The following is a 125548-nucleotide window of genomic DNA, read 5'->3' as shown; positions in this document are numbered from 1 at the left end:
TGTGTGTGTGTGTGTGTGTGTGTGTGTGTGTGTGTGTGTGTGTGTGTGTGTGTGTGTGTGTGCCAAATGTAGGCCATGCCAGTGAAAGACTGCTGGGCTCAGCATCCTTTGTAATGGATACTATGGCCACCCTGCAAACACTCTGCACAATGAAAGTAGAGGATACAACCCGGCAAAATGTTCAATACACTTGTGATTAAAATCTGTCCTACAAAACAATACCCATGGTATGGTTTCAGTCTCACTTAAGAACAACGTGCTACAGTAATTGTGTGACAGGACTCTGCATCCACAGCACTACTTCCTGCAAGCTATGCTTCTTCCTATAGGGACTTATCCCAGCATACTCTGTTGTTAATCAATACCCCATTGTTATGTACACCTCACAACATTATGATTTAAGCTGTACAAAACTGAACCTGCTTCTAAAACCTCTGTCAATATGAATGTCAGTATGTTCTGCCATCTGCAAAGACACACTGGTGAAGCATCAGTAATGTGTCCTCTGAAAGAACATTATCAGACCTTATATAACCTGAGAGGAGCATCGGGGCTGTGGACCACCTGAGGTCACATGTGAGGTGACCGCTATGATGCCTGGTCCATATGTTACTATCAAATGACTATCTGACAAACCTGAGTTATAATGCTAAAGACCACCAGAGGGCAGCTTGTTCAAGGCAATGATCTGAGGAAACGGCAGCTGGTAATAGAAACAAGACTATTTATTTCAATTATTCAGACACAAACTATTATGTTTACACATATACACTATTGTGATTAACTTGATGTGAAGCAATTGTTCCTAAATAAAATAACACACTGGAGACAAATAACCATTAACACCACAGACTAGAAGAAGCCTTGTGCTGAGCTATTGGATAGAGGAGGAATAAATAAATAATGTAATTGTGTCTGACAGTTGTACGGCTAAGGCAAGCTTACGATCTGGCAGCTCATCATGTAGAATTGCTATGATTATAAAACACCATTTATTTTGGGGCTTGGATATTTTTAGCATGGAGACCTTCACGTGCCATTAAGCAACGCTGAAACTAAGACTATTAGGTCATGTGCACAATCAGTATTACTATCACTGTTCGAAATGTCGGGGGAGCTCCCCTGAAGGCCGACTTTGAGATAAATAGGGAGAGCCCAAACATATTGTGCATATTTGTGTCACACAGATTAGAAATGTTGAGTTTCTGTAAATAAAGGTTCTTGAAATAAATAATAGTCATTGTTCATTACAGTTTCTGAATATTTGTTTTATATTTGTGAATATATCTGTACGTGGCGGCGCTGCATTCTTTACGCTACTTACGTTGCTATGGTTACGGTGGCGATGCCGGCGCGGTATTTGACATTTTCATATTGATATTTTTTTAACTCTGGCTTTGTAATAAAAAATATGGTGAAACGAAAACAACCACGCCTTGCAGCTTTTGGATTCACAAGCAAAGAAGCAAAGGAGTCTAAAAATGACAACGTGAATGGAACAACTTTTAGTTGGCCGGCTGTAAGCTGCGTTAGGGTCGAGTTTGACACCCGTCCACACCGAGGGCCCTGAAAAAATAAATAGGGCTCCCCCGAAAGAAGATGGTTAATTTCGAACACTGATTACATTACTTCAACACTCAGATTCAACTTGCAAACAAAGTAGACCCTTCCTAACTGTCAATGCTGCAACGTCATACCTTCACTGTATGATTCTATCCCATATTGAATACTGTTTTACAAACTGGTCGTTTGCTTGTGCCACAACCCTGAAACCAATAGAACAGCTGTCCAAGAGAGCTATCAAGGCAGGGACGTGCACAGACATTTGGAGGGGCTATTGCTAGAAGAAGGGCCTCCCCCCGGAAACGTAAGAACTTTTTATAAAAAAATAAAAACCAGGGACATTTTTTGTTTTGCGGTCCATATTTCATTTACATATCTAATGTTGGTAACTATTAAAGACAAAATGCGGACAATTCTGTTTTAATGTAGTTTGACCATTGTAACGGCTGTGCCTTAAATAAACTCACTAATTAATGAAACCAGTTCAAGACGAATTATTCTTATTCTAATCATTCTTTATGAGCGCAGTAACGGTAAGGTATCTAATTACTTATTTATTTAGTATTCCATAACTTAGTAACAGAGATGGTTAAACTAAAGTGGAGACATGGCAGAAATCCTACAATGAAGCGGGACATTGAACTGTTCACCCGTGAGAGGGCGATCAAGAAAAGAGAGAGAGGGAGTTTACGGAGCAGATGGAAAGACACAGAAAGACAGAAGCACAACAAGTATAAGTAGGTGTTTTTTTTTGTAAATAACCGAAGGTGTCAAGAGGAAGTAAAGTCCCCTGGTTTGTCCCCTATACTCTAACTGCCATGAAAAAACTCAAAATCAATAAAAGCATATTCAAAAACTGGGACATTTCTGGGGACAGATTGAGCCGGGGATTTGCCACCAAAGCTAGGCAGGCACATGATCACCATAGCCATATGAGGCCGGACCGGACTCTGAGGGCTTTCCTTTGCTTTTCAGCTGTCAGATTGTAAACAAAGTCACGTGACTGGGGGCAGATGGCAGCGCTGACAAGCCGGTGTGTTTTATCGCAACGAGACTCTACAATACTAATTGTGGGCTTATCATGTCTCGGCCACAACAGAAAAAAAAGACTTTCGCTCTCTCCAGAGGGGCAGGTCAGCCAAAATGTTCAAAAGGGCCGTTGCCCGGGCAACATTAGCCCGTACCTGTGCACGTCCCTGTATCAAGGTGTTTGACAGAAAGCCAAATTCATACCACCACTGTACCATCCTTGAAAAACACGCTGCACTAGGTCAGAAACCAGAGGAGACTGAAGTTCACCGCAGACGGACCACTTTTGGACAAAATGTCCTCTGCATTAAAGGCAGCTCGTTGTGGAATAGCCTTCCAACTGAGATACGGGATTGTCCCACTCTCAAAAGCTTCAAAGATCAACTCAAAGAATGGACGAGAAACAAACAGACGTGCAATCACCGCTAAATGCACTTTAATACAGGGGTATCTCCGCCATGTGGTAAATACTTGTGTATGCTGCTCTTGCTCTTTTGCACCTTTTGCATATCATGTATTTTTTTTGTGCTATGTTTGTAAAATGTAATTTTCTTAAATGTTTTATGTGAGGGACTGCGGATGGAAATGAGCTCAAAGCTAAATCTGGCACTGTTACGCTTGACACATTTGAAGTTGTAAGTGTTCATTACATTGTCCCTGCTAAATAAACTATGAAATAAATAAATAAGACAATGCAGCAGTCCATAAACAGTTGAATGTGTACCAGGCTTCTCCATTGAATAAAGTAGAATATAGAGAGAAATCACCCTCTTCAGTAAATAAGGAAGGAAACCCCCACGACTTCTTACGGTGACGTCCCTTTCGAAAACAGCAAGCGAGATATACTATGATATTTTCTTTACTGCATCATTTTTAATAATGTAAAAACAAAACAAACAAAGGCTATGACACCACTGTTGTGCAACAAAACGTATATGCTATTATTATTATTATTATTATTATTATTATTAATATTATTATTACTACTAGGTGCTACTTCTTGGGTTGTCCATTCCAACGAGGATATACATATTATGTCTTTCAGTGTCTCTTATTATGTCTTTCAGTGTCTCTGTATGTAGCACCACTTATACCAAAGCAAATGTGTGAACCTACTTGGTAAATAAAATTGATTCTGTACATTTTACGTCATTTTAAACACTATGTGAATGCCTGTTTTTATCTAAAAGTGTGATATATTTTTTGTTTACTCCGATCTTTCAACTGTGATTCACACTCCCGTCCAGTAGGTGGCGCTGATGCACCTCTAAGCTGTTTTTCAAACGCCTTTAAGATAAGAAATGGAACCGGAAGTGGTTGCAACTGCTCGGCTGGTCTGAGCATAGCAGTTGTGTTATGATTTCTCTTAATGCGTTATTACTAATGGATGGAGGCCTTTTTACATATGAAGTACGCATGGATAAACGGGGCTGTGTGGACTTTTCTTCCCTTTGTCGGATGTGACTTCTAAAGGTGGGATAAACTAACTGACAGCTCCTCTGGGAGGCTATGATAGCAGCTAACCAGACAGAGCTAGCATAGTGTTAGCATAAACAAGCTAACTCGATACAACCGATGTCAAGTGCCCTGAAATTCGTCATTAAAGGTAATAATAATAAGCTTTATGTGTGTAGAACATACACCAGTTGCAGCTCAAAGTGCTTTTACAAGGCACATATCACAATTAAAATCTCAACAAGAGTTTGACATTATGCCAGACGTTAACACCTATTATCATATGCAGCAAAACAACATGATATAACAGTGTAACACTTTACACAGCAGGTAAAAGGTATGATAATAAAAGTCAAAACCTATAAAATACCCAAAACAATTCAGTATGAATACCACGTATATAAATTGACCTGACGAGAGTCGTGTCAAATGATCATTTAATCATTTAACATAATCATATATTTACTTCCTTTGAGTGCCTTTTACTCTGTTCAATTGTATTTGTATTTATGTGAAACATAGACAATGTACATGTCGGAAGGGTAAAAGGTGGATTTGCAAATGGATGAGGACTGGAACGTGTTATGGTTTAATGGTGGGAATGTTTAGATAATGTCTAAGATAATAAATGGGTAGGATTACTGCTTTCTTTCTTCTATGATGGGACTGTTAGTTGTCTGCAGAACCTCTGTATCCTCTTGTGGCTCTGTTTTAGGTATATTTGGACTATCTTTATTACTTTTTAAATATAACAAACTTGGTTATGAATAGTTTATCAGTTTCTCTTAAGGGAAGTCATATTTCCACCACAACTAGCTAATGAGTAGGAGTTTTAAGTTAGCCAGTTAGCATGGTTCAGGCTGCTAAACACAAAAGCCACATTAGCTAACGCCAAACAAGTTAAGCAGCACTATTTAAATCCGGATGTTGTGTTAAAGGTGTTTAAGTGTATTACTATGCATGATTATAAAAAAATAAAAAACCACACCTACTCACAGAAGCTAACCGTGAAATTGCCATCATTTTGGAAAAAGGCTTTTCTCAAGTGACAAAGCAAACTTGACACATTTGACATCCGACTGCGATTAGCTTAGCATTAGCTACAGTTAGCACCAGTCCAAGAAGCTTTTTGTACTTCCGTTCACTGGCCTCTTACAAAATGGGAACTAATAGATATGAATGTGACAGTATGTTGCTTGTCACCAGTGGTGGGAAGTAACTAAGTACATTTACTCAAGTACTGTACTTAAGTACACTTTTGAGATACTTGTAGTTTACTTGAGTATTTCCATGTCTTGCTACTTTGTACTTCTACTCCACTACAGCTCAGAGGTAAATGGTGTACTTTTACTCCACTACATGTATTTAATACCTTTAATTACTCTACAGATGTGGATGAATGATGTGAAATATAATCAAGTGTTAAATCAGACTTTAGTTCCACCTGGAGTAAATCCACCAGCTACCCTGCAGTCTACAAAGCCATTCAGACTAGCTGCACCTCCACCAGCTACCCTGCAGTCTACAAAGTCATTCAAACTAGCTGCACCTTCACCAGCTTTGAGAACACTTTCATGATCAATCATTATAAAACATATCATATATATTATTCTGAAATGGACCAATCTGCACAACGACTACTTTTACTGTCGCTACTTTCACTATATTTTGATGAGAATACTTTTACTTGAGTAACATTTTGAATGCAGGACTTTCACTGTAACAGAGTATTCTTCCTACACTCTGGTACTTCTACTTTTACTCAAGAACAAGATCTGAGTATTTCTACTTTTACTCAAGTACAAGATCTGAGTACTTCTACTTTTACTCAAGTACAAGATCTGAGTACTTCTACTTTTACTCAAGTACAAGATCTGAGTACTTCTACTTTTACTCAAGTACACAATCTGAGTACTTCTATTTTTACTCAAGTACACAATCTGAGTACTTCTACTTTTACTCAAGCACAAGATCTGAGTACTTCTCCCACCTCTGCTTGTCAGTAGGTGTTTCTTGTATGCTTACGTTAGATAAAGGTCTAGCATTTAACATGCTAACTAAAGTATTTGAAGCAGGCTAATATATGACCAAGGGACAGGATTGTTTTGCCCTTGCTCGCAGCTTTTGTTTCTGTGTTGAAATCACCAACAGCTTCTTGTTCACAGTGTAAATACTCAGGATAGTCATTTGTTTACTGGGCAATAAAAAAGTCGAAAAATGTCTCGCACCCAGTGGAAGGACTCATTGACAATAACAAGTTCATCCTGTGTTTTACTTCTCGTAAGCAACACAGAACTACTGTATGCTTTTTAAAAGGGCTGTCAAAGTGTTTTAAAATGTGAGGCTATGTATTATACAATTTTATATCCAAGAAGACAATCCTTTAGCGTTTCACTGTGTTGTAGTGACGGGAGTTGCGAGTGGAAAAAAAAAGGATGATACAATCAAAGCAACAGAATTCGTTTATGGACTGCATTTTGTATAGGTTTGTTGTAAACTTTCTGATTATGGCCGAGTGGCTGCAACATGTGTTTCCTACTTTGACGTGTTGACGGGTGAATCAGGGGTTTACCTGTAAGCCCTTCAGTAAATGTCCAACCTGCTCTTCACGCAGCCCTTTGTAAGCCTTTAACCAACGCATCTGTTAAAAAGTTAGCCTCCTGGTGTAACCCTGGTGACCTCACTACAACATCATCAGATTTCGTTGTTGTTCAGATTTAATGAAGCTACTCACGAGCCACAGAATTATCCGTACCATTTTCAAGTACAATCAGAGGTGCACCGTTAACAGAAAATCGTCTTAAATGTGTGAACATTTTCAGACCTCATTATATGATCCAGGGATGTTGGAACTGAACCCATAGTGTCATTTCGAGTCAATCTATGAGTGTGTACAACATGTTGTCCAAACGGTTTTCGGATCCAAATGACCCCGGGCAGAATGAAAAGCTTTCCTTTATAGAAAGGAGGAGGCATGATATTGTTGTGTAGGATTATGAAAAAGAGTTCAACAGTGAATTAAATGAAATGGTTGTCAAGAAAGAGAGAAGGAAACCCGACTCCTTTCTCACATCTGGACAGGAGGGCTCAGATTTGTACAGAAATGACTCCAAAATCAAAGTGATTGTTGAATGAAATAGTCCTACATCAGGGGTGTCAAACTCAATTTCATCGTGGGCCACATTAGAATTATGGTTGCACTCAAAGGGCCGGTGGTAACTTCAAGACTATATAAATATACATAGATAAATATATATAAAATAATGTATTATTTTACAATATTTCCTCTGCATTGGATTATTATCGAGGGTAATAACTTCATAATTAACTACGTCTGAAAGCAGAAGTCTAGGGCAAATAATTGCAAGTCTCTTCTCACAAAATGAGATGCATTGTGGGACATGTAGTTTATGGGCAACGTGCTCCTGTAAAGCGGCACGTAACCTTATAATAAACTGATTATATTCTTTGCAAGCTCTTGTGGGCCACATCAAATGAAGTGGCGGGCCGGATTTGGCCCCCGGGCCTTGAGTTTGACACCCCTGTCCTACATGCTTGGAACACTGTTGCGCTCCATCAATAAACATCTGAGCGTGCATCCTATAGCCTGATTAATATCATTACACTATAAAAAATAAAATTGCCACCTGCACAATGTAACCGTGTTATTTCACTCCAATCAGGTACTGGCACTTTTCCTGCCTTGAGGCCGAGTGAATAATCGAGGAGAGGAGATGGAAAAGATGACTGCTCTCCACTTGTCATCGGTTACGACTTCAAGACTCTCCGTGAGGGACTGAAAGGAACAGAAAGCTATCCTCTGGAAGACAGGGCGAGACACAGAGAAGCATCCACAGCGACCAACCACTTGAAGCGCAGAGGAGATGGCTTTCCTGGACAACCCGGCCATCATCCTGGCGCACATCAGACAGTCCCATGTGACCAGTGACGACACAGGCATGTGTGAGATGGTGCTGATAGACCAGGATGTGGATCTGGAGAAGTGCCAACTGGCTGTGGTGCCGGGAACCAGCTGTGGGTCAACAGGGTCCGAATCACTGAGCGAGGGGGGGAGCAGCGTGACGGAAAACCACGGCTGTGACCTCTCTCAGTCCATGGACATCACCTCCAGCTGGGACTTTGGCATCCGCCGGCGCTCTAACACGGGTAAGATCATCCGACTGAGGCTGGCAAGGCAAGGTTATTTATATAGCACCTTTCAACACAAGGCAATTCAAAGTGCTTTACAAACATGAAAGACATTCAGAGGATTGAGAAACATTATAAAAGGGCATTTAAAAACACTCATTTCAAAGCAAAGATAATGGAGTGCCGCAGTGACGCGTCCTAAAACCAGGAAGTAAACTCCTTCCGGTTCCTTCGACAAAAACGCAATGCAATCTCTCCGTAGGATGTTGGAAAATAGCTGGAACTAAGGTCTGTGGTTGAGACACATTTAAGAGACGGATCACGTTTTGTTCAGCCGGATAATCTCCACATGTCTATCCTACTTTTATCATTTTCTAATCATAAATCTAGTCGCCAGAAGCAAAATGCTAACGTTATGCTATAAAGGAGCTACAGCAGGGTCGCTGCTTCAACGCCACGCCGACTTCAGATCCAGATTCAAACTACAGATTCTAAATGGAACGAGTTGAAGTGTTTGTATGAACACTTTGCAGGAGGCAGGGACTTGCTTTCAAGCTGAACAGAAACTAACTTAGCGGAGTGTTTACGTGTTCGGTGTCATGACGTACAACGGCCTCGACAACTTCTGTAGTCCTATTCAGCCACTTGGTAACAACCATCGTTTTTCAGACACGTAAACTCTTCAGGAATCACCAGCGCGGTCTCTGCTGATGGATTTACTGTCGTAGAACAAAACGTGATCCGTCTCTTCAATGTGTCTCAACCACAGACCTTAGTTCCAGCCAGTTCCCAACATCCTAAGGAGAGATCCCGTTGCTTCTTGGCGAAGGAACCGGAAGTGGTAAAATGCTAACTTACTTCCGGGTTTGAGGACGCGTCACTGCGGCTCTCAGAACATGAATAACAAAGGTACACACATCTGACATGCTTAGCTCTGACGCTCAGTCATTGCTAACTTTTTAGCAGAAATAGTTTTCTTTGACCTCACTTTCTTTCTCCTTTCTTTTTTAACTCGTCCTTAAGTGTTTCACGCTAAACGAACGCCCCTTTGGAAACATCTAATCCGACCCCATGGTACCTTTTAGTATCGCCGAAACTATTCCTCTTTTTTAAAATGCACATTAGTTAAGTTTACCTTGTCTTTCCAGGAGGTGTTTTGGTCAGCAGGGCAGGCTCTCTGTCTCGCACCCCCCGCACCCCCTCCCCCCCCCCCCGTAATCACCACAGGGGCAGAAAGCCTGCTCTGCTCGTCTTTGTTTGAGGGTGTTTGTGTGTCTAATCTGGGCCAGTGGTTTAGTGAGGTCAAATTGTGTGCTAATGAAGGTTGTGGAAGCACAAGGGGAACGCATGGGGTGAGATGGCAGGTCACCGCGTGGATTACATGAATCGCTATGAGGTGAGTCGCACAGATCACGTGATAAATGACATCCAATGCAACGTACAACAACACGCAATAAACCATCATGATTTAAACTACGGACAACCAGAGAAGTGCAGATGTATTCACTTCAAACAAGCAAAACAATTGTAAGTTTGGGTCATACGTTATTAGTTAAACTCTTAAAGGTGGGGTCGGTCATTTTGGAGAAACCAGCTCGAGTGCGCTAGACTTTGAAAATACTCAACCGGAAATAATCTTCCACTTCCTCACAGAGCCCCGCCTCCAACACACACAAACGCGCACATGACCAATGAGGCACGAGATGAGTGTGTGCCCCGATGGAAGGCTGACAGGCAGGTAGGCCGTCCAGTTACTTTAGCCGGGTCGAAGCAGATGATTGGTCGTGCTTTTTACAGCACCACGGCTTCCACGGATGATGTGTTTTTATGTATTTATTGTCAAAGCACTTCAGATATTCATTGCTATCGGGATGTTAAGAGCATTCCATGGAATATAACAAGTGTTTCTGAAATGAATGACATCCCCCACCTTTAAGTGATACCTTTGACCGGTGGGTTTTCATTTTGTGATGGAAGATGTGTTCTCTGCTTTCCTGATATCAGTGTGTGGCTCGTTCCTCCATGTTGGAGCCCGGATAGCAATTCAAAACCCTTTTGATGCGAGTATATCAAGCAGTCAAAGACACATAGGTATTCCTTATTATGCCATCAAGTAGACAATCACTGCATATTTCTCTAAACTGGACACAGGGTCGACACCATTGGTAATTGGTCACTCCGGCATCACCTGACGTACAACTCCTTTAGTCGAGGCGTGCGATGACTTACGAGCAAAGAACCCTGAACAGTTTCCTCCAACAACGCTTACATTGCTTCTAGGTAGTGATATGAAAATGTCCTCGATTTCAACATGTGATTGGAGCTCTTGGTCCTCTTGTGCTTGTCCAAAACTATTAAACAATCACTTTTTATTTACCTAATATCAGAAATTATCATTTTGGACATCCTACAAGTACGACACCTTCTGTCCTTTGACCGTGAAGGCCAAGTTCTAAGCTTTTGACCTGTTTTAGAAAAAGACGTTTGCTAAGCAGCTAATCTCTCTCAGTCAGATGTGTCATCACAGGGGAATAGGGGTGGGCGATATTGAAAAATATATTATCACGATATTTTTCAAGCAGTATCACGATAGACGATATATATCACGATATTTTTTCATGTCGGTTATTATGGTTATTTTTCAAGTTACTTAACAGTACAAGCACCTACAAGGTAACAGAAACTAAAACGAAAAGGAGTAACAGACCAAAGTAGCATTTCAAGCTGGTTTTATTTCTGAAATGAACAATTCAACATTTTGATATGGCTTCAAGGCACAGTTTCTCAGTATAAAAATGAACTTTCTGAGGTAGCACGAGCAGTGAACATCAATAAACATGAAAAGGAGGGTAAAACACAACTAAGTAAAACATAAAACATCAATGAGGAAAAGTCAGTGCCAAACAATTAAAATGTAAACTTTAGACTTGAAGTGCAATAAAAGACTTTAGCATAACTGAAGTATCTATCACGCTAGATACGATATCTCTGAAAAAGCATATCGTGGAGACCTAATATCGTCACGACGATATATATCGTCATATCGCCCACCCCTACAGGGGAATATTCTGTGTGGCTTCTATGAGAGCTAATTGCTGCTTTTATCACAGTTTCTTGGTTGCGAGACTCGAGCTTTGGGCGGGTTTATCTGCATTGGTTATCTTCTCAAGTCCAAGAGGACTTTCTCAGTTCTGGTAATAACTTCAACCGGATATCTGTCTCGTATAAAGTGTTCCCCAAGGTTCAGTTTTAAGTCATTTTGAAGGTGACTCTTATCTCCTAATGTATCAAATCTCCTCAATACTTCATGGTTACAAGTCCAACTAATTGCTGCTGTCTTCTTTTAACCAAGTGCTCCAAAGGGTTTAATGAAACATCAGGTTTCTTTTTAAAACTGGCTTTCCATCCAAATCAGAATCCATTTCACTATGACTGGTATCGTGATCAGGGCTTCAGAGCTTCTGCAGTGTGACGTCCTCAGTTTTGGGTCTGTTGGCGGTTCGATACAGGTAGGGCAGTGGTTCTCAAACTTTTTTCAATCATGTACCCCCTTTAAAAAGATTCAGCCACGCAGGAGCTCCAACAAGCCGTTTAGGACAGAGAGTGAATACACACACTATACAGAGATGCTGTTTGAGAAACCAATGTGAGTTTGGAAAATTGCACAATTTAAATCTATTCTAGTAGACCTAAGTTTTAGTCCAGGGGTGTCGAACTCATTTTAGTTCAAGGGCCTTATGTTTGATTGGTTTAATCATTTGGTTAATCCGCCCTTAAATGATTTAGCTTTTTGAGTTGGGGTGTGTGGGTGTTAAAAAAAAAAAAAAAAAGTGAGTTTGAATTAAATCAAAAGCGTGCATGTGTGAAGCTACATCCAGCTGTTATGAGAGGGTGAATCTGGTTTTGGGGCGAGAGGGAGTCCAAAGGCAGACGGCACGTCTCTTTTTGGCTCTCTTGAGCCGTGTACTTTGGTGGAGTGCTGGTTCTGGGTTGTGGGTTGAAATCCTCTGAGACCTGAGATACTGACCTGTGGTGGATCTCATCAGGACACCAGCAAGATAACCGCGAGAAACCCGGGGCTGCTGGTAAGATACGAGGGGTGAACTAATAACATTAACAACATGATAGCTCTTCTCTGTGTGTGTACTGTACATATGTGTGTGTGTGATGGAAAATATCACATGACAGATGGCCTTCTTTCCTATCGCTGCTGTATATGCACTATTAAAGATATGCATTTAAAGCGAAGTACAGTGTATTTTAATGGTGTGTGTGTGAAGAGTTTTAAAGGTGTGACTTTTAAATGTATTTTTTCCTTTGCAGCCCAAAGACTCGAAAGGTTAAGGAAGGAGCGGCAGAACCAAATCAAATGTAAAAACGTTCAGTGGAAGGAGAGGTCCCACGCCTCCCAATCAGGTAAAGCTACACATATCATGTATTTAAAATAACAAAGCTGTACCTAATTTGGTGTGTTGGGAGACAATTCATGGGATTTTCTGACACAAAGTCGAGGATAAAATAGTGGGAAACATATTTTCAGCGTCTGCAAATTATATATAGTTTTTTGGATAACATTAGCGTGAAAAAAAATAATACAATGAATAAAAAAGCAATCGTTCGTAAGTGGCTGCAAGACAATCCTCCTACAGTCGGCCATTGGATTGAAATCATTAGAGAAATTAATGAGATGGAGAGACTGACATTTTTGTTAAGAGTAAGGAACAACTTGTGTTCTGGAAGTTGATCTAAAAGGTGAACATATATCTCAAAATGATTGTGAATATGCCCTCACTCAAAAACCCTATTTCTATTAACCTTGATTATTTGTGAACACGAAACTCTTTGCATTTACTATGTGTCCATAATCCATCCATCCATCTTCTCCCGCTTATCCGTGGTCGGGTCTCGGGGGTATCAGTTCCAGCAGAGAGCCCCAAACTTCCTTTCCCCTCATCAACCAGCTCTGACTGGGGGGTCCCAAGGCGCTCCCAGGCCAGCGAAGAGATATAATCCCTCCACCTGGTCCTAGGTCTACCCCTCGGTCTCTTCCCAGCTGGACGTGCCTGGAACACCTCCCTAGGGAGGCGCCCAGGTGGCATCCTAACTAGGTGCCCAAACCACCTCAACTGGCTCCTTTCGACGCGAAGGAGGATCGGCTCAACTCCCAGTCCCTCCCTGATGACCGAACTTCTCACCTTATCCCTAAGGGAGACACCAGCCACCTGGCGGAGAAAGCCCATCTCGGCTGCTTGTATCCGCGATCTCGTTCTTTCGGTCATGACCCATCCTTCATGACCGTAGGTGAGGGTAGGAACGGAAATGGCCCGGTAGACAGAGAGCTTTGCCTTCTGGCTCAGCTCCCTTTTCGTCACAACGGTGCGGTAAAGCGACTGCAGTACCGCTCCCGCTGCTCTGGCCCATCTCACGCTCCATTGTTCCCTCACTCGAGAACAAGACCCCGAGATACTTGAACTCCTTCACTTGGGGAAAGGACCCATTCCCTATGTGTCCATAATACACAGGAATATTTCTGGTAACTCAGGGCTATTCAATTGGCGCCCCGGGGTGATATTTACTGGCCCTTTGAGTATAATGTTAAAAAGTAATCACATTTTTCAAAGATATATATTTATTTTTTTGGGCCAGAGCGCCTTTATTCCAGAGAGGCTGTTACATTGAGAGATGGAGGGGAAGACATTGCCTGAAAACTTCGGCGGGCTCGGGTTTCGAACCCACCTACTAGCTACTGTAGTGACAACTCCTGTCATTGATTGCATCTCTGCGTGAATGATTAGATAATCTCACCTAACTGAAATGAAATTATGTTGATGGTTGAATTAGCTTCACATGTCGGCCTACTGAGTTCTGAACTTGCCATTTAGATCTAGAAAGGCCTTGGGGCTATGTTGTTTGATTTAATTAAACACAATATATGCACTGGATCTGAAGCTCTTAATATGATCATATGTCAAGCCATCTTTTTCCCGGCTCCTTGCTTTGGATCATTTTCATCAACCGGCCCCATTCCAAACTAATTGAATATCCCTGCTCTAGACTCTAGATCAGTGCTTCTCAAACTTTTTTCAGTAATACCCCCTTTGAAACATTTTCTCAGCCGAGTTCCCCCCCGACCGACCCCGAACATCTTTTATAGAAAAAGCCTATATACATAATTACAATATAGTGATGTTCCATCAGTGCGTGATTTATTAACTCCTTCATGCATGCATTACAACAAACAAAGGAGTTTTTCAATTGAAGTAATATATGTTTAACAAACCAATGAACAAAATGATATATTATGAAAAACTATAAAATACAATACACACATTTGACATGTTTATATGAAATATTTTATATAAAATTGTGTTTTCTATTTCATTTATTGTACTAAGATTATTTTTGTAATCATGCATGGTATCTTTTTAATGAAACTTTTTTAAATCTCACATACCCCCTGCAGTATCCCAACGTACCCCTAGGGGTCCGCGTACCCCCATTTGAGAATCACTGCTCTAGAGCACATACTGTCTGGCAACAATGTTATTGTCCTCTGCTGTTATTGTACTCAGACTTATTGTCTGTAAAAGCTCAATAAGTGGGGAAAAAACTGACAATTACTGTAACGCAACAACGAAACCTGCAGCTGTGAAGTGAAGTGTGAAGCTGACAATTGAGCGGCCCAGACCAAGCAAGGACGCATAAGCAGAACGTCCAAAATACAACCCGGTGTGGGCATTTATTACGTCATAAACATGACACACCATCAATCTGCTGCCCACGTGAACACAGCCACCAGCCACCAGCAGGATCTCACACACACTCCCTCACACAGAAAAACCCCAGAGCCTAAATGCACAACCCAATCAACCCAACAGGACACAGGTGAGGGGGGAGGAGACAACACAGGCACCAGGTGCACACAGTCAACGGCAACAGACATGGGGAACGGGGAACACATTTAAAAATAAAATACAATACACACTACATCAATAAATAGTATAAATTGTATAAAAATGCCCGAAGCCGTCGGTTCACAGTGACGAAGTTACCTTAGTCACATGAAGGAGTTTCAACTTAATGTTAAATAAAGGATGCTGCACTTTCTTCCACCACTTTTGTAGTTTTGATAACAAGATGACATCTGGACATGTCTCTGCAGTTAGAAGACAGTCGCCACTATAATCAATGTATTTGAAAATAACCCAAGCGTGTGCTGCATGTTGTCTCTCATGTTTCTGTCCAGTGGAGGATCTGGGGTCGCTGTTTGAGAAGCGAGATTTTAAAGACCGGCCGCGGTTGACGGGCACCAAATCCACTCTGTCTCTGCGTCTGGAGCAGTGTCCCCAGCAGCTCAACAACCCCTTCAATGAATACTCCAAATTCGATGGCAAGGTGAGGCTTTCCACATTTTCTTCCTGATCATTTGCCTTAGCTAGTATCTAATTAAAACGTTTGTATGCTGTAATCGTCTAGTTGCCAGCTCCTAGAGTCCTGTTGTGATCCTGGGAATGTGCAGTACACCATAGTTTTATGTTAGAAATGTAGAGTATGGGTCCCCAGCTCATAGAAACTGCCCGATGCTAACTTGCATACGTTGTGTTAATTAGCATTCCCATTATAGCCTGTGGACAATAGTTAAAAATGGCTTGGCCGATTCGGACAATTTTGGACAGGTTTTGGGGATAATTGAGGATGCTGAGTCCATGTCTGACATTTTCAGGATCAAAGATGGCAGTTTTAATGAGGAAAGTGGCCATATTTGTACTCTCTGTGGGCTTTTAGGAGTAAGCCTATGCTAATGGTCTTGTTTCAGGATGTTAAATAAAGAAATTAAAGTAAACAAATATTAAAACAAGACCAAACGGTTAACAGAAAATATCCGACACGGCTCTCACTCATCTTTGTCCACAACTCCGACATACAACAGGTGCAGTAACACGTGACAATAACCAGAAAGGATCCAAAACAAATGCGTGCGGTCTAAACACAAATGAAAACAATGAAAACACTGAACACAGGCCAACTAATGATGTTGGTAAAAACGCAGCAGTGCGGCAGACTGACCCTTGAAGAAAGCTCCCATATATACCTATTTGTTTTACCTTGTGTGAATCCTGTTTTTCACTCTGACCCGGTTGCTGCTATAAACGCCTGAATTTCTCCACGGGGATAAATGAAGTTCCATTTTATTACATTACATTGGATTTAGCTTTTATCCAAAGCGACTTACAATAAGTGCACTCGACCAAGAAGATATTTTCTTATCTTATCTATAGTGCATGATAACGTGTAGCTTAGCATTCGCTGTGTATGTTTCTCTCATCATGGATTTCCCTCTGCTTGTCTTCTCACCTCTTCAGGGCCACATTGGCACAACGGCTACCAAGAAGATAGACGTCTACCTCTCAATGCAGCTGGCCCAGGAGAAGCTGCATCCCATGACAGTGGTGACCATCGCTAACGCCCGCGTCCACGACCTCATCGGCCTCATCTGCTGGCAGTACACGAGCGAGGGACGAGAACCCAAACTCAAGTGAGTGCTAACCAGAGAGGGCAAAAGTCCACACATCCTTTACTCAAGTAGAAGTACAGATACTCGTGTTTACAAATACTCTGGTGAAAGTAGAAGTACTGACTAAACTTCTTTACTCAAGTCAAAGTAAAGAGGCTTTGAAGTGTACTTCAGTAAAAAGTACCCATAGCTAGCAGCTGTTTTAAAGAGTACCTGACCTCCCTTTATATCAATAGAACAATAATGTCATTGTTAGCTAATGAATGTTTCCATGGTGATCAACGGCAACATGACAACGTTTCCATTGGTCCCTCTTCTTTAGAGAAGACCAGGTACAAGAAGTAGAAAGTACAGGTATTTGTGTTCAACATGTGAGAAGTAGAAAGTACAGGTATTTGAGTTCAACATGTAAGAAGTAGAAAGTACAGGTATTTGTGTTCAAAGTGTAAGAAGTAGAAAGTACAGGTATTTGAGTTCAAAGTGTAAGAAGTAGAAAGTACAGGTATTTGAGTTCAACATGTAAGAAGTAGAAAGTACAGGTATTTGTGTTCAACATGTGAGAAGTAGAAAGTACAGGTATTTGAGTTCAACATGTAAGAAGTAGAAAGTACAGGTATTTGAGTTCAACATGTGAGAAGTAGAAAGTACAGGTATTTGAGTTCAACATGTAAGAAGTAGAAAGTACAGGTATTTGAGTTCAACATGTAAGAAGTAGAAAGTACAGGTATTTGTGTTCAAAGTGTAAGAAGTAGAAAGTACAGGTATTTGAGTTCAACATGTGAGAAGTAGAAAGTACAGGTATTTGTGTTCAACATGTAAGAAGTAGAAAGTACAGGTATTTGTGTTCAACATGTAAGAAGTAGAAAGTACAGGTATTTGAGTTCAACATGTAAGAAGTAGAAAGTACAGGTATTTGAGTTCAACATGTGAGAAGTAGAAAGTACAGGTATTTGAGTTCAACATGTAAGAAGTAGAAAGTACAGGTATTTGAGTTCAACATGTAAGAAGTAGAAAGTACAGGTATTTGTGTTCAAAGTGTAAGAAGTAGAAAGTACAGGTATTTGAGTTCAACATGTGAGAAGTAGAAAGTACAGGTATTTGTGTTCAACATGTAAGAAGTAGAAAGTACAGGTATTTGTGTTCAACATGTAAGAAGTAGAAAGTACAGGTATTTGTGTTCAACATGTAAGAAGTAGAAAGTACAGGTAAAAAGTAGTCCTGATAAGTAAAGTACTGATACCAGAAAGATGTACTTGAGTACAGTAACAAAGTATTTGTACTCCACTACTTCACACATTTGGTGCGAACACATTTTAACACGGGACGTTTCACCGAGCGTGAGTTTCTCTTACACTCTGCCTCTCTGTGCTCAGTGACAATGTGACGGCTTACTGCCTGCACATCGCTGAGGATGATGGCGAGGTGGACACCGACTTCCCTCCGCTCGACTCCAACGAACCAATTCACAAGTTTGGATTCAGCACGCTGGCCTTGGTGGAGAAATACTCGTCGCCTGGCCTCGCTTCCAGGGAGTCACTGTTTGTCAGAATGTAAGTAAGAAAGACCGCCACCAGCAGTAAGTGTGAATATGTAAATGTCCTCAATGTATATCAAGGAATATAGCTTAATAATAATAGATTACATTTATTATAGCTTCTTTCCAGGGACCCAATCAGAATCAGGTTTATTACCAGGTAAGTTTACACGTTCGAGGAATTTGACTTCATGTCATAGTGCGTACATAAAAAATAACCTATATTAGAAATAATAAAAAATATAGTAAAATATTGCAGAATTTACATTTAAAATTCGACACTGATATTTAAAAAAAGGATGCTTTGGTGTGTTTATCTGTGTTATTGTGCTGGAGGAGCCTGTAGCTATGTTCATATGACAAAAAAGAACCTTGAACAAACAAACAAGTTGGGGAAATAATAAAGTAAAGAAATTAAATAAATAGCAGTGGGAGTTGAAGCAGGGGGACTGGGTTAGGGGTCAAAGGCCATGGTGAACAGGTGAGTTTACTATTATTATTATTATTAAGGTATATAGCTTCCATGATCACCATGTCGAACCTTCTTATTGCTGAACCGAACGCAAGGGTTTCCTTCTGTCATTTTTAATATTTGTAGTCATGTTGCTTGGATGGAAAAACATTTGGAGAGATAAACGTCTATGTTTTGTGTTAAACATTTTCATGTGTTTTCGACTAGGGCTGCAACAAACGACTAATTTGATAATCGATTAATCTATCGATTAATGAAACGATTAATCGATTATTCGGATCGTTTTAACGGTTTTAACGGTACTACTACTTTTATACTGCTTATCGATCCGGTCCTTTAACGGTACTCTTATCGGTTCTTTTGGATAAAAAAAACAAGGTAAACAAATTGTGAAAAAAACTAACATTGCTTTTTATTTAAATTAAATACATAATATTTCACATCAAAAGAAACCCATGTTTGTATAATGTAGTTAACTCCGTGTGTTGCTGCTAGCATACATAACGTACCTGACGTGGAGACGTTACTCGTGGACGGGGCTACGGAGCTGCTAGAGAGACAGTGGAACCCGGTGCATTCCTCCGTCTGGATCTGGAGCACTTTTGATAAATGTTTAGACAAAGTGTGTGTGTGTGTGTGTGTGTGTGTGTGTGTGTGTGTGTGTGTGTGTGTGTGTGTGTGGTGTGTGATGTGTGTGTGTTGTGTGTGTGTGTGTGTGTGTGTGTGTGTGTTGTGTGTGTGTGTGTGTGTGTGTGTGTGTGTGTGTGTGTGTGTGTGTGTGTGTGTGTGTGTGTGTGTGTGTGTGTGGTGTGTTGTGTGTGTGTGTGTGTGTGTGTGTGTGTGTGTGTGTGTGTGTGTGTGTGTGTGTGTGTGTGTGTGTGTGTGTGTGTGTGTGTGTGTGTGTGTGTGTGTGTGTGTGTGTGTGTGTGTGTGTGTGTGTGTGTGTGTACTGTAGCAGCCGGGTGTGTGTGTGTTGCATGTATGTACTGTAGCAGCCGGGTGTGTGTTGCATGTATGTAGTAGTCCTCTCCGCTTGTACTTCTAGACATTGTTTTTATTTCCATATGAAATGTTTTCAGTAGTGAAAGAGAAGAACGAGTCTCCAGGCGAACGGAAGAAGCCAGATGTCTTTGTTGTTCTATCTCGGGTGTTTATTGTATGTCTGAATCATTCAAATGAAGCTGGAGAAGCCTTCTAACCTTTCTCTCTATTACAGAAATGCTGCTCATGGTTTCTCCTTAATCCCCCTGGACAGTCTGAAGGTCACCATGAAGGACATTCTCCAGAAAGCACTTAAGAAGAGGAAAGGCTCACAGATAGGCTCAGGTGAAAACACTTCGTCATTTACCTCCCCCACTCTTTAGATAGAGAGATAGAAAGATAGATAGAGAGAAATAGAGAGATAAGGAGAGAGAGAGATGGATGGAGAGAAATAGGGAGAGAGATGGATGGATGGATAGATAGATAGAGAGAGAGAGATAGGGCGAGAGAGAGATAGATGGATGGATGGATAGAGAGAGATAGGGGAGAGAGAGAGAGATGGATGGATAGGGAGAGAGAGAGAGATAGGGGGAGAGAGAGAGAGAGATGGATGGATGGATGGATGGATGGAGAGAGAGATAGATAGATAGATGGATGGATGGATAGAGAGAGAGAGAGCTGGATGGATGGATGGATGGATGGATAGAGATAGGGAGAGAGATGGATGGATAGATAAATAGATAGAGAGATAGGGAGAGAGATAGATGGATGGATGGGATAGATGGAGGGTAGATAGATAGAGATAGGGAGAGAGATGGATGGAGAGAGAGAGAGAGAGAGAGATAGATGGATGGATGGATAGAGAGAGAGAGATAGGGAGAGAGAGATGGATAGATAGATAGAGAGAGAGAGAGATAGGGAGAGAGAGAGATGGATAGATAGAGAGAGAGAGATAGGGAGAGAGAGAGATATATAGATGGATGGATAGATAGATAGACACTTTATTTATCCCAATGTAATTTGTAAGTTTGGTTGTCTCACATCCAGCACGACAGGAAATGAATTTTGATTTAAATGTAGAAAACGCTAAGCTATGATCTGACTCCATCACGGTCCAACAGGTCCCATGTATCGCCTGGAGAAGCAGACGGAGCCGAATGTGTCCGTAGATCTGGACGCGACGCTGGAGAGCCAGAGCACCCTGGAGTTCTGCCTGGTCAGAGAGAACAGTGAGTAACACCAGGACATCAACACCTAAACTGCCTCTCAATGAATAACCCCACCGCAGCTTCTCTGCACCTCTGACCTGACGGTGTTCAGGCAGCATTTCACATCGTGGGATAGTTTGGAGTAGACTAGAAGAATACTTTAGTTTTTTACTCAAAAGGGAGATCATACTTTTCTCAATTTTTAACAAAAAATATATTTAATAATCCATGTTGTCATGTCATGCATACAGCACTAACAAAATTACTATTGGCTACTAGTAAAGGACACAAGTCTTGTCCACTCTTTGAAGATAATGAGAACTAATACACAGTAAACCTGTATTCAGATGTAGCCTGTGCTTTTACAATGTTTGATCCAGGATGTTTAAACTCAACCGTGTAGATTTCTTAGTCATACTCAAAAGAAGTGCTTTAGTTAGGGCTTTATGGGTAAGGTACATTTTAAATATATAAATGACATAAAGCAGCTATTTTTGGTACCTCCTAGACGAGGGGTGGGGAACCTTTTTCCTCTCAATGGCCATTTCAATGTTTTCAACATCCTCCGAGGGCCGTACAAATTATTGACCTCTGCTTAAAAATACTAAAATCACAGCCCATTCATTTGGCCTTTCTTTCATGCAGTGCAAAGAAAAAGCAACCTCGTAATCCAGATATCTCACCATGACTCGCGCATGCATGCAGAAAGATATGGGACACAAGATGTGTGCAAATGTATTTAGTTTCCTATGTGAACATGATTTAAGTGGGGGGGGGACCTAACCTAACCTCCTCTAGGGGGGTCCGGGGGTCTCGGGGCATGCTCCCCTGGGATTTTATTTTTTTAAATGTTGAAGTTAAAAGCATCAATCTGGTGCACTTTGAGAGCAACATGAAGAGATCTATGGAAACATCTCTCAACATCCATATGAAACAGAACTGGAAGCAGATTTTCTTTTTCTTTATGGATATTTGACAAATCACTCTCCTTTCAAACTGTATTCTTGTTTATTAATAACAACTTTTTTTACTGTCATATAGTATTTTATACCTGTTTACTTTATTCTCTTATTTGTTTTATAACTACAATGATCATATAAAGATGTGCCTTTACCTCACTGGTAGTAGAAAAAGCTTCTTATATTTGTTAGCATAGCTAGCTAACCAGATGCTAATGACTGTCTGATCAGTGTGACAGATGAACAGATCGCCACTGGGCTTTCAACTAAAGACACAGACACGCAGAAACTGCAGCATGTGTACGGCTCCTTATGGCTACTGCAATTTGTGAAGTGCCGGAGCGGGGTTCCGGTGCTCTCCGTCAGCACTGCACCTCTGTCAGACGAGACATATACCACGTGACGTTAGGCTCGTGTTGTGTTCAAGGACCCTGACCTTGGCCAGGAAAAACAGGCACTCACTTGTTTAATTTTTTTTGCGTTCTAGATTTCTTTAATTTTTTTCTTTTTGCGTGTGTTTATAAATTACCTCGAGGACCGTACCAAATGGTCTCACTAGAATGATGCGTTTGTTATCTTCATCGTGTTTACAGCATGTCTTCAGTGTCTCTCTCCTGCAGGCCCTTATCAGATGTATATTTGTGTAAAAGGTCTGTTTATAGCAAGCATTGAGGTCGTTTTTAAGGACCTCGCAGTGGTTACAGTGAGTGTGTTTGTAATGCAAGATAAACACTTCAATATGAGAGTTTATTTGGTCGGCCGGACAGTGTAAACACGTCCTGCATTTTATTCAGCATTTCTTTCACCACATTTTATTCTGAAATAGATTTATTTACATAAATAACCTTGCTGTGTTTGTCTGTTATTGTATCATCCACTTGTTATTTGTTGATGCGGCACATAAGCAACATGTATTTATCTAATCTCTCCACATCTCCATGACAACACAGAAGAATCATTTTGTATTCATTGTGCAGCTGTACTTCTCCATCATGGGTTAAAATAAGTGGTTTTTGAATGATTTCCCTTCTGTCTCCAGGCTCCAGAGGGGAGGAGAGCTCAGAGGAAGACCCTCCTAATGACAACTCCAATGTGCAGGACATGCTGAGCAGCCACCACTACAAGTCCTTCAAGATCAGCATGATCCACAAGCTGCGCTTCACCACGGATGTCCAGCTAGGTGCGTACTGCTCTCTGAAGGCTGGAGCACTCTTTTTGATACATGACGCATAACCGTATAAGTAAAGTGCACTGGCCTTTTGAGTTATAGCTCAATGCTAAGCTAGTTTGGTCAACTTTGAGGTGGGGATAACCGGTTATTTAATCAAAATCACGGACCGTGTTCAAATCAATATCGCAATGACTCTAAATAATAATTATCACGCCACCAAACACACATTCAAACTAAAGGCACCAGCCTGTTTTGAGAGTGAGATAGATAGAGATAGAGAGATATAGAGAGAGAGAGAGATGGAGAGAGATGGAGAGAGATGGAGAGAGGGAGAGGGAGAGGGAGAGAGAGGGAGAGAGAGGGAGAGAGAGAGAGGGAGAGAGAGAGAGAGAGAGAATGCAAATGATGTCGGGCAGGCGGCAAATTAGCTTTGTGTGTGATCTTCAAGGTCATTGGTTGTACATAAGATAAGTTTAAAATGATAAATCTAAGGGGCTAATTTTTGTTAAATGGTAGAAAATAGACGAGGTTAGGATTGTGAGGCACTGTTGTTATCATGTGTTTGATATATTCTGTGTTTCTTCAGGCATTTCAGGAGAGAAAGTGGAGATCGATCCCGTCACCAATCAGAAGGCCAGCACTAAGTTCTGGATCCGTCAGAAACCCATCTCTATCGACTCGGACCACCTCTGTGCCTGTGACCTCGTGGAGGAGAGAAGCCCCAGTGAGTGCAGCTGAACGAGCTGGATACGATATCGTTATTGATCACGGCCTTTCACTTCTCCACACATGTTCTCAACACATCCAGCAGGGACTGGTTTTACACTCAGACAGGTTGTGAGGACACATTCTACAAACTATAACCAACAAGAGTTTAACCAGCAGTTGGCATTCTGATCGCCTGCTTCCCATTTCCATTATCTTCTCAGAACGTGGTGCAGGAATGAGTCCACGACACGAGTTAGCATTTCACCACTTCTTGTTCTTTTGTCTCAAAGTCAACGTTTTTTCTCTGTCTTACAGGTCATGCAATATTTAAATTCACTTATCTGAGCAACCACGACTACAAGCCGCTCTACTTCGAGTCTGATGCTGCTACTGTCAATGAAATAGTTCTACGGGTGAGTTCTTAAGATGACTCTTATTTTTGTGTCGAATGAGCTGTTCCAGATTACCTTTGAAAAGCACAGCTATCAATTTAACACTCATCACCAGTGGCGGCGCCAGGGTATGGCTGGGGTAGGCTACAGCCATACCAAGAAATGGCTTATCCCCACCATGAACAATGATGTTAAAGTAAGCAAAATAAAGTCCGCCAACTCGCGGAGTAAATTGCACAGACAGCAGTTAGTCAGATTGATTTCAGTAGCCACTTGTCTGGAAATACCGAAGACGAGAAACGGTTTTGAAAACTTTTGCCACGTAGTGATCGTCTTCTCAAAAGAACATCTTTGATAATGTCTTCTGGCCAATCAGAATCAAGATAACGGCGTGGTGTTGTTGCAGGAAGTCCCGACGGAGAATACTTTTGCTGTAGTACATCTCTATACGTCGATACAAGATTACGTAATGAAATAAGACCCCACGGTTTGATGATAGGTGTGTGGGCTGTCTTTCATGTTGACACACAGAACAATGGGGGCAATCCACCCTTATCCACAATGTAAATAATTCACAGCTTCTTCCCTCTCCTCTCTGTGAGGAGCAGCAGGTTCAGCTTTCAGAACAAAGTAACGAAAAACTAAAATGGCATTCATTTTTTAAAATATGTCGTGTAGTGATAGATGTATTTATTTGTCTTCTCAAGAGAGTACCAGAATGTGTATTTTATGTTAGTATTTAAAAAAAATCTCCTGGGGCAGAATCCCCCCAGACCCCCTGCAGGCGTTGGGTTTTCAGCATCAACTCTTTCAGCTGTGGGGAAATTGCAGGATTGGCTCCAGGTCGCCCTTTTTATTTACTACAAGACAAATGTGCCTTTTTATTTCATACAGTTCCATTTGGATTGAGACAGGGAAATAATCTAAACCTCACGCGTGGCGTTTCACTGTCAAGGGGGGCGATATAGCGTGTATGTAATTACATTGCAAATACTGACTTGAGCCCCACCGCTGTATGGGTTAGCCCTACCAGAGATTACCCAACAAAAACACTCTGGCGCCGCCACTGCTCATCACCTACTCTACAGAGCTTTAGAGCAAGTCTCAGTCTGGAGCCACACGGTAACGAGAACGAAAACAAACCGAATTCGATATCAAAAAAGTCTTCCGTCCAAACGCAATAGGCACCAGAAACATGTCCCTTCACACGAGACCGCTCGACCCGCTGGAGACGCTGTAGTACATATGCCGGGCCTGTAAGTGGCGCTGTACTTCTGCCACAAAATACACCAATATGATGGAGAACTGTAGCGGAGACGACCCGTATCGTCTCCGTGTGGCTAGGGCATCAGCTTCTTCTTTTGATTTCACATTTGTGTTTTGGTTCAGTCTAACTCATCAGTGACCGTTCAAATGGCAGACAGCTGTGTTCAGTAAAAAAACTCAGATTAACCCACTTTGCGTTGCTTGGCAACTGTATTCTTGAGATATCACAAATCACCCATAAGTAATTATAGAGTTAAATCCTATTTATTTGTATTTGCATACGTTAATATGTTTAAACTGAAGACATTATACATATTTTGACATTAAACTTTCCTTCTCAGGTATAATTTGAGTTGTTATTCGGTCACATATCTCTCATTGGGTTAGGTAGTTCTCTCTGGTCTAATAATATAGACATGCAGATCTGTCTGCCCAGCACTGATAAGAGTGAAGACTGGTACACCGCTCTCTGGTATGTGATGTCAAGTAGACCGTGTAGAGGAACCTTCTGTGCAGCAGCAATGCAGTGGCAGTCACCGACTCAGGAAGGAGACACGGGAAGAGCAGGAGCTTTGATGTCAAACACTGATGGTTTATTTGGAGCTTCGGACGGAGGATTCACGTCACAAGTCCAAGAGCCAGAGGTTCTGACTAGGGCTGCACGTTTTTGGGAAAAAATCTAATTGCGATTTTTCTGACAAATATTGCGATTGCGATTCGAATTGCGATATTTATTTTTAAGCGACCCAACGGAAGTTTATTGTAAAATGTGGCCATAACTGTGTTTAGGAAGGTCGTATCAACATACTCTTGTCTCTAGCGCCCCGCAGCCCGAGCTACGAGTGAAAGAACTAAACTTACATGAAACTTCCGTTGGGTTGCTTTAAAGTCAAGCTTCAGTTAAAGATTCACCCTGTAATAGAAACACGTGATGGAGCATCACTAACCTGACTCAGATGGTTTGTTTCACCAAACTATCTAGGAAGCCATTTGGAAAGGGCAGGCACTTTCAAAAGCACTTGGCAGGTGATTGGATCAATCTGTCTATCACCTTCTATCATGGGCCACTTCTGATTGATTAACAATGGCTGGTACATGTGGAGCACAGCACTTCTGATTGGTTAACAATGGCTGGTACATGTGGAGCCCAGCACTTCTGATTGGTTAACAATGGCTGGTACATGTGGAGCCCAGCACTTCTGATTGGTGTGGATGACTGACACACAAGAAGAAAAAAATAAAAATGTAAAAAAAAGTTTAAAAAAATCGCAGGCTTTGCGATTTGATAATCGCATCATCTCGAATCGCGATTTCGATTTAAAATCGATTAATCGTTCAGCCCTAGTTCTGACTTCACGGTAGAGTTGCCACGTCAATTCTGGAGCGCCTCTCTCTCGTTCGCCCATTTAACTGGTTTCACAGAGTAATCAACGTATTTGAGAAGATAGCCTAAACAGTTGGGAACAGTGAGTTACTTGCGTCTGACACTTATGGCCTCGAAGATTTCACACCTTGGAGTCCACAAACACCGAGAAGGAAGCGTCCCAGTGTTCCCACAACAACAGACCATTCTGTGACCTCGGGTCGCCCGGTCACAGAATGGGAACAACAACATCATGGCTGAAGCAGCCTATGTCCTTAAAGGGGATAACAGACGTGGTCCTGTACGTCATATCTAGGAGTCGAGGACAATTATTTCCCTAACGGATAGGAAGTCGGAGACATTGATGAGTCTTGCTAAGTTTGTTTTGACTATGATTGAAATGACTTTTGACCAGATTTAGAGTGGCTGTGATGAGAAGAGATGGACTCGCAATGTGACTGCACAGTGCACACTTTAATTGAATTGTTCATCTTCTGTTACTCTTTGGCCAATCCTTTCAATTAATACCTTTTGTAAGACATCAGATCCAAAGTTCCAGAATCTTCGTTTTGTTTCCAGTCATTACTCCAAAAAACGAAATCGCTAAAATATATCTAGATATGCGCTGACATGCACAGGTCAATGTTCGTTACAAACAATAATGGCAACTCCTAAAGAGGTTAGCAGAGAAGCTGCAATAGTGGCAGTGGCTCAGTCAGTAGGGGCGCCGGTTCAAGTCCCCGACCAGACCTAAAAATGGACTGCTACTTGGAGAGGTCCCAGTTCACCTCCTGCCCTGCCGTGGTGCCCTTGAGCAAGGCACCGGACACCCCCCTTCCCCCCTCACTCCCATTGCTCCTCGTGCGCTGTACAATAGCTGCCCACTGCTCCTAGTGCTAGACTCCTGGTGCTAGCATGGGTTCAAAGCAGAGGCCAAATGTCACTGTGTGCATGTGTGACCATTAAAGAGGGGTTCATCCCTCCCAATTTCATTCTATTCTAAAATCAGGACAGTATTTCTTTAACTCACTTAGTACTTAGTAATGGTGTTTGAATTGGGGCCGTTCATCAGCAGCTGTAATCAGTGTGGGCCAGTCCGATCACAGGGTCGTGTGTGTGGCTGATTGAGGTCATTTTGATGATGTAATAACGTCTCTGTTGTTTCAGTGAATTTTTGGTCTTTTTTTTTTTACCAACCGTTTCTTTTTAGGTGAACTATATCCTGGAGTCCCGGGCCAGCACGTCTCGGGCTGATTACTTCGCCCAGAAACAAAGGAAACTCAGCCGCCGGACCAGCTTCAGCTTCCAGAAGGAGAAGAAGTCCGGCCAGTAGAAGGACGAGAAATGCTTAGCAACATAGACTGATGCTATAAAAATAAAATGAAATAGTAAATGCAAAAACGAGGCCTGTCTCTACACAGACAGCATTAGGCTACACGCAGCAAAGTGAAGACTGATAGGTGGAGTCGGAGTACGCGTCTCTGCTTCAGATGAACTGGTTGGAGGTCTCTGAAACTCCATGGGTGAAGACGGGCAACGAGCAAAAAGAAATGATGGAAAGAACCAGAGAATTGTTGGACAGAGTTTTGGCTGCCATGTCGCCGTCAGCTCTTGTTCTTTAACTGCCTTTTGAACATCGGCTGCCTCCCCAGGGATGGCTTTGTACACCCAACAAACAAAACCGAGCTACATGCTAAACCTTTGAGTCTGTCCTGCATCTGTAACAGACCATTTTACATGACAACGTGAAAGGAAACCTTCACATGTACTGTACATAGACATTTTACATGCAACAAATGAAAAAGAAATTGAAATGAAGACGTCTTGTTTGTTTCTTTTTTAAATAAGGTCAATCCCTTCTTCCTTGAATCCTTAACAATATGTCCACAGTTCCCCCAGCTAAAGGCTAAGGTCGGACCCAGCACCGTGTGTTTCATTGGAATGGCATTTTTTTAGTTTGTTTAGTTATAGTCCTATAATGGGTTATATTAAGGACAACATACAGGTTCGTAGCTTACATGAATACAGAGCACACTTGTATTTAATATAATCCAACATGTAAGGTCAATACTGAAACACTGAAGACCTTAAAACTAGATGTTTGACTCGGAGCCTCTCCAGGAGATTTGCCCTCGAGCTCACATAAGGGTGCAAACCACTCGTCTCATGTTATATCCTAACGTGATTAAGGGGTGCTCTTGTTAAGTTTGCAAATCATGTAATTACCACTAACGTATTGCTGTACAGTGACTGCAGTCTTTGGGCTCCTGGCGAGGGGGACATCTTTTCCTAATCGTTCATATAAAAAAATAGCCCTACATTCATGTATTTTTATGTTTCACCAACAATTTTATTAAGAAACCCCCAAGACCAGTGGTTGAAGGTAACTTAGTACATTTACTCTACTGTACTTAAGCACCATACTGAGGTACTTTTACTTCACCGGAGTAATTTCCCATGATGTTACTTTACTACATTTTCAAGGCATTTTTTAAACTTTTTATTCCACTACATTTATTTTACAATTCTGTTTACTAACTACTTTGCCGGTACGGATTTATAATACAGAATATAAATCAACAACAAAAAATCAGTATGTGGTAGCTACTATCAGGCTACCCAGGGCCAGCAGTAATCTCATCATTTACCAAGTGCAACATTGACATGAATGCGTTCATAATAATAATACGAACATGTTGTATTTTTAAAACTGATATGGGCCATACTGGAAAATGTGTACTTTTACTTTGTGTACTTGAAGTATATTTTGATGCCAACACTTTTGTACTTTTTTAAAAAACATTTTTTAAACCTGCTCTCTTGTAGATCTACTTTTATTAAGTACCCAATCTGAGTACTTCTTCCACCTCTGCCGATCATTTGCAAGTGTGAGTGTTTACATGGTATGGAGGTTCAATGCGGAGGCTCCAGACGGGGGGGGCTTCTCCACTGATCGCTCCCCGGTTCACAATCACCTCCGACAGCTCCACCCATGATGACAAACTAGCTGGAGAACCACAATGCAAACATAAACACAGCAGCAGCCGCAGCTCATGTGTTGCATTGGTTCGTTGATTTGAGCAATTTCCTAAACATGCAAGTCTCCCTAAAGCTGTGAAAAAAACGGACACAGAGGAAAATACAGCTCGGGGGAATCCAACTGCTAACCTCGCCTGGTAAGTTGATTACTCGGCTAGTTAGCTTAGCATTAGCAGTGTGTGTTTAGGCGACACTTTATAGACCTTTGTTATCCCAGACGGTGGGATAACGTTATTACAGTGACTTAGATATACATTCAGATATAAACTATGCATTGTAAAATAAAAAAGCTAACGCTCACAGTCACAGCTTTGCCCGTTGGTGTCAGTTGGTGTTTGGTTTCAGGCGAACGTTAGCTTGCTAGCTTGTTAGCTGTGTCGTATAGCTAACCTATCTTCAATCAACGGTCCGTGTAAACAAAAATGGCATGTTTAACCTGAAAGTTGGCCATATTTGTACTCTCTGTATGCTAATTTTGACTTATATAAGTAGTGTTGTGACCATTGGATATAGAGAGCACGAAATGAAAGGGATTGCCTCTATTGTGGACTTTTTGTTTTGTCCCCTCCATCTTCCAAATCGACCCAAAATCAGTTCAGAGAATACACATATGGGCATTTTCTGTTTTAAACTGCCATTTGTAATGCTGTATGCCAGAAATGGACTCAGCATCCTCAATAACCCCCATAACCACTCCAAATTGAACAAGAAATGTTTTAACTATTGTCTCCATAGGCTATAATGGTAAGTAATGCTAATGTGTGTAACAGCTATTAGCTTACGTTGGTTACTATACTTTTTCAATACATTTTGTAAATTGTTTACGCCGATTTGTACTCATAACTAATTTTTTACGCAGTGTACTAGTACTTATAATAAACACAGACGTTTCGAAATAAACGCATTAATATGTCACTTGTGGTTGTCAACTTGTCATACCCTGTATATATATATATATATATATATATATATATATATATATATATATATATATATATATAAAGGTGTCTGCGTGACTGTATCTTAATGCACTGCCACACCATACAGACATTAAATACCTAGCTGCCGCTTATGTGTTTAGATGTTGATTTGTAATGGTTCCTTTTTTTTAAGACTGATTGATTCACTTAAAAATAATCACTAGGTTATCTGTAATCCCACGATAGCATGCTTCCCTGGCTAAGTCACACAGCACTTCCTCTCAGACCGTGGGTATGCATCCATGTCCTTTCATTGGATTGTCAGACCTTATTGCTCAGCCTTGAACAATGCAGTGTATTTTCCCCATCTGAACTCATCTCAACATAGAGCTTTGTGAGAGGCTCAACTCGGACTGGGTAGGAACACATCTGGGTTTAGACTGTTGGCTAACTAAACAGTCATTTGAAGATGTGTGTTCTTCAACCTGGCTGAGATACACTAATATTGAATCAGCCAGCCTTTTGTTGAGTCTCTGTGTCACAGCTCAGAACAGATGACCGTGGTAGTTAAGGCCATGCTATGCAGGAGGCCTCTGGTATCCAGGCAGCTTAAATACGGTTCCTTTCTCCGTCTAAATCCTGCCCTGAATGTGTATTATCTTGCTGCTAAATTGCTGTAAGGCCTGCTAAATTAGGTTCAAAATTATAACCAGTTGATATCAGAATTATTGTGCAGCGTATTTTTATTGCACTTAAATAAACAGCCCTGCGTTCACCTCTACATACCTGCAATTGTACACAATGAGGGTCGCACCCTACATACCAGATCAGGAATGTATTGCAATATGTATTGAGATTTAAATAAAATACAGGAATATTACCCCTTCATTTGTAGGCTACATGTTAAAGTGTAGAACGAACCACTCTCATGCACTTGACGGCACAATTATAATGTTATATTACCAGGATAGAACATGTTAAACTCATTCAGACAATGACATTTGTAAACGCATTGGTATGTGAATGGAGATGCCACAGCAACAAGCAGATGGACCTGCTGTTAGGCTATGGGCCGACAGATACACAGTATATCACCTTTCCCCTCTGGACTGTAGCTGCAACATTAAAGGGAGACATGCACAGGATGCAGCTGCTGGGTGTGTCTGCAGTGGGATGATAGCTGTCCAAAAGTTAGGGCATGACATCTGGATCTCTGGCTGGTGTCTGTCTCTTTAGGAAGGGCTTCCTTTGACACACAGCAGAGCAGGTCAGGTATGTTGATTGTGCATCCCCGTGTTGTGGCATATTCAATTCTTTGTTGTGATGTTCTAATCTAACTCTTCAGTGCATGCCTCCCTTTGTGTGCAGCAAGCAGGAGAGCAAACCGTTTTTTTGAGCGCAGTGAAGATGTTGTTTTTGAAAGGTAATGCCAACAAATATGGATTGAACATCATGACATTTTTTTTGTGAATTTGTAAATTAGTTCATAGCTCTTGGGCTTTTGGAAAGGTTTGGGTCACATGTGTTGAAAAACAGTCTTAAAGGTGGGGTAGGTAAGTTTCAGAAACCGGCTCGAGATACACTTGTTGTTATATTCCATGGAATGCTCTTAACATCCCGATAGCAATGAATATCTTAAGTGCTTTGACAAAAAATACATAAAAAAATGTCATCTGTAGAAGCCGTAATACTGTAAAAAGTACAACCGATTGGACGGCCTACCTGCCTGTCAGCCTTCCATCGGGGCACGAACTTCTCTCGTGCCCTCATTGGTCATGTGCGCGTTCGTGTGTGTTGGAGGAGGGGCTCTGAAGGAAGTGGCAGATTTTCTCCGGTTGTGTATTTTCAAATTCTAGCGATCTCGAGCCGGTTTCTCAAACTTACCTACCCCACCTTTAAGCTGGAATCAAATTCTAAAAATAGAATCATATTCACTATCAAGCCTATTTGTAAATGATAGCCGACCCTACACTTCTGTCTGCTTTGTGTGCATGTATCCTCAGCTGCTTTCTGTCAGACTGATTAAAGAGCAGATAAGAAAGCAGGAAGTACTTTAAAAGTTTAAATTCAACATCAATGCCGATTCCCTAGGTCACAGTTTGGCTATAAACACATTTTAGAGAACTGACAAAGCTTATGATCATAACATCAGATCTGACAGCTCAATGTCTGTATGTGTAGATTACAAAGTCCAGCCCTTCCAAGCATCTCTCTCTCTCTCTCGTTAAAATGTTTAACCTGTCACGGTGCTTTTGTTGCAGAACGCTACGAAGATGCCTGAAGTTCGGGAACTTTCTGAGGCTTTGCCAGAGATGCCAATGGACCCAATCACTGGAGTTGGGGTAGTGGCCTCCAGGAACCGGGCCCCCAGCGGATATGATGTGGTGAGTTACTGAACTCACGCCAAGGGCTGGGCATCAATTAGTGTTTAACAATTCTTTTAGCCATTCTAGATTCAGTTTCTTTCCAAGAATCTATTCACATTTTTCTATTTTCCTTTTTTTCTACGGCGTGAGCTCCGTAATGTCCCGCTAACATGACACTGACGGCCCGTCCACACGACAGCTTCAAAAAAAGCTTGGAGCTGGGCGTGTCTGAAGCTCGACCAACAACCAATCACATGAATCTCCCGCCCCTGACACACAAGCAGCGGTTTGATTGGCTGGAGCTTGTACTGGCATATGATTTGATTGGCTGACGCTTCCACCGGAAGCTTCAAAAGTTGAACATTGCTCAACTTTTGCAGCCTGAAACGCCAGGAAAGCTCTGCGCTGCTTCCCACAATGCAGTTCGGTGAAAAGTGACATTCAAAGTGAATGGGCAGACGCGTTGGAAACCGTTTTTGAAGCTGTCGAAGCTGTAGTGTGGACGGGCCGTTAGACTTTATGCAGCATCCAGGGAAACAAACTAGGAAACCCTCTACACTCCGCTCGTCATGCCTCACAGGGCGGACTCCTGAGCTATTTTGAATTGCGAATTGATTGTGAATCGAATCGTGACGTTTCCTGAATCCTGCACCCCTACTGTTTTACATGTGATTCCACTTGAACACATCATCATAACGTTGGAATTTATCTCCGCCCGATTCAAACGTTTAACTGAATAGAGCATGCGATCGGGGACGGGGAGGAAAGGTGGATGCTCCGACAGGAAACAGCTGTTGCTGAGATGAGCTAAAGTGCTACAAAAACAAGGCGTTCAATTCAGCAGTTAAAAGATATTAGCTTATATATCAGAATCAAGTTCATTGCCAGGTACGCTTACACATACAAGGACTTTGCTTTGGTATCTGGTGGTGTGAACATAAACAACCTAAAAAAACAAGTTGCAAAGTAGGTAATAAATAAATATATAAATAAGGATAATACAAATTAAGTATTTTTAAGACACAATCGAGCATAAAGAAGGATGCTCAAGACAAATATTTTCACCAAATGTTAATGTAACTATACAAATAACCTTAAAGCTAAGACATATAAGCATAAAAGCCATTCAAAGAAATCCGATGTGGTTATTCCAGGTGGAGGGAAAGGTGGCCGACCAGATATTGTTACCGTTGTTTCAGCTTCCGTTTGACCTCTCTGCCTCCAGGTGTCCACCACCACAGACGGCCTGGACGCTGACCTGTGGAAAGACGGCCTCTTCAAATCCAAGGTGACGCGCTACCTGTGCTTCACCAGGGTCTTCTCGAAAGAAAATGTAAGTCCTCTCACCGACCTGCCGTTGCACGTTACGATCTTACGTCATACGTGTAGCATTTGAATGATTTGATCTTTGGTTAGATTCACTCCCCGCTCTATTCCCATGTATTTCCTTTTCTTTTTCTTCAGAGCCATTTAGGCAATGTTCTGGTGGACATGAAGCTGATTGATATAAAGGACACTCTGCCTGTTGGATTCATCCCCATCCAGGAGACTGTTGACACTCGTAAGTCCAGTAGAAATACACTGATGGCATCGCTGTGTGCAAAAACTATTTGCCTGAAAATAATCCAAATGAAGTCATTACATTCCCAAAGATGGAAGAGCTGCTGTTAAAGGTCCCCCATTATACTGTAGTCATCAATATATTACAAGTCTCAGATATACCGTACTTTTCGGACTATAAGCCACGACTTTTTCCCCCATTTTTTTTGTACAGCTAACGGCCACTAGGGAACCTCCTAAATCTATGGATTTTACAGGTAAAATTAACCATCTTTAACGCTATGGGCTCTATGACCGGTCCGCGCCCGCGACCTTTAAGCGGCGGGCTCCAGCAGGAAAAGCTGGAGGCCGGAAAAGAGACAGGTAGCGCGCCAAAGTAAAAGTGGAACCGAGAGACAGAACGAGAGCGAGACAGACGGACAGTTTAGCTGCTGCGGCTTATATGCAGGTGCGCTTTATAGTCCGGAAAGTACGGTATACAGAACATGTCGAAATACTAGGGATGTAACGATATCAAAAACTCACGGTACGATAATATCGCGATAACAAATCCACGGTACGGTATTTATCGCGATATTGAAAAATGATTTGGAAATTTGTAAAAAATGCACTTGACAAAATGTTCTTTATTAAATAATAAATCTGATTTGTTATCGCGATATTATCGTGTTTTAGTAGGATAGTATTTTAAAGTGTCAAAAACAAAGTGGAACAAGAACAACTACTGTTTTGTACCTACTACTACTACCAAACAAAGCAGCCATTTTCTTTGTGCCACTGCATCTCACAAATAAACATTTAATAATCAGACCCTGCAATAAAATAAATCAAGTTTCACTTTAGTTTTTCAAGTAACTCAACTCAAACTCACGAAGTCACTCACTCAGCATCATCATCATTTAAATCGCGGTAGATTTTGTCAGTCTCACGACGGTATTGAGACGTTTATTTATCGCGATATTCGGTATATTGTTACATCCCTACGAAACACCAAACAGATCATTGCAGCATTACCCATAATCCCCTCTGTTTCAGCCCTGTTTCCAAAGTGCTGATTCTCTGTCTGTAGCTTTAAATGCTAATGAGCTTCTGCTGGCCACGCCCCTCTGAGAGATGATTGGTTTAAAAAGAACACAATGGTGCTCTAGGAGGAGATTCAGGTGATAAGGGGGCGGGGGGTTACCTTGGTTGCTGATTGGCTAATGGTTACACAAGACAAAACATCGTTATGACATCATCAAGTGACCAAAATCTGATCAGCTCATTTTCAGACAGGTTTTTATAGAAATGGATCAAAAAGAGAGAGAATCTTTGTTCCTGAAGCTTTCAGAGTCTCTTTCTGTTGATGTAGAAGAGACATGAAGAAGAGGGGACACATGTTGATGTAGAAGAGACATGAAGAAGAGGGGACACATGTTGATGTAGAAGAGACATGAGGAAGAGGGGACACATGTTGATGTAGAAGAGACATGAAGAAGAGGGGACACATGTTGATGTAGAAGAGACATGAAGAAGAGGGGACACATGTTGATGTAGAAGAGACATGAGGAAGAGGGGACACATGTTGATGTAGAAGAGACATGAGGAAGAGGGGACACATGTTGACGTAGAAGAGACATGAAGAAGAGGGGACACATGTTGATGTAGGAGAGACATGAAGAAGAGGGGACACATGTTGATGTAGAAGAGACATGAAGAAGAGGGGACACATGTTGATGTAGGAGAGACATGAAGAAGAGGGGACACATGTTGATGTAGAAGAGACATGAAGAAGAGGGGACACATGTTGACGTAGAAGAGACATGAAGAAGAGGGGACACATGTTGACGTAGAAGAGACATGGAGAAGGGGGGACACATGTTGATGTAGAAGAGACATGGAGAAGAGGGGACACGTGTTGATGTAGAAGAGACATGGAGAAGAGGGGACACGTGTTGATGTAGAAGAGACATGGAGAAGAGGGGACACATGTTGATGTAGAAGAGACATGGAGAAGAGGGGACACGTGTTGATGTAGAAGAGACATGAAGAAGAGGGGACACATGTTGATGTAGAAGAGACATGGAGAAGAGGGGACACGTGTTGATGTAGAAGAGACATGGAGAAGAGGGGACACGTGTTGATGTAGAAGAGACATGGAGAAGAGGGGACACGTGTTGATGTAGAAGAGACATGGAGAAGAGGGGACACGTGTTGATGTAGAAGAGACATGGAGAAGAGGATTCTGCGTGATAGGCGACCTTTAGCTTTCAGTAACTAACCCTCAGGTCTCTAGTAGGGTGATTGAGCTCCGTGTGCTGGTTTCCCCACAGAGGAGCAGGCCTTCAGGAAGAGGCGGCTCTGCATCAAGTTTATTCCTCGGGACTCCACAGAGGCGGCCATCTGTGACATCCGCATCCTGGGGCGCTCAAAGCAAGCCCCCCCTCAGTACACCTTCATCGGGTGAGCAGCTTTTTGAAATGTTATATTTACCACTGCAATCATCCCGCTACCACACAGTATTCCACAATGTTCAATTAGTTAATAGATACTGCTTAACTGTGAGTTTCCTTTTGATCTGATAGTGTTCTTGTTTTTCGTCTCCGTCTATACGGCTGTACCCTACGATGGGACGAATAAAGGAAATCTGATTCTGTTGTCAGTTTAGGTTGTACACTTGACAAATACATGTTATTATAAGATCTCAATCTTCAAGGTCGGGTAGGTAAGAATGGAGAAACCAGCTCGAGTGCGCGAGAGTTTGAAAGTACACACGAACGCACACATGACCAATGAGGGCACGAGATAAGTTTGTGCCCCGATGGAAGGCTGACAGGCAGGTAGGCCGTCCAGTTACTTTAGCCGAGCCGAAGTGGCAGATTTGTTCCGGTTGTGTATTTTCAAATTCTAGCGCACTCGAGCTGCTTTCTCCATTCTTACCTACCCCACCTTTAACATAGAAAGTTAAAGGCTAATGTTGAATAAAAGATAAATTGAAATAAAAATATTAATGTCTATAAAAAGATGTGTATTAATAATATTAAGATTTCATGTAGTTGGATTGAAATAGTGGTTTAAACTAAAGAACTGTTCAAAAACTGATTTCCTTTTTCTTTTTTTTTTTTTAATAGCTTTCTCAAGACGTTGAAGCACACGGATTTATTTTCACACCTTACCAGAGTTACTAAGGGACTCTATGCTGATTATTAGAGCATGTAGCATGTCTGAAAGTATCTGACACAGAAGTCACACGGTCGTAGGGTTGCAAAATTCCGGGAATTTTCCAAGATGGAAACTTTCCATGGGAATAAACTTTTCAAAATTGAAGGTTGGGTCTTCATAGGGAACTTAAATATAGTTGGGGGAAGTCATTTTAGCATAATATAGACTAAAACAAACAGATGCCATTCAAGTACACTTGATTATCCATGCCATTCCTCAATCACATGCACATAGCACACTGCTTACTGCATGGCTATTGAGACCACACCCCCTTCAGCAGGGATGGGCAACTTGGATGGTGGTGGGGGCCACATAATGTATGTACTGGCCACCAGGGGGCCGCAGATTCACTTGGAACACACACACACACACACACACACACACACACACACACACACACACACACACACACACACACACACACACACACACACACACACACAGTAGTAGTGGCGGCTCAAGTTGCTTACTTTCATTACAGCAACGGTCTGCAAACATACTCAACGTTGTGGTTCACCTGAATTCAGTGAAAAGATATTCTTTCTCCCACAGATACCTTTCTCTTGCTCGTGCTGACATCCAGAGAGGGCTGTGCTCATATGTTTCCCGCTCTATCGAAATCAGTCGGAAAGTCGCAACGACTCCTTTCACAATAAAAAGATTAGATTACATTTCCCTCGATTCCCAGTTAGTTCCCATACATTCCCATGGAAGGTTTCCAATATGGAACATTTCCAAAATTCCCCAGCTTAACTTTCCGTGGAAATGTTCCTCCCCTGTGCGACCCTACACGGCGGGCAGGCGTGTCTCTTCGTGTATATAATCCAAGGTACGGACAACAAAGACAGATTCGAGACTTGACTTGTGAAAGCAAAAGCATTGGCGTTTCAGAATCCGGTTTATTACCAGGCCGGTTCACACACTTGGTGTGTAAAACAAGGATTTAAAAACACAGATAGAAAACTGTTTGAAGAAAACTATAATTACATTAAAATATATAGTTAAAAATACATTGAATATGGTTTTAATCCTAGAAATAGAATTTAATAAAATATGTGATTCACTTAGATGTGGAGGTTTGAAACTAAACATCAAGAGTGTGCTTAAAGAGAATTGAAGAAGCATACATCTCAGAACGACCTCCTCCCTGGATTCGATACATGTGGGATGTAAAATGGAGTGCTTCTGCTAACAGTGTTTATTCCCTTGTCTTGCAGAGAGCTCAACAACATGGGCATCTGGTACCGCATGGGGAACGTGCCCCGAGCCCAGGACTGCTCTCACACTCCCTCCACTAACAACACCCAGAACGTGAACTCCAGTGGACCCGCTCCGGTTCCAGCCACTGCTATGCCCAAGTATGTGCACTGTAATTCACTGCCGTCCATCTCAGACAGATCTGCATCTGCACACATGTCTGATTCACCGTGCTCAGTCCTGGGTCTGCTTAGAGCAGGGTGTCAAACTCAATTTCATCACGGGCACATCAGCATTATGGTTGCACTCAAAGGGCCGGTTGTAACTTTAAGACTATATAAAAAATACATACATAAATATTTAATATATATAAAATAATGTATTATATTACCCTATCGGATAGGATAATAACTACATAATTAACTACGCCTGAAAGCAGAAGTCTACGGCAAATAATTGCAAGTCTCTTCAGTGAGAATGTCACAAAATGATTTAAAAAGAAAAGCTGAAAAAAAAGAAGTGACATTTTGAAAAAAAGTAGAATTAAAAAAAAAAAAAAATCTGAGAAAAAAAGTCAAATTTGAGATGCATTGTGGGACATGTAGTTTATGGGCAACGCGCTTCTGTAAATCAGCATGTAACCATATAAAAATATTATATTCTTTGTAAGCTCTTGTGGGGCCACATGAAATTAAGTCGCGGGCCGGATTTGGCCCCCGGGCCTTGAGTTTGACACCCCTGCCTTAGAGGGAAGGGGAAGTTGGGAAATGTGATGCTTAAAGGTCCTTACACCCCAAACTGACACCACAGAACGCCTCCTGCGTCTTGGCCAACAAAAATACTTCAAAGACATGTTTTTTTGTATATCGGAAACCTATGCTATAAAAACAGCACGATGGGCGACCTTTGACACATGCATCAAACCGTGTCATGAGAAATATAGGATGAAAGCACCCGCCCTGCTGCTGTCAAGCCGCATGTATACACAAACATAAGCAAATAGTCCCAGGCGACCGAATGCCTCCAAAGAGACCGCTGCTTTTCAGAGAAACACAACGTTATTTTCTGATCGTTTCAACACCGCCGGAGAGTGCATGAGAGGAAGTTATTCACCGGTCCCTTAGAGGAGCTGACTTGTGGTTCAAATAAAGGCAGGAGAGGAAACACCCGAGAGCCTCCAGCTGCTTCCAGGCCGTCCCTCTGCACCGGCTGCCGGTTCCCAAGTGTTTGTCAGAAGTAGAGACTTAACTATTTGCTGTGGGAAACAGTCCCAGCTGATAATGCTGTGCTTTTATTCACAGACATATCTCCATGACGCTCCCAGCCAGCTTCAGAGGGAAGAACACGACCAGGCCGGACTACGAGCACCAGAACTCCAACCTGTACGCCATCTCAGGTCAGCGTGCGCACACACACACACACACACGGACGGACACACACACGGACATACAGACGGACGGACACACGGACATACAGACGGACACACACACGGACATACAGACGGACACACACACGGACATACAGACGGACACGGACACACACACACAGACACACACACGCGGACATACAGACGGACACACACACGGACATACAGACGGACACAGACACACACACACACACACACACACACACACACACACAGACATACAGACGGACGGACACACGGACATACAGACAGACGGACACACACAGACACACAGACACACACACACAGACACAGACACACACACACACACAGACACAGACAAACACACAGACACACACACACAGACACACAAACACACAGACAGACACACACACACACACACACACACACACACACACACACACACACAATGAACCAAGTCCAATGCAAAGCACTATCATCTGAGCGTGTTAGCTCGTTGGTGTTAGCATTACGCTCAAAGCGCTGCTGCACAGACCCGTGTTTTAGTCTAGCTCCCCCCATAGATCCCACTTCTCTCCCAGTGCACCAGCTTGATGCTTTAAAGGGACCCTCATCGGTTTGGGGGGAGTTCTCCTTCCTGTAGTGTGTTCTATAGACGTAGTGAACGGTCTGCAAAGCATAGCATCCCTGTGTTCCCTTCAGAGGGACTTTCTCTGCAGTGAATGAGCTTGAAAGTGTCTGGTCTTCCATGGTCCACCACTTTGCCTTGCCTTTACTATTCCTGAATACATGTGTTTTATATTTCCGCTCTGCTCCGGCTCTAAAACGGAACTTGTGTTTGTCTCTCTCAGCGATGGATGGAGTGCCTTTCATCATCTCGGATAAGTTTGCCTGTGCCTCGTCTGACGTAAGTAGCTGGCGGCCCGGCCTGATGGAGACTCACAGATCTCTATACGTGTTGACTAACCCACTGTCTGCTCTCCATGTGCAGCTGCAGCAGGTGGACCTGATGGGCATCACCATCAAGTCACTGGCTGAGATCGAGAAAGAGGTTAGTGGAACAATGTTATTTAGTTACTATAGTTCATTTTAATAGTACAGATTGTTGGGAAATTAAGTTTCTTTCAGATAAACTAAGTCATTTAAAATCTATCTTTTATGATGACTTATGGCGCATTTCCACCGCAGCACGGTTTAAGCGTGCCAAACCCGGCCGTTTTTGGTTGCGTTTCCACTCGGCGTAGTTCCGGCTAACGGGTACTTTTTCACTGTTTCCTGGCCCTCCAAAATCGAGGTTCTTTCCGGGCCAACAACCGGGCTGAGTATGCTAAACTAGAGAGAGACTCGCTGGCATCTACAACAAGATGAATATATTTGACCGTGATTTAATTGTAATACACGTTTCTAAATGATGCCGAAGTAACAACACACTGATACCGGTTAGTAAAACATGAATTAACGCTTTGACACGTCTGCAGACAGACGGCAGGCGAAGAACCTTTTAAAATGCGTGTTTTCTGAATGGAGATCAGCTAACGCAGTATATGCTCCGACCGTCCACACTCACAACAACGGCCTACAGACATAAATAAACCAGCGACTGTATCCGCCATGACACAGGCAGTCTGTGGTTTGTACTTGTTTCACTTCTGTCTAGTTTCTGAACAGACATGAGGAGCTGTGAGCTCTGAGGGCTAACAGCTAACGGCTGATGTTGGTTTTGTGGTTCGCATTGAAGACGACGTCACGACTCCGCCTACACTGCGTTACTATAGTTACTGCCCCAGCTTCTAAACTGTAATGGGAACGCAGCATAAAGTGAGCCGGGCCTACCAAGGCCTAACTGTACCGTACGAAGCCGAGCGAGGCCCTGCAGTGGAAAAGCGCCATAACTAGTCTCCAGTTGCAGGCATCAAACCCTGAGTAGACACAAACACCAGTTGTTTAGAATACACATGTCTGTCTATCCAATGGGAGCGGAGCACAGAGACACGTTGATTACATCACAGCATCTGTCTGCTAATTGCATAACAATGGTCACCCTACTGTGCGTCAATAGCAGCAGACAGACGGACATCAGACATGTGTATTACAGCTGAGAGAGAAACAGCAGAGACTAAATGATATGTTTACAACACACTGTCTGCCAGAGGTCATCTGCTGTGTGCCACGTGGGATGCTACCTCTTTATTAAAGTCTAACTCATCAAGACCTTCCATGTTGTAACACAGTATGGGCTTTCCACACTGCTCTCCGTGAAAGTGTTTCCCTTCAGACACGCTTTGTACAGATTACGACGTCAAGTTGTTGTTTTATTTTACAAAATCTTTTCAGGTAAAGGCACTTTAATACCTACTAAGTTCACAGATTCGTTCTTATGCAAAACGCCACTAAGCAAAGGTCTGTGGCGGCCTTCCAATCAAAGCAGAGCACATGGCTTTAAAGGAATCACATGACCCCGGATGAGACCTGGTTTTCAGTCACATCAGTTGGTATACTTACATTTGAATATCTTGTCGATTTTTATTGTATTCAAGCAATTGTTTGTATTTTGATGTGTTTTATATACAATTATGATTTTTAGCGTTATTTAGTTCGAGGTTTTTCCTCTTCCTGCACTGTTTGTCATCTGTTATGTTTGTGTATTTTAAATTGTGCAAAAGCCTTAAATATTAATAAGCCCCCTTCCTCTGCCAGTATGACTACAGTTTCCGCACAGAGCACAGTGCAGCGGCCCGGCTCCCCCCCAGCCCCACCAGGACCACCCTGAGCTCGGAGGCCTGAGGACCCACACCGTCTTTGTTTTTAATGTGTACAGCAAGTTAAACTCCCAACGACATTATGATGGGATGGAATCGCTCATCGTTGGACAGAACCGATGCAATCCCACTCGTACGATGACTTTAAATACTTTTATTTCCTCGAGAGAATCGTGGAGGACTTGTTCCAAACCAAAAGAAAGGATTACATTTTCTTCTGATGGACGGCTCTCTGAAATCCAGCATTATGTCGGCCTTTTGCGTTCATCAACCCCGATGCGCTGTGATTGGCCGAAATCACGGTAGCCCCTCCCATTATGTGTGTTGCAAAGACAAAAGGAAAAGGCCCGTGAGTGATGGGGGACGCCTGTCGTCGCTCGCTACATATTACTGTGATATACTGGTGCGACGGTGAGATGGCCTTTCACACCGACACCGTACCGCTCTCATGGCTTTTGGTTTACGCACAGATTTACATATAAGTGAAGAACACTTTTTTCAGTACTTTAAAATACTATGAACATAAACACATGTACAGACGGTATACTAAGAGGAACACTCGCAGTGTATCCTCCTTGATGAAGAGTAGAGCCAGGCATGAACTAAGTGTTTGAACAAGTTCCGTTTTACTGTACTGCTAAGTTTTAGTATTAACTGCAGACGTCGGCATTAGAAGCAGAAACGTTCACATCGAAAACACCGCAGCTCGCACTAAATCTGCAAATCTTGAGTTTATGGTCAATGCCTTTGTGGAAAAGCCTAGATGTTAAAGTATTAACTTGTTTTTTATTACCACTACGGACACTGAGGTTTGATACCCAGGGTTAGTTTCCTCACGTCACTCTTAGCTTCTATCTGTTTCCTTTCTAGGTACACAGGCAAAAAGATGTTACACATTGCAGCTGGTTTTCCATCATGCACGATCAACGGCAAATCCATAACTGTATTAGACGCATTGATTACAAGGGGACGCTCAGTGCATCTCTCTCGCTAATTGAGCTACACTTTGACGCCTGAGGTCGTTTTAGGAGTCTTAATCATTTCAGCTTGAACTCATTTCCCGTGTCAACTCCAATTTTAAAAAAAAAAAAAAGGCCAAAATTAATAATAATAATTAATGTTATTTTTAGGTTTAAAATTGACCTTGAAGGGATTCATTATGACCTAGTGATAATCCCAATTAATCCATACATAAATACATTACATTTTAATAATTATGACCTAGTAATAATCCCAATTATTCCATACATACATACACTACATTTTAATAATTATGACCTAGTGATAATCCCAATTATTCCATACATACATACATTACATTTTAATAATTATGACCTAGTAATAATCCCAATTAATCCATACATACATACATTACATTTTAATAATTATGACCTAGTAATAATCCCAATTATTCCATACATACATACATTACATTTTAATAATTATGACCTAGTAATAATCCCAATTAATCCATACATACATACACTACATTTTAATAATTATGACCTAGTGATAATCCCAATTATTCCATACATACATACATTACATTTTAATAATTATGACCTAGTAATAATCCCAATTAATCCATACATACATAACATTTTAATAATTATGACCTAGTAATAATCCCAATTATTCCATACATACATACATTACATTTTAATAATTATGACCTAGTAATAATCCCAATTAATCCATACATACATAACATTTTAATAATTATGACCTAGTAATAATCCCAATTAATCCATACATACATACATTACATTTTAATAATTATGACCTAGTAATAATCCCAATTAATCCATACATACATACATTACATTTTAATAATTATGACCTAGTAATAATCCCAATTAATCCATACATACATACATTACATTTGAATAATTATGACCTAGTGATAATCCCAATTAATCCATACATACATACATTACATTTTAATAATTATGACCTAGTAATAATCCCAATTAATCCATACATACATACATTACATTTGAATCCTTATAGCCTGAAAATACTGGATGTGTTACCCTACTATCAGCAGCTGATATTAGTGTTTTAAGCATGAACATACTGGAGGATTGTACAGCGTGTGGTTCAACTCGGCAGCGCCCTCTGGTGGACAAACTGTGAAGTGGAGACGCTCGATGGACCTCACATGTATCTGACCTTTCTGTCTTACTTGCAGGCAAACATGCCACGATGAAACTCTTAAATATCGCCCAGAGCCTGGGTTCTCTTGTTTAACAAATATATGTCAGAATATATATGTTTTTTAGATGTTTTTAATATGCCTTTTAATGCAATCTCAAACCTGTTCGGTGTGTTGTTCATGTCAGCCGCGTACAAAACACGGGCGGCTGGTTTCCTGTACTGCAACTGAAGCTACACTGACTGCACGAATCACAAGTTACATAATCGTTTCCGGGTAGGACTTAATGTGAGCGAGATTACTTAAGAACATTAAGACATTTCCTTTTTGTTGATGCAGTATTGTGTTGAGACACATTTTATATTTGTGTTCGTCTAATTTATTAGTCATTGTGAGCATTTTGTCCTGAAGGCTTTGTGGTGTTTTCAGAAATGTTAAAATTGTCGATTGCACTGCTCTCACGTGTGATAACGCTCATGTCTCCGCAGCTCTCTAAGCGCTGTGTCTGCATTAACAACAGTCCTGTGTAGTGTGTGTGTGTGTGTGTGTGTGTGTGTGTGTATATGTGTGTGTGTGTGTGTGTGTGTGTGTGTGTGTGCATGCACGGAGCCAGAAGTTTCAATAGGAACGTTATTTTTGTAGGTTATTGAGAAAACGTCACAGAATTGTTGTCTTGTAGATTACCTTCACTAAACAATGAACAAAGCAGCATCAGTTAATTTGTATTATAAGGACGTCGTATTAAACCGTGATGAAAGGAAGCCTCTGACTTTGGTTTGATTTGAGTACGAGTGTCACTTTGCGCCTGATTTCTGAGCTGGATAAACGATGCTTGATTTGTCCCGAGGAACATTTCTGTCTCCATCATTTTTAAAACGGTTCAATAACGCTGGCTTGTAAGGTGTTGAATATCTATTTTATCACTGTCACACACTTTCCATCCGCCTTCATCCTCAGACCCGGGCTGCCTCTGAGTCTTCTTGAAAGGGTTTGAGAATAACAAAAAGGCCTCAAGTTAGTTTCTATACTGGGTTCCATAAAAGCTTCAAAGACGGATCAGTGAGCCTCGGAAACCTCAGCCTCTTTGAGTGGGCACACCCTGTTTCAGCTTCATCTCTGCGTGTGGTTGGTTGTATCAAACACAAGTCAATTAGCTCTCCGGCAAACATGTGGCTTCTAGCCGCTGCTGCCACCGTGGAGCTTTAACAATAGTGAAGTAACCAATGGCAACAAGTGGAAACTCGTCATGTTCGTTTGACCTGACTTTATCTGTTGTTCTCATTCACAGATACAGATGTTCCTGTCAGTAGTTTTAGTAAGTGTGCGAACCGTAACAATCAGAGAAAGTAAGAAATATGTTATTATTATCGTTATTTGGTTGTATATATTTCGTTGTAGAGCTATCTACGCTCTATAGAAGGTATAGTTAAAACACACACACACACACAGCGCTTTGTACTGGTCACACCACACTACTTGAAGACTGTAAAACTAATGTTCCACAGCCTCTCCAGCAGCTCTCACACACTCTGTATAACATGTGTTTACGGGGTCGAGAGCTGCCGCTGGTTTCCTGTGAAACAGCTATCTCTGACAAGCTGCTCGTTAAGACGGTGGAAAGATGGAAATCAATGTGTGGGGCACATCGAGCGGCGTGTGATGTTTGAGACGATCTAACTTCTGGGTTCTCTTCATGTTTTATCAGCAGCTGTGTGCGGAGGAGCTGATGCAGTGTGTTCATTATTCTCCATCTTCAGTAGCACCACAGAGGAGTTCTGCCAGCGACTTGATTTCTATCAAATAGCTCAGTCACAAATGTAAGTTTAGATATATATTTAAAGTTATCTATCTCTCTCTCTTCGAGTGAATCTATTGGTGAAGCAGAGAAAGGCACTGTTGTGATTTAGTGGCTCCAAAACTCTCCTCTGCCGAAACCAGGGATCGAACCAGGGACCTTTAGATCTTCAGTCTAACGCTCTCCCAACTGAGCTATTTCGGCTCTAAAGGCCACCTCCCAATGGTCATTAAAACAACAGCTAAAACCATGTGCCTGAAACCCTACTTTTAAACCGGGGATCGAAACCAGTGACCTTTCAGAAATGCAATCTAACGCTCTCCCAACTCAGCTGTTTCCTCACAGTGAATGCACTACAAAGGCAGTCATTAAAACACGTAAACAACCCCTCGTGAGAAACACAGGGTCTTCAGAAAGTGCACTTTAAACTATACTAGATGACAGATTGGCCTTTAATTAGTATTAACCTGAATGTTTACATTGCCGGTACAAGTGCACCTGTATGTAGAACAGAGAAAGGACCAAATCAGATGTAATCCAGCAGTTTTTATCATGGAGGCAATTTGTGCCTAAAAGTCTCCTGTTCTGCCGAAACCAGGGATCGAACCAGGGACCTTTAGATCTTCAGTCTAACGCTCTCCCAACTGAGCTATTTCGGCACAAAAAAGTGATAAAACCATGGCAATCTGACAAACACTTAAAACAACAACTTGTGGAAAAAGCAGCATCTTCAGAGAGTATTTGAACTAACACGAGGTGAGCTGTCACTTAGCATCTGAATACCTTACATTGGCAGGTGCAAGAGAAACTACTTAAGGACCAAATCAGACTGCTATAATCCAGTAGCTGTAATCATGGAGGCAACTTGTGCCCAAAAGTCACCTCCTCGCTGCCGAAACCAGGGATCGAACCAGAAACATCTCCAAACAATGGCGGTCTGCCAAACATTGAAAATAACACCTCGTGAGAAAAGACAGCGGTTTTGAAAGTCCGCTTTCAACAGATGCTAGGTGGCAGATGAGCTGTCACTTAGCATCTGACTATGTTACAATGCAGGTATTCATTAATTTACTATATGTAGAACAGAGAAAGCACCAAATCAGACTGATATAATCATGGAGGCAACTTGTGCCCAAAAGTCTGCGGTTCTGCCGAAACCAGGGATCGAACCAGGGACCTTTAGATCTTCAGTCTAACGCTCTCCCAACTGAGCTATTTCGGCACAAAAAAGCTACAAAACCATGGCAGTCTTCCAAAAACTAAAACAACATCTCTTGAAAAAAGACGGCATTTTCAGAAAATATGTTTAACCAATACTAGATGACATATTGGCTGTCAATTCGCATTTTACTTTTTTACATTGCAGCCTATGAGTAAACCTAGAACAGAGGAAGGCACCACATGAGTCTGCTATAATCCAGCAACTCGAATTATGGAGGAAACTTGTCCAAAAGTCACCTATTTGTAGTCGTTGTGCAGATTGGTCCATTTCAGAATAATATATATGATGTTTTATAATGATTGATCATGAAAGTGTTCTCAAAGCTGGTGAAGGTGCAGCTAGTCTGAATGGCTTTGTAGACTGCAGGGTAGCTGGTGGATTTACTCCAGGTGGAACTAAAGTCTGATTTAACACTTGATTATATTTCACATCATTCATCCAGATCTGTGAAGTAACTAAAGGGATTAAATACATGTAGTGGAGTAAAGGTACAAAGTAGAAAAATGTGGAAATACTCAAGTGAAGTTCAAGTATCTCAAATGTGTACTTAACAGTACTTGAGTAAATGTTCTTGGTTACTTCCCACCTCTGTGTATAGCATGCTGAATGACTAATGTACCACTGCTCACAGAAGTGTAGTTACTAATTACAACATGCCCATTCATACAAGAGTCCTTTAACAACGTATTTGAATTACTGTTGTCAATCGGATGTATAACATATGGCTGTTGACATTGATCAATATAATAACGTGTATTTAACCTAGAAACGATAGCGTTAGCAATGCTGGCTTGCTAACTTTATGCAGACTGAAGTTGCCGTATACCGTAATGTAAAAGTTGACGCCAAAACGACGGTTGTAAAAATAGGTTTTATGACTGTAAAGTGGAAAATAGAAACAAGTAGTGTTGTAATTTAGGCCCATTCCCAAACCGCGGTGCAGACCGGTCTCTACCGACCGGAGTCACGCTGTGTGTGTCCGTCAGGAAACACGCTGTTTACAAGTAGTTCCAGCAAACATCCACTGATAAACTGCGATGTTAACAACCCTCTTAATAACCTCATATGTTTTAACTTAGGATCAAACCTGTGTTTAGTCTAGAAAAAGGTAAATGTGTGCATTTTATTATAAAGTTGTGTATATTTACAGACCGTTGTAAAAACTAAGAAGCTTATAAACATCAGGGTTAAAACTAAAAGAGCTTTGAAACACAATGAAAGCTGTTTGGAGTTTTATTTGAGTTAATCATTTAAACTTTTTGTGTAAGAGATGCTGATTTGAATCGTTGTTACATACAGTTCCATGCACTTCCTGTTTGTGCCGGAGAGAGGGGAGGCCGTCCCAAAGCTGGCTGCTGTGTTTACTCCCTCCATCTGACAGGAGGAGCCTCGTTGAGCTGCGAGTGTGGCTACAGACGGAGTTCACTCCATCACGGAGGGGTAGGGTCGAGGGAGTGGTTTGGGATTGGGCCTGAGTCTCACAAAAGCTAAAATAACATCTCATGAAACACCACATGGTTTAGCAGCTCAAACCATGTGCCAAAAACCTTACTTTCAAACCAAGGATTGAAACCAGGGACCTCTAGAAATTCAGTCTAAGGCTCTCCCAACTGAGCTTTTCCATCTCAAAGAATGCACAACAATGTCAGCCATTAAAACATGTAAACAACCCCTTGTGAAAAAAGACAGGACTTTCAGGCCCCGTCCACACGGAGACAAAACGGGTGTTATCCGCTATAGTTCTTTATCGTATGGACGATAAATGGTTCGTCCACACGAGGCCGTAACAGAGCCGCGGAAACGGAGCCCTCAAACGATAACGCATCCCAAAGTGGGAAGGTCTGGTAACCCGTGTGTGTACGCCCTAAACGATCATAGCCCCGCCTCTCCCCACCTCTCCTCTCTTATTCGCTGCTTCTTGTGTATTTTGTGGCGGAAGTACAGCGCCACTTACAGGCCCAGCATATGTACTACAGCGTCTCCAGCGGACGGAAGACTTTTTTGATATCAGTTTGTTTTCGTCTCCGTGTGGCCTCAGAGTGCACTCTCATCTTTTACTAGATGCGGATTGGCTGTCAATTAGCATTTTAATGTTTACATTGCCGGTATGAGTGAATCAGAATCAGAATACCTTTATTAGTCCCACAGAGGGGACATTTGCAGAGTTACAGGAAAGAGCCACAGACAGCTGTTGCATATCTTGTAACATGCGTTAAAAAAAGTACTAAGTTATAATATAAATAAACAATATGCTAAAAAAAGATAACAACAAAAAAAGTTACATAATTTCCAAAAATACAGATCAAAAACAAATCAAATCTACAAATCAAATCCTGTAGCGGTTCTTAGGATTTAGCAGCCCGGTATATATTACAGTTATTAAAGATGGCATATGTATATAAAGTAGGCTATATATAGCACATATTGCACATAGTAATTAGAGCAGATGCAGGCACCAAATCAGACTGCTCTAGTTGAGCAGCTCCAATCATGGAGGCAATGTGTGCCTAAAAGTCGCTGCCGAAACCAGAGATCGAACAAGACCTTTAGATCTTCAGTCTAACGCTCTCCCAACTGGGCTATATCGGCACAAAATGTAACAAAACGATGGCAAACACTTAGAACAACAACTCGTGAAAAAAAGCAGCATTTTCAGAGAGTATTTTAACTAAGTGCACAGATGGCTTATGAGTTGGCATGTTGATTTTTTTACGTCAGGTATTGTAGAACAGAGAAACGCAACAAATCAGACTGCTATAATCCAGTTGCTTTTATCGTGGAGCCAACTTGTGCCTAAAAGTGTCCTGTTCTGCCGAAACCAGGGATCGAACCAGGGACCTTTAGATCTTCAGTCTAACGCTCTCCCAACTGAGCTATTTCGGCACAAAGCATGGTCAAAACAGTCTGTTACAAAAATTAAAATAACATCTTGAAAAAAGACGGGATGTTCGGAACGTGTGTTTAACTAATACTAAGTATGATGGTCTGCCTTTGAATATCATACATTGCAGGTATCAGTGAAGCCTTTTGTACAGCAGAGAAAGGCACCACATGCTACAACTACGTCGAGCAGCACCATTGAGGCAATTTGTGCCCAAAAGTCACCTTTCGGCTGCCGAAACCAGGGATCGAACCAGGGACCTTTAGATCTTCAGTCTAACGCTCTCCCAACTGAGCTATTTCGGCACAAAGCGTAGCGGCACAATGGCGGTCAATGAAACATTTAATATAACATATGAAAAGGACATCATATACAGATTGTCCAACGTTTAAAAAAAAGGATAAAACCTTCTCAAATGTTTCAATGTATTGCTTTTCTTTCTTGTTAGAAACTATTTAACTCGCCTGTTTCCGCCGCCTGCACTTCCTGTGGTGACCGCAGGGGGGCAGCATTGGCCTTCAATCCTACCCTCAGTCGGAGATCGTTCCGTAAAATATAGAATATAATTATTTAAACGTCTTATCAACACACATTTAAACCTTGTATTACAATTGCCTTCATTATCAGCTCCGCCCACAATAATTTAAACAACTACCCACTTTATTTAAAAGGACAACAATGCTACTGTAGTTTTTTGTTTTCCATCATGCAATGGCCTTTTAATTTCTACATCCATCACCACCTGACATTCTGAAATCATAAACTCCAAGATGTTTTCTGAAATGGATTCTGAATCATTTTCTATTGCATTCTTCCAATTAATGCCAATCACACAGGCTGATCATCATAATGCAATAAACCCAGGAATGAAGCCTCTGTGTTTTTTCGAGGGGGCGGAGGGGAGCCTCTCGTTAATTGGATCTGACCCTAATTTTTAATTTCCCGTTAATAATAAACCCTCATATATCACTGCGGGTTGTGTGAATGCAGCAGAACAAAAGAGCAGCTGATATAAATATATATTACTTTATTGCTTTCCTCACAGCTGATCTCGGGCCTGATATCGTTTCATATCAGTTTAGAATAACGTGGTGTTATCTGTGGGATATATTTCATTTCGATCCGTGAATCTGTATTGTGAGACTGGAATAAAGCTGCCTTTAACAGAGCGGCTTATAATTCTCATTTTAAATCGGGATGCACTGATTTGATTTGAGGTCCATATGAAATGAAAACATCGTCAAATACCAACCACCAGAATATTTCGATGCCATCATGTAGCACAATATATTGCACCCTGAATAATTCAGCAACAACATTTCTTCACAAGCACAGACTTACAGAATTAAATATAAAAGGCTGTTATATTAACACTATGAGAAATCGAACATTTCTTATAATTCACGTATTTGTTGTTGTTATATTTCAAATTAAAATGGTTGTTGTATTACCTTTAAACTCGTCAAGATAAATTGTTTTTATTTACTCTGACAAACTGGACCGCTCAGGCCTGCTGTGCCTCTGCATTCAGCTATATATTTAATATATTATCCTAGATTTAGAATTTAAAGTGTATTATTTATTTTTCATCCGTTAAATTGTATTTTTTTTTTTAGACACGATCATGATTTACATTTTTGGGACTATTTCTTTAATTAGATGTATCTTTATCTTCGTCTTCCTCCTACAATGGGAAGACAGACCTCTCATATGTTATATATATGTTTGGCCTCCCTTTACGTATGATATTGTAATATATATATTGTCTTTTGTGAAGTGTTATAAATAATAAATCAATGCTTCATTTCCAAACTGTCTAAAAGAAGTCTGCAGACAGAAGGTTGGAAGTGCGGATGGTTAAATAAGTTGATTTTTATTGTAGGCCTAATTGGCAGATTTAAATCACTCCGCCGTGGTGTTGAAGTGAAGGCTTTATGAGGGTCGGATATTTGATTTGATTTCTGATAGGACTCCACGGTCCTGAGAGGCGGATCCAGGCTCCAGGACTGCGGGGAGAGGCTGTGAGGAGGCCGGGGGGAGGGCTTCTCTCTCTCTCTCTCTCTCTCTCTCTCTCTCTCTCTCTCTCTCTCTCTCTCTCTCTCTCTCTCGGCTGCCCCCCCCCCCCCCCCCTCTCTCTCTCTCTCTCTCTCTCTCTCTCTCTCTCTCTCTCTCTCTCACTGAGGACTGGTGGACCAGTTTCACTCACACCTCTGGATTTACAGCAGCTCCAGGTCTCTGTGCAGATTTGAGGATTTTTACAGACGGGCCTTTCGGTTTGTAGAAAAGTCTGGAGCTTGAATTCAGAGATGCTGCACGACATTAAAGTGGAAGCTGACCCGGGATCCCTGGACCTTCTGACCGGTGAGTTCCTCTTCATCCTGACCTTGTCCTTATTTCTTTATCCATGTTCCCACCCATGCTCTTATTTATCACGGGGGGCTGCTACAATAACACTAACAAGGAGAAGTGGCAGCTCCTATTTGCTCTCGGGTGACGCGAAAACAGCCTTTTATGTAAAAACCGAGAGAAGGGCAGGAGGGAAACTCTGGCTCCGGTTTTATAAACACTTATGAACACTTATGAAATACAAATTATGTACAATATATATGCCGTTAATAACTGCGCAATATATACCTGGCTGCTATATTTCTCAGAACTGTTACAGGATATGTATTTTGTAATTTTATGCGCGCTTCTTGGTTAACATTAGGCTCTTTTCTTGCGGTAACACATTTCCCCTCGGTGGGACGAATGTACTCTGATTCTGTTCATGATGATTATTTTCATTTTTCACACGTTTTTAATGGATAGATTTAATGTTATGATTTTTTTTAAATACACAAGCACCTGTATTAATGTAAATTGTAATTTTTGTAATGTCTACTTTTATATGTAATAGCATGCATTAATTAATATGTAGCAGTTTTTGGCTCTTCACGTTTGAAAATGTGCCCTTTGTGGGACGGATAGAGCTATTCTTATTATTATTAGGTGCCTATATCAGTTAGCTATTGTTGTCTTAATGATGATTATTACAAGTATTAATGTGTGTGCCTTTGAGACAAGCAAAATCATCAATCGGATGAGATTGTGATTAAAAACCACAGAGATTGTTCATTAATATTAAATTATTAATTAAAAACAGGACTTTTATGTTCAATCTTTTATCGAGCCACTCCTCACTCCTGTGTTGTGGAGAAGTGGGGTTATTGTATTAAATAAATAACAATGCATTCATTTTGTATGCTACCTTATACTTCTACTCTGCTGGAAGCCAATGTACTTATATCTTTGATACAATATCAATCAACTGATGAATACATATTGGCAATTAGAAGTTAAAATATCATCATATCATAATCCAATATGATGTTTAAAAGGCCTACATGCTTAAGAGGTACATTCCCTTTTGCATGTATTTTAACGTTGTACTTGAACTAGAATGAGATTTTACAAGCAGTACTTTTTACAATTTATATTCTGATTAAGTATACGAGCGACCTGCTTCCTCTCCCGCTGCAAAGGGAGGAAAGGGAGTTTACACTCTGAGTTTTCTGAGTGTATATTAATGAATGCTTTCGCTTGTGAAAATACAAAAAGCGCTGCCTGGTGTCATGGTGATTGTTTTTACACTATGGCCACATGAAGGGACTTCTTCTCGTTGCTCTCCTACACATGAACGACGTTTACACATACGAGGAATTGGCTTTCAGATGCACACAGAAAGAACATCACGTAACCAATTCTAAAAGCTAGTGCAACAAAGGGAAAATAAAGGCAATATTTACACTAGTTATGTCGGAGTGCAGTCATACAATATGACAATACTATACACTAAGTGGAGAGCTGTGCAGGTTTACAGAACGAGGTAGCACGGAGCAGAAATGTGCAACATGTGCAGGATTTACGATATGGAAAAGAACCGTGAGGACCGAGCGAGCGTCACAGTGTGGTTTCTAAATGTGAGGCAGAAACAAAAGGCCTCAGATAAAACAAGGACTCCTCCACTGATGGCAGCTTTCTGGGTGAGAAGGCAGATTTGATCCCTATTGCTAATATATTCTGAAAACACAAACAAATGAAAACAATTGCGGAATTAGCAACCAAGAAAACATCAAATGCAAATAAAATATAGAAGCTAAAAAATACTCATTATAAAAATGACCATCATTTCAAGATATATATATATATGAATATTTGTGTATGTGTTGTATATATATGTATAAGTGATAAGGCGTGTATGTATGTAAATATATACTTGTGTTTATATTTCTTTTTATATATGTGTATTCTCTGGGATGGTGAGAAACTAAGCTGTAACACAAATAGAGGAATTGACAATAAAGTTGACTTTGATAAGATAACGTAAGGAATATTAAATACAGGCAGGTGGTTCCACACAATCTGATGCCTTATGTTTAAAATGGGAACATGCCCCTGGACCCCCCAATTATCACACATGGATAGGATACTAAATGTATGTGCACACTTTTTAAGTATACAACCCATGTCGTAATGTTTCTATTTTGGTAGTAGATTGGTCTGTTACCAATCAATCAATCAAAGGTTATTTATGTAGCCCAATATCACACATTGTACATGTGTCTAAGGGGGCTTTACAGTTTGTACATTGGACAAGGAAACCCCAAAGTTAACGGGAAAGAAATGTTAGAAACCTCGAGGAGAGCAACAGAGAACGGATAGACGTGCAATATGATGTCGTGTGTGAATTAAAAGATAATACGTATACGGTACAAATGCTGGAAAAATGTGTCTTTATATAAGAAAAAGATGGATCCAGGTGGAGCTCTATTGTACTATTTATATTGTGTATTCTTTGGATATCTGATCTAAATCTATACTGTAAGATTTCCAGGCCCCTTATGTTGCTAAATCCTAGCATCGCCCCTGCTGATCAGTACATTCCTGACACAGTTTTTATTATTTCCACATGTTTTAATGACATACAACATATTTTCCAGGTGGACCTCTAATGTTATATTTTATATTGTGTATTCTTTGGATATCTGATATAAGTCTATACAGTAAGATTTCCAGTTGCCAGATTCTAGCATCGTATCGATAATTCCTGACACAGTTGTTGGTGTATTTCCTCGTGTTTTAATGTCACAAAACACATATATTTCGCAGGCGGAGCTTCCCCGCAGCAGGCCGTGTGTGAGGGCTGCTCGCGGATCATCTCAGACCGCTTCCTGATGCGGGTCAACGACACGTCCTGGCACGAGCGCTGCCTGCAGTGCGCCGCGTGCCAGCAGCCGCTCACCAACACCTGCTACTCCAGAGACACGAGGCTGTACTGCAGGGCCGACTACCAGCAGTAAGGGGGGGGGGGGGGGGGTTCTGAGTACTTCTATTCGGGGATGGTGATGTTTTAACTGCTCTTACATCAACACAAAAAGCATTAATCATCAGCAAATTTAATTTAACTCCATTTTAAGCTGCAAACAATGTCTATGACAGGGGTGTCAAACTCAAAGCCTTCATCTTTTGTGGCCCGCAAGAGCTTGGAAAGAATATAATATGTTTATTATGCGGTTACGTGCCGCTTTACAGAAGCACGTTGCCCATAGACTCCATGTCCCACAATGCATCTCATTTTGTGACATACGCACTGAAGAGCCTTGCAATTATTTGCCCTGGACTTCTGCTTTCAGACGTAGTTAATTATGAAGTTATTACCCTATCCGATAATAATCCAATGCAGAGGCAATAGTGTAATATAATACATTATTTTATCTATATTATATATTTAAATATTATATATTTTGATAGTCTTAAAGTTACAACCGGCCCTTTGAGTGCAACCTTAATGCTAATGTGGCCCGTGATGAATTTGAGTTTGCCCCCCCTGGTCTATGACTACTGGGTTACCCATTCATTTCCAATGGCGTGTGATTACATCGATTCCTTAAAAAGCAAAACCCATCTCTTCGCATCTGTCTTTCTTGTCAACTAGTTTCCATGACTAGCATCACTTCTGTCACATGCTTTTATCATATACTTGTATAATGTATAATGTGTTTATGCTATGACGTTTATTTGGTAGTTGTCTTTGCTTTTGTTTGCTTTGTACAGCCCGGCCCTTCGCGGCATTTATTGTGATTTGGGGCTATAATACATTTTGATTTGATTTGATCAGTAATTGTTGAAATGCTTACTGCGGAGGATATCACAAGGCCTTGAATCGATCCCTGATTGATCAGAGCACTAAATCGGTCTGATTCCCTTGAAGACGACAGGAGGTTTTGATGCACCTGAAAGCCTTTCCCCGCTGCTGCACGACGCGGCGCATGTCTCCGGAATAAGTCAAGTGACAGGGTGCGAAGAGAACACGAGAGGCGTGGGGGTGTGTTTGATTTGCTCACCAGTGTTACAGTGTGCTCAGAGCTGGGTGGTCCTGTTGTCTGCAGGGTGTTGCAGACAGTCAGATCCTCTCTCTGCTGGGCGTCTGTCTGCTTCTCTTCAGCAGCCTTTGTCCGGCACCAGATCTTCACACACTCACTGCTGCATGCTGGGGGTCTTTCTCACTACAATGGGCCACATGCATCTCAAAACATGGCACCGCAGACACATCCATGGCTCAGACTTCCCGCAGAAACAAACAGATGCACAAATGTAACCTTTGTGTTGTCCTGGTTTTATCTGTTTATAAATCATACCTCAAATCTGGGTTGCACCTTTTACACCAGCTTGTTTCAACTCGTAACCACACGTTGTAATGATCTTTTATCCATGTATGGTCAATAGATCTAATTTACACCAAATTAAACCTTATTTTTTGGTTAAAAACAGGAACATTTTGACGGTAGGAAACCATACAGAAACATGTTATGATGGATGATCACAGGCTGGTATATGTTCCGTCAGTATTCTGTTTCTAAACCGTTTCATTTCTTTGATGAAAAGCAACCAATGCAATACATTTAAATACAACACACAGAATTGCACGTACTTTAACAATGAAAACAGACAAAGAAATTACTTCAAAGCTGACGCGGTTACCTCCTCTGTGTGGGCTTTAATTGTTGCAGCGAGAGAGACGTTGCTCAAGCAGCAATAACAAGAGACATGGAGGGTTTGGTCGGAGCTCTTCAGTCCGAGCGGGCTCTGTCTTCACGGCTGTAAATCACACGCTTCATCACGATACAGTATTACATTCATCCAACAACAACAACAACAACAACAACAACACAACAATATCTCCTGACATCACAAAGTCTGCCTTTCTCATTTCAGTGGCCTCTGACCCACGTGAGAGCACATCCTCCATCTAACAATCACTCACATTCATATCAACTCGTAAAAACAGACCGAAAAGATGATTTGACCATTTTATCACCAGGCATTGTTTCTCCCTGTGGACGTTTCTTTACGCAGAGGTGGGAAGTAACTAAGTACATCTACTCGTAGTACTGCACTTGAGTACCATTCTGAGGTACCTGTACTTTGAATATTTCAATGTTATGCTACTTAGTACTACTACTCCACTACAGTTCAGAGGTACATGGTGTACTTCTACTCCACTACATGTATTTAATCCCTTTAGTTACTTCACAGATGTGGATGAGTGATGGTAAATATAACCAAGTGTTGAATCAGACTTTAGTTCCACCTGGAGTAAATCCACCAGCTACCCTGCAGTCTACAAAGTACTTCAGACTAGCTGCACCTTCACCAGCTTTGAGAACACTTTCATGATCAATCATTATAAAACATATCATATATATTATTCTGAAATGGACCAATCTGCACAACGACTACTTTTACTGTCTTTCACTATATTTAGATGAGAATACTTTTCTACTTTCACTTGAGGAACATTTTGAATGCAGGACTTTTACTTTTAGTATTCTTACACTCTGGTACTTCTACTTTTACTCAAAGACAAGATCTGAGTACTTCTACTTTTACTCAAGAACAAGATCTGAGTACTTCTACTTTAACTCAAGTACAAGATCTGAGTACTTCTACTTTTACTCAAGTACAAGATCTGAGTACTTCTACTTTTACTCAAGTAACAAGATCTGAGTACTTCTACTTTAACTCAAGTACAAGATCTGAGTACTTCTACTTTTACTCAAGTACAAGATCTGAGTCCTTCTACTTTTACTCAAGAACAAGATCTGAGTACTTCTGCTTTTACTCAAGAACAAGATCTGAGTACTTCTACTTTTACTCAAGTACAAGATCCTGAGTACTTCTACTTTTACTCAAGTACAAGATCTGAGTACTTCTACGTTTACTCAAGTACAAGACCTGAGTACTTCTACTTTACTCAAGTACAAGACTGAGTACTTCTACTTTGACTCAAGTACAAGATCTGAGTACATTCTACTTTTACTCAAGTACAAGATCTGAGTACTTCTACTTTTACTCAAGTACAAGATCTGAGTACTTCTACGTTTACTCAAGTACAAGACCTGAGTACTTCTACTTTTACTCAAGTACAAGACCTGAGTACTTCTACTTTGACTCAAGTACAAGATCTGAGTACATCTACTTTTACTCAAGTACAATACCTGAGTACTTCTACTTTTACTCAAGTACAACATCTGAGTACATCTACATTTACTCAAGTACAAGATCTGAGTACTTCTACTTTCACTCAAGTACCAGATCTGAGTACTTCTGCGGCCTCTGACTTTTAGCAGCAGCTCAGCTCGCGCATTATACAGTACAGTATGTATAAGAGCATCATGCTGCAGTACGACCTCTCTTTTGTCAACAATGTAGTATGTATGTGTTTGGCTTCATGTACAGTTTTGGATATTAATTATGAAATAATATTTATTTAGTTTTGGGAGTCCTGATGCTCCTGTCTCTGTCGTTGTTCCCCTCCGTGCCCTGCTGTCAGGCCTCCATGCTCCCCGTGAAGCACAGAGGTATGTGGGAGATGTCACTGCAGGGCAGCAGGTTTATTTGATTAGAAAGCAGAAGGAGCTGCTGCAACGCAGAGCCCCTTCAGGTGAGTAAATCCTGCAGCCAGACCCAGCAGGTTGTCCTCCAGTCTAAATACACTGCGTCCCCCCGGGAGCAGGGGGCAAAGACAAGAGAAGGGGGGGGTTCATGTCAACCTCCAAAAAACAATAGAGGAAGCAGCAGGAGCTCCGTAAAGCCTCGCTGTGATTGGACACCACAGCTGATGAAAACAAGCCGCCTGAAGACTCTGCCGATCGGGTTTCATCAGAACCTGGGATTTATCCTGACCCCCACCTTGACTTCCAACAGAGGCACGTGAAACAGTGCATGGCGCGGCGGAGGGATACAGCTACTGTCTGAGGAGCACAGAAGGTAACCTCTTTCTGTTATCATGGAGGAGGAGTTGAGTGAAGAGGAATATAGATTTGAAGAAATACAAAACAAAGCCACGGCATATTGCTTGGCTGTTGAGGCGAATGTGAAGATACAGAGGGTGTCATTTTAGGATGAACTGTATGCTTTTATCGTGACATATCTGCATTTGGAAGAAGCGTTATAGGGCCGGGACTTTAACGCGTTAATTAAGATTAATTAATTACACAAAAATTAACGCGTTAAAAAAATTAACGCATTTTAATCGCACTTATTTTTGCACAGCGGAACGTTTCTCACTGGATGAGTTTCGGGCGTACCGATTATACTGGAGCACCAACTAACCTTCATGACTTCAGCATGGGACTTCAAACAACAACAAACCACGGTGATCAATAGTCAAACATGAACGAACAAGCTGATGAGACCGCTTTGGTCGCCCCGTGGATGGGACATGTTGTTTTAAAAAACGGACGGATGGAAGCGTCGACAAGAGCACGGTTGTATGCAAATTATGCAAAAAAGAATTTGCATATCACCGCAGCACATCAAGCCTAAAGTACCACCTAAATGCAAAGCATGTAGCAGCTAGCATGTAGCAGCTAGCGTGGACGTTAGCCCGACTCCGAGTGCAAGGAACCACACCCTGACCCAACCCACACTCCACCAGACGACTGGTTTCAGGGCCAGGATGAGTGAGTCCACGTCTGAGAGAATAACCAGCTCCCTGGCTCACTGGACTGCACTCGACTGTAGACCACTTGGAGTCAAATCCATGTGTAAATTGCTTCTCACTGTTCTCAGGTCAGATATGTATATTTGATTAAAAATGCGATTAATTTCGATTAATTAATTACAAAGCCTCTAATAAATTAGATTAATTTTTTTAATCGAGTCCCGGCTCCAGACCCTCTGCTCTTTACAAAGTCAGCTACCTTTGGTTTTATCATACAAGCGTTAGGGTTAGAAACATGTAACTAATATACATTAATTACACTGTAATCTGAGTTTTTTAAATTTGAATATATTTTATTTAAGTGTATTTGAAGTGTACTAAGTATTATGTTCGTAACCTGTATTTAAATCAGGCTTTATAATTATTTGAGAGACCGAGATCATGTAAGTGTACTATGTATTAATGTATTGAGCTGTACTTAAATCAGGTTTTAAAATCGTTTGACTGATAGAGACGATGCAATGTTATTATTTGTTTATTGATTGTTATGAACCTGCCTGAGGACCACAGATGGAAATTAGCTGTAATCTGGCATATCTCTTCTCTTTGCTGAGATGAATGTTTTTGTACGCATGGTCCTTCTATAAATAAATACAAATACTTTTATATCAACCACACTTTTAAAAATAGACAGTCTAAAAATGTGATTTAGCAGTGGGAAATACAAGTTAGACTTTGTATGATTTTAATTAATAAACATTGAAGAAAATGAACAGATGAAATCGATATTTTCATTAGCTCACATACAGAAGTAAACAACACAAGAAGTGAGTAATGTTTTCATGTGGATAATTACATAAGGTAACACACCCACGAAATAGAGGAAGATAAGGAAACAGGAAAAAGAGAGGAAAGGGTTAATAGGAAATAACAATATATACAATAAAACGTTTAAAAATCAGAAATTAAATATATGAACATTCGTTAAATGTAATAATGAGAAAAGTGAGACCGCTATGACTTTTTTAAACTGTAAATCTGGTATAAATTGGGTCATTTAGAATAGCGAGGACATTGGACTGATAACACTCCCTTTACAAAGTCAGCGTCCTTTGGTTTTATCCCACAATTTGCTGCTCCTTTAGGAAACTATCTGTGTTTCACTGACCTCAGAGCAGCGTGGCATTCCTCCAGCACACTGGGACACACTCTAAAATTCGAGAGAGCCACAAATCACAGAGGGGCCTCGGGCAGCTTCTGATGGATGTTCGTCACTCTGAGGACGATGATGAATCTACATCTGAACATTTATTTCCCCCCATCAATCACGGCTTCATACACAGCGTCACTGTTTGAACTGAGCCCCGGTCCACAAACAGTGCCAAGGGAAAGAAAGTTAGAACATCATCCAGAGAAGACCTTTCTTTTGTGGAGAAATGGGTTCTCTGAGAGCTGGTCGGTGCTAAACTCTGCTTATATGGTAATATGCTTTAATATAACCTGACATACATAAACTGGTTGGCACAGGGTCGTACTAGTGACAAGCCATGAAGAAGACAAGTAGTGTTGTAGTCAAGACCACCTTAACCCATACCGAGTCAAGATCAAGACCAGAGAGGACCAAGACCAAGACTTAAGACCAAGAGGTCGAGAACAAGTCAAGACCAACACCAAGACCAAGACTTTAAGAGGTCACGACCAAGACTTTAAGAGGTCACGACCAAGTCACGACCAAGACTTTAAGAGGTCACGACCAAGTCACGACCAAGACTTTAAGAGGTCACGACCAAGTCACGACCAAGACTTTAAGAGGACGAGACCAAGACCAAGAACAACAACAAGACCAAGACTTTAAGAGGTCGAGACTAAGTCATGACCAAGACCAAGAGAAGACCAAGACTTTAAAAGATCGAGACAAAGACCAAGACTTTAAGAGGTCACTCACGAACAAGTCAAGACCAAGACTAAGACCTAGACTTTAAGAGGTCGAGACCAAGTCAAGACCAAGACCAAGACCTAGACTTTAAGAGGTCGAGACCAAGACCAAGAACAACAACAAGACCAAGACTTTAAGAGGTCGAGACTAAGTCATGACCAAGACCAAGAGAAGACCAAGACTTTAAAAGATCGAGACAAAGACCAAGACTTTAAGAGGTCACTCACGAACAAGTCAAGACCAAGACTAAGACCTAGACTTTAAGAGGTCGAGACCAAGTCAAGACCAAGACCAAGACCTAGACTTTAAGAGGTCGAGACCAAGACCAAGAACAACAACAAGACCAAGACTTTAAGAGGTCGAGACCAAGACCAAGAACAACAACAAGACCAAGACTTTAAGAGGTCGAGACTAAGTCATGACCAAGACCAAGAGAAGACCAAGACTTTAAAAGATCGAGACAAAGACCAAGACTTTAAGAGGTCACTCACGAACAAGTCAAGACCAAGACCAAGACTAAGACCTAGACTTTAAGAGGTCGAGACCAAGTCAAGACCAAGACCTAGACTTTAAGAGGTCGAGACCAAGACCAAGAACAACAACAAGACCTAGACTTTAAGAGGTCGAGACCAAGACCAAGAACAACAACAAGACCAAGACTTTAAGAGGTCGAGACCAAGTCATGACCAAGACCAAGAGAAGACCAAGACTTTAAAAGATCGAGACAAAGACTTTAAGAGGTCACTCACGACCAAGTCAAGACCAAGACCAAGACTAAGACCTAGACTTTAAGAGGTCGAGACCAAGTCAAGACCAAGACCTAGACTTTAAGAGGTCGAGACCAAGACCAAGAATAACAACAAGACCAAGACTTTAAGAGGTCGAGACCAAGTCATGACCAAGACCAAGAGAAGACCAAGACTTTAAAAGATTGAGACAAAGACCAAGACTTTAAGAGGTCACTCACGAACAAGTCAAGACCAAGACCTAGACTTTAAGAGGGCGAGACCAAGTCAAGACCAAGACCTAGACTTTAAGAGGGCGAGACCAAGTCATGACCAAGACCAAGAGAAGACCAAGACTTTAAAAGATTGAGACAAAGACCAAGACTTTAAGAGGTCACTCACGAACAAGTCAAGACCAAGACCTAGACTTTAAGAGGTCGAGACCAAGTCAAGACCAAGACCTAGACTTTAAGAGGTCGAGACCAAGTCATGACCAAGACCAATGTGGAAGATACAGAGTCAATTTGACTGCTCTTGGTCTCGAAACAACTTTTTAAAGGTCTTCATTTGAGTGTACTACAACACTAAAAACAAGCACCCTCTCAAAAATAGTTTGCCAGACATCAGTGTGTATTTTTTAACCCCTAATACTACTAACCCCTATGGGGGAAGGTTCGGAGTTTTATTGATCAAGCTTCACATCCCACAACAAACAAAACCCTGTTGTTTTTGTGCTCCAACAGTAGCGTCCTTAAGGCACATTTCGATGTCTTTTCTGTCCTTTTTACACTTTGCAAAGTCTGCATTGGGCACTGTGCTTTTGGTCCACGAGCCGAATGTTTGACACCCCTGATCTACACAAATGAAATATTGCATATTATCTTGAAGTCAAAGGGGGCGCAAGGTGGTCTCTATCTGTGATGGACGTTAGCTGGGTTTCATTCACATTTGATTTCCCGTCTTAATAAGTTTGACTATCCCGAGGTGTCTGTTTCCCGCCTGTCAGATAATTGATGTTTGACTGAGCCCGTCTTCTTTCTTTCTTCTCAAATCCATCCGTGCCTGAGCTCAGAGGACAGTCTGTGTTGTCTCTCCCCTCCCTCGTCTTATGCACTGTTTAATCGTAATATCAGCACTGCTCGGCTCTCCTGGGACTCGGGCTGGCATTTAGCAGGCTGAGACAACTCAAGACCCCCGAGGGCTCGTCCAAAAACTGCCTGCTCCAAGCTGTCCACGTTATTAGCTTCCCGCTCTCAGAGGAGACCTTCAGCCATTCACACACACCAGGCACACACACACACACACCCTGTTTCTCTTGTGTTCAGCAGTGTAACAGTAATTACTCCATTCATATTCCCTGCCTAATGACCCTGCTGGGGACCATTTGCATACATGTTTTCTTTTCCTTTTGTAATAATGAGGACAAACCGATGTCTGTATTATTCATGCATTATGTTTTCCTCTGGGCTCTCTCTTTATACAACACTATGAGGGTGTGTGACCTCGGGACAACACACTTATTTTAAATGCAACGCAGTTCAAACTAAAATCACAGCCCAATCAACAATGGCTTATGAGGCAGGGCAACAATTACGGCAAATGTGGCAACAGCGTAAACATGTGGATCAACGACTAACACGATGATCGGTCTCTGTATTCAGATAGAAGACGGGAAGACGGCATGCGGCAAGGCTTTGGAATATCATATCGTTATGGAAACCTCCCACATTGAGTGATTAGAAATGGCATGTTACACCACTGGATTACACGATGTGACATTAACAGACACGGGGTTTAAGCTTTATTATTAAGGTTTTATGATAACTCGTGCTTTATAGCAAACAGAACGCGTGTTTTTTTATCTTGTGTCCATCATCCATAATGATGTGAATAGATTAGTTGAAACACAACTGGTGAGCATGTTAAAAAAAGACATCTCTTTCCATCACGTTGTTGGTGCTTTCCAGAACACGCCATTCAGATTCAGATTTGGGAACATTCCTAATTTCCGAGAGGAACACCATTTCAGGCCATTTGGTGCCACTCGAAGTGCCGAGCTATTCAAATACACTTTCAGAACAACACGTCTTTGCTTTCCGACGCTGCATCGCTTCTGACAATCTGGAGCCCACCAGTGATCGTCAACAGCCTCGTGTGTCAGCTGGCGCGATACAGACAGGAAGTGGTAGAGACATGCAGGGGTATCTTTTGATTGTAAGTGTTGTATATGTACAGGGACTGTTGCCATGACCCCACCAGCTTCAAAGAACTCGTATTATTTGACTTTAACTTTAACTATTTATTTATTTGTTGTTTCTTTATTTTATTTTCTCTTCACTGTATCTTCACTATATCTGTAAAGCGTCTTTGAGCACCTGTAAAAGCGCTAACAAATTAAATCTATTATTATTATTATAATAACCAAGCAGCTCAAAAAATAGAAGCAAAAGAGTTTTGGAGTATTATTTATTCTTTTTCGTCAGAGTTGCTGGTTTTAAACCTCGGTTAAGAAAAATTATGACTTCCCGTTTCTGCCGAAGAGAGCAGTTTGTCCCGAAGCTTGCTGCCGTATATATATATATGTGTTTTTTAGATTAGATATATTTTATCGATCCTAATTTGGAGTTAGGGTTAGGGTCGCTGTGTTTTTTGTCACTGCAGTAAAACAAGGCCTTCCACATGACATAACAATTAGATAAAATATACAAACAGGGAATATATACACATCAACAGTACAAAGAAAAGCACCTCTCCTGCTGCAGTCTCACCTTCACCCTGTCCTCGTTTATTATCAGGCCTCGTATAGTGACCTCATCGCTGAGGGCGGAAATGTGTGTGTGTGTGTGTGTGTGTGTGTGTGTGTGTGTGTGTGTGTGTGTGTGTGTGTGTGTGTGTGTGTGTGTGTGTGTGTGTGTGTGTGTGTGTGTGTGTGTGTGTGTGTGTGTGTGTGTGTGTGTGTGTGTGTGTGTGTGTGTGTGTGTGTGTGTGTGTGTGTGTGTGTGTGTGTGTGTGTGTGTGTGTGTGTGTGTGTGTGTGTGTGTGATAACTGACTCAGAACAGTGCTAAATACTTTGTATACCTTCCTCCCAGGGTTTTTAGGCTAGGATTTTTGCTTTCCGGTCAAATGTCCGGACAGAATTTATTTTAACGGACAAATTTGAAACTTACCGGTCATGTTTCAATAATAAGAATAAGAATTGTGTAGCAGAGTTTCCGTTAGCAGGTAATTACCGGACTATGACCGGATATGCTGATGTTTAAAACTCAGTTAATGGGAGTCATTTTCATATTGCTTCAGTTTATAATCGAAACAGATCGAAAGGTTCAGATTCATTTTTCAATAAATGATTCTACAAACAACATAATTATTACATTCAAAGAAACTACCGGACATTTTGACCGGCAAGTTTTGAATTGACCGGTTTTTAATACATTTTACCGGCTAACGGAAACCCTCCGTGTATACTGTCTATTTATTAATCAAGGTCCAAATTGAGCAATCCAGTTACTCGTGATTTATTTTGTATGTATAAATGTCTAGGTGTGGAATGTTTCTAAATTACTATTTTTTTATAACACAGAAAGCATACAGTCGGTAACACATGTTGTAATTCTTGTACATCTTGATGGAGGTATATTTGTCTCAATATTATCTGCTTAAACAGATTGGAAATCCTCGTGTAAATGTGGATACAGAAGATGAACATGGTTACCATACTATTGTAACCAGACTGCATGCTCTTACTGTGAAAGGCAGACACCGAATGATACGATATGATGGGAGGCTGTGGCGCAGTGGGTTGTGCGTTGGTGTCCGGGTCAGACGGGCACAGGTTCAAACCCCACTGCAGTCAGCATGGCGTTGTGTCCCTGAGACCCTTCACCCCAAATGGCCAAGTAATACAAGTCGATTTTTCTTCGGACCGTCTCAAAACTCTCCGTGTGTGTACAATGCAAAACATTGAGACACATAAATGCCTTTTCGATCATAATTTACTACGGTTTTTATTTTATTTGTTGAAGGTATTTTTTACTACACATTTCCACATCAGTGTCAATCTGTGGAATTACAAATCAGTGCAATGTTCAGTCTAATCTTCAGTATTCGTGTCTGTGGCCGTTTGGCTGCGGCACGGCTCGATGTACCTGCAGCACATTTCACTTGGCGACACAACGCCTGTTTTCGTTGCGTTTTTTTCGACACAGTTCTGTTTTGTTAAGCTGGTTGAAGCTCCGGGGAGATCTGTAATAACTTGGCAGCTGTAAGGGACACAACCAATAACGGAGGGAGTTTTACCTTCTTTTATGAAATGTGCTTTGTTCTTCGTCGTAAGAATCTTTGCTGAACACGGTTGTGATGAACGATACGTCGTGCTTAGTTTACGGGACTCCTTTTGGACCTTGGTGATGTGGACATGTGTATTATATTGTGTGCACACGGTACATGTGTGTGTGTAGGTGTGTGTGTGTGTGTGGGTGTTGTCGTCTGGGATGAACACCACCTTACACAAATATACATCTGTAATTCCCCCGATGGAAACCTTTGGTCTCGGGTTCATTTGTCCCGTCTGGACTGAAGTGCAGGCTGACAGCTGAAACATGGACAGAGCGACTTGATGACATGAAGAAAGGCTTACGATAAACGAGTTCATTATATGCAGCAGCTTGCAACTTCATACGGACTTAACGTTCAAGCAAGCTACTCCTACAACCCTGTTTTGTTGTTTATGTACATCAGAAATATGTGTCAAGATATTCATACATCTGTTTTAAAAGTGTGTTTTGGTTAGGCGCCTATTCGAACGTTAAGTATGAGGACTATCCTCTCCACACAGACTTGGACTACATGGGGTCCCCGCTTTCTTGTCCTACTCAATTTGTGCAATTCCAAGACTGTTTAGGGACGCATGCAAACATATTAAAATGACCCATTTTTAAAAAGAAATAACATTTATACTGATAATAATAACCGGATTGTGATTAGCGTAGCGCTTCTTAAGATCAGACAGGGACGCAGGACGCCGATACGGTAGATTTTGATCTCCAGACGTCGACATGAAGGCTACCCTATGTCACTATTTAAAGAAGAAGAAAAATAATATAATTAGTTTTGTTCAATATCGAATCTAATGCTCATTCATACACACTCTTTGTGAGCATTTAATGACACTTTGACATGTGGACTGCGGGGCCGATATAACGATCAGTGGACTCACAGAATCCCGTCTTTAATTAAAAATGGTAAAATCAAAATTGCAAGTTTTGACAATCACATTGCTGACATTCATTTCCCCACAGAGAGCGTGAGAGTGGAGGTCACCCCTCCTCTGGTCTGCCGTCACAGAGCCATGCAGGTGTCAGCGTGTGCGTGCGCGCGTGTGTGTGTGTGTGTGTGTGTGTGTGTGTGTGTGTGTGTGTGTGCCAGTGTGTGGAGGCTGGGGGAGACAACCAGCAGTGGTGAATTCTTCTTCAAACAAATATCGGGAAAGGGGATGAGGAGGAGAGGGGGAGGGGATCCCAAGGGAAATAAAGTCTGCCTCCTAACCCCCCCCCCCCTCCTCCCTCTCTGCCCAAAGCCATGTCTGTTTATGAGGTAATAAGTGGTGTTAAGTCCCCGTGCCTCCAGGATGTTTATTAGTAGCAGCTCTGACTGACTGACAGGCTGAATGGAGATGACGTCCCTCCTCCAAGACACATTGATTTATTCGTCTGAAGGCATTTATTAAAAAAGTCTTTGTTACATGGGATACGATATTCACAGCTTTGTCAGTCTGTATTTTCAACCCTGGACGACGTGGATCTTTGGTGAATACAGGATGTGTTTTTTTCCTTCCTTTTTCCGTCACCTCATCGCTAAAAATATTCTCTACGGTTTTGGGATCGATTTTTTCTACTTGAACGCACACAATACACTGTTCTGATGTTGAGTCAACCTCTTTGGTCCAGAGTGCAACTATGGGATGGATTTACATACAATTTAAATATTAAGGTCAATTATTTGGTCCGTACTCAATTATCTTCTTGACTATTGACACCCGCACCAGCCTCAGCTGTACAGTGGTTTTGTTCATCATGATATCAGCTTTGTTTTTGGTAGCATTTAGCTCAAATCAATATAACATATTGTTAAGGTTTGGCATCGTTGTTTACGATATATCACACTGAGGTTTGGAAAGATGGAGGAGAGACGGTGGCTCTGCTGGAAAGTGTGTTTTAAATCATTACTCTTCAGTGCAACGTAAGGGACCGCCCCTCGATCAGAAGGCCCATTACTCCGAAACCACAACTGTGCAAAAAATGTCAAATTGGAGAAAATATAGAAGTTATGGAAACTCACTCAAACAGCCATCAGTTTTGCAATTTCCTTTTAAAGGATTGAACAGAGATTTGTGATCTCAACATCCCAAGTCTACTACCGTATAATACACTGCATGCTAATAGCTCAGCTGCTTCAGCGTCACAGTTAATACATCCCCACCATGTGTCCTTTAACTTTACCTAAGGGTTTATTTTCCCTCAGGTGTGGACGACCCTACACCTAATTTTTCTGTCTATTAATTCTGCAGCTCACACCTGTCCTTTGTGTTTAAATGTCCACACGATGAACAAAAGGAAGACCTGTGATGACCGTGTGTGTGTGTGTGTGTGTGTGTGTGTGTGTGTGTGTGTGTGTGTGTGTGTGAGAGAGTGTGGCGCTGGACACAGACCTGTCACCACCTCTCAGTGTGCAGCTGGGCCTCAGTCCTCTTTGGGGGGGGGGGGGGGGTTCTTTATCCTCTCACACACAAAAGGCTAATGACAGGTGGCACACTCCGAAAATAGTTATATTTCAACACTGATCATCTCCGCCTGGTTTATTCATTCTACTAAAGAATGCAGTTTCACTTTAAACTTGACTGTGCTTAAATCAAAAAGCTAGTTGCATGAAAACACAATATTACATATTACATATAAAAACACTATACTCTATAATACATCGAATGCATATCTCACATTCGATGCTTTCATACTAATTGTATACATCATGACATATATGACATTATTGTTACGCACACATGACCCATCTCTAATGTCTCAAGGACCCACACATGGCTAAAACTGAAGAGGTTTGTTTAGGCAACTCTAAATGGCTTTATCCATGAAATACTTGCCAGGTTTCACGTGGACAGCATGCCGGAGAAAAGAGAAGGGCTTCCTCCTCTTATCGTGTGTGAAAAACAACGTGAAGGTTGATGAGTTTATCGGTGAGGAGCACAGGTTAGCATCCCGAAGGAAGCGTGTAGTGACTTTTAAACCTAGTCTATACTTAAACCACTGAGGGATGGGAACGGGAGAAGTTGTTCGGACGCGTGTTCCAGACTAAACAATGTCCCTTTGAGTCGTATCATTTATTTTGTGTTCAATATATTCACCATGATGAGTTTATCCACATTGCTTCCATTCAGACGAAGTATATATGTCTGCTCGTCATGATGAACAAGCACAGCTCATCTCGACACAGTCAAACAGGTTTTGCTTCCCGTCCCACACCTGAATCTGATCGACCGGGGATTACCTGCACTCACAAGTGGATGCTCCATCCTGTGTACAATGTCAGAATGTTAATTCAACATTTCCTGAGTGGAGGTACTGTCACACAACATATGTGTTTAAGGATGAGATCAGTGGAAAACTGAGTGTCATCTGTCTTCGACATCTCCTCATTCTGTAGGCATTTATCCTGCAGCACCACTGAGGATGAGGAACAGGCATATATACTTTGTGCAGATAAAATAAAAACAAACAAAATACATTATGGCTCCAACACAGCGTATTGAAGGCAGCGTATTGAAGGCAGCGTATTGAAGGCAGCGTATTGAAGTCAGCGTACTGGAGGCAGCGTATAAAAGGCAGCGTACTGGAGGCAGCGTACTGAAGGCAGCGTACTGAAGGCAGCGTATTGAAGGCAGCGTATTGAAGTCAGCGTACTGGAGGCAGCGTATAAAAGGCAGCGTACTGGAAGCAGCGTACTGAAGGCAGCGTACTGAAGGCAGCGTATTGAAGTCAGCGTACTGGAGGCAGCGTATAAAAGGCAGCGTACTGGAGGCAGCGTATTGAAGTCAGCGTACTGGAGGCAGCGTATAGAAGGCAGCGTATTGAAGGCAGCGTACTGAAGGCAGCGTACTGGAGGCAGCGTACTGGAGGCAGTGTATTGAAGGCAGCGTACTGGAGGCAGCGTACTGAAGGCAGCGTACTGAAGGCAGCGTATTGAAGGCAGCGTATTGAAGTCAGCGTACTGGAGGCAGCGTATAAAAGGCAGCGTACTGGAGGCAGCGTACTGAAGGCAGCGTACTGAAGGCAGCGTATTGAAGTCAGCGTACTGGAGGCAGCGTATAAAAGGCAGCGTATTGAAGGCAGCGTACTGAAGGCAGCGTACTGGAGGCAGCGTACTGGAGGCAGTGTATTGAAGGCAGTGTACTGGAGGCAGCGTATTGAAGTCAGCGTACTGAAGGCAGCGTACTGAAGGCAGCGTATTGAAGGCAGCGTATTGAAGGCAGCGTACTGGAGGCAGCGTATTGAAGGCAGTGTACTGGAGGCAGCGTATTGAAGTCAGCGTACTGAAGGCAGCGTACTGAAGGCAGCGTATTGAAGGCAGCGTATAGAAGGCAGCGTATAGAAGGCAGCGTATTGAAGGCAGCGTATAGAAGGCAGCGTATTGAAGGCAGCGTATAAAAGTCAGCGTATTGAAGTCAGCGTACTGAAGGCAGCGTACTGAAGGCAGCGTATTGAAGGCAGCGTATAGAAGGCAGCGTATTGAAGGCAGCGTATAAAAGTCAGCGTATTGAAGGCAGCGTACTGAAGGCAGCGTACTGGAGGCAGCGTATTGAAGTCAGCGTACTGAAGGCAGCGTACTGAAGGCAGCGTACTGAAGGCAGCGTACTGGAGGCAGCGTATAGAAGTCAGCGTATTGAAGGCAGCGTATAAAAGTCAGCGTATTGAAGGCAGCGTATAAAAGTCAGCGTATTGAAGGCAGCGTACTGAAGGCAGCGTACTGAAGGCAGCGTACTGGAGGCAGCGTATACAAGTCAGCGTATTGGAGGCAGCGTATAAAAATCAGCGTACTGGAGGCAGCGTATTGGAGGCAGCGTACTGGAGGCAGCGTACTGAAGGCAGCTTACTGAAGGCAGCGTACTGGAGGCAGCGTATAAAAGTCAGCGTACTGAAGGCAGCGTACTGAAGGCAGCTTACTGGAGGCAGCTTACTGGAGGCAGCGTATAAAAGTCAGCGTACTGAAGGCAGCGTACTGAAGGCAGCTTACTGGAGGCAGCTTACTGGAGGCAGCGTATAAAAGTCAGCGTACTGAAGGCAGCGTACTGAAGGCAGCTTACTGGAGGCAGCTTACTGAAGGCAGCTTACTGGAGGCATTGTGTGGTGACAGCAGTGTGTCAGGAAACAATGATCTGTGACAGCCAGCTGCAGCACCCTGAGGCTGTCCCCACATTAGGAGCGGTAAATAGACGACAATTACATAGCTCTTTTCCAGTCCTCGCAACCAATCAAAGTCAGCTTTCATTCATGCATACAAGGTGCCACCTGCTCATCAACACTAACACACACTCACACACCTTTGACATGATGACTGCAGGGGTCAGGGATCGAACCGTCAACACTGATTCGCTGAGCCACACAGGAAGCATCGTAACTGAAAGCAGTGGATTAAAATAAGAAATATGTATCAAAACAAAACCAAATAATAGTTGCAGGGCATTTCTTTCATTTGCACTCGGAAGCACAAAAGCAGAAGCAACAAAAGCAAGTCTTCGGTTTCTTTTTAACACACACACACACACACACACACACACACACACACACACACACACACACACACACACACACACACACACACACACACACACACACACTATGTATAAGTACACTCAGATGCGAACTCACACTAAAAGTCAAAAAGGGTTATGAGCACTGAGGAATGTCTCCATCGTGCAGCCTACTGTCGTCAGAGCTAAACTCAAAGACGACCGTGTCACTTTCCTTTCTGCTGGTTTATCTGCTTCTCTGGCTATAATGGACCGACAGTTATGCTAACTATAATGGACCGACAGTTCTGCTAACTATAACGGACCGACAGTTCTGCTAACTATAATGGACAGACAGTTCTGCTAACTATAATGGACCGACAGTTATGCTAACTATAACGGACCGACAGTTCTGCTAACTATAACGGACCGACAGTTCTGCTAACTATAACGGACCGACAGTTATGCTAACTATAACGGACCGACAGTTATGCTAACTATAACGGACCGACAGTTATGCTAACTATAACGGACCGACAGTTCTGCTAACTATAACGGACCGACAGTTCTGCTAACTATAACGGACCGACAGTTCTGCTAACTATAACGGACCGACAGTTATGCTAACTATAATGGACCGACAGTTATGCTAACTATAACGGACCGACAGTTCTGCTAACTATAACGGACCGACAGTTATGCTAACTATAACGGACCGACAGTTCTGCTAACTATAACGGACCGACAGTTCTGCTAACTATAACGGACCGACAGTTCTGCTAACTATAACGGACCGACAGTTATGCTAACTATAACGGACCGACAGTTCTGCTAACTATAACGGACCGACAGTTCTGCTAACTATAACGGACCGACAGTTATGCTAACTATAACGGACCGACAGTTATGCTAACTATAACGGACCGACAGTTCTGCTAACTATAACGGACCGACAGTTCTGCTAACTATAACGGACCGACAGTTCTGCTAACTATAACGGACCGACAGTTCTGCTAACTATAATGGACCGACAGTTATGCTAACTATAACGGACCGACAGTTCTGCTAACTATAACGGACCGACAGTTCTGCTAACTATAACGGACCGACAGTTCTGCTAACTATAATGGACCGACAGTTCTGCTAACTATAATGGACCGACAGTTATAGCTAACTATAACGGACCGACAGTTATGCTAACTATAATGGACCGACAGTTCTGCTAACTATAATGGACCGACAGTTATGCTAACTATAATGGACCGACAGTTATAGCTAACTATAATGGACCGACAGTTATGCTAACTATAATGGACCGACAGTTATGCTAACTATAATGGACCGACAGTTATAGCTAACTATAATGGACCGACAGTTATGCTAACTATAATGGACCGACAGTTATAGCTAACTATAACGGACCGACAGTTATGCTAACTATAATGGACCGACAGTTATGCTAACTAAAACGGACCGACAGTTATAGCTAACTATAACGGACCGACAGTTATGCTAACTATAATGGACAGACAGTTATGCTAACTATAATGGACCGACAGTTATGCTAACTATAATGGACCGACAGTTATGCTAACTATAACGGACCGACAGTTATGCTAACTATAACGGACCGACAGTTATGCTAACTATAATGGACCGACAGTTATGCTAACTATAACGGACCGACAGTTATGCTAACTATAATGGACCGACAGTTATGCTAACTATAATGGACCGACAGTTATGCTAACTATAACGGACCGACAGTTATGCTAACTATAACGGACCGACAGTTATGCTAACTATAACGGACCGACAGTTATGCTAACTATAATGGACCGACAGTTATGCTAACTATAACGGACCGACAGTTATGCTAACTATAATGGACAGACAGTTATGCTAACTATAATGGACCGACAGTTATGCTAACTATAATGGACCGACAGTTATGCTAACTATAATGGACCGACAGTTATGCTAACTATAATGGACCGACAGTTCTGCTAACTATAATGGACCGACAGTTATGCTAACTATAATGGACCGACAGTTATGCTAACTATGTTCCCTAGCAGTCAGTCATTAAGAGATTATAATTAAACAAAACACCTCAGGTCACTGCGACGAGAGGCCATGCGGTTCTTCAGAAAGCTGCTCTCGTTTATTTCACATCTGCCTCTTGAGAAACCCTCCAACCTCGAAAAAGTGCAATGTTCTTTAGTTTTGAGCGTTGTTGTTTAAAATGTAAGCTTGTGAGTGTTGTCTTTAGATCCAAGCGAACATATTGATGCTTTTTTATGACTACAGTCTTGCCCTGATTTGAATAAGACTGCATATCGTTGTCCTTGCTGAGCACACTGACTGAAAGCAGGGTAACCAGCTGGTTGGAAACGGTCCTTGCTTTGACTTACTGCATGTCAGTGTCATCCATTTGCATCTTTCCCTGTCACCAAGCGGACCTGAGGATCTCCTGAGGACCTCTTGGCCGTTCGCTGTGTCTTCCTCCGTCTCTGTGTGGGACTTGGCATCAGATTTAGTTCTGCTTTGTTGCCAAGAGAAGACAATTCCAGCTTCAGCTCCCTCGCTGTTCTCTTCAACCGCATCCAGCCCTTCTGTAATGGTGGAAAGACAATGCACCTCTGGAGCATGCACATCTCTCAGAATACACACATGTTCTGTACACACACACACTTATTACACGCATGGGAATGTAAAACACACACACAATCCTGAGGAGAAGAGAGTGAGGGTTAACCTCTGGGTGTCCACCGCCACTCCATCACAGCCAAAATGTAATAACACATAACCTGCCAACAGCTCTCATGGCAACCAGCCCTCTCCCACAATGCATTCTTCCCACCGTCCCCGAGCACTAATGTACAGACTCTCCTTTGTCCCCATCAGTCCAGAATTAGCCTCTACAGTTGGGTTTAATGTCGTGTTACTGCTCTGATGGATTAGAGGATTGCCTCACAGGGTTATATAGTGTGTGTTCTAATCTTTAGCTATGGATTTGTGTCTTAATGAAAGTCATGAATCTTCCTAACACGTCGCTATCAAAGCGTTGTTTGCATGTTTTGAAGTGTTGTTGTTTGAGGTAGTCCTCAGTCAGTGTCTTCGCCACAGATAGATGGGGTCAACAAACTGGCTATACGACAGCAGTACAATTTAATTAAATGTATTATGTCGACACATTTCAAATCCCGTATGTAGGTTAGTTGAAAGCAATACTGTTAAAGGTGGGGTAGGTAAGTTTGAGAAACCGGCTCGAGATACACTTTTTGTTATATTCCATGGAATGCTCTTAACATCCCGATAGCAATGAATATCTGAAGTGCTTTGACAAAAAATCCATAAAAATATATCATCCGTGGAAGCCGTGGTGCTGTGAAAAGCACGACCAATCATCTGCTTCGGCTAAAGTAACTGGATGGCCTACCTGCCTGTCAGCCTTCCATCGGGGCACAAACTTACCTCGTGCCCTCATTGGTCATGTGCGCGTTCGTGTGTGTTGGAGGAGGGGCTCTGTGAGGAAGTGGCAGATTTTCTCCGGTTGTGTATTTTCAGATTCTAGCGATCTCGAGCCGGTTTCTCCAAAATTACCTACCCCACCTTTAAGTTGAGCCTATTTAAATGCAATAGTATTGCTTTCAACTAATCTAATACATTATGTAAAATCTGTTGACTTAATACATTTAGTTAAAGTCAATGCTTCAGTTTTTCCAGTGTATGAAGTGGTTTACATTTGTAAAGAAGCCCTATTGTGCTTTTTAGGGTTACTATGCTGTCGTGTGTTATACCCTGCAGTAAAGTCCTTCAGACTAGCTGCACCTTCACCAGCTTTGAGAACACTTTCATGATCAATCATTATAAAACATATCATACATATTATTCTGACATGGACCAATCTGCACAATGACTACTTTCACTGTCTTTCACTATATTTAGATGAGAATACTTTTCTACTTCACTTGAGGAACATTTTGAATGCAGGACTTTTACTGTAACAGAGTATTCCTACACTCTGGTACTTCTACTTTTACTAAGTACAAGATCTGAGTACTTCTACTTTTACTCAAGTACAAGATCTGAGTACTTCTACTTTTACTCAAGTACAAGATCTGAGTACTTCTACTTTTACTCAAGTACACGATCTGAGTACTTATACTTTTACTCAAGTACAAGACCTGAGTAGTTCTACTTTTACTTGAGTACACAATCTGAGTACTTGTACTTTTACTTGAGTACAGAATCTGAGTACTTCTACTTTTACTTGAGTACAGGATCTGAGTACTTCTACTTTTACTCGAGTACAAGATCTGAGTACTTCTACTTTTACTCAAGTACAAGATCTGAGTACTTGTACTTTTCCTCAAGTACACGATCTGAGTACTTCTACTTTTACTCAAGTACACGATCTGAGTACTTCTACTTTGACTCAAGTACAAGATCTGAGTACTTCTACTTTTACTCAAGTACAAGATCTGAGTACTTCTACTTTTACTCAAGTACAAGATCTGAGTACTTGTACTTTTACTCAAGTGCAAGATCTGAGTACTTGTACTTTTACTCAAGTACAAGATCTGAGTACTTCTACTTTTACTCAAGAACAAGATCTGAGTACTTCTACTTTTACTCAAGTACAGGATCTGAGTACTTCTACATTTACTCAAGTACAAGATCTGAGTACTTCTACTTTTACTCAAGTACAGGACCTGAGTACTTCTACTTTTACTCAAGTACAATATCTGAGTACTTCTACTTTTACTCAAGCACAGGATCTGAGTACTTCTACTTTTACTCAAGTACAAGATCTGAGTACTTCTACTTTTACTCGAGCACAGGATCTGAGTACTTCTACTTTTACTCGAGCACAGGATCTGAGTACTTCTACTCTGCCTGAGAGTATAGTGAACCTCCAGAAGGCGAATGAAAGACTGCGTCTCATTGGTTGAGTCCATTCCCCCGCTCACAAACATGTTGATGTGAGTCTCCAGAGAACTCGAGGCCTTGCTCTGACTTCTTGAGCTTTGGCTGTGCAAACATCACATCCCCACTCTTTGAATCCTGCTTTTATTTCCCCCTGCCTCGTTCACAATCATCTTTTGATACCGCCTACTAATTAAAACTCCAACAAGCTGCCACCCGAAGCCTCCCGCCACCCACCAGCCTCCTCCTTAGGTCACCCCGCTCCCTGAGGAGGGGGAGCAAACAAGGGAACAGTGAAGGAACACACACAGTCTGTTTTGACGGCTTCATCCTTTCTCCACTCCTCTTATCCTCTGTAATCCTGCACCTCTTTATGCGTGTTAAGCCTCTGGAGCAGAGTGAAATCATAGGGCACAGGGCCAGGGGGTCAAGGAGGCTCCTCCAGAAAGGGGGCCTCCTCTATAGCACTGGTGGTCCAGGTCCTCGTGAAATGAAGTGCGAAGGACTCTAAAAATCGTCTGCTGGAACAAACCTTCGCTCACATTGAAGGCTGCACAACTCTACACTGAAAACACTCATATGTGGACTTTAAGTGTCAAGATGCTCCTTTGTAAATGCACTTAAAGTCTACTGGCATGCAGGACGGAAACAAAGGACCTCCACTCCTTTATGTTTGGAGAGAACCTTTGTATGTCCCTCTTCCTTCAGGTCTGCCTCAGGTGTCCTTGAGTCTTCACCTCTTGCACCTGCCTTCTGGCGTCCAATACAGTTCTTGTGACCCAAATATGTATATATGTTCATTTTAATTCATTTCTTATTTTAAAGTTACTTAAAGGTGGGGTAGGTGATTTTGGAGAAACCAGCTCGAGTGTGCTAGAATTTGAAAAAAAAAAAACAGCCGGAAAAAATCTGCCACTTCCTCACAGAGCCCCTCCCTCAACACACGAACGACCAATGAGGGCACAAGATAAGATTGTGCCCTGATGGAAGGCTGACAGGCAGGTAGGCCGTCCAGTTACTTTAGCCGGCTCAGATGATTGGTCGTGCTTTTTGCAGTACCACGGCTTCCAGATGACGTTTTTTATGGATTTTTTGTCAAAGCACTTCAGATATTCATTGCTATCGGGATGTTAAGAGCATTCCATGGAATATATCAAAAAGTGTATCTCGAGCCGGTTTCTCAAACTTACCTACCCCACCTTTAACTGTAGGCCAGTGACCACCAACTGGCGGCCCGCGGGCCACATCCGGCCCGCCAGACATTCTCATCCAGCCCGCACGACGGGGGTGACGGTGGCGTTGGCGGAGTGGTTACTGCGTTCGCCCCTCACCCATTTCTTTGTTTACAACGTCTCGTGAGTAAGGTGCAGTACCGGAGTCCAACAGAGAGGCAGCAGCTGCGGGACAGTAGACTGCGTACTGCGAAACCTTCCCTCCCCTGAAGAAGAAGTGATCCTTCGTTGTGAAGAGTCTGGTTAATGCGCTCCGCACCACAGCAGTAGCCCCGCTGCGACAGAGTCCAACAGAGTACAGAGTACTGTTCCAATGTCCAGCATACTTGGAATTCTACCGAGCCCGGCGTACTTCGTTTGGAGACATTTCGAGGCGGCACATGTGTAGACTCCGGTGTTAAAATCCCCACAATGCTTTGCGCACGGACCAATTTCCCCAAATCTGTGGCGGAAAATGTAAGGTGGGGCCTCTCATATGACGCACACCTGCACACTTGCTAGCCTGTTCCACTCTTTGTTTTCCGAATGCCAGGAAGTATTCTTGCCTCGCTTCTGAAGCAAGACGCTCGGAAGACATGTGCTACCAAGCAAGCGTACTCGACATTGAGAAACACCCAAAGTTTTGAATATATAAAAAAAGTACATTTATTATCACAGTTCAGGTAATCCCTCTGAACAGAGTAGGTGGTGGACATTTCAAAACGCGCTCACAAGGAGGAACAAACTAGCATAACAAAAAGAGGACTTAATAAAAACGTAAGCCAACAAAATAAACAAACATTACAAAATCTGACATGAGAGAAAAGCGATCCTTTCAGAGCTGAGGCTTGGCACGACCATTCGGGGAAACAAACGAGACGAACTGACACAGGACAGAGGAGAGACAGGAGGTGAGTGGGAACAGGTGGAGACAATCAGGGGCGGGGCAGACGCTGATGAAGGCGGGAAAACACACGGGGGAAGAAGAACCAGAGCCTGAAATGAAAGACAAGAGGTAAGTACAAAATAAAACAAGAAATGACAGACAGCTAACACATTTGACGACAACAGTATCTACCCCAAGTGAAGGAGTTCAAGCATCTCGGGGTCTTGTTCTCAAGTGAGGGAACAATGGAGCGTGAGATGGGCCGGAGAACCGGAGCGGTACTGCAGTCGCTTTACCGCACCGCTGTGACGAAAAGGGAGCTGAGCCAGAAGGCAAAGCTCTCCGTCTACCGGGCCATTTTCGTTCCTACCCTCACCTATGGTCATGACCGAAAGAACGAGATCGCGGATACAAGCGGCCGAGATGGGCTTTCTCCGCAGGGTGGCTGGCGTCTCCCTTAGGGATAAGGTGAGGAGTTCGATCATCAGGGAGGGACTCGGAGTTGAGCCGCTCCTCCTTCGCGTCGAAAGGAGCCAGTTGAGGTGGTTCGGGCACCTAGTTAGGATGCCACCTGGGCGCCTCCCTAGAGAGGTGTTCCAGGCAGAGACCGAGGGGTAGACCTAGGACCAGGTGGAGGGATTATATCTCTTCGCTGGCCTGGGAGCGCCTTGGGACCCCCCAGTCAGAGCTGGTTGATGAGGGGAAAGGAAGTTTGGATCTCTCTGCTGGAACTGCTACCTCCACGACCCGACCACGGATAAGCGGGAGAAGATGGATGGATGATATCTTATCTTTCTTGTGAACCTGTTTTTCTTCACATTATGTGTCCAGTCCTTCTCCACCACCTTCTCATAACAATGGGGTCCATGCTTTCTTGATTGGACCAAGTGAGTGGTCGTTAAAAGAAACTCAGAGTTATGGAGAGGTCAATCTAATTGTCCAGCTTTTTGTATCCGTATATCTCACGGAATGATAAAGAGGACTGTGGTTCAGTCGTTGCATGGTGTTCATCCTGAGGCGACTTCAACACATTGTTTAGTATTCTGAAGGTGTTTCTTTGCAAATACTTCACAGATACTGTCCTGTCTCTAAAGCACTTCATATGTATCCAAAGCACATGTGTTTACAATCTGGAGTCGCTAACCTTTCAGAAAATAAAACCCTCTCTCTTTTCCTGCGTACCCAAATCTTTTAAAAACGGGTGAACAACGAGCGGATACAGATTCCATCCGAGCTGACCTCAGCCCGGAATAATTGGCAGCGGACCCACAGAGAGTTGCTATCAGAAACAATGCCTGACGTGTTTTGGACGTCGTCTTTGTTGACATTAGCAAGCCTCGCTAACACTCACGGCCCGTCTACACTACAGCGTCGAGAGCGTCGAAAGCTCCAAGCAGCTCCAAGCTGCCCATTCACTTTCAATGGGGTGACGTCACGTAGCCGCGCTTTTTCGCCGAACTGAATTGTGGGTAGCCGAGCGAGGCGTCTCAGGCGACCCAGGCGACCAGAAGTTGAACATTGTTCAACTTCTGGTCGCCTGGACGCCGGAGTAGCCAGCGCCAGCCAATCAAATCCCGTTTCCCAAAATCTGACAGCTGAAGCGCTAGCCAATCAAACCGCGTCTAAGCTGGGAGAGATATCCCGCCGTTCATTTCTATATTTTCAAAAAAAGTCGGAGGAGAAACTAACTATCGCCGTAGCGAATCACCCGGTTTTGTATGACCAGACCCTCTTCACCTCCCGGGATACAAACCGGAGGAACCAGGCATGGAGGGAGGTGGCAGAGACAGTGGGGGAAACTGGTAGGTTTTCGCCTGTTTGGGGAGTTTATATATATATATTGCTCGCATAAAATCCCCGGGGGTTTTTGCTTTGTATGTCGGGGGCGGGAGATTCATGTGATTGGTTGTTGGCCGTGTTGCTTGAATAAAATCCCCAAGCTCCAGACACGCCCAGCTCCAAGCTATTTTTGGAGCTGTAGTGTGGACGCTCCGTCAGAGCTAACCTGTACTGGAGCCGCTGCGCACATGTGTTTAAAAAGCAGGAAATAAAAAAAGAACTCACCTTGTGGTAAACCTGCAAGAGAAAAAGCATTTCAGCTCCATACTGTTTCAGAAATAATCTTTGATGTGGTTTAGAACAGGATGGCGTTTTATCACAGCAGAATAACTTTATCTCCGGTAGAATTCTGATCAGGCATTAGCTCCGCCTCCTCTTCTTTTAGCATGACAGGTCCACTTTAAACTATAAGCAGAGGAAAGAACTTGAGAGCTTTCAGAAGAACAGTTGATGGATGATTAATTTCTGATCACGTTGATCATATTCTTGAGGGATTATTATCCGCATGAGCCTTGTTTGATTTCCCCATCGCTCACATTTAACTTTTTGGCGGAGTGACGCCTAGGAGGACTAGGTTTTCAGGAAGAAAGCCAACTCCTCCACCGGGAAAAGCTGTCAAATTGGGACAAGGCGCAACAGAACCAAAGTGTAAGGTGCCGTTAGTTTAGTCTATGATCTGAGGAAGAACAGGCTGCAGCCACACTAATGACAGCAGCGGCATTGACCCGTTTTTAGCACTAACATGGTCCAAGCAGATGCTCTAATGCAGGGGTGTCAAACTCAATTTCATCGCGGGCCACATCAGCATTATGGTTGCACTCAAAGGGCCGGTTGTAACTTTAAGACTATATAAAAATACATATATAAATATATCATATATATAAAATAATGTATTATATTACATCATTGCCTCTGCATTGGATTATCATCGGATAGGGTAATAACTTCATAATTAACTACGTCTGAAAGCAGAAGTCTAGGGCAAGTCTCTTCAGTGCGTATGTCCCAAAATGATTTAAAAAGAAAAGCCAAAATCTGGAGAAAAAATAAATAGAAGTGACATTTTGAAATAAAAATCTAATTCTGAGAAAAAGGAATTCTATGAAAAAATGCATCTTTTTGAAGAAAAAAAGGCAAATTCTGAGAAAAAAGTCATATTTGAGATGCATTGTGGGACATGTAGTTTATGGGCAACGTGCTTCTGTAGCATGTAACCGTATAATAAACATATTATATTCTTTGCAAGCTCTTGTGGGGCCACATAAAATGAAGTCGCGGGCCGAATGTGGCCCCCGGGCCTTGAGTTTGACACCCCTGCTCTAATGTCATCAACAGCAACTATACAGTACAACAACGTCTCTGTCTGCAATGCTGGCCTATGGTGTTATTGTGTAAATGAAAAAGAGGGAGTTGCAGCAAGGAGAAAAAGCTGAATGGTGGAGGGTCGTCCCATTCAGTGTTTGGACAGCTGCACCCCTCCTCCTCCTCCTCCTCCTCCTCCTCCTCCTCCTCCTCCTCCTCCTCCTCCTCCTCCTCTGTAGGCTACCTGCCTTAAAGCTACATCCTTCCTCCCTCCATCCTTTAGCTTTCCCCGGATTCAACCCTCGGTGTGACCGCGCTGCTTACTGAATAATGAGAGGATAAAACAGCAGTGGTGACGGTTTTTTCTCTGCCAAGATTTCAACCTGTGGAGCCAGGGAAATTTTAATAAGCTCTTATAGCCATGCGCTCCTAATTGTGCTTTAATGCAGTACATTTTTATGACCACGCTGAGTCTCATTTGATGGCTTCTTTGGTAAATGGGGAAATAAGTAAGGCATCTTGAATATGGTGGAAGAGGAACAGATATTAGTTTGGTAATAGTCCCTCGTCTCACAGCATCCACCTGCTTTTGAAAGAGTACACGTTGCCTCTTCGTGAAGCTGTTCGGAGCGGTCTTTCTTTGAGGCACATCACAACGCTTAAAATGTCTTTCTCACACAAAGACCGCTCAAAAAGGGCACAGATTAGCGTCCTTCCCCCTGGCGTCTTGTCTTGTGGTTGAGATGTGTGAAGATTACAGCATTTGGGTCATTCAAAAAAGTCACTTACTTTTGCAGACACCAACATACATGAGGTTGATCTAATACTCACATGCATTATATATGTTGAATAAATAGAGATTGTCTAAATTAAAAAATGTAAAAAATAGTTTTATACATAAATTGCTATTTATTTAAAATGCCAAGTTCAAGTCACTTTGATCATACATGGAAGTGGAGCCTATAGTTTTCATTTTAAAACGATTTTTTTCAATAAATAAATCTCATTCATGTTTACATAACATTGCATACATTGATTATAACACTGAAATGGTAACAAAACGCAAATGATTATTAATAATATCCAATAAATGTCAGTCACCCAAAATTACGTCATTGGTGTTACTGCTACACAAAACGCTTTTATTTTGAAGTAATGTACCGTCTCTGAAGTGCCTCCTGTAACAAGAGATCATTTGAGGCAGTGCACAAAGACTTAAAGGTGGGGGAGGTACGTTTCATAAACCGGCTCGAGATACACTTTTTGTTATATTCCATGGAATGCTCTTAACATCCCGATAGCAATGAATATCTTAAGGGCTTTGACAAAAAATCCATAACAAAATGTCATCTGTAGAAGCCGTGATACTGTAAAAAGTACAACCAATCCGTTTAGCCTGCCTACCTGCCTGTCAGCCTTCCATCGGGGCACAAACTTACCTCGTGCCCTCATTGGTCATGTGCGCGTTCGTGTGGGTTGGAGGCGGGGCTCTATAAGGAAGTGGAAGATTTTCTCCGGTTGTGTATTTTCAAATTCTAGCGATCTCGAGCCGGTTTCTCAAACTTACCTACCCCACCTTTAAGGGAAGTCAGATACTTCTTACTTTAAAGGTGTGATTTTATCTTCAAATTGTACGTGCGTCTTTCAAGCCTGCCATAGTGTTACTCATGGCATAGCCCTAGGGGTGAACATTTGAATGGGAACATGTATTGTATTGAAGAGTTAAACGATTTTGATATTGACTGAAGCCACATTTGGTCTGACACATGGCGGCCATTTTGTTAAAATGGTAGCGTTTTCTCCATATTGTCACTGGTGTTCCTCTTCTTCCTGGTAACACCAGTGACATTCCTATACAAATAAGCTTTGTATAATGTATACAAATACTTTAAGCTCTACTTGTTGTGGATTCATCAAGTTAAGAGTTAGTTGTTGCTATTTAACAGGTTTTAGATGTTTTTAGAAGGAATATATTTCAGCAGATTTGTATCACCCAGATTCCACCTTTTCTGTAGAATGACTCAGCTACACAAATGCATGCATACAATGTCTGTCACTCAGAGGACATCCTGCAAGTCCTAAACAGCACTGCGAGTGTTTCATTTCTGATGCAGACCAATCCACTGATATCTCAGCGTAATCATTCCTGGATGTTAGATTATTCCTCCAGTATTGAAGTTCCAAGGCGCGTTAATGGGAAAAGACTGTGGCAATCACACGGCAGTAACCTCAGCCTATTACGAATGAAGAATGTATGAATGTAATTAACGCGGGCTTGGGGTGAAGCATTAATAAAACCATCCGTCCGCCTGTCTGTCCCACTCCAACCGGTCTCCAGTCTCATTAGGGATTATTGTCACACACCCTTCTGTCTGTAACATTCCTCAGTGAATACCACGATGCTATGGTCACGATATAAATGTCTTAAAGGTCCCCTATTATGCAAAATCCACTTGTTCGTGTCTCTTCTACATCAACATGTGTCCCCTCTTCTTCATGTCTCTTCTACATCAACATGTGTCCCCTCTTCTTCATGTCTCTCCTACATCAACATGTGTCCCCTCTTCTTCATGTCTCTTTTCCATCAACATGTGTCCCCTCTTCTTCATGTCTCTTCTACATCAACATGTGTCCCCTCTTCTCCATGTCTCTTCTACATCAACATGTGTCCCCTCTTCTTCATGTCTCTTCTACATCAACATGTGTCCCCTCTTCTTCATGTCTCTTCTACATCAACATGTGTCCCCTCTGTGGAAAGAGACTCTGAAAGTTTCAGGAACAAAGATTTTCTCTCTTTTTGATCAATTTCTATAAAAAACTGTCTGAAATTGAGCTGATCAGATTTTGGCCACTTGATGATGTCATAACGATGTGTTGTCTTGTGTAGCCATTAGCCAATCAGCAACCAAGGTACCCCCCCCCCCCCCTTATCACCTGAATCTCCTCTAGAGCTCCATTGAGTTCTTTGTAACCAAATGTCTCTCAGAGGGGCGTGGGGAGGGGCTCCTTATTTTCATCTAAAGTAACAGACAGAGAATCAGCACTTTGGAAACAGGGCTGAAACAGAGGGGATTATGGGTAATGCTGCAATGACCTGGAGCCAAACACTTCAGAGACATGTTTTGTATATATCAGAGACATAGGGGACCTTTAAAACTTAATTCCACGTTTGCTGTAACACTGTAAATGTCCCCGCTGTGGGACATATAAAGGACTTCTGATTCTGACTGTTCCCCCTCCTCTCTCCCCTGTGTGTCCTCAGATTGTTTTCCAGTAAGTGCAGCGGTTGTCTGGAGAGCATTTCTCCCTCAGCGTTCGTGATGCGAGCTCTGGACAGCGTGTTCCACCTCAGCTGCTTCTGCTGCTGCGTCTGTGAGCGTCAGCTGAGCAAAGGAGACGAGTTTGTCCTGAGAGACAATCAGCTGCTGTGCAAAGACGACTACGAGAGAGAGCGTCTCATTACAGTCAGTCCACACACCTCGGACTCAGGTAACATATGGGCAGAGGTGGGAAGTAGTAGAGTACAAATACTTCGTTACTGAACTTAAGTACATTTTTCTGGTTTCAGTACTTTACTCCACTACTTATTTTTCTGACGACTTTTTACTTTGACTTCTTACATTTTTACCACACATACCTGTACTTTCTACTTCTCACATGTTGAACTCAAATACCTGTACTTTCTACTTCTCACATGTTGAACCCAAATACCTGTACTTTCTACTTCTCACATGTTGAACTCAAATACCTGTACTTTCTACTTCTCACATGTTGAACTCAAATACCTGTACTTTCTACTTCTCACATGTTGAACTCAAATACCTGTACTTTCTACTTCTCACATGATGAACTCAAATACCTGCACTTTCTACTTCTTACATGTTGAACTCAAATACCTGTACTTTCTACTTCTTACATGTTGAACCCAAATACCTGTACTTTCTACTTCTCACATGTTGAACCCAAATACCTGTACTTTCTACTTCTTACATGTTGAACTCAAATACCTGTACTTTCTACTTCTCACATGTTGAACCCAAATACCTGTACTTTCTACTTCTCACATGTTGAACACAAATACCTGTACTTTCTACTTCTTACATGTTGAACTCAAATACCTGTACTTTCTACTTCTCACATGTTGAACACAAATACCTGTACTTTCTACTTCTTACATGTTGAACTCAAATACCTGTACTTTCTACTTCTTACATGTTGAACACAAATACCTGAACTTTCTACTTCTTACTTCTTTCTTTAAAGCAGCTGCTAGCTATGGGTACTTTCTACTGAAGTACACTTCAAAGCCTCTTTACTTTTACTTGAGTAAAGAAGTTTAGTCAGTACCTCTTCTTTCACCAGAGTATTTTTAAACAAGAGTATCTGTACTTCTACTTGAGTAAAGGATGTGTGTACTTTTGCCCTCTCTGCACATGGGGAAACATCGTAGGCGGTTACAAACCAATGCAACATCATATCAATTACTTAGTGAAACTTAGACACAATCTGCAGAAACCAGATGTGATATTTTTTTACATTTATATTCAATTTAATATGTAATATTCCATGCCTCACATGTATATATAATAACTGGCTTTACATTTTGTTACCGTACATTTGTAACTCAACATGTATATTTTCTACTTTCTTGTTTATTTCTCGTCTTTTAATTTGTACTGTGCAATTCCTTGTCTTTTTATGCTCAATGATCAGTAAAGTACTTCTGATCTTATCTTTGTGACAGATAAGAGTGAGGATGAGGATCTGAATGTACCCTCAGAGTGTCGTTCAGCAGGGAAACGCAGAGATGACAAAGACCCTCGACGGCCCAAACGTCCACGCACCGTCCTCAACACCGTGCAGAGGAGAGCGTTCAAAGCCTCCTTCGATGTGTCCTCCAAACCCTGCAGGAAGGTGAGCACACAGAGTACAGTGAGATATTTTACTGAGGTAAAGAACAGCATCCTTAAAGCCCCTGTCACACTGTCCCGAAATGGACACCCGATGGACACACGATAAAGGAAATGTTCAAATTCGGCAGTGACCGTAGCAACATCGGGCCGTTCGTGAGGGCATCGAAGCCATCGTACGACCACCGGTGGAGTTTCTCAGGCTCCGGCAGCAACTTCGTGAGCGGCAACTTCGTAAGGCACTCGTGAGGGCATCGTGTCATCTTCGTGTTATCATCGGTGCATTCGCCCTCACTCTGATCGGGGCGAATGCCCGATGGCACCGAGGATAACACGATGCCCTCACGATGGCCTTACGAAGGGCAACATGGACACACGAATTCAACACGAAAATGAACCTTCGCAAGGTCCTTCGGCAATTTTTTGGCATGCCAAAGATTTTGCCACCGCTCACGAAGTTGCTGCCGGAGCCTGAGAAACTCCACCGGCGGTCATACGATGGCTTGAGATGCCCTCACGAACGGCCCGATGCTACGATCACAGCCGAATTTGAACATTTCCTTTATCGTGTGTCGTGTTGTTTTATTGCACAACAAAATCAGGTAAACATATTATGTAAATAACCCAATTTGTGTTCTGTGAAACTAAAAAGGATATAATATATTATTTTGAAGGCGAGTTGACAGGAAGTTGTTGTTGCTATGGAAACAACATGACGGAGAAAACGTAATATCTTCTCCATATAAAGACGGATAAAGTAAAGAACAAAGTCTGAAGATATCAGTACAGTATCATAGTACTGTAACATAATTGTTTGTGGTACTTTCGTTGCAGTTGTATTTCTTAAATGTAATGTAAATGTTGCCTTCGTGTGGTTCGGGGCCATCTTCGTGCGTAATTCACAATTCCATATTCCTGTGTCCATCGGGTGTCAACCTCGGGACAGTGTGACAGGGGCTTTAACTATAATAGGTGTTTTTTCATACATTAAATAGACCTATAAAGGAAAGGAGTGTCATTATGTAATCTTGACTAATCATTCCTGTCATAACAAGCCGTACTATAACCCGTCATATCTGGGTCATTTCTGACAAAACAAATGCTATTTTAATGAATGAATGATTACTTATTCCCCTTAATCAGTAACTTTTCTAAATTCAAGCAGAAAAAAAAGGACCCTTTTATGTTTTTTGGGGGCTATTTCCCATTCCTGGAGTGTGTTGTATTGGTTTTAGTGCATGTAAATGGTCTGTAAAGGCTACAATCCCTTTTCTCTCCCACACACTCCTGCCCCAAATGCCTCCATTGGACTTGGTTTACTTCAGTAACATAATGACATCACTATATAGCAAACGCGGCACCTCTATACTCTCGTGTTCCAACACACTGTACGTGATAGGCTAAGGGGCGGGACATCTCTAAGCTGTTGACCAATCACAACAGAGCCGATCAGCTAACCAATCAGAGCAGAGTGGGCTCTGGTTTCAGACAGAGGGTGAAAAGAGGTGCAGCAGCACAGGCAGTATGAGAGAAAAAAAGATATTTTTGAACATTAAAGGATGGAGACATGTAGAGACACTACATACTGATATACACCTGAACATCAGCAGGAGAGGACTCTTTAAAGTAGAGACACTACATACTGATATACACCTGAACATCAGCAGGAGAGGACTCTTTAAAGTAGAGACACTACATACTGATATACACCTGAACATCAGCAGGAGAGGACTCTTTAAAGTAGAGACACTACATACTGATATACACCTGAACATCAGCAGGAGAGGACTCTTTAAAGTAGAGACACTACATACTGATATACACCTGAACACCAGCAGGAGAGGACTCTTTAAAGTAGAGACACTACATACTGATATACACCTGAACATCAGCAGGAGAGGACTCTTTAAAGTAGAGACACTACATACTGATATACACCTGAACATCAGCAGGAGAGGACACTTTAAAGTAGAGACACTACATACTGATATACACCTGAACATCAGCAGGAGAGGACTCTTTAAAGTAGAGACACTACATACTGATATACACCTGAACATCAGCAGGAGAGGACTCTTTAAAGTAGAGACACTGCATACTGATATACACCTGAACATCAGCAGGAGAGGACTCTTTAAAGTAGAGACACTACATACTGATATACACCTGAACATCAGCAGGAGAGGACTCTTTAAAGTAGAGACACTACATACTGATATACACCTGAACATCAGCAGGAGAGGACTCTTTAAAGTAGAGACACTACATACTGATATACACCTGAACATCAGCAGGAGAGGACTCTTTAAAGTAGAGACACTACATACTGATATACACCTGAACATCAGCAGGAGAGAACTCTTTAAAGTAGAGACACTACATACTGATATACACCTGAACATCAGCAGGAGAGGACACTTTAAAGTAGAGACACTACATACTGATATACACCTGAACATCAGCAGGAGAGGACTCTTTAAAGTAGAGACACTGCATACTGATATACACCTTGACATCAGCAGGAGAGGACTCTTTAAAGTAGAGACACTGCATACTGATATACACCTGAACATCAGCAGGAGAGGACTCTTTAAAGTAGAGACACTACATACTGATATACACCTGAACATCAGCAGGAGAGGACTCTTTAAAGTAGAGACACTACATACTGATATACACCTGAACATCAGCAGGAGAGGACTCTTTAAAGTAGAGACACTACAGACTGATATACACCTGAACATCAGCAGGAGAGGACACTTTAAAGTAGAGACACTACATACTGATATACACCTGAACATCAGCAGGAGAGGACTCTTTAAAGTAGAGACACTACATACTGATATACACCTGAACATCAGCAGGAGAGGACTCTTTAAAGTAGAGACACTACATACTGATATACACCTGAACATCAGCAGGAGAGGACTCTTTAAAGTAGAGACACTGCATACTGATATACACCTGAACATCAGCAGGAGAGGACTCTTTAAAGTAGAGACACTACATACTGATATACACCTGAACATCAGCAGGAGAGGACTCTTTAAAGTAGAGACACTACATACTGATATACACCTGAACATCAGCAGGAGAGGACTCTTTAAAGTAGAGACACTACATACTGATATACACCTGAACATCAGCAGGAGAGGACTCTTTAAAGTAGAGACACTACATACTGATATACACCTGAACATCAGCAGGAGAGGACTCTTTAAAGTAGAGACACTACACACTGATACACACCTGAACATCAGCAGGAGAGGACTCTTTAAAGTAGAGACACTACACACTGATACACACCTGGAAGTGGGCATAATATGTCCTCTTTATATCAGACATTTAGGACACATGCCGTACACTAGAAATGCTGTCAGTGTGAACACGAAGCTGATGAGTGTGTGTGTGCTGGGCTTTCAGGTGAGAGAGACTCTGGCTGCAGAGACGGGACTCACCGTCCGCGTGGTCCAGGTCTGGTTCCAGAACCAGAGAGCAAAGGTCAGTAACAACAAGACGTCAACTCTCACAAACATTTCCTGGTCTCCCACATCGTTTCCCTGCGAAGCGCCGACATGGCCTCCTTAATACCGGATGGAGTGTCACTATCCTTTCCTTGGCCAAAAGTGCTTAATTGTCTAAACCACTTCTACATCAGTTAAGCTTCAGTGGATCAAACTTGCATAATCTGCTGTTTGCTCGGCTTGGTGGCATTTGGGAGAATAAGCTCGTCTAAGTGTGAATATCCATCAGGCTTTTCACTGCAGGCCATTAGCAATCTATAAGCTTGTTTACTCAAGTCAAAATATATCCAATATACCCAAAATCATTGCTGAAATGTTCGATACAGATGGTTTGTGTTGTAATGATCATTGCTTTACAATTATTATAATTAACACAACAAGTCAACCACCCAGAGCCAGGGAAGAAACAGCTCGACATATAAGCAGATAACAAGTTAAACTTACTATTCCAGTGTCTCTTCTGTCAGCTGAAAATATACATTGCCCCATTTCTGCTTACTTGCAATAAGAAATGACACAGCTGCTTGAAACTCTGAACCCTTGGACAATTTGATATGTTCTTATTATTCACATGTGCAGACTTAAACCAACGTATATATTCTTCCTCTGCCATAAAGCTCCATTGATAGAAACTGCACTCAGCAAAATCGGATATTTGTGAGTTGTCCTGTGTACACACAAACTGAAAGATTGACAATAAAGTTGACTTTGACTAATAACTTAAGAAGTAACAATGCAGGATCTTGTTTTTAGGCGACGCATCTTAAGTATCTCGTTAAGTTTTCCCAGCTAATTAGAAGATCTGAATTATTTAAATATCCCATCTTAGTTCAATACATCTTACCAAGTGTCATGGCTGGAGAGTGGAGTACGTCGGACCCAAATGCAGAAGACTTCGGGTGTTTCTCAATGTCGAGTACGCTTACTTGGTAGCACATGTCTTCCGAGTCACTTGCTTCAGAAGCGAGTCACCCACAGACTCACACGATGTTAGTCTTGACTTTGGACAAGGGATTTGTTTACAATAATCCTAAAGCGGCTGAGCAGACACTCAGCTCTAATGTCTTTCTCCAATTTGAGCGCCTTACACGGTCCTTTACGAGGATAGTGTCAGATATCAGTGAAGACATCATGTCAAAAGATAGATTTAAGTTCCTAAACAGTTACTTTCGAAATATGTAAGTAACATAGACATTAGCTTTGGGCTGGAGCCACGCGAGGACGATAACACAAACGGACCGAAATTGATATAAAAAAGTCTTCCGTCCGCACGCAATAGGCAGACGCTGTAGTACATATGCCGGGCCTGCCACAAAAGCAGCGAAGAAGACTTCCCGTGCATGGTTGCCATGGTTGCCCTTCTGTTTATTCTCCGCTGTGGACGCTCCGGCTCTTTCTCTCCCTCCCCGAGGCAAGCGTGTGCTCCTGCTGTAAATCTCTCCGGTAGTCCACCAGCAGATGACAAACACCCACGAGGGGACCGTGCGGCAGAGTTTCAGTTAGATTTTTTTTCGCCGGTCAACATGTCCGTTAACGTTTAAATGTTCCGGACAAAATTAGAAAAAATGCCGGTCAACGGTCTTCTTTGTTATTTATTGAGCTTTAAAACAAATTGATAAAAAACTCTATATGATAATATAAGAATAAAACCGGAGCCTCTCTTTTCCTCCCCCTCTCCTGAGAGCCCAGCAGCTGATCTCTGAGCAGGAGAGGCGGGGGGCTATTGCTTCAACGTTATCAGGACATGATCCTATAGGCGTAAACACGGAGCCGTTTGCCCCCCAGAGCGTTTGCAGATCTACGCACCTAGGGACCCGTTATCGTTTTCTGCGTTTCCATGTCGGCCTCGTGTGGCCGAACCATCTATAATATATGATAGAGAACTGTAGCGGATGTGACCGTTATCGTCCTCGTGTGGCCTAAGAGTAGAGACTTGGCCCAGTTTGAGAAACCGCGAACAGTATACATTAAATTATATATAATGTATACGGTAATTATCTCATTTGGCTTCAATGTGAATTTTGTCACTTTATGATATTTCAAATTACTCTTGTTGGAAGTTGCGACCCCCCCCCCCCCCCCCACACACACACACACAAGGGGGGGGGTCAAGTATTTTGTTAAAGGAGGATGAAAGCGTAATCAAGGAGCACTATTGGAGTGACTTTGATGGTTATTGGACTCAGGATTAATTCATCTGGATTCCCGCTGTATGAAGAAATGAAAGGACGGCGCAAGTGGAAACAATTCACAAAGGGATTAGACTGTTTTAAACACGTGCTCAAAGTAAGCCGGATTTTGCCGATGTGTTTATGTGGATTCAAAAGTCGTAAATAATCTACAAAATGGAGGAAACCGATCTGATCGGAGCAACTGACAAATAATCCAACTGAAACCGGCACGGACAATGACTATGTTTTAAAAATGCATTTATCCAGAAAAGCCTGGTTTGGACACTTTACGGGCAGAAGAAACATTTCTATAGAAAGAATTATACATTTCTGTCTTTTTATGCCTTTAATAACTTGAATTTGTATTCAAATGAATTAATCAATTATTTTTTATATTTTATTGAAATGTAGAGACAAGGCTTTTAGCGACAATCATGTATTGCGTTACAATTATATGTAAAAAGAAAAAGTCTAAATATGATATTTGCCTCATAGGTTGGGAACCACTGCCATAACCACTATATTCCAAACAGTCAGCGGATCGGGATACATTTTTTTCAAACCTAAGACTTTTGTTCAGAATAAGACTTTTTGAATATGTTATTTAGAGGTTGGTGACTAATCAGTTCCTCCACGTGTGTTCAGTCAGTTTCTCCTTAATGCAAGCTTTGTTCTGTGTTTACGTATTCGCAGATGAAGAAGTTAGCTCGCAGACAACAGCAGCAAAACGAGCAACACAACAGCCAGAGGGTAGGCCAAGGTGAGGAACTAGTGTGTGTGTGTGTGTGTGTGTGTGTGTGTGTGTGTGTGTGTGTGTGTGTGTGTGTGTGTGTGTGTGTGTGTGTGTGTGTGTGTGTGTGTGTGTGTGTGTGTGTGTGTGTGTGTGTGTGTGTGTGTGTGTGTGTGTGTGTGTGTGTGTGTGTGTGTGTGTGTGTGTGTGTGTGTGTGTGTGTGTGTGTGTGTGTGTGTGTGTGTGTGTGTGTGTGTGTGTGTGTGTGTGTGTGAGCTGCTTCTCTGATGTTATTAAAGTACAAAGCACTCGTCGTGATGTCTCTCTGCAACATGTAATCTGTCCATTATAATTGTGATGATAGCGATTAGTGAGAACTCTGTAATTAATACATTCTTTGCAGAAGCAGCTTGAAATATTAAATGTATTATGGGAGCAATAAACAGAGTGGAGTCGCTCAGTTTATCAAGCTTCACGATGAGTCCCATGCTATAAAGAGTTCTGCAGACGTGAGTCCTTCTGCCGCTCAGACCCTCATGGCTGGAGGCTTATTGCCACTGTGGTCTCTCAGCTATATGAGCTGCACACAGTTTAGATAAGTGTCCCAGTGCTTTGGCAGCGCTGCCTCTATCTGTTCAGGGACTTCCAGCATGTCAATATTGGCAGAGCAGCGGGCTTTATTACAGTGGAAGCTGCTGTTGTTAAACAAATGAGCTGAGCAAACCAGCACATGGGGGTTGTTGGAGATTGATGTGAGCTTGAGAGGAAGCCTCCTGGATGACATCTTCAAAATCACCAAGACCAGTCGGTCAGTTTAGACAATGCATTTACAATATATGCTTTCATAAGAAAACCTGTTTGTCGTACAGCAGTATGAACATAAATGCATGGTTTTAGTGTCTGTGTTCAGAAATATAGTTACGTTGCGTCGCTAATACTTTTGTACTTTTTCTTCAGTAACATTTTGATTGCAGGATTTTTACTTGTAACAGAATATTCCTACACTCTGGTACTTCTACTTTTAATCAATTACAAGATCTGAGTACTTCTACTTTAACTCAAGAACACGATCTGAATACTTCTACTTTTACTCAAGTACAAGATCTGAGTACTTCTACTTTAACTCAAGTACAAGATCTGAGTACTTCTACTTTGACTCAAGTACAAGATCTGAGTACTTCTACTTTGACTCAAGTACACAATCTGAGTACTTCTACCTTAACTCAAGAACACGATCTGAGTACTTCTACTTTAACTCAAGACCACGATCTGAGTACTTCTACTTTAACTCAAGAACACGATCTGAGTACTTCTACTTTAACTCAAGAACACGATCTGAGTACTTCTACTTTAACTCAAGAACACGATCTGAGTACTTCTACTTTAACTCAAGAACACGATCTGAGTACTTCTACTTTTACTCAAGAACACGATCTGAGTACTTCTTCCACCTCTGAGGAAAATTGGTCGGATGTTTGTACCTGCAAGAAGTTAAAAGCAAACATACTTTAATTTCATGCTCACAGTGACAATGCTAAAACTCCGATGTTTACCATGTTCAGGATATTATAATGTTAGCATAACTAAATGTGCATTAAGTACACATACTCAAGTACAATATCTGAGTACTTCTCCCACCTCTGCTCACAAGTATAGGAAGACGAGGTTTTTGTTTGAGTTTTTTTTTTTTAATGATTATGTGCAGCACTTTGAATTGCCTCTGTGTCTTAAAATGTGATATACAAATAAACGAACCTTGATGTGTCCTCCTGTATGTACTGTCCTGTATGTGCACTGGGAAAAATGCTGCTCCAAAAACAAGTTGAATCACTTGAAATAAGTAAAAACATCTGCCAATAGAACAAGTGAAAATTAGCTTGGTAAGAGTTCTTGAAATAAGAAGGGATATTTAGATAAATCAGATCTTGTAATTAGAACTAATTTTGAACTATACTTGACCAGAATCAGGAAATGTTGTGTTACAATATAAGCCACAAATGCTCAAAAGTGTTCTGATGTTAGTTGGTGATTTTCCAATAAATATATACGACTCAAAATAAGATTGTTGGACTTAACAAGATGATGCATTGTCTAAAAACAAGACCCTATATCTCACAGCATTGTTACTTCTGAAGTTATTATGTCTTATAGCAAGTGGGAAGACATATTCTGACTAGATATTAGACAAATATACAAATATACTATAACCCTGCTCCCTGTGTCACAGATGGGATGTCGATGGAGGGTCTGCTCAGCTCGTACTCAGGACATCTCCCTCTCACTCAGCAGCTGGGGATGGATCCCAGCAGATACTCTGAACCCTTCCAGCAGGGCCTCACGCCGCCTCAGATGCCTGGCGACCACATGAACCCCTACGGTAATGACTGCGCATGAGTGTGTGTCGTTTTACTTTTGCATGTGCTATGAATTCTCTTTCCTTCCTCGATGCAGCACTAAGCACCTCGGACTATGATTTGTGCCTGTAGCCATCAGGCTGCACAATCAAGGGATAATCATGTCATCCATGCAAAGTGACACATACTGTATACAATCTGCACTGTTTGTACAAATGACCTTTACTTGCGTCTGCACATGTCACATACATGTAAATATACTGTATAGCTGTGTTAACTTCTGTCTGCTCGTTACAGATACCCTCAGTAATGGAGTAAACCCTAACCTAAGTGTATTAAAATCATTCATATCCATCTCTTTGACTTCTCTTTGTCTCCTCTGCTCTTCCCAGGCACTGACTCCATCTTCCATGACTTTGACAGTGACACTTCTCTCACGAGTCTAAGCGACTGTTTCATGGCCGCGACAGATGTCGGCTCCTTGCAGAGTCGGGCGGGAAACCCCATCGACCGTCTGTACTCCATGCAGAACTCCTACTTTGCCTCGTGTGGCCCCAACATCACCGCTGGTACCACCCAACCCACAACGACACATCCCAGGTCATGAAGAGTGAGCATATAATGGGGCAAGGTGCAAGGAAATATGACAACAGGCCAGAATCCACCAAGTATCCCTGAAGGACCTCCACCAGCGAAAGGGAAAAGGAGAAATTTGACTTGCATCAAACCCCCAGGAAGAGAGTTTAATTGTGGTGTGGCCAATCGGTGGTACTACAACTTCCATGTCAGTCCGTGACGTCAAGAGGCGCTTTCACACCGGAGTACTTTTACCCGTACTTTTCCCGTTTAGTTCCGTTAGTGCCTGGAATTTTGCGTTCACACCAAAAAGAGAAATTAGTTCAGAGTACTTTTACCCCCATGTTTAGTGACTGCTAGAGAGGTGGGACTATCCTAGGGAGAAAAAAGTACCAATTTCGATTGGCTGGGCGAATTGCAAACCACGCCCCCCGTAAAACTCTGACAAGTTTTGTGAAGCCGCCATTGTATTTGCTGGCATTAGCATGATTAGCATTAGCATTAGCCTCGCGCACCAACGGAGAGAGAGTAACTTATGGCAACTTCGGGTGGCAGTATACGCCGTGAAGTTGTTTGCGGCCTGCCAGTAAACCCAAAGCAGAAGAAGAAGAAGTGATGTCAGCGGCTTCATTTGCGTAATCTTCCCTCAGGGAACTTATCCGGTGTGAACGTGATCGGTTCTTTAGTTCCATGGGGGAACGAAGTGCTGGGAACTAAGTACGGCAAAGTACTTGGTGTGAAAGCGGCTATTGGGGCCAAAAAGACTATTTCCATTGACTTACATTGGGAAAGAGACGTAAACCAGCGTTTTATTTGTTTCTTAGCTAAATCAACTACCCAGTACGAACACTTCAATAGCTCTTATTTAAAGGGGGTCCTTAAGATTGTAGAATGCGCTAAATGCTGAATTCAAAGTTATTTTCCCTTTCCATTTGTTTGATTGAGCCGAGACCAACGGACTGAAGTGTGCATGCTTTATAGCCAAGATCCCAATGGTTTAATGGCAATGTTTTGACATTTTGGTTTAATGCGCCACTGAGCAACTTTGATAGGAATAGAAAGGGCCCTGCATCCAACATAATATCTTGTTTTTTCCACTCTGCACATGGTTTGAAGTGGTACATTCAGCTTTTTAAACTGTTGGAGATCTAGCTGCCAATATTTGTACTGATATCACAATGAAATTAGTGATTAGTGAATTTATTAGTCGTATGAAAAGTGGGACAAAAGTTCAAGTCTCTGTGACAGGAACACTGCGCTTCAGGCTTCTGAGTGCGTAACACAGTTTAACAGGTGCATTAATAATGTTGTTTTTAATGCAACGATAAAGTAAATATAGTTTTGGTAATATGTTATTTAAGCCAAACGCCAAACTGTACTGCTGCAAAAAGTGATTGCTTTGTGTTCCTGGATGTAAATAATGTTTTAAATGTAGTTACGGTTCTGAAGAAGCATCCAGTTTTGCATGTTGGGATGGACAGCGATTTATTTATTTCTCACAAACATGCTGGTATACATAAAATAAAAAGACTATATTTAAAAAGACAATAGGATCCAATTGTAAAGTCCGAAAAACGAACATGTATGTAATTAGTTGAGTATTTGATTTATGCTATTTATCATGGTATTTGTGTTGCTTAATGAGTGTGTGAATGACTGATGCTTTGCTATTTATTTTTAAATTGAGATCATCTGGACAGAGTGACTTTTACATTTGCAGACTTACCAAAAGTGTTAAAACATTTAAAATAAAACAAATCTTTCACTTGAATTCTTGCCTTTATTTGTTGAATAGAAACTGAATCTTGCATGGAAATGTTCACTCATTGTTTATACATACAATAAGTTTAAAGGAAAAATACTTTAAAGGTCCCATGTCATGCTTTTCTGCTTATTACCTGGTTATTATCTGCAGAGTCACAAACCCTCAAAGTACACCCTGTAGCGAGTAAAACTCTAACACAGAAAATACCTGTCTGTGCTGCCCCAGAACGCCTCGCTGGACATTTCTCTTTTTCCATTGTTTACTTCTTGGGTATAGTGACGTAACGTAACGTAACGGCTCCGCGGATTGGTTCTTTTGGACCAATCCGCGGACTTCCTCTCACACACACACACACACACACACACACACACACACACACACACACACACACACACACACACACTCGGTGGGAGGTTGCAAGGCTCGCTGCTGCGAGGAGCGGGACACTGTGAGCTGGCTCAGTGGTGTGGGGTCGGCGAGATAGCGAGACACCGTGGAACTCAGCCTGGGCACACACAGGCTGTGGGTGTGTGTGTGTGTGTGTGTGTGTGCGTGCGTGTGCGTGTGTGTGTGTGTGCCCAGGCTGGGTTTCGCTGTGTCTCGCTGTCTCGCAACGATATACGCTCAAAAAATGGCGTACGCCAGTTTCTACGCAATGTTTGCGATTTATAAAATACTAACTTGACGGGAAAACGTGCGGTCCTCCCAGTCTATGGGTCCTCCACGCAAACTCTAACGGCCCGTCCACACAGCGGCGTGCGTTGACGCTTCCCCATTCACTTTGAATGGGGAAGCGCCACTTTTAGCCGAAATGCATCGTGGGAAGCGACGTGGAGCGTAGCTGGTGTGGCTCGCTGCAAAAGTTGAGCAATGTTCAACTTTTGACGCCTCGGTGAGGCGTCAGCCAATCGAATCATATGCAGGGTTGGGTTGTAACGGAATACATGTAACGGCGTTACGTAATCAGAATACAAAAATCAAGTAACTGTATTCAGCTCTCGTTACATTTGAAAAACGAGTAATCTGATTACAGTTACTTTCGTAAACCTGAAGTGAATACATTTTGGATTACTTATTGGAATTATTGGTGTAAAGATTTCCTCTCAACATGTAATATTCATTACTAAAGGTACAGCGGAATCATCACAGCGCACAAAACCTATTACCGCGCAGATGGGCCAAAAAAGCGTTTGAAAAAAAATCGCGGGTCCGCTCGCTCAGTGAAACAATAACAACGAAACATGGAGGAACACAAGTCTGCGTTTAAATCGCGTGTGTGTGTGGTTAAAACACATCAGCCTGCGGTCGCTCTTTAGCCTTACTAATGATTATTTCTGAAGGTACACACAGTGAAGGCGGTGTGTGAAGGCGGTGTGTGAAAGGCGGTGTGTGAAAGGCGGTGTGTGAAAGGCAGTGCGTGAAAGGCAGTGCGTGAAAGGCAGTGCGTGAAAGGCAGTGCGAGCTCGTCTTCTCAGAGGCGGAGTTAACCCTCCAGCTGCCTCCTGGTGCTGCAGAGAGTTCATGAAGTGAAGGAGGTTTTCCTTCTATAAAACAGCTGTGGGCAGCAAATACCGTGAGAGTCACGGATATGAATACATAGATCAAGGCAGACTGGTGCACACACTCTCCTCTCCTGTTTTGCCAATCCGGTGCTTAAACAAATATAGCTCCTCTACACCCCTGGCCGAAATGTCCTTAAAATGAAGTCCGAGTTCGACATTTTAATTAATGTCCTGCTAACACTGGCAGGACAGAAGGCGACACGCCCGTTCTAAGCCGTGTCCCTCACTCCTCACATCCCAAGCTGCATCCCCAAAAAGTGTATTATGTTGTTACATCGTTTCAGATGTGATGTTTCAGTTGTGCTCTTGATAAGCCATTAAAACAGTAAAAACACGTTCAGTTTCCTTTTGCTTTTTGTGTCTCCTGTTCACCAAAACATACCCATTTGTGATGGAAAAAGAAAGTAATCCAAAAGTAATCTAAAAGTAATCTGATTACGTTACTTTTTAAAGACACGTAACTGTAACTGTATTCGGATTACTTTCAGAGCCATGTCATCAGTAATCAGTAACTGATTACATTTACAAAGTAACCCTCCCAACCCTGATCATATGCCAGTACAAGCTCTAGCCAATCAAACCGCTGCTTGTGTGTCAGGGGCGGGAGATTCATGTGATTGGTTGTTGGTCGAGTTTCAGACACGCCCGCCGGCAAGCGTCAGCGCACGCCGCTGTGTGGACGGGCCGTAACCCATGCGTACGCACTAAGCACAACAACGGGAGAGACGAGAAACTGCGACACCGTTGGCAGAAGGAAGGATGGAGAGAAATATGTGGATATAATACCATAAATAAAATGTTACCTCTCATTTATCATATATGAAGAATTCATTTTCAAACATTGATTAAAGCCAATCTTAAAATGATTAAACAAACGCCTGTTTGAGACTCCTCAGTGCACACAAACACATAACTTGGAGAAATAAATAAATACGGATATGTTATTGAAAACCACCTCGAATATGTTGTGTTAATGTTATGAAATGTTTTCTCATAAATGATGCGGTTTTGCATTTCTATAGGTTGTACGAGCATGGTTTTATATACTACCATGTTTAATCATGTGTTATGCCGTTTGCTAAGACTTGATAAGTCGCTCATAAAACACAGGAGGTATGGAAACTAAGAACACCATATGTGGTAAATTGTACAGCTAATATAACACAACACATTAGTGGTATTTCCTTTAACTGGTGGATATAGAGTTGCTGCAGTGGAGACGCTGCGCACAGCTGATCGACAGCTGGGACACAAACCACCAAATACGAAAACATAATTCAGATCCAGTCGTCATGACTCCACTCCGGAGGGATTCCCCGATCACTTCTTACAGTCTCTCATCAAGGGGGGGTCTCCTGTCCCCGGTGCAAACACACTGACACACTGGCTGAGGAAGGCTATGTGTATTTTTTTGTCATGAACCTTTTTCGGACCACTTATTTATTTATTTTGGTGACGATCCGATCATCCGACCTCCATGCTGCTACTCTGGTTCAAACGGCATCCACCAATTATGATTTATCCAAAATCTGTGGTGTGAGATGTCTTTTTTAGCTGTTTTGTCGTCCTTTCCTGCGATCTTCTTCATAAAGTCAGTCAGAATTAATGAACGAATGGGCGTTTATTTTACTATTTATAGGCAAATATGGGCGTTACGTGAAGCCCGCAAAAGCGGCACTGCATTTCGATTTATAAAGGGAAACCGGCGTAGGAAGTGCTGTACGCACTTTCCTAGCCGGTACGCAATGTTTGGTGAATCGGAAAATGTCGGAACATTTCTGTACCTATTTTTTGGATTTCTACTACGTAAGCAAACTTCCCACGTGAATCGGCGTTATACATGAGGCCCCAGGACAGAGAGTGAATACACACACTAGACAGAGATGCTGTTTGAGAAACCAATGTGAGTTTGGAAAATTGCACAATATACATTTATTTTAGTAGACCTCAACAATGGAATTATGATCAGTAGAAATGGCCGTGACATGGGACCTTTACTTTCATGCTCACAGTGACGATGCTGACATTCAGATGTTTACCATTAAGTTATTAGTTTCGACCTGATGATGGTAGTCGATGAAAAGTCACAGGATCACCAAAGTAATCACAACTTATCCTGAGTGTGTCATGAAGGTCTTTGCAAAATGTAGAGCCAATCCATCCGCTAGTTGTTGATAAAGGGAGTGTGTATGAGTGTGTGCTGTGTCGCCTACCCTTGTTGGTGGAGCGCTGTAAAGAATATGTGATCGGTCCTTTTGTTTACACACAAACGTCTAAAGAAAACAAAAGATCGAGAGCTTTGAGTCCTTATCTGTTGCTATGTTTAAAGCCAAATTACAAGTCACGGCAACCGCCTCCTTACTAGCAAATCTAAGCTAGCTAGCATTAGCATAGGTGTGTTCATCACATAGTTCTCCCTGGCAGACAGGCAGTTGTCATCACTCTCGTGAAGTAGGATTATTTTATATATAAAAATGCATTCATATTAGTTTATACATATTTATAATAAACCTACTTCATGTCAACAATGTTCCTGGACTGTCAGACGTGCTGTATGTGCAGTAGGCTACACGTAATGAATAATTGAGTATGTACGACGCGGTGTGTCAGTAGAGACATGACCAGCAACAGAATACTTAAATCCTAAAATCCTAATGTTTCAAATATGGAGGAGCATCCCAGCAGCCTCGATGTAATTAAAGAATTAGCAGACAGAGGAGAGCGGAGAAGCTATAGGGAAGGATAGCAGAGATAAACAAGGAGGCAAGTGAAGAGAGGGAGAGTGAAAAGATTGAGGAGGAGACCAGGAGGGGAATTCCCAGGAACCAGGAGGTGAGAGTTTGGCCTGAGGTGTGTAGTCCTCTGAGATGTTAGGCAACACCAGACCAGCTCCTCCATCTTCCTGACAGCTCCTCGCGCTCCCAATCCTTCACTGAGATCTGTCTTGATGAGCAGCTTCTTCCTTAGATGTCGTCGTTTTCTTTCTTCTTATATCCCCCCTCTCCTCTACTGCACAGACACCCTGAAGGAGGAGACATTACTCATCGGTCCCTTCCTCCTTTGTCCCCAAGAGCAACAGATATATTGTCATGCTGACCCTAACGATATACCTACAGGAAGCCAGGAACCTATAGGAATCTTAATCGAACCATTTCCCCCCCAAACCTTCACCAGATCCAGGAGAGGCTGCATGGAACAAACAAAAACTCTACGAGCGTAAAGCCAGGTTATTATCAATGCTAGCGTGTCATGATTGAATACATACTGCTGTGAGACTGCAAACACTTTAAACATGTCGGTTTTTCAAAAATAGTTTAAGGCATCATTTGTTAATACATTATTTTAAAGATTGCATTTATGAGTTGCAGTGGTGTAAAATAAGTAAATTAAGTAGGCTACTGTACGTAAGTACAATCTTGTAGTACCTGCACTTTACTTGAGTATTACCATGTTATGCTACTGTGTACTTCTACTCCACTACTCTTCAGAGGTACATGGTGTACTTTTACTCCACTACATGTATTTAATACCTTTAGTTACTTCACAGATCTGGATGAATGATGGTAAATCTAACCAAGTGTTGAATCAGACTTTAGTTCCACCTGGAGTGAATCCACCAGCTACCCTGCAGTCTACAAAGTACTTCAGACTAGCTGCACCTCCACCAGCTACCCTGCAGTCTACAAAGTACTTCAGACTAGCTGCACCTTCACCAGCTTTGAGAACACTTTCATGATCAATAATTATAAAACACATCATATATATTATTCTGAAATGGACCAATCTGCACAACGACTACTTTTACTGTCTTTAACTATATTTTGATGAGAATACTTTTCTACTTTCACTTGAGGAACATTTTGAATGCAGGGCTTTTACTGTAACAGAGTATTCCTACACTCTGGTACTTCTACTTTTACTCAAGTACAAGACCTGAGTACTTCTACTTTTACTCAAGCACAAGATCTGAGTCTACTTTTTTAGATGGACTTTTATTAATCCCTCGTGGGGAAATTGTTTCTCTGCATTTGACCCATCCTAGTGTTAGGAGCAGTGTGCTGCCATTTTGAACGGCGCCGTGTGGGGAACGGTACTCAAGTACAGGATCTGAGTACTTCTACTTTTACTGAAGTACAAGATCTGAGTACTTCTACTTTTACTCAAGTACAAGACCTGAGTACTTCTACTTTTACTCAAGTACAATACCTGAGTACTTCTACTTGTACTCAAGTACAGGATCTCAGTACTTCTACTTTTACTCAAGTACAAGATCTGAGTACTTCTACTTTTACTCAAGTACAAGATCTGAGTACTTCTACTTGTACTCAAGTACAAGATCTGAGTACTTCTACGTTTACTCAAGTACAAGATCTGAGTACTTCTACTTTTACTCAAGTACAACATCTGAGTACTTCTACTTTTACTCAAGTACAAGACCTGAGTACTTCTACTTTTACTCAAGTACAAGATCTGAGTACTTCTACGTTTACTCAAGTACAAGATCTGAGTACTTCTACTTTTACTCAAGTACAGGATCTGAGTACTTCTACTTTTACTCAAGTACAAGACCTGAGTACTTCTACTTTTACTCAAGTACAATACCTGAGTACTTCTACTTGTACTCAAGTACAGGATCTCAGTACTTCTACTTTTACTCAAGTACAAGATCTGAGTACTTCTACTTTTACTCAAGTACAAGATCTGAGTACTTCTACTTGTACTCAAGTACAAGATCTGAGTACTTCTACGTTTACTCAAGTACAGGATCTGAGTACTTCTACTTTTACTCAAGTACAAGATCTGAGTACTTCTACTTTTAATCAAGTACAACATCTGAGTACTTCTACTTTTACTCAAGTACAAGACCTGAGTACTTCTACTTTTACTCAAGTACAAGATCTGAGTACTTCTACGTTTACTCAAGTACAAGATCTGAGTACTTCTACTTTTACTCAAGTACAGGATCTGAGTACTTCTACTTTTACTCAAGTACAGGATCTGAGTACTTCTCCCCTCTGGAGTTGATACCTGTTGGATGCAGTCAGTCTCCGGGTCAGTGGACAGAACATGTAGTTCAGCATTGCTCTCGACTTCGTGACTGACAGACTGCAACAATATTTACAAACCCTGCCACAGATCCCTTCCTGCCCTGTATGAGCTGTGAGTGAGCGTGAGTGGAATAACTGAATTATTTCCGCCCCGTCGAGCTGCTGGGTGAAAGACAAACAGCCGCCTCTTTGCCAAACAATTGATCATAAAAAAGTGATGCGTATTCACGGCAGCACACAAAGACTGCTCATGGTTTGAGTTCAGTCAGGCGGAAGATACAGTGCGAGACAGATGTCATGAAACCTGCCGCCCAACAACGTTTGTGCTGCGCGTTACCGAGAAAAACATTTCAGATTCAGGTTATTCAGAGGCCAAGGGGAAGAAATACGCTCACAGCAGCGAGCAGTCAACTGTACACACATCTTTCAGTTTGTGTGTACAGACAGAGAGATCGAAATAACGTTTCCCACAATACAAAAACAAACATATATAAAAATATGTATCTACCTACAGTATATATATACACAATCAACAGACACAATTATACATATGCACACATTAACGGTACGTCCACACAGCAGCTTTAGACGAAACTTCCACCGCTTCTCCGCCCATTGACTTTGAAAGGGGATGACGTCACTTTTCCTCGCTTTTCGCCGAACTGCATTGTGGGGGAGCGAAGCGAAGATTTCCAGGATGTCCAGGATTTCCAGGATTCAAAAGTTGAGCAATGTTCAACTTTTGAAGCTGAGCTGGAAGCGTCAGCCAATCAAACACGTTTATGCAAATCTGCCAGTAGAAGCGCTAGCCAATCAAACCGCGTGTAAGCAGGGAGAACCAGACCGCAGTTCATTTCCTCATATTCCAAATGAGAAATTACGGTAGCAAATCACCCGGTTCTTTACGACCAGAACTATTAACGGGATCCAAACCGGAGGAACCAGGCATGGAGGGAGGTGGCAGAGACAGTGGGGGAAACTGGTAGGGTTTCGCCTGTTTGGGGAGTTTATATATATACATATATATATATATATATTGCTCGCATAAAATCCCCGTTTTTTTTTGCTTTGTATGTCGGGGGCGGGAGATTCATGTGATCGGTTGTTGGTCGCATTGCTCGCAAAAAATCCCCAAGCTGTCAGACACGCCCAGCTCCAAGACTTTCAAGATTTTTGAAAAGCTGCTGTGTGGACGTACCGTAAAACATACATACAAGCACAACAATCAATTTATACAAAATAACGGTCGCTTCAATATCTTTGAGAAATGTACATACTGTAAACACCATAAACATACAGATGAACCTGATGCCTGAGTGCATCACTTCAATCCTATCATCATCATTCAAATCGTCTCGTGAATCCAGAGTTCTCAAAGGAACGCCTTGCTGTGTGTTGCAGTGGAGAACAGGTGAGGTGTGATTGTTAAACCTGACGTCTGCAGACTGGTTCTCACTTACAGGAATGCTAATCCTCAAACATGCCACATTCTCGGCTCTTTCATGTAAACAGCAGATAAATAGTGAGCGTCTGTCAGTGGCCGCCGGCTGCTCTGGGCTGCGTGTCTTATCGTCGTATTGATCTGACATCCCAGGTGTGAGAGAAGAGAGCCGCCACTCAGGTAGGACTCAGCTCTGCACCCCGAGGACGGGCTGACACCTCGGTCTCCTCTAACTCACTTTCTGCTCCACCTGTAACCTGTTGGCCTCACTCACATTACTACATACTTCTGCTCACATGGAGAGAAACACCGGCTTCGTTTGAGACGAGTGAATGGATGCAGTACAAAGACTCATAATCTTATGCAGTGTATTTATAGTCAGAATATGTCTTTACACTTGATATAAGACATTTGAAGTGACTTTTATTTTGTATATATTTATTGTTGTGCTTTTATTTATGTCTTTAATGTGTGCATATGTACAGATGTGTCTGTTGATTGTGTATATATGTGTATAATATGCATATTTTTATATATTTGTATTCCTCGGGATTGCGGGAAACGTTAATTCGTACACACAAACTGAAAGATTGACAATAAAGTTGACTTTGATTAATAACTTTAAGAAGTAACAATGCAGTGAGATATAGGATCTTGTTTTTAGACGACGCATCTTAAGTATCTCGTTAAGACTCTTGGAAAAATCATATTTTCATTCAGATTAAATCTTTTTTTTACATTTTTATTTGAAAGTCACCAACTGACATCAGAAAACAGAAACATTTTGAGCATTTCTGGCTTATTTTGTTACCGCATTTGCTGATTCTGGTAAAAAATATAGATCCAAATACATTTTCCCAGCTAATTGGAGGTTCTGAATGATCTGAATATCCCATCTTAGTTCAATAGATCTTACCAAGTGCCACGGCTGGAGAGCAGAGTACGTAGGACCCAAATGCAGAAGACAGTGGGTGTTTCACAGGCCGTTTCTCAATCTCGAGGATACTGGCTTCCAAGCCAATATTTCAAGGATGCTAAGTCATCAAGTGGTCCGTTCCAATGTCCAGCATACTTGGAATTCCACCGAGGCCGCGTCCTTGGTTTGGGGGAAATTTCGAGGCTGCACATGTGTAGACTTCTCGTCCTTAAAATCCCCACAATGCTTTGCGCACGGACCAATTTCAAAAACCCTTGCGGCGAATGGCTGAACCGACGCAGCACACATTTAAATGTAAGTATGTAGTGGCGTAGAACATGTGTTGGTAGATATGTTACTTTGTTACATTCGTTTTCACCAAAAATGTGTTCCGTGAAAGTAAAGCAAGTTCATAATTAGATAGACATCGTGAGGTATTTATTTTCGGTACAGTTTGAAACCGTTAGAAAGAGTGACACACTTGTTAGCCTGTTCCATTCTTCTTCGTTTTCCGAAGCCGTGGCTTTGAAGCATACTGGCTTCGTTTCTGAAGGAGGTGACTTGGAAGTATGCGACTACCAAGCCAGCATCCTCGAGATTGAGAAACGGCCTCAATGTCGAGGAAGGCTGCTCCAGAGCCACTATTTCAAGCATACTACGTCATCGAGTCCCGCCGTAGGACTGTTCCAATGTTCAGCATACTTGGAATTCTACCGAGCCCGGCGTACTTTGTAGTGGGACATTTTGAGGCTGCACATGTGTATCCTCCGCAGTCTTAAAACCCCCACAATGCTTTGCGCACGGACCAATTTCCAAATCTTTGGCAGAAATCGCGCTCCATTTAAGGCGGGGCCTCGCATATGACGCACACCTGTTAGCCTGTTCCACAATTCTTCGTGTTCCGAGGCTAGGAAGGATTCTTACCTCGCTTCTGAAGCAAGTGACTCGGAAGACATGTCCTACCAAGGAAGCGTCCTCGACATTGAGAAATACCCAGTTTCTTTGAATCAAAGTGCGAGCACCAGGTGAACACAATCAGGTAATCAATCAGGAGGGAAACAGAGACAGGAAGCAACAACAGACAGGGGTTGAACACTTTTCAAAATAAAACAGGAACACAAACAGATCATGACACCAAGCTACACGTAATTTTCCTTTGTTCTCTTGGCAGATTTTTTTACTTATTTTTTTTTATTACATATTAACTTGTTGTTGGAGCAGCATGTTGTCCTGGAAGCCAGAGGGTTCTATGTCCACCTTTCTTTTAGACTCCTTTAACATTTTCATCCAAAAATGGTAAATAAAAACAATGACTGCATTCTGTAAAAAGATACAGGAACGTAAAAACGTGTGGATTGCATTTTTCTGCACATGTGACATGGCACAAAAGTAGAGGACTTTACATTATCACAACTCTAAATAAACATTCAGGGGAAAAGTGATAAGACTAATTCTGTCTTATCGTCTCTTTTTCATATCGACAGTATTATTTTACATTTAGATTGTTTTTACAGGATCCGTTCCCAAAACCAAAAGCTAGACGTCTTCGGTCAAACTAAATGTACTACCTATAGCTATATATCTTTCAACTACACCCCCACATAACTACGGGTGCTATTATATTTCAGCATTAGGTGTTGTTACCTGAATGCTAAAAACACATTTTCTGCCCCCCTGGTGTAAAGCAGCCGTCTGCATGTCTGTGCCAGCTGGTGACAAATGTGTTTCAGACTCACCTGAGCAGCAGGTCACAGAAGGACAAGCGTCTCTCACACACACACACACACACACACACACACACACACACACACGCACACACACACACACACACTAATGTAGCTGCAGACAGGTGTCAGCCATCTTTATTGCTTATGACAGAGCTTTTTCCCTGTGCTGCTGATGTCGTCAGGACCCCGCTGTTATTAATGAATAATGTCTGGCAGCAGGAGCTTAGGTTTCGGTGCAAGCTCAGAATATTTATAAAACAATAAACAAATCAGCGTCATAAGTCGGGGGGAAAACTCATATTACAGGCCACAACAGGGCCACAGGGCCTCCTGCAATGACAGACTGTGTAGACGAAGGCTGGCCACAAGCTTTATTCTCAAATATCAGGTTCATATAGTACTGCAGTGTTTGCTTCAGAAGGGGTTTCTTTATGAAAAAACCGCAATGTAAGACTTTTGAATAAAAAAAAAGAGCTTTTCCTCCTGATGTCTGTTGAAGAGAAAATACATTTCAAGAAGAATCAGTTTTTTCCGCAAATGCATCTAGGGTTAGGGTTAGGGTTAGAATTTGTTTAGGTTAGAGAAGTTATAGTAATCAGGAAGGGTTTCAAATCACCCATGTCCAATGTTATCCGCCTATTACATGGCATTCATTAGTTCATTTGTGGCGGACAGGTCAAAATGCGCCCACCCACACGTTGCAAACGTTAAAGTAAGGCTTAACAAAAACCCAAAATGTGTTGTCCTCCATATCCCCTAAAATGTCTGAGCTTGTCTGTGTAAAGTGTGTCCTTAGAGTGGTGTTATCACAGGGTCAGGGGCACCTTAAAACCAGTGATTTAAACATGACAACAACGTCATCAATTCTAAATCGCCAATATCTGTTTAATATACAAATATCAATAATAATAATAATAGAGACACAAACATCAACATGGGTACTGGGTCAAATACAACAAAGTAAGAACAGATGGATGTGCAAACCAGATAGCTCACGTTAGAAAGATTTTGAATGCTAATGTAAAACGTTTGAAGCGCCATGAAGCCCCGGAGCCTGATTCTGCTCAGCCAGCAGCTGTGAGCCGGACCAGGCCAAATCCAACATCTCTCAATGAGGGAGGAACAGGAGAAGTACTGCCAGCAACTTTTCAGAGTGTTAAAGTTATTTTTTACAAGGGAAATCCAAGTTAAACAAAACATTAATCATAGCAGGATACTTGGATGCTGTTGAAAACACGTACAGTGTATGGCTTAATCCATAAAAAGATATCTATCTGTACAAAGCATGGCGCATTTGTATGTTTTTGCATCAAAAAAAGAGATTAGAAAACGTAGAAAATGCGTAGATCTTGTTATATGCATTTACATATCAAAATGTTACTCTCCGTACAAATAATTTAGGCATTCTCCAGAAGAAAAACAGGACCCAGAGGCTACACAAACAGAGGAAGAAATGGTGAAAGTTGGATTACACTGAGCTCTCCCATCTAAATACACATGGTTCATATCTTCTCCTCTAAATCCCACTTAGGTGCTTCTCAAACAGTGCTTCAGTGCGGAAATCCCAAGTTTGATACAAAATGGACCTTGTCCTCCAGACAAACTCAGCTTCTTCGGGACATGTTGCAGTGGAAGCATGCGCATGCTGTTCCAGGCAAAGATATGAAATGAAATATTACAGAAGCGAAGAAAGGGAGCATGCCACCCATCTGTCTAAGAGTTGGGGGAAATGGGGTTTAATGTGTGCTAAAATGCATTAATACACAGTTATATTCATGTTTGTGTCACATACTGTCTTAACCAACCAGTACAGTTTGCTAATACGAACCAGTTAGAATGTTTTTCTTAGACGGTGACGGTGTGGCCCAGTCCAACATATCTTTAAAACTAGATTGCTGTTAAATTTGGCATAACTGTTCAGAGGAAAATTCACAATACGTTTCAGCTCTTCGTCACCGTCTAGCAGGACGGCAACAATGTAGTATGTAGCCATCTGCTATCCACCTGGTGAAGAAGGAACTGAAGGCACGTAAAACCATTAAATGCCAATCTACCATGTGTACAATTTGCTTATTTATTATTTATCTTGAATGCTGAAATCTAGGCTCTGGTGTGAGTATTTTGTAATTAAGTCTTGTTGTCTGACCTTTCACCCTACAGGGCAACTTGGAGAGGGTCAGGGTGTCAAACCATTGCAAACTCATCACTGGGGTCCCTCAGGGCTCCGTCCTGGGTCCCCTTCTTTTTACTCTATACAACGATTTACTTGGTCATTCCCTCTCACGGCTTCACAGCTATGCAGATGATGAAAGGACTCTTCCATCCATGACCTTTCTATCAACATCTGACCCCTTTGTAGACTGCAAGGAATCTGGGTGTGACCCTTGACAACCAACTCCAACAACCTGCGGATATACTCTTTATAGCATTAGTGAGATATGTTTCCTACTAAGCCAGAGGGCGACACAGGTTCTGGTCAAAGCTCTTGTCGTCTCACTTCTTGACGGCTGCACCTCCCTTCTGACTGATCTACCTTCAAATGTCATCTGACCTCATGGCACTGATATTGGCGTACAGTGCTTTTAATGGATAAGATGCTTCCGACATCCAGGACAAGGTTGAACCAAACATTCCAGCATGTTCACTTTGTTCTGCTTGCTACTCCCTATTTCACATCTTCTGAAACAGACTAAAAACACACCACTGCACTTTTTCTTTTATTGCTTTTATTGCAGGTTAGTTTGGAGTAAAGTTTCCCCAAAATAAAATGAAATGAAATGTAAAAGGTGCTATTTCCCTGCTAGCTTTGGGCTGGTTTTTTTTATGAAGAGTGACTGCTGCTTTTGCTTAGACACATAACAAATCCCCTAATTCTGTAAAAACATGTTTTTTCATTTGCATGCCACACTATACATTTCCTTTAAAAGTTATGTGTGTGTGTGTGTGTGTGTGCGTGTGTGTGTGTGTGTGTGTGTGTGTGTGTGTGTGTGTGTGTGTGTGTGTGTGTGTGTGTATGTGTGTGTGTGTGTGTGTGTGTGTGTGTGTGTGTGTGTGTGTGTGTGTGTGTGTGTGTGTGTGTGTGTGTGTGTGTGTGTGTGTGTGTGTGTAAAAACATTTTTTTTCATTGGCATGCCACACTATACATGTCCTTTAAAAGTCTATATAAAATGTGGGACTCAACTGTTTCCTCAGAAAACAAAAGAGGCCCTTTACACAGTACATTATTTCCAGTGACTGTGCATGGGCTGAAGCAACACGCTGAGGTTCCTGCTGTCTTTGCTCATGGATTACAGAAACAAACCAAGGGATCTGGAGAGTAACCCAGGCATGCAGATGAAAAGATGTGCTCGCTCTAAACAGGTGGGACTATTTATTGTTTAATGAAAAGATGATTGCTTTGGGTTCTTTATTTCTGCTACCTCAAGTCATATGTGACAGAATCCTCAAGTCAAATCAAAAGTTTCTACTTAGAGTCACATTTCGTGGCAATAACTGCAGCTAGGGAACTGATAGATATTAAAAAGCCATGATTAAATATCAGAATACTACCATGTTTGTTGCCATGGCATATTTTCTGCTGGTCAACCAGATGGAGGGGAGTCTTCACCTTTGTCTAAAGCCACTGCCAGTGAAAAAAAGAAGCTTGGATAAACTTTGCGCAGGAACCCTGAGCAGCCTGGCTACCTCAGATCCTGCCAGAATGCCTGCAGTCACCCTGAGCTTCTGGATCAAGCAAAGCTGCCCCAGATCCCTGCAGATGCTCTGACCGCCTGTGAACTGCATCCAGATGCTCAAGATCTCGCCTTCCTGTCAGGATCCACACTGGAAGGACCAACAGTTCAAACATCTACTGCTGCTCGTCACTATTCCCAGCGCTGGAAAGTAATTAAGTACATTTACTCAAGTACTGTACTTAAAGGTCCCCTATCACAGTAGTTCTCAAATGGGGGTACGCGGACCCCTAGGGGTATGTTGGAGTACTGCAGGGGGTACGTGAGATTTATTTTATGTTAATGGGTAAAAAACATAATTAATGCATATACACAAACTACTAATAGTAGATTAACTACTTTCTTCAAAAGTTTACAGAAACTCTGGATAATAAAATGGGAAAAATAAACGGGGTGCTCTCTTTTCCTCTCCCTCTCCTGACAGCCCGTCAGTCTCGTGCAGCTCGCTGAACCTGTAATGACTAATGAGTGACCCGACAGTAAAAAATAAATATATTTATAACTAGTTTAGCTAGTTCCAGAGTAGATAAACTAGCTAAGTGTGTTAGGTCTAACTCTTACCGCCTAAACGCACCAGGAGCGTCTGCGCCGCGTTACGTTGCGGCTGCGCCATGCTGCGACCTCCTCCTGCGACCTAACACACCAGGCGCGTTTCAAAACGTTGCGGAAGCGGAGCGTCGTGTGTGCAGCCTCGCAGTTCTTAATGTAGTTGTTACCTTCCACTCCACAAACTGCAGCGACTAAAAACCGGGCCTTGTCCTTTCTGATGTTGTCCTTGTAAAAAGCATCGGTTACATCGTATAACATGGTGTGTTTCTCCACTTCCATTATGAACACCTCGTCGTCCATTGTGCGTATCGTAGTGGAGGTGTTGTGATGAAGGAGGGGGGTCTGCTAAATTAGTATATATGCGGGATGGGCCTGGCCCGGATGCTCACCTTTCCACTTCCTGCGAGGGGGGGGCTGCCTGCCCGACCTTACCTTACGGCTGCGCCGCGGCAAAAATGGGTTTCATCCTAATTTTAGAGAAGCGCTGCGCCGAGTCGCTTCTGGGACGCGTCTGAGCCGTAACGCGGCGCGTGTGGTGGAACAGCACCCATTGATTAGAGTGGCCGCGATCCTTACGACCGCCGCGGCGCGGCCGTAACGCGGCGCAGACGCTCCTGGTGCGTTTAGGGGGTGAGTGTATTTTGCTCCACTCAACGATCCGTCACAGCGGCGGAGCTGCGATCATGCAGAGCTGCGTGTTCTCCGTCAGCAGCAGCTGATCTGATGTCTCTCTCGCGTCCGGTTACTTCACTCGCGTCTATGTCCAAATCTATCAAATCTAGATAGTTCTAGTTAATGATATGACTGCCTGCTTTTCAAAAGGACCTAAACAATAAACAAAGTATAGCGCAGCATTATGCATATGTTTATATGAGGGGTCAAAATCCCATGCTCATAAAATGCTCATATATTTTTTTCTCTTCATTCCCCACGCCCCAGAATAAATAAATAAACCAATTTTAGGAAAAGTAAGGAAGTTTGAGCAGTGTGGGTTTTATATAAACAGAGTTACCCATATTTCAAAACGCAAAGTGTAATAGCTGCAGTTTGCCTCGCTGTCAGAATGACAAAGGTCATTGCAGCATTACCCATAATCCCCTCTGTTTCAGCCCTGTTTCCAAAGTGCTGATTCTCTGTCTGTTACTTTAGATGAAAACAAGGAGCCCCTCCCCACGCCCCTCTGAGAGACATTTGGTTACAAAGAACTCAATGGAGCTCTAGAGGAGATTCAGGTGATAAGGGGGGGGGGGGGGGTTACCTTGTTGCTGATTGGCTAATGGTTACACAAGACAACACATCGTTATGACATCATAAAGTGGCCAAAATCGGATCAGCTCATTTTCAGACAGGTTTTTATAGAAATGGATCAAAAAGAGAGAAAATCTTTGTTCCTGAAACTTTCAGAGTCTCTTTCCACAGAGGGGACACATGTTGATGTGGAAGAGACATGAAGAAGAGGGGACACATGTTGATGTAGAAGAGACATGAAGAAGAGGGGACACATGTTGACGTAGAAGAGACATGGAGAAGAGGGGACACATGTTGATGTAGAAGAGACATGAAGAAGAGGGGACACATGTTGATGTAGAAGAGACATGGAGAAGAGGGGACACATGTTGATGTAGAAGAGACATGAAGAAGAGGGGACATATGTTGATGTAGAAGAGACATGAAGAAGAGGGGACACATGTTGATGTAGAAGAGACATGAAGAAGAGGGGACACATGTTGATGTAGAAGAGACATGAAGAAGAGGGGACACATGTTGATGTAGAAGAGACATGAAGAAGAGGGGACACATGTTGATGTAGAAGAGACATGAAGAAGAGGGGACACATGTTGATGTAGAAGAGACATGAAGAAGAGGGGACACATGTTGATGTAGAAGAGACATGAAGAAGAGGGGACACATGTTGATGTAGAAGAGACATGGAGAAGAGGGGACACATGTTGATGTAGAAGAGACATGGAGAAGAGGGGACACATGTTGATGTAGAAGAGACATGAAGAAGAGGGGACACATGTTGATGTAGAAGAGACATGAAGAAGAGGGGACACGTGTTGATGTAGAAGAGACATGAAGAGGGGACACATGTTGATGTAGAAGAGACATGAAGAAGAGGGGACACATGTTGATGTAGAAGAGACATGAAGAAGAGGGGACACATGTTGATGTGGAAGAGACATGAAGAAGAGGGGACACATGTTGATGTAGAAGAGACATGAAGAAGAGGGGACACATGTTGATGTAGAAGAGACATGGAGAAGAGGGGACACATGTTGATGTAGAAGAGACATGAAGAAGAGGGGACACATGTTGATGTAGAAGAGACATGAAGAAGAGGGGACACATGTTGATGTAGAAGAGACATGAAGAAGAGGGGACACATGTTGATGTAGAAGAGACGTGAAGAAGAGGGGACACATGTTGATGTAGAAGAGACATGAAGAAGAGGGGACACATGTTGATGTAGAAGAGACATGAAGAAGAGGGGACACATGTTGATGTAGAAGAGACATGAAGAAGAGGGGACACATGTTGATGTAGAAGAGACATGAAGAAGAGGGGACACATGTTGATGTAGAAGAGACATGAAGAAGAGGGGACACATGTAAAGCGTCTTTGAGCATTAGGAAACGCGCTATAAAAATCCCATGTATTATTATTGTTATTATTAAGTATAAAATGTATGTACTTGCACTTACATATTTTCACATTAAGGTACTTTATCCTTTTACTCTACACTGTGTGAGCAAATATGGGCATAGCTCCACATGGGTCACATCCCGACCGCTAACTGGGCCGTGACATAATGTTTGTGTTTGGTGTTGTTGTCTGTCGCCTAAAGGCAAAGTAAACAGCTCTTAAAGTGGTTCAGTGAAGCTGTTGGGACACATTGCAGTTGCAGCACCGCTAAGCACCGCCTCTTGTCTGTCAATCAAATCAGTGTGCTTTGCTCAACATCTCATTGGTGTTCATTTGGTCTAGGGCAGGGGTCTCAAACTCAAGGCCCGGGGGCCAAATCCGGCCCGCGACTACATTTTATGTGGCCCTGCAAGAGCTTGCAAAGAATATAATACGTTTATTATACGGTTACGTACCACTTTACAGAAGCAGGTAGCCCATAAACGACATGGCCCACAATGCATCTCGTGTTGTGACATGCGCACTGAAGAGACTTGCAATTATTTGCCCTGGACTTCTGCTTTCAGACGTAGTTAAAGTTATTATCCTATCCGATAATAATCCAATTCAGAGGCAATAATGTAATATAATACATTATATATATATATATATATATTATATATATTTATATAGTTACAACCGGCCCTTTGAGTGCAACCTTTATGCGAATGTGGCCCGCGATGAAATTGAGTTTGACACCCCTGGTCTAGAGAGCTACTTCCATTTATCACGTGATCATTGCAGAACGTGCAATAAAGGAAGATCAAGAAAAGCTCCGTTTTTATTGAATTCATGTCGCGGTCATTTTGACAAATGATTACAGAAAAATAGCAGTAATACATTTCTTTACTGTTTCATAATCAGTGAATATATTGAACTCCTGAGGTTATCTATTTATGGATGGAGTCCATCCATACATTCTTACGTCAACAATGGTGTATTCTCTATTGTGTATTCAAGAAAAGATCACATTCAGTAAAACTATGCCATCACCTCTAACATACTGAACAGGACCACATCGTTGTATAGTTTCACTTTGAACAGCTGCTCGGTTAGCGGGAGGAGACAGGAAGACATGATGTCGCTGCAGGAAGTGAGAGCATTGCAATGTTTAGAATAATTGGGACAGAAAGGTATAAGTATTCAATAAGTCAGAATATAAATCACATTATAATTAGGAAAGTGATGAGTGTAATTAAACGTCCTTATAGCTGGTTAAAGTAAAGCGTATGTCTCAGATGTGAGGGGACTAACATACTTTCATAATTTCTCTGTGTGCCACAAAAATCCAAATTATGTTTGTGTGTGTGTGTGTGTGTGTGTGTGTGTGTGTGTGTGTGTGTGTGTGTGTGTGTGTGTGTGTGTGTGTGTGTGTGTGTGTGTGTGTGTGTGTGTGTGTGTGTGTGTGTGTGTGTGTGTGTGTGTGTGTGTGTGTGTGTGTGTGTGTGTGTGTGTGTGTGTGTGTGTGTGTGTGTGGACAACAGCGAGAACAAATATGAAAATACGATACAAATGGTCTCGAGTGAACTTTAAATTACTATGTCATGTATGTATCAAATAAAGATCTTAAAATGTTTAAAACTACAACACATACAAGGACAGCTTTACTCGCATTTATATATCAGTGTCTCCAAATAAAATTCCAACTGGACTGTTGAGTTGTTTAATACAACAGCTCCCTCTTCTGGTGTCATACACATACTGCACTACAACGTCCTGGTTTCTCTTCCTCAGTCAGCGACATGACCTCCTGTTCCCATGACATGACATTCATATATCCCAGAGGATGCTGCGTCTGTTTCTGCTGCAGCTGTTGTTCTCCAGGGTCCTTCATGTGATGCCCTCTCTCCAGTAAACTACAGCTCAACACCAGAGGTCCTGAAGGTTGGTTAGGAACTGAGCAAAACTCAAAGAGAGCGTAAACTGCTCCAAGTGGTGGTGGCAGGAATGCAAACATGAAAACAAAATGTGAAAACAACTATGAAAACATAATTGATATCGTATGTGAGTAGTTTGGAGAGATGCCAATTGGCCGTGCCAAGTTGCCCTTGAGCAAGGACCCCAAAACAGGGGGGGGGGGGAGGAGATCTATAAACCAAGAACAGGTAAGGTGAGCTCTCTTTCAGTCCCTGTACCCCTTTTATCAGCAAGATGACCGCCACCATGTATTTACCTTTCTTATGGATGTAGGTGTTGCTGGTGTCCCTTGACTTGCAGTGTTCACTTCAGACACTAAGCCTATTTCAAACGGTTATTTCTGAGTAACCGAATATTTATTAACACATACACAAGAACATAATACAAATAGGAATAGTCAACAAGTAGACCACATCGTGACATAACATATTGTGGTATGTCGTAAGAGGAAACAATGCGAACACTGAAACATTGACTTGAATTAAATGTATTATGTCAACAGATTTCACATAACTGCATTAGGTTAGTTGAAAGCAATAATATTAACTTTAAATACAAAATATTAGGTTCAACTTAAAGGTGGGGTAGGTAGGTAATTTTGGAGAAACCAGCTCGAATGCGCTAGAATTTGAAAATACACAACCGGAGAAAATCTGCCCCTTCCTCACAGAGCCCCTCCTCCAACACACACGAACGCGCACATGACCAATGAGGGCACGAGATAAGTTTGTGCCCCGATGGAAGGCTGACAGGCAGGTAGGCCATCCAGTCACTTTAGCCGGCTCAGATGATTGGTCGTGCTTTTTACAGTACTACGGCTTCCACAGATGACATTTCTTGATGGATTTTTTTGCCAAAGCACTTAAGATATTCATTGCTATCGGGATGTTATTATTATTCAAATATTTTTATTGATTTTCCACATATATCAAACAGCAGCACTCAGCATTCAAAAATACAGCACACACAGAAAGTATACAACATATCAATTGACATCCAGAAGAGATACAAAATATGTATATAGAAAGTAAACGTACACATACATTATGAAATTAAAAACTACATGGTTAAAGGTGGGGTAGGTAAGTTTGAGAAACCGGCTCGAGATCGCTAGAATTTGAAAATACACAACCGGAGAAAATCTGCCACTTCCTCACAGAGCCCCTCCTCCAACACACGTTGGCTACGTTATTTCAATGTTAGAGAATTCGTTCTCAAAGTAGGACAGAAATGGTTGCCAGACCTTATAGTACTTTGATAGAGCCCCGGGTAGTGTGCTTTAGCCGCTCAGGTTTCAGATGGGACATTACTTCCTCCACCTTGTGAGACGGCGGTGAGAGAATGCCTGCTATCGGGATGTTAAGAGCATTCCATGGAATATAACAAAAAGTGTATCTCAGCCGGTTTCTCAAACGTACCTACCCCGCCTTTAATATCATTGTTTTCAAGTAACCTGATGTGTAATCTGTTGAAATCATACATTTCATTAAAGTCAACGCTTCAGTGTTGTCCGTGTAGGAACCTGGGAAACATGTGGTTTTGACACATGGTGGTTTTGGTGATGGGATGAAGAGGAGACTGGAGATCTGGAGGTGAAACAGGATGAGAGTTGCTGCAACAATATCGCCTAAAACGACAGCGAACAGCAGCAGAGAGGAGATTACGTTTGGCAGCAAACACATGATTGGCTCAGAGATTGTGGCCAAATCTAGTAAACAGCGGAGAATAAATGAAGCATAAAGATGGTCCCTCTGATTGAACTGTCCCTCCTCTCAAAGGAGGAGGCTGATCGCCGCTCTCAGCATTATCACTTTTCTAAACTCTGACTGGGAGTCGCAGCAGGTGACTTAACGAGCACAAAGAAGTCGTTAAAATATATTTTTATTTGCAACAATTCGATTTTCATCCAGCTTGTTTTCTATCGTAACGGAACATTTAATTTCCTGGATTATTAGGACATGATTTAAAATGTATTTGTGATGTATTGATTTCAGAACTAACCTTCTTGTATTCTAGCCTGTTCATGTTGTTGTTGTTGATGTTGTTGTTGTGTTGTTTTCAGGATGGAGAGCAGGCAGGCGCTGTGTTTGAAGGAGCTGTGTCCGGTGTGTGGAGATCACGTCTCGGGTTACCACTACGGGCTGCTCACCTGTGAGAGCTGCAAGGTACTTTTATCATCCCATTTAAAAACTGCTTTGGACGACTGTATCATCTGTATATCTGTTTTAAAGTTTAGTCTAACTTATGCTGTATATTTTGTATCGAGTATCTTTAGGTATTGTTATATTTCATTTGATTGTATGTGCAATGCCTTGTTTAAATGCTTCTGTAACAAAACAACAAATTAGGGATCAATTAAATCAATATAAACTAATACTTTTAAAATGTATAATTTGTTTTTAGGATGACTTTACAACATCCGTCCATGAACAGCCTCTTTCAAAGAATTTGGCATTTTAAAAGATGAATAAAGTTTATCTGTTTATCTATCTTGGCTAACGTGCGCTGTCCCTGCTACAGAAACGCATACTCAGAAGTACTCAGATCTTGTACTTGAGTGAAAGTAGAAGTACTCAGATCTTGTACTTGAGTAAAAGTAGAAGAACTCAGATCTTGTACTTGAGTAAAAGTAGAAGAACTCAGATCTTGTACTTGAGTCAAAGTAGAAGTACTCAGATCTTGTACTTGAGTGAAAATAGAAGTACTCAGATATTGTACTTGAGTAAAAGTAGAAGAACTCAGATCTTGTATTGAGTAAAGGTAGAAGAACTCAGATCTTGTACTTGAGTGAAAGTAGAAGTACTCAGATCTTGTACTTGAGTAAAGGTAGAAGAACTCAGATCTTGTATTGAGTAAAGGTAGAAGTACTCAGATCTTGTACTTGAGTGAAAGTAGAAGTACTCAGATCTTGTACTTGAGTAAAGGTAGAAGAACTCAGATCTTGTACTTGAGTGAAAGTAGAAGTACTCAGATCTTGTACTTGAGTAAAAGTAGAAGTACTCAGATATTGTACTTAAGTAAAAGTATAAGTACTCAGATCTTGTGCTTGAGTAAACGTAGAAGTACTCAGATCTTGTACTTGAGTAAAAGTATAAGTACTCAGGTCTTGTACTTGAGTAAAAGTAGAAGAACTCAGATATTGTACTTGAGTAAAAGTAGAAGTACTCAGATCTTGTACTTGAGTAAAAGTAGAAGAACTCAGATATTGTACTTGAGTAAAAGTAGAAGTACTCAGATCTTGTGCTTGAGTAAAAGTAGAAGTACCAGAGTGTAGGAATACTCTGTCACAGTAAAAGTCCTGCATTCAAAATGTTCCTCAAGTGAAAGTAGAAAAGTATTCTCATCAAAATATAGTGAAAGACAGTGAAAGTAGTCGTTGTGCAGATTGGTCCATTTCAGAATAATATATATGATATGTTTTATAATGATTGATCATGAAAGTGTTCTCAAAGCTGGTGAAGGTGCAGCTAGTCTGAAGTACTTTGTAGACTGCAGGGTAGCTGGTGGATTTACTCCAGGTGGAACTAAAGTCTGATTTAACACTTGATTCTACTTAGAATATATGGAACATGCTTTCTTCAGTGGACCTCTCCTCCTCCTCTTCCTCTTCCTCACTCTCAGGGCTTTTTCAAACGGACGGTTCAGAACAACAAGCAGTACGTGTGTGCGGAGCAGCAGGAGTGCACCATCGACCGCGGTCAGAGGAAACGCTGTCCGTCCTGCAGGTTCCTCAAGTGTCTCCATGTGGGCATGCGACTGGAAGGTGAGGAGCGGCTATGGAGACACAGTTATATAAAGAAAGACGTAATCATTACTGTTACAAACATTTCTTTAAAAAAAACTAACTGTTTGCTGTAAAGGGATCATATTTTATTTGTTCTGTTTTTAATACAGCAGATGAGATATGTTCATAACATAGTGTGTGTGAGCTTAAAGGTGGGGTAGGTAAGTTTGAGAAACCGGCTCGAGAGATCGCTAGAATTTGAAAATACAAAAATATAGAAAATATAGAAAATCTTCCACTTCCTTATAGAGCCCCTCCTCCAACACACACGAACGCGCACATGACCAATGAGGGCACGAGATAAATTTGTGCCCCGATGGAAGGCTGACAGGCAGGGAGGCCAACCAATCCGTTTAGCCGGCCCGGCTAAACGGATTGGTTGTACTTTTTACAGTATTACGGCTTCTACAGATGAAATTTTTTTATGGATTATTTGTCAAAGCACTTCAGATATTCATTGCTATCGGGATGTTAAGAGCATTCCATGGAATATAACAAAAAGTGTATCTCGAGCCGGTTTCTGAAACTTACCAACCTTTAACTGTGTGTATTAAACAAAAATGGAGAATTTTCTTTTGGCTCAGATTTTATTTCTGCTTTTTTAAATTGTAGTATGTGCTCATGTGTTTCACTGTTGGTGTAGGTTTTCCTATGATACAATCAACATATCTTGGTTTCTTCTTTTTGTACGGTCACGTTGTTCTGTTGTCTTACATAATACACTCTTGAATTTATTTGCATTGCATTTAATATCCAAAAGTAACGGAGAGTAATCAGATTACATAGCTTTTACCTTTTGATACTCAGATTAGGTTACAGATACAAAATCTTCCCTGGTAACTGAATGCATCTTAAAGTAACCCTCCCAATCTTATATAAAGTATTAATATGGAAGAGCATTAGGGCCACACGAGTTGGGATCATGTGACCAAAAGTTTAATTCAATAAAACAATCTGAAAATAAAGAAAAACTATCTGAAAGGAAATACTTTCTTTTTATTGAATTCTGCAATTCAGAACTCAATGTCTGTTTTCACTTATGACCAAAAGTAAAACGAGCTAAATTCAGATTTTCAGAATTACAAACAACACAGATTTTTTTAAGTGATAAATTAGCACCGTGTGTTCTCAATAAATCCACTGCTCTCCGCAGCTGTTCGAGCCGACAGGAAGCGAGGAGGCAGAAACAAGTTCGGCCCGATGTACAAACGAGATCGGGCCCTAAAGCAGCAGAGAGACGCTCTGATTCAAGATGGAGGATTCATACTGGACAGCGGCTCCTCCACCCACCACAGGAACTTGACCTTCACCACTGACTTCCACCCTCTTCCCATGATTCCCAGCACCTCGCTCCCCACAGCACAGCCTCCACACCTGTGTTCACTCCTGCCATCCACCCAGTACCAGAGCACCTCCTTCTCAAACTGGAAATCCCAGCACTCCAACAACGGCTCACCAGGACCCAGAGATGGCAAAAGTACACACATCCTTTACTCAAGTAGAAGTACAGATACTCGTGTTTAAAAATACTCTGGTGAAAGTAGAAGTACTGACTAAACTTCTTTAGGTATTTGTGTTCAACATGTGAGAAGTAGAAAGTACAGGTATTTGTGTTCAACATGTAAGAAGTAGAAAGTACAGGTATTTGTGTTCAACATGTAAGAAGTAGAAAGTACAGGTATTTGAGTTCAACATGTAAGAGAAGTAGAAAGTACAGGTATTTGAGTTCAACATGTAAGAAGTAGAAAGTACAGGTATTTGGGTTCAACATGTAAGAAGTAGAAAGTACAGGTATTTGAGTTCAACATGTAAGAAGTAGAAAGTACAGGTATTTGAGTTCAACATGTGAGAAGTAGAAAGTACAGGTATTTGTGTTCAACATGTAAGAAGTAGAAAGTACAGCTATATGTGTTCAACATGTAAGAAGTAGAAAGTACAGGTATTTGAGTTCAACATGTAAGAAGTAGAAAGTACAGGTATTTGAGTTCAACATGTAAGAAGTAGAAAGTACAGGTATTTGAGTTCAACATGTAAAAAGTAGAAAGTACAGGTATTTGAGTTCAACATGTAAGAAGTAGAAAGTACAGGTATTTGAGTTCAACATGTAAGAAGTAGAAAGTACAGGTATTTGAGTTCAACATGTAAGAAGTAGAAAGTACAGGTATTTGTGTTCAACATGTAAGAAGTAGAAAGTACAGGTATTTGAGTTCAACATGTGAGAAGTAGAAAGTACAGGTATTTGAGTTCAACATGTAAGAAGTAGAAAGTACAGGTATTTGTGTTCAACATGTAAGAAGT

The 125548-nt window shown here is 41.9% G+C and overlaps 4 protein-coding genes and 5 non-coding genes across 12 annotated transcripts in view; 4 read left to right on the top strand and 5 right to left on the bottom strand.

The window, feature by feature from the left end:
• The first annotated feature begins 3905 nt into the window (after positions 1-3905).
• Positions 3906-28583, top strand: mapkap1 (MAPK associated protein 1). Of its 2 annotated transcripts, none has more exons than XM_034096046.1 (12): positions 3906-4065; positions 7731-8214; positions 12520-12612; positions 15443-15591; positions 16560-16732; positions 18085-18261; positions 19934-20043; positions 20820-20927; positions 22905-23045; positions 23623-23760; positions 24060-24157; positions 27976-28583. In XM_034096046.1, the coding sequence occupies exons 2-12, from the start codon at positions 7932-7934 to the stop codon at positions 28096-28098; spliced, it is 1593 nt and encodes a 530-aa protein (XP_033951937.1). In that variant the 5' UTR covers positions 3906-4065; positions 7731-7931; the 3' UTR covers positions 28099-28583. The 2 variants fall into 2 exon arrangements, with proteins under 2 accessions (XP_033951937.1, XP_033951938.1); XM_034096047.2 differs by lacking the exon at positions 3906-4065 and adding an exon at positions 4072-4198.
• Positions 28584-29676: 1093 nt separating this feature from the next.
• On the top strand, positions 29677-46110 carry LOC117456218 (multivesicular body subunit 12B-like). Of its 3 annotated transcripts, none has more exons than XM_034096023.2 (11): positions 29677-29941; positions 32093-32147; positions 32986-33108; positions 34316-34423; positions 34555-34651; positions 36963-37092; positions 39069-39209; positions 40350-40444; positions 41287-41342; positions 41427-41486; positions 43133-46110. In XM_034096023.2, exons 3-11 carry the CDS (start codon positions 32998-33000, stop codon positions 43217-43219), a joined length of 885 nt encoding a protein of 294 aa, XP_033951914.1. In that variant the 5' UTR covers positions 29677-29941; positions 32093-32147; positions 32986-32997; the 3' UTR covers positions 43220-46110. The 3 variants fall into 3 exon arrangements, with proteins under 3 accessions (XP_033951914.1, XP_033951912.1, XP_033951915.1); XM_034096024.2 differs by lacking the exon at positions 29677-29941 and adding an exon at positions 30981-31996; XM_034096021.2 differs by lacking the exon at positions 32093-32147 and having other exon boundaries at positions 29679-29941.
• Positions 46111-47275: 1165 nt separating this feature from the next.
• On the bottom strand, positions 47276-47348 carry trnaf-gaa (transfer RNA phenylalanine (anticodon GAA)). The gene has a single exon. It is a non-coding gene; the product is annotated as a tRNA-Phe (tRNA).
• A 382-nt stretch (positions 47349-47730) lies between these two features.
• Positions 47731-47803, bottom strand: trnaf-gaa (transfer RNA phenylalanine (anticodon GAA)). The gene has a single exon. It is a non-coding gene; the product is annotated as a tRNA-Phe (tRNA).
• Positions 47804-48293: 490 nt separating this feature from the next.
• trnaf-gaa (transfer RNA phenylalanine (anticodon GAA)) lies at positions 48294-48366 on the bottom strand. Its single transcript has one exon. It is a non-coding gene; the product is annotated as a tRNA-Phe (tRNA).
• A 2810-nt stretch (positions 48367-51176) lies between these two features.
• On the bottom strand, positions 51177-51249 carry trnaf-gaa (transfer RNA phenylalanine (anticodon GAA)). Its single transcript has one exon. It is a non-coding gene; the product is annotated as a tRNA-Phe (tRNA).
• A 230-nt stretch (positions 51250-51479) lies between these two features.
• Positions 51480-51552, bottom strand: trnaf-gaa (transfer RNA phenylalanine (anticodon GAA)). The gene has a single exon. It is a non-coding gene; the product is annotated as a tRNA-Phe (tRNA).
• Positions 51553-53544: 1992 nt separating this feature from the next.
• LOC117456476 (LIM homeobox transcription factor 1-beta-like) lies at positions 53545-98156 on the top strand. The gene is made up of 8 exons (XM_034096378.1): positions 53545-53608; positions 56399-56585; positions 87123-87349; positions 88605-88774; positions 92194-92271; positions 95159-95225; positions 97423-97572; positions 97942-98156. The coding sequence occupies exons 1-8, from the start codon at positions 53554-53556 to the stop codon at positions 98154-98156; spliced, it is 1149 nt and encodes a 382-aa protein (XP_033952269.1). The 5' UTR covers positions 53545-53553.
• A 24989-nt stretch (positions 98157-123145) lies between these two features.
• LOC117456496 (nuclear receptor subfamily 5 group A member 2-like) overlaps positions 123146-125548 on the top strand; it is an 8545-nt gene continuing 6142 nt past the window's right edge. Inside the window, exons 1-2 of the mRNA XM_034096407.2 lie at positions 123146-123229; positions 124404-124727. Coding sequence (XP_033952298.2) covers positions 123217-123229; positions 124404-124727 — 337 coding nt within the window. The 5' untranslated portion in view covers positions 123146-123216. The remainder of the gene's footprint in view (positions 123230-124403; positions 124728-125548) is intronic.

The sequence above is a fragment of the Pseudochaenichthys georgianus genome, chromosome 12 (genome assembly GCF_902827115.2).
Source record: "Pseudochaenichthys georgianus chromosome 12, fPseGeo1.2, whole genome shotgun sequence".
Taxonomy (NCBI): Eukaryota; Metazoa; Chordata; class Actinopteri; order Perciformes; family Channichthyidae; genus Pseudochaenichthys; species Pseudochaenichthys georgianus.
This window is presented reverse-complemented; position numbering and strand designations above follow the sequence as displayed.

Excerpts from the sequence above, each read along its gene's own strand:
- mapkap1 (XM_034096046.1), top strand. The coding sequence starts at position 7,932 with ATGGCTTTCCTGGACAACCCGGCCATCATCCTGGCGCACATCAGACAG. Across the intron at positions 23,046-23,622 it reads CACCACGGATGTCCAGCTAG|GCATTTCAGGAGAGAAAGTG; the intron begins GTGCGTACTGCT and ends GTGTTTCTTCAG. Across the intron at positions 24,158-27,975 it reads TCAATGAAATAGTTCTACGG|GTGAACTATATCCTGGAGTC; the intron begins GTGAGTTCTTAA and ends GTTTCTTTTTAG.
- LOC117456218 (XM_034096023.2), top strand. The coding sequence starts at position 32,998 with ATGCCTGAAGTTCGGGAACTTTCTGAGGCTTTGCCAGAGATGCCAATG. Across the intron at positions 37,093-39,068 it reads CCTCAGTACACCTTCATCGG|AGAGCTCAACAACATGGGCA; the intron begins GTGAGCAGCTTT and ends CTTGTCTTGCAG. Across the intron at positions 39,210-40,349 it reads CCAGCCACTGCTATGCCCAA|ACATATCTCCATGACGCTCC; the intron begins GTATGTGCACTG and ends TTTTATTCACAG.
- LOC117456476 (XM_034096378.1), top strand. The coding sequence starts at position 53,554 with ATGCTGCACGACATTAAAGTGGAAGCTGACCCGGGATCCCTGGACCTT. Across the intron at positions 88,775-92,193 it reads CCTCCAAACCCTGCAGGAAG|GTGAGAGAGACTCTGGCTGC; the intron begins GTGAGCACACAG and ends CTGGGCTTTCAG. Across the intron at positions 95,226-97,422 it reads CAGCCAGAGGGTAGGCCAAG|ATGGGATGTCGATGGAGGGT; the intron begins GTGAGGAACTAG and ends CCTGTGTCACAG.